The following is a 133,673-nucleotide window of genomic DNA, read 5'->3' on the forward strand; positions in this document are numbered from 1 at the left end:
TCGAGTTCCTTAAGGACTCAGACCCCGTCTGATTAATTCATTCCAGCGTCTAGCACAGGACGGGGAAATCTTGACTTCTGACCTCTATTTCAGAGCTGACTGACCCAATGTGAACCTGACATTCAATTGCCTTATAATTGGCAACTTTTATCGAGTGGCCACCATGTGCAATACTTTATACTCAGTATATCACTTTATTCCTCACAACAATCCTATTAGGGAAATATCACTCCATCTTATAAAGATATCGATGCATCAGGAAGTTAAGGGAGCTGGGGCTGGGGTTGTGGCTCAGCGGTAGAGCGCTTGTCAAGCACGTGCGAGGCCCTGGGTTTGATCCTCAGCACCACATTACTAAATAAATAAATAAATAAATAAATAAATAAATAAATAAAGGGAGAGAGAGAGAAAGCGAGAGGTGTGGTGTTAAGGGACTTGTCTTGGGACAGTTGAGACAGAGCTGAGTTTCAAAATCGGTGTGGTTTTGTAAAGTGTTTTATCTCTGACACACCCCTTCTTACATGAGATAAAATCACTTCACACGTTTACTTACTTAACTCTCAGTAAATCAACTATTTGCATAACACACTTTATGCCAGCCCTTCGGTAGATTCCTGGGAACACAAAAATAAGTATTAAATGGCCCCTGACCTTGAGTAGCATATAGAAATTAGTGGGGAAGCCAAGTCATAAACAAGCAAATTAATGAGCAATTAGGAATTCAAGTTACAGCAATATACATATAAACTCTGTGTACAAAGGGAGTGCGTTACAGGTAAAGTCAGCATTACGTGAAATAATAAATATGCAAATTTGAAATACATTGTTTCGTTCAAAAACAATGAACAATTGTTGCTTTTGCTTAGCTTTTATTATTGTTATTGGCGAGGAAATGTGTAAAATCAGATGAATATGAATGAGGTTTCAATGATAGGTTAATTTGGTTTATTGCCAAAATCCCTATCCTAATATTGTATCAATGCTTCCTATGATAAAATTCTAAGGAGCCAATGAGAGAAATTTATATAAATCTACTTCTCCCCAAAAGTAGCTCTTCTCCCCTCTGTGGCAGATCTGCTAGGAGACTATGATTGTTAATTGTATGTGTCAACCTGACTAATGGGGTGTGCCCAGGTAGTTGGTGAAACATCATTCTGGGTGTTACTGTGATGTTATTTTGAAGTGAGACTAATTTTGGAGGGGTACCAGTGATTGAACCTAGGGCTGCTTAACCATTGAGCCACGACCCCAGACTTTTTTTATGTTTTATTTAGAGACAGGGTCTCACTAAGGGCCTTGCTAAATTGCTGAGGCTGGCTTTGAACTTGAAGTCCTCCTGCCTCCGCCTCTCCATCTGCTGGAATTTCATGCTTGTGCCACTGCACCTAGCTGAGGTTAACATTTAAATCAGTGGATTTAATAAAGCAGAATGCCCTTGGGGCTGGGACTGTGGCTCAGCAGTAGAGCGATCCCTAGCACGGGCGAGACCTGGGTTCGATCCTCAGCACCACATAAAAAAATAAAGGCATTGTGTTGTGTTCATCTACACCTAAAAAATAAATTAAAAAAAAAAACAGACTGCCCTACCTAATGTGAGTGGGCCTTATCCACTCAGAGATCTGAACAGAACCTCAGCAACTTAGTAAGGTCCTATGCAACTTAGAGAGACCCTGTCTCAAAATAAAAAATAACTTTTTAAAGGTCCTCTGTTCCCCTCTATGATGGGCAGTTTCACATCCTCTGTGTTTTTGCTTTGCTAGCAAAAAAATAAAACTTCTTTTTCCTTTTTCTCAAAAAATAAAATACAAAGGACTGGGGATGTGACTCAGTGGTAAAGCATCCTTGGGTCCAATCCCCAGTACCAATAAAATTTAATTTAATTTAATTTTTTAGAAAACCTATCAAATGCTGTGTGTGTTGGGGGGGTCAGATGAGATCTTTCCAGGTGTGTGGTTTCATTTAATCCCCTCATTACCTCTGTGGGGCTAAGGATCCTTAAACCCATTGCATAGATGAGAAACAGAGACAGGAAGAAGGTACCTAGTTAACAAAAGGTTATAATATGGAACTGGAGATGTAGCTCAGTTGGTAGAGTCCTTGCCTCGCATGCACAAGACCCTGGGTTCAAATCTCCAGTACCGGGCTGCGGATGTGGCTCAAGCAGTAGCACGCTCGCCTGGCATGCGTGCGGCCCAGGTTCGATCCTCAGCACCACAAACCAACAAAGATGTGTCTGCCAAAAACTAAAAAATAAATATAAAAATTCTCTCTCTCTCTCTCTCTCTCTCTCTCTCTCTCTCTCTCTCTCTCTCCCCCCTCTTTAAAAAAAAAAAAAAAAACAACAACAACAAATCCCCAGTACCATCAAAAAAAAAAAAAAAAAAAAGGTCATGATCAACTCCTGTGTTCCCCCTGCTCCATAGGATTGTGACTGTAGGCTTGCAAAAGGGACAGATGGACTAAGACAAAGAGTTGTTGTCCTTGTCCAGTTCAGATAAATACAAATCTATCTTCATGTTGTTCATATACTCTGAAGAGTAGGAAAAGTGAAGGGAAAGGGAAAAAGAAGGAATAAAGGAAAGGTTCTTTGTATATATGTAAAAGGATTCCAAAGGCAACTAGAATATTTCAAAAGGTCAGAAAATCTAGAACCCTAAATGGAGGTAAAATCAGAATCTATGGATAAAAAGATATATCTTATCAGTATCCATGAATCCATTGGAATGAACATTATTGTTGCCAAATTCTACTGCTGATGTCATGTGTTATGAAGGTATATGAACTTACTCAACTTCTCACATTTTTCCATATTAAATGTGACCAGAAATCCTTATATATCCTTCATTCTTTAGCTACTGACTAATTTTGTGTCTAGCCTCTAAAAACTAAGAATTTCTTTTATTTATTTATTTATTTATTTATTTATTTTAGTTTTCAGCAGACACAACATCTTTGTTTGTATGTGGTGCTGAGGATCGAACCTGGGCCACACACATGCCAGGCGCGCGCTACTGCTTGAGCCACATCCCCAGCCCCCCTTTTTTTAATATTTTTTTTTAGATAAAAGCTAAGAATTTCTTGGGGAAAATAAAGACAGCTTGACATAGGCCACTTTCCAGGTACAAGACTTCTGCTTTTTTACTTCATCCTTGAGCTATCAAGGACAAGTGTGAAGTGTGTGTGTGTGTGTGTGTGATGCTGGGGATTGAACCCAGGGCCTTGTGCATTCAAGGCAAGCAGTCTACCAACTGAGTTATATCCCCAGCCCAAGTGTGAACTTTTTTTAAAAAAAAATAATAGTTGTAGATGGACAGAATGCCTTTATTTTATTTATTTTTATGAAATGTTAAGGATCAAACCCAGTGCCTTACACATGCTAGGCAAACATTCTACCACGGAGCTATAGCCCCAGCCGAAGTGTGAACTTTTTATGTACTTTATTCATCTTTGCATCCTAGCATTTAGTCCAGAGCCTGGCCCATGGTATTATGCATCTGGCAAACTGACTTAATGTTTCTTCTTCTTCTTTCTCCTTTCTCCTACCTGTAACTCATCTCTACTATGACATTTCCTGTTTGTATCTTCACAGGTGGCATAGTGGAGACAGAAAAGGGAGAATGAACATAGAATATGAATTCAGATTCAATCCTACTTCTGTCATTTATCCACTATGGTTTTGAAAAAGAGAGAGTGGTAAATGCTTTGGGGATTTCAAGTTTGGCTAAAATATAGATATATAGAGAAAACTGGTGAGAAAAGACATTAGAGAGGCAAGATAGTGTCACATTGTTAAAAGCCAAGGGGAAGCTTTAATCAGTCAAGACCAGTGAAGAATGGAATAGTGGAGGAAATAGTGGAGTCAGGGAGTCCAGCTGGAAGACTAAGATGGTAATTTAAGTAAGAAGGAAGAATTTAAGTTAATTTAAGTTAAGGAGGAATCAATATGAGAGATGTTTAGGAGGTAGAGGACAGACTTTGGTAACCAATTAGATGTAAGCAGTAAAGGACATTCTGAGTTACAATATGAGTACTGAGCATCAGTCTTTTGAGTTTTTTTAGATTTTTTTTAGTTGTAGATAGACACAATATCTTTATTACTTATTTTTATGCGGTGCTGAGATTCAAACCCAGTGTCTCACAAATGCAAGGCAAGTGATCTACCACTGAGATACAACCCCAGTCCCTGAGCATCAGTCTTTAACTAGGTAGTAGATTAACCAGTTTCACTTTCTCCCAGGCATGGGACCTGCTGTTGCCCTTTCTTTGTTTCAGGGAAACGCCTGTGGCCATCAACCTAGAGTACAAAATGGATTGAGGTTCATCCAATCCCTCCTTAACTCCATAGGAAAGACAGAAGAAAAGGGGATGGAATATTTGGTTACCACTGCTGCCTCAAGTCAATCCTTCGGGTCTAAATTCTGGATGATTTTGCCCTTCATGATGAGGAAATATTGGAAGAAAATCAGCTATGATAATAGGGCTAACAAAGAGGGAATCAAGTAGAGTTTATGATCACTTCACTTTAAAAATGATTGGACTTCCAGGTGTGATGGTGCACACTGGTAATCCTAACAAATTTGGAGCCTGAGGCAGGAGGATATCAAATTTGAGGCTAGCCTCAGCAACTTGGAGAGACCTTGTTTCCAAAAAAAAAAAAAAAACAAAACGCTTGGTAGAACGCTTGTCTAGTACATGTGAAGCACTGAGTTTGATCCTCAGCACCACATAAAAATAGATAAATAAAATAAAGACATTGTGCCCATCTACAACTAAAAATAAATAAATAAAAATGGTGTGGGATGTAGCTCAGTGGTAAAGTACCCTTGGGTTAAATGTTCAATCTCTAGTACCACAAAAAAAAAAAAAAGAAAGAAAGAAAGAAAGAAGAAAAAGAAAAAAGGACAAATCCCTTTCTTTTTCTCCTCCATGCCATTTTTCATGCTGCCATCAGAGTGAAGTTTTGTTTTTGTTGTTTTGCTTTTGGTACCAGGGATTGAATCCAGAGCACTTAGCCACTGAGCCACATGCCTAGCCCTTTGTAAAATTTTTTTAAAATTTTGAGACAGGGTTTTAGTAAGTTACTTACAGCCTCTCTAAGTTGCTGGGGCTGTCTTTGAATTTGAGATAACTCCTGCCTCAGCCACCTGAGGTGCTAAGATTACAGGGATGTTCCATCATGCCCAGCCAGAATATTGTTTTTTTCTTTGGTACTGGAGTTTGAACCTAGGGTCACATTATCACTATGCCATGTTACCAGTCCTTTAGATTCTTTGTTTTAAGACAGAGTCTTACTAAATTACTGAGGGTCTTGCTAAATCGCTGAGGCGAGCCTTGAATTTGTGAACCTACTGCCTCAACCTCCTGAGTTGCTGGGATTGCAGATGTCTGCCACTGTGCCAGGCCAGAGTGATAGTTCTAAACACAAATATGATCTTGATACTCATCTGCCTAAGGTTATTTAATGTCCCCACCCATGCCAATTAGCAGTGCTATTCAACAGAACTTTCTGCAGACATGTAAAAAAAATCTGTTCTGTCCATAGGCAGCTACCAACCACAGTGGCTATTGAGCACTTGAAATTAAACTAATCTGACTTAGAGACTGGATTCTAAGTTAATGTATTTAATTAATTTAAGTATAAATCTAATGTGTCTCCCTTTAGTGGCTTATAGGATCAAGTCCAAACTCCTGAATATGCATACCTAGTCCTTTATTTTCTAGGTTCTATTTCATTTCCCACCCTTTCAACAGCCAAATAAAATCCTGTAATTCTGTAATCATAATGTAGTCTATCACATCTCCCTGTTTTTGCACTCTGCTGAGATGATATTTCTTTACTCATTCATCTGGAAAATTCATATTCTGCTAGCAAGACACAGGTTAATAATACCTTTCTAAGCAACTTTTTCCAACCACTGTACAGGAATGGTGTGTTCTCTTTTCTATACTTCCACAATCTCTTTCTCCTGCCCCCAACACAGACTACTGTAACTATTTCCTTATTTATGTATCTTCTCCATTGGGTCATGAGCATTTTTAGAGAAATATTCTTTAATTTTTTTTGTATCCTCAGCATTTGACATAGGTCAAAGGACATAATGAGGCTCTAACAAATGAATGAAATAATGAATATGTACATATTGAAAAGTTGCTAGATAAAACTATGGATTTTAGATTTTTCCCAGATCTTGCAACAACAACAACAAAACAAACAAAAAAAAAAAAAAAAAAAAAAAAGGATGGAGATACCTGGCATTTCTGGATTTATTTTCACAAGCTAGACTTCCTTTAAAAGCTTTGGGGGGGGGGGGGGAACACCCTGCTCCAGTCCTCAGCATAGCCACATCAGGGAAAACCTTAGGGAACAAAAGAAAAAAAGAGAGGCCCTATATATTTGATCAGGTTAAACTTCCTTTAAAGTAATCGTTCTATACTCACCTATAATATAAAGTTTGCCAATTGTGTCAAAAAGCTCTAATTTATGGCTTAAGTGAAAATATATAAATTAAGCTTCCTCAAATTAAAAAGTATTTTATCTTCAGTAGGATTTTTCTGCTTCTATTTTTTTTTTTTTTTGGTTTAATTTTGGTACAAAGGATATCATACTTAAAAGGAACAACATAAAAGGTCAGAGGCAAAAGAGGCTGGCCACCTAGGAAAAGACAGAAAGATGGTGCTCACTCCCAGCCTCTTCTTAACCTATTTTCTGTTTGTACAGGTCTGGGCTGAGTGAGTAGTGATTACCTAACCCTGGAGAGGCACCTAAAGGATGATGAAAGTGATTGAAAAAAGGAAGTTCAAGTGGGTAGTGAAGTCCTAGTAGCCATCAGAATGAGGAGAGAGGGTGCAGTGAACCACTTACCAGGCAACAATGTATGCAATTCAGACAAGAATTTTTCTAGAAGCCCAAAACCTGTGTTCTGGTTGATCCAGGTCAGCTCAGCTCCAGCACAGTAATACTAGAAAGAGTTCCTGCTGCATAGAGTTCCTCCAGCACAGAGATACCAGGATACCTTTAAACCTGAGATTCTATCCTCATCTACCCTCTCATTGTTACCCCATTTTATAATTGTTAACTAGAGACCCATATTCAGGCCAGTTCAACATTATTGCAGAGCCCCTAAGCAGTCAGTCTCTCCTTCCCCAGGGCCACATGGAGAGGATCAAAAGGAATTAAGTTATTTCTATACATCAAATAAATAAGTGAATAAACCCATGGAAACTCCCTCCACTGGGCATGTGGTGCATGACTGTAGCCACAGCTACTTATGAGGCTAAGTCAGGAGGATCCCTTGAGCCTGCAAGTTGAGGTCAGTCTAGGTAACATAGTGAGACCCTGCCTTTAAAAAAAAAAAAATGTTGTGGATATATGGAGCTCAGTGATAGAGTACCCCAGGTTCAGTACCCAATCCCAATATGACCAAAAACAAATCAAAACAAAACAAAACCTCTGCAGTTGAAGCTGAACCATATTTGGATACCTAGGAAATCTACCTGGGAAGGTAGGGTTAGAATTCTAACTTCTTTATTTTCTTCTTTCCTTCCTTCCTCTCTCTGACTTGGAACACAGCTATGAGGCAACACTCTAAACTTAAGGAATTCAATTTTGAGAAGGTTCCTATACTTTCGTAATCCTACTTCAAAGAAAGCTTCCTCCTTTCTTCTGAGGTATTTTCTAGTCCAAAATGTTATAATTCTTGAGTTTCTCAAGACTGTACTACTCTAGAATCCTAGTATCATAAAGACTAAAATCTTCTAATGCCTGTGGAACAACTTTCAAAGGGATGGTGAAGTTGTGGAATGGCTAGTTCTTAGCAGCTCTCCTTTCCTACCTGCCCCACCTCCAATCTGCTATCCACTCGGTTCAGTGTTTAAATGCTCAATTGGGAAATATAAAAATTATGGCACATTCATCCACGGAATACTTTATCCTATGGGTTTTGATTGAACCCGCAGGCAGCTTAATCACTGAGCCACATCCCCAGCCCTTATTATTTTTTTATTTTGAGACAGGATTTAGCTAAATTGCTGAAGGTCTCGCTAAATTGCAAAGGCTGGCCTTGAACTTCCAATCCTCCTGCCTCAGCTTCCAGAATGCTGGGATTACAGGCGGGCATCACTTTTAATGCACTCTATTAAAATGATAAAAAAAAAAAAAAACAGTATTCAACCAACAAATAGTTTGTCCCATTGTATTAAAAAAGATTCACAGAAAAATAATGACAGCAGTTAATCATGGTTTTCTTTTTCTTTATTTTCAATTGGTGGGTGACTAAATCATTACTCTTTTTTTTTTAAGAGAGAGTGAGAGAGGAGAGAGAGTGAGAGAGGAGAGAGAGTGAGAGAGAGAGAGAATTTTTAATATTTATTTTTTAGTTCTCGGCGGACACAACATCTTTGTTTGTATGTGGTGCTGAGGATCGAACCCGGGCCGCACGCACGCCAGGCGAGCGCGCTACCGCTTGTCCCCAGCCCTAAATCATTACTCTTTTCATAACTTTTCAGTTTTCTAAAATATGCATGTACGTTTATAATCAGAAAAAAAAATTAAGTTCAAACGTGTCAGGCCACACCTGGCGCCGCCAATTCAAAGAGATGAGTCATCTCAAAAGAGAGGGAAGAGACAACACGGCTGGTAAAAGGAGGCTTGAAAAGGAGGGACAGGCACAATATAGAGTGGGGACTGAACAGCTCAGCCACAGTTCAACCCGGAAGCGCTGACGACTGCACAACATAGAACAAAACTCAGCAGCAAAATCTGATGATAACGTGGCGACCGCAGACTGCCAAGGCCAGCCAGGACCAGCTAACCCCGCTGCTCTCCAGCCAACCCGGATAGCCCCACCTCTCACCGCTCCCCATTGGTCCACTGAAAGTAGTTTGAATACCAGGGCCCGCCTCCCGCCCTGCCAGTGAAGGGGCGCTCCTCCTCCTTTAAGACTGGGGCGGCCATGCTGAGTGTGGTCCCCCATTAACGGGTGCAGCGGTTTTCTTTCTCGGCCTCCGCTGACTCGGTCCCTCGTATTTTGCCGTAGTTTCACCTTAATCACGGGCTCTTGAGGTCCCGAAGGAAACATCTGGTTTTCTACTAAAATGATCACCTGGGAGCTGGGATTTGGGTGAAGTGCTCAAGTCTCCAGCCCTGCCTCCAATTTCCTGGAGGCCTATGGGTTTTAGTTTCTTAGAGGTGACGTCATCACAAAAAACCTTTCTGAGGTCCTAAAGCCCGATGTTAGAATCTCATAGCTCAAAGTCAGAGCTTCTTATAGACTGGGTGACCTGGTAATTCACTGTTCAAACTGGGACTGCTATGAGAGTGTGTTTGCAGAGTTCATCCATGTTGAAAATACCAATACTTTATTCTGTTTTTATGGCTGAACAATATATCTTTGTATCCATCTATTGTGGACACTTAGGTTGTTTCTGTTGACTATTGTGAATAATACCATGAATATTGTGTACAAACATTTGTTTGAAGGTTTCAGTTTCTCAAAATTCTTGCCAACGCTTTAAAAAATTTTTTATTTTGATATTTTAAAGCCATCCAAGGACTCTGATATGGTGTTTTACTGAGGTTTTGGTTTGCATTGCCCTAATGAATCATGATGTCAAGCCTTTTTTCATGTGTTTTTGGTCATTTGTTTATTTTCTTTTTTCTCCAAAATATTTTTTTAGTTGTAGATGGACACAATATCTTTTATTTATTTTTATGTGGTGCTGAGGATCGAACCCAGTGTGAGGCAGGCACTCTACCACTGAACTACAGCCCTGGGCCCCCATTTGTTTACTTTCTTTGGAGAAATGTCCATTCAAGGTCTTTGCCCATTTTCAAAATGGATGGTTTCTATTTTTGTAGTTGAGTTGTAGGAGTTCTATATGTACATCCTGGATATTACTTCTTTTTAAAAAAAATATTTATTTTTTAGTTGTAATTGGACACAACATCTTTATTTCACTTGTTCATTTTTGTATGCGGTGCAGACGATCGAACCCAAGGTCTCGCTTGTCGGAGCTGAGCGCTCTACTGCTGAGCCCTACAACCCCAGCCCCTACTTCTTTTTTTAAGTATTTTTTTTAGTTGTAAATGGACCTTTATTATTTATTTACTTATTTATTTGCAGTGCTGGGAATTAAACCCAATCCCTCACACATGCTAGGCAAGTGCTCTACCACTGAGCCACAATCCCAGCCCCGGATATTACTTCTTTTCAGATATATGGTAAATATTCACATGTACGTGTGTATATGTATATTTATTTATTTATTTATTTATATTGGTTTTCTTTCCGCTTTCTTTGTAGTGTCCTTGGATACACAAACATTTTTTAAATTTAATGAAATCTAATTTATCTACTTTATTTTAGTTGTCTGTGCATTTGGTGTCATATTTAGGGAACCATTGCCAAATCCAAAGTCATGTAGTCCATCTCATTTTACAGGCATAGAAATTGAAACCTTCAGGGAAAAGGCCTAAGGTCTCAAGGTCACTGGAAATTAATGACAGCTGGGACTAAGACCCAGATTTCTCTTCACAACCAATGCTAAAAAACAACTTTTGAAAAAAATTATTGAGGGCTGGGGATGTGGCTCAAGCGGTAGCGCGCTCGCCTGGCATGCGTGTGGCCCGGGTTCGATCCTCAGCACCACATACAAACAAAGATGTTGTGTCCGCCGAGAACTAAAAATAATATTAAAATTCTCTCTCTCTATCTCTCTCTCTTAAAAAAAATCATTGAGTCAAGGTTTATTTGCAATAATAAAATGTTATAATAGAGTAAAAACCTTCAGAACAATTTTCCTCCCAGAATAAACAGAAAAGGTTTTATATTGTTCAAATTATTGTGACAGTGGACAACTCTGATTGAATAATGTTTTGGCTCAGTAAATCAGCAAACAAACTAGGTTGTGATCTTTGTTGTAGTTGTTGTATGCAGGGGGCTAGAGATTGAACCTAGGGTCTCGCCCATGCTGGGAAAAGGCAAGTGCTCTGTCACTGAGCTACATCCCCAACTCAAGTTGCTGAATTTTTTTATACCTTTATTATTATTTTGGGTGTATTGGGGATTAAACTCAGGGGCTCTACGACCAGAGCCACACCCCCAGATCTATTTTGTATTTTTTTTATTTTTTAGTTGTACACAATACCTTTATTTTATTTGTTTATTTCCTGAGGATGGATCCCAGGGCCTCTCACGTGCTAGGCAAGCGCTCTACCACTGAGCCACAACCCCAGCCCATCTATTTTGTATTTTATTTAGAGACAGGGTCTCCCTGGGTTGCTTAGTGCCCCACTTTTGCTGAGGCTGGCTTTGAATTTGTGATCCTCCTGCCTCAGCCTCCCAAACTGCTGGGATTACAGGCTTGCGCCACCATGTCTGGCTTCTTTATTTTATTTATTTTTATGTGGTGCTGAGGATCAAACCCAGTGCCTCGTACATGCCAGGCAAATGCTCTACCACTGAGCCACAAACCCAGCCCTCAAGTTGTGTTATTTGATATCAAAATAAACAGAATCCTGGCTTACCTCGGGACACAAAAAGTTTATAGAATGACCCTTTCATTCTATAAATGGCTTGAGATACTAGGATTAAAAAAAAAAAAATCTTTCCTAGAATAGTTACCTGAAGGGTTCCCTGTCTGAAGCCAAGAACCAAAATGTCAACTTCACTTGAAAAAAGTTTTTCAACATTATGCATTAATAGAAATGTCCTGGGCTGGGGATGTGGCTCAAGCAGTAGCGTACCTGTCTGGCATGCAGCGCGGCCCAGGTTCGATCCTCAGCACCACATACAAACAAAGATGTTGTGTCCGCCGATAACTAAAAAATAAATATTAAAAATTCTCTCTCTCCCCCTCTTTCACTCTCTCTTAAAAAAAAAAAAAAAAAGGAAGTTTCTTTCTTTCTTTTTTTGATACCTGGGATTAAACCTAGGGACACTTAACTACTGAGCAACATCCCCAGCCATTTTTTATTTTTTACTTAGAGATAGGGTCTGGGTAAGTTGCTTAGGGCCTCACTAAGTTGCTGTGGCTGGCTTTGAACTCATGATCCTCCTGCTTCAAACACCTGAGCTGCTAGGGATTACAGGTGTGCACCACTGCACCTGGCTCAGATGAACTGTTTCTAACTGATAATGTTAGTAAATGTATCACATAGCAAATAAACTGTGTCCCCACCATCACCGCCAGTGGAATAACCAGTGGAAGACAGTGGATTAACCAGGCTCAGTGGTGCATACCTGTAGTCTCAGCTAGTCTGGAGGCTGAAGCAGGAGGATGGTAAGTTTGAGGTCAGACTGGGCAATGTAGCGAGACCTTTTTTCTCCTTTGGTGTGTGTAGTAGGGCTCAAACCCAGGGCTTTGTGTATGTTAGGCATGTACTCTATCACTGAGCTACATACAGCCCAAAGACCCTGTCACAAACAAAACAAATAACAAAAAAAAAAAAAAATGTTGCATGTGCATAAATAGCACATATCAACCTTGCCATAATATCTGGTGTCTGTGTTGTACTAGGTGTAATATAGATGTTTTTGCAAGCCTCCTCAGTGAAGGCTATACATTGACCTTGATAGTCTCAGATGTGCACAGTGGAAATAGCAATTAGTATGTCAGGTGAAGTCAGGAAGACAGATAATAGTATCAGTGATAATAAAATCTTATTTTTTTCTACACCAGAGTTTATTTGTCAGAGCTGACAAATAAAGGCCATCTCTCCATAGATAAAGAGAGACCATAAAATCTTATTTTTATGGATGAAAATAATGAGAATTTTCAACTGACTCTACCACCAGCAGCTGGCATTTTATACCCTAAGGGGAAAATCCCAATAGTAGTAATTTTCAAGTTGGTTGATAATACATTGTTTCTTTGCTGTTATCATAAAGCTTTTATACAAATTTTAATATACCTATCTTTTCTCTTTCCCTTTTATCTACTCAAATTTTGCCAGTGTGCCAACAGACAACTGAGATTTCACCCTTGTCATAACTTCTCTAATCTCTTAGAGAGGACTTTGTTCCTTGTTTAGCAATTGTTTGTGCAACATATTGTGAGATCTCTATTATTTTGAAATGTTCAAATATTTATTATTTAACTTTTCACATGGATTTCCTCTTCAACTAACTCCTCAAGGGAGGTATTAATGTTAAGGTATCACACACAAGCACCTCACCTATTGGATAATAAATTATTAGTTGATTAAATTGTCAAATGAACAAATAATTTTTTCACATTTTAACTGATGTATTACAGTTATACACAATGGTGGGATTTGTTGTTGTATATTCATACATGCACACAATATAACAATATAATTTGGCCAGTATCATTCCCCAGTATTTCCCCTACTCCCCACCCCCTGTCCCTTTCCTCTATTCTACTAATTTCCCTCTTCATGAGATTCCCCATCTTTCTTTTCCTTTTACCTCTCTAGCTTCCACATGAGGGAAAACATAACGACCCTTGACCTTTTGAGTTTGGCTTATTTCACTTAACATAATGTTCTCAAGTTCCATCCATTATGTTGAAAATGACATAATTTCATTTTTCTTCATCACTGAATAAAACTCTACTATGTATATATACCACATTTTCCTTATTCATTCATCTATCGATGGACACTTAGTCTGGTTCTATAGTTTGGCTCTAAATTGGGCTGCTATAAACATGGGTATGTATGTATCACTACAGTATGATGACTACAATTCTTTAATATAAATACCAAGAAGTGGTATAGTTGAGTCATGTGGTGGTTCCATTCCTCCATACTCATTTCCATAGTGGTCATACTAATTTACAATCCCACCAACATTGTAAAAGTGTTCTCTTTTCTCCACATCCTCTTCAACATTTATTATTATTTGTATTTTTTTTAATTTGGAGAATACTTTATTAGTTTCTGTAATCAAACCTGTATAGATAAGAACTTATATATTTAATACAGTGTGTTACCCCTGTACAAATGGGAAAAAATGAAGTTTAACGTTTCTAGACCAATATGACTGTTAATTTCTATACAATGCCAACTCAACACGGTAAACTTGGACACTTTTTCCAAAGTTGATTATTATTTGTATACCTGATGACTACCATTGTGTCTGGTGTGAGATGAAATTTTGACTTGCATTTCCCTAATTGCTAATGATGTTGAACATTTTTCACATATTTGTTAGTTATTTGTATTTCTTCTTTTGAGAAGTGTCTGTTTAGTTCATATGCCTATTTATTAACTGGGTTATTAGATTTTTTTGGTGTAAAGTTTTGTGAGATCTTTATATATTCTGGATATTAATTCTCTGTCAGAGAGTAGCTAGCAAATATTTTCTCCCATTCTGTAGGTTCTCTCTTCAAATTCTTAATTGCTTCCTTTGTTGTGCAGAAGCTTTTTAATTTTATGCTATCCCATATATTAACGCTTGGCATTATTTCCTGAGCTTTAGGGGTCCTATTGAGAAAGCAGTTGTCTGTGTCTATATGTTGGAGTGTTGATCCTACATTTTCTACTAGGAGTTGCATCATTTCTGGTCTAATTTCTAGGTCTTTTTAAATTTTAACTTGTTATATATGACATCAGAATACATTACAATTCACATTACACAAATAGAGCATAATTTTTCATATCTCTGATTGTACACAAAGCAGATCACATCCTTCTTGTCTTCATACATGTACTTAGGATAATGATGACCAATGCTTTCCACAGTCTTTCCTACCTTTATATCCCCTCTCTTCCCCTCCCTCCCCTTTGTCCTATCTAGAGTTCATCTAATCCCCCATGCCCTCCCCCAACCACACTATGAATCAGCCTCTTTAAATCAGAGAAAATATTCGGCATTTGTTTTTTTGGGATTGGCTAACTTCACCTAGCATTATGTTCTCTAACTCTACCCATTTACCTGCAAGTGCCATGATTTTATTCTCTTTTATTGCTGAGTAGTATTCCTGTGTTGTGTTGTGTGTGTGTGTGTGTGTGTGTGTGTGTGTGTGTATCACATTTTCTTTATCCATGTATCTTCTGAAGGGCATCTAGGTTGGTTTCACAGTTTAGCTATTGTGAATTGTGCTGCTATAAACATTGATGTGGCTGTGTCCCTGTAGTAATTCCTAGTTTTTTGATCTTTCGAATTGATTTTGTGCAGGGTGAGATATAAGAATGTAGTCTCATTCTTCTTCATATGGATAACCAGTGTTCCTAACACCATTTGTTAAAATTGTTTAAATTTTGTTAAAATTGCTTTTTCCAATGTATGTTTTTGGTGACTTTGTCAAAGATCAGATATCCGAATTTGTGTGATTTTGTCTCTGTGTCTTGTATTTTGTACCATTGGTCTATGTGTCTGTTTTTATTCCAGTATCTTCTGAGTTTGGCTTATTTCACTTAATATAATGTTCTCAAGTTTCATCCATTTTCAGTTTTTGTTACTAGAGCTCTGTAGTATAATTTGATGTCAAATATTGTGATTCCTCCAGCATTACTTTCTTTGACTTGGAACTGCTTTGGCTATTCTCGGTCTTTTATTCTTCCAAATGAATTTTAGGAGTATTTTTTTCCAGTTTTGTGAAGAATGTCATTGGCATTTTTTTATATTTATTTTTTAGTTGTAGTTGCACACAATACCTTTATTTATTTATCTTTTATGTGGTGCTGAGGATCATACCCAGGGTCTCCTACGTGCTAGGCGAGTGCTTTACTGCTAAGCCATAACCCAGCCCATGTCATTGGTATTTTGATGAGGATTGCATTAAATCTGTAGAATGCTTTTGGTAGTCTAATGGCTTTTTTTGGTACTGGGGATTGAACTCAGGGATGTTCAACCACTGAGCCACATCCCCAACCCGCCTTTATTTATTATTTTTAAAATATTTTTAGGGGCTGGGGATGTGGCTCAAGCTGTAGCACGCTCGCCTGGCATGCGTGAGGCCCGGGTTCGATCCTCAGCACCACATACAAACAAAGATGTTGTGTCCGCTGAGAACTAAAATAAATAAATAAATAAATTTCTCTCTCTCTCTCTCTCCCCCTCTCCTCTCTCTTTAAAAAAAAAAAAATAATAAAATAAAATAAAATATTTTTAGCAGTAGATGGACACAATAATTTTATTTATTTATTTTTATGAGGTGCTGAGGATCAAACCCAGGGCCTCCCATGTGCTAGGCAAGCGCTCTATCAGTGAGCCACAACCCCAGGCCCCAGGCCTTTTTAAATATTTTATTTAAAAACAGGGTCTCTGGGCTAGGGATGTGGCTCAAGCGGCAGCGCGCTGGCCTGGCATGCATGCGGCCCGAGTTCAATCCTCAGCACCACATACAAACAAAGATGTTGTGTACGCCGATAACTAAAAAATAAATATTAAAATTCTCTCTCTCTCCCCCTCTCTTTAAAAAAATAAATAAATAAATAAAAACAGGGTCTCACTGAGTTGCTAAGTGCCTCACTTAAGTTGCTGAAACTCGCTTTGAACTCGTGATCTTCCTGCCTCAGCTTCCTAAACCATTGGGATTACAGATAGGCACCACCACGCCTGGCTACCTAATGGCCATTTTAACAATTCTACCTGTCCATGAACATCTTCTGAGGGCTTCAATTTCTTTTTTTAGTGTTGTATAGTTTTCATTGTAGAGGTCTTTCACCTATTGGTTAGCTTTATTTTTTTAGGCTATTATAAATGGGAATGTTTTCCTAATTTCTTTGTCAGCAGATTCACTGTTGGCATATAGGAAAGCTACTGATTTCTGTTGTTTATTTTGTAACTTTGTTGAATTTGTTTAGCTCTAGCAGTCTTTTGGTGGAGTTTTTTTTTTTATCTTCTAAGTATAGGATCATATATATATGATCTTTTATATATATCTTTTCTTTTTTAGTACTGGGTATTGAATCCAGATGCACACTACCACTGAACTATATCTCTAATTTTTTATTTTGAGACAGGGTCTGGTTAAATTGCCCAGGCTCACCTCAGACTTGTAATTCTCTTGCCTTTGCCTCTGGAGTTGCTGGTATCACAGGCTTGCCCCATCACACCCAGCATTCTTTGATATTTCCTCAATATTATCTTCCAACTCTTTCATTTTACATTATTTTTTAAATCTATGTATTTATTAGTACTGGGGATCAAACCCAAGGCTTGTGCATTCTAGGCAAGCACCCTACCACTAAGTTATATTACCCAGTCTATGAACTGATTTTTATATTGAAGGACCTCAATATTCAGGATTTATAGGCCTTTCTCTGTAAGGTTTTAGTTCATCTTAATGAAAAATCTGTTAGTCTCTTTCTGGGCATATGTGACTGGCTGTCAGTGTTATGGAAGGTGCTTGAGTGCTTAAGAAGAGATGATTAGTTCTCAGTCTCCCTATCCTCTGGCAGCACCTCATCCTGGTACTCTACTATACCTGGTTAACAGAGCCTACAGCTTCTTGTGGCCAGTTCCTCCACAGAGAGGAATAGGTTTAGAACTGCTGTTTATATAATCATTGATACAATTTCCTTGTTTTTGGCCTCTTGTTTTACCCCTGCCTTATGTGGTCCCTGGTGTTTCACACTCCTGAGCCTTTCTGTGTTCTGCTTGGTTGATTGGCTTGCTTCCTACTACATTCTCCTTTAGTAACACTCTGTGCTCTTTTTAGTTATCACAGCTCATTTTTTGTTTCTCAACATATACATATATACAGTACTGGGGATTTAACCCAGGGGTGCTTAACCACTGATCCACATCTCTAGTCCTTTTTTTAAATTTTGAGACAGAGTCTCACTAAGTTGCTTAGGGGCTTGCTAAGTTACTGAGGCTGGTTTTCAACTTGCAATAATCCTGCCTCAGCCTCCTGAGTTGAATATATTGATTCTGGATTAGAGATGTCAAAACTGGAGTTTGCATTTTAACTTTTTTATTCTTCTTTTGTAGTGGTTTCAGAAAAGGAAGGAGGCAGAAGTATCTTTATCATCCAAAACTAGAAGTTTGTTCAAGTCTTCCCCATGACATTGTAACTTATCTCACTGGATAGTTTGAACTATGACTCCTATAATGATTTTGGTATCTTTTGTTTTTACATATATAAAGTCCTAGTCACTTTGTGCCATTCAAAAATCTGAGGAAATGTTCAAAAAGACTATTTTGGCTTCTTTGGCAGGTTGCGATTTGATTGTATATTCTGTTGGTATTTCAGCACAAGCAGTGTTGGTCTCCCTTTTTTGTCCTAAGATGCTGTTTTTTATAGAAACAGTCATAGAAGCAGTTCTCTTTTACTCTGAAAGTGATTATCTCTGAGTAGCAGGTGGAGTGATTCATTCTCCGGTACATCTTAAAGGAAAATTTATTATTTGTGGGGGACAGCATGCAGGGAGAGGAGAGCTCCAGCAATATGTTAGGTATTACACATAACAAGCATAAAAAGAAGCAAATTCTTCCCCCCACTGCAATTTCAAAGCCTGGAAGTAACACTCTACTTATCAGTCTCTGAGAAATCACATTATTCATAACAGGGACCATGATTCACATGAGTAGAGCAAAATGGAATTATCAAAAATAGATTTTGGAGATCAATCTGTAGCAAAAATATCTCTGACTTAGCTGTAAATTGGCTATAATTATAGGAAGGACCAAAATTCCACTTAAGTTCTACCACCTTCTCCTCCACTTTGACTAATAACCTTTATTGGTCTCTCACAGTATCATTATAGGTCAATGTATTTGGAAAGCAGTATTTTTTTTGGGGGGTAAGCTTGGAGAACAAGTTGAATTTTTTCCCTTTTTTAAAAAATATTTATTCATTTTTTTAGGTGTAGTTGGATACAACGCCTTTATTTTATTTATTTATTTTTATGTGGTGCTGAGATCGAACCCAGGGCCTTGCATGTGCTAGGTGAGCACTCTACCGCTGAGCTACAACTCCAGCCCCTCCTTTTTTTTTTTTTTTTTTTTTTTGGTACCAGGGAATTGAATTCTGGGGCACTCAATCACTGAGCCACATTCCCAGCTCTATTTTATATTTTATTTAGAGACAAGGTCTCACTGAGTTGCTTAGTGCCTAGTTTTTGCTGAGGCTGGCTTTGAACTTGTGATCCTCTTGCCTCAGCCTCTCTAGCCACTGGGATTACAGATGTGTGCCACCACACCCAGTGAGAACAGATTTTTAACATGAGATACTTCCCTGTTTTTATGGTCCTTACCAAAGCAGACTTACTTAGAATGTGAGGGCGATCTGGCTGTGATTGTCAAGAGTTGATCAGGCTGATCTGTGTCTTCTTCCTCCCTTACCACTGCATTTATGTCCCTCCCAAAGCTGAGAGTTGGCTGGAAAAGATATTTGTATTATAAAGACAAACTTCCCTAAAAGAGGGCCATTCTTTGGTAAAGGGTATAAGAGTAGCTGCACTCTCCTGCTAGAACCTCCAAACTCTCAAAATGAAACTTATACATACTTTGTATTAACTGTGCTCATTCAGTTAATCACCTTGGGTTGAGCATTTTTCACTTTTTTGCTTCATATATTGACTATTATTTTTAGTAGCAATGATTAACCTGTAGAGTGGGCTAGAAGAGCATCACATTTGATGGAATTTGAATTCATGCCAGACCTATTATTTGTTTCAAATATGAACAATATGATTTTGGTCCTTTTACCTGGTCAGTTTTTCTCCTTTTATTGACTTTCTGCCTCTCTAAGAGCAATAAATTCTTTTTAGGGAATAGTAAATAAGAACCAGCTCAAATTTGATAAGCACTACTGTATTCTACTACACACACATAATATTCAATGTCTAATGTTCAAGGAACTATGCAAGGTGGTTTTTTATTAGTTGTAGGTAGACACAATACCTTTATTTTATTTATGTATATGTGATGTTGAGGATCAAACCCAGGACCTCACATGTGTCGGTGAGCGCTCTACCAGTGAGCCGCAATCCCAGCCCTATGCAAGGGTTTTAAGGGACAAAAAGATTAGAATGCCTGCTGCTTTCAGCTATAACAATAACAGAGAAATACAAACATATTTGTATTATAAAGACATTAGTAAATGTAATAAATTTATTATTTTACTAAAGAGAAATCTAGTATAGGGTTGGCTCATTATGCCTTTTACTTCTTTGCTTCTCCATCCTCAATGGGTTAGCATTTTTCTTTAGAATTATAATGTTCACAAGAACTGTTTTAGCTCTATCATATCTTTACACAATCACATCAAATAGCAGAAAAATGGCAGTTTTTCCTCAACATACACCTTTTCACCAAGGAAGAAAATCTATCTCAGAAGCCTCTAGCATATTTCCTTCATTTCCCACTGGCTCAGATTGAGTTATGTGTCTATACCTTAACTTAAGGGAAACTGGAAAAAGATCTCTATGTGTGTGTATTTGTGTGTATCTTGTATTATTGGATAGGAAACTAATAATTTCTTCCACTAAGAATGAGATGAGATTTCAGTGCTCCTTCAGAAGCTTTGTGTCTCTCAGGGCAGAAGACAAGTTATACTTTTATTGCATTTCAGTGTAGTAGATTCCTGGACACACTTATGGTCATCAAATTAGAAATTCCCTTTAAACTGATCAAAGAAAACTTTGAATTTGTAGCTGCCAAGACTGTTCTCTCCCACTGTTCCCAGTTTTTTTGTTATGAGATCCAGTCTGGGCACCTTTTCATAAATAATGTTTAGAAATCAAGTATCATTTTATATAACATGTTTTTGGGCAATGTTCTTTTTCTTCAAAATGCTCTTACCTTTCCTTCTCTGAATGTCCAAATCCCATCCATCCTTTGAAGATAGAGAAATAATAAGTCTTATTTCACTTAAACAAAATCCGTTGCATGCTTACTATGTAGCAAGTACATCGTAGTACTCTTGAAGTTTCAGGAGTTGGGAGCTCCTATCTTAACAAGCCAAGAGCACTGGTCTCATGGAGGTTAATGGTAAGTAAGACGAACAATTAATGAGGACTTATTAAGTGATGGGAGAATAGGGTACAATGGGAGAACAGGCAAGGATACTCACATTGTTGGTGGGAATGGGAGCAGAAAGGAAACCTTCTTGAAGATATCAGTGGGCTGAATGTTTGTGTACCCTATAAGTTGATATGTGTGGAAATTCTAATTGCCAATGTGATGGTATTAGGAGGTGGGCCTTAAGTGATTAGGTAATGAGGGTGGAGCCATAGTGAATGGGACGACTGCACTTATAAAAGAGATCCTAGAGAATTCCTCGCCCTCTTTCTGCCATATGAAGACACAATGAGAAGATGGTTGCCCATGAACTAGGAAACAACCCTCACCAGACACTGAATCTTCTAGCATCTTGACCTTAGACTTCCCAGTCTCCAGATCTGTGAGGAGCTTTGTTGTTTAAGTCCTCCAGACTATGGTATTCTGCTGTTGCAGCCCAAAGAAACACAGAAAACATCTTCTTCTCCTTTTTTTAATTTTTTTTTTTTTTGGCACCAGAGATTGAACCCAGGGGCATTTAACCACTGAGCCACATCCCCAGCCTTCTTTTATATTTTATTTAGAGACAGGGTCTCACTGAGTTGCTTAGGTCCTTGCTAAGTTTCTGAGGCTGGTTTTGAATTTGCGATCCTCCATCCTCAGCCTCCTGAGCCAGGGAGGTGGCTAAGACAACTTCTTTAGGTGGTAACTGAAGGAGTATGAATTGGTCTCTTTCAAATAATAGGGAAGAGCATCATCTGTCTTCATGACTATAGAGACCAAAGCAGAAAGAAGGAATTAATTCAAAAAGCTCTGGAGAAAGTATAAATAATTATAGTTCCAATCTTTAGATGCTGCTTTAAAGGCTACTTCAGAAAACAGCTAAACCCTGTCTCAAGAAAGAAAAGGAAGTTGGATGTGGTGGTGATTTGGGCATCTGAGGCAGGAGGATTGCAAGTTCAAGGCCAACTTGGTCCATTTAGTGATACCCTGTCTCTAAATAAAACTTAAAAAGGACAAGGCTGAGAATGTGGCTCAACAGTAGAGTGATTTCCTGGCATGTGTGAGCTCCTGGTTTGATCCCTAGTACGGTAAAGGGGAAAAGAAAAAAAAAGCAAACTTTTAAAACTTCAAAATATTTGGGGTCTTCCATTGGGAAACAGAACCACCTGTCTAGGTGACTAGGGTACAAAGCAGCAGGGAGGAATTGATTCATAAAGCTCTGGAAGAAGTATAAAGTAATTATAGTTCCAATCCTGAAATTTTTCTTTAAAAGCTTTCAGGAAGCATAATGAATTGGTACTATAAGATCCTTGCTTAGCATCTTGGACTGCCATCTTAAGTGACTGCTGTCATTTTAAGGAAAACTTCCACTTTTCCTGCCCAAAGACATTTCTGTGAATGGGTCACCACTTCCTCATACCAACCCAACCCCTAACCACCGGGGCATTAGGACCTGCCCAGCTCTGATTCCTAAGCCTCCCCCATAAAAGTCCCAGAACTCAAGCCTGTTTTGCCTCTCTTTCCTATAGACAGATAACCTTTATTTGTTAGCTCTGACAAATAAACTCTCATATGTATCTCTGCCTAGTCTCTGTCTTTCATTTCTTACTTACCTGTCTCTCATTCCTCGCTTTCCTTTCAGAGAAAAAAAGAAAAGAAAAATTAACTTTTTTTTGGTAAGAGCTTTTTAAAAATAGTTTCTTTGTATTGGATGTTCTTTGTGTGTCAGGGTTCTAGGTTACTGTTGGGGACAGCACTGTCAAACATGAAAAGCTACTTGTAAATGAAATATTTTAAAAAAATCAATGGCCATGTCATGCTTCAGGTTTTTATTATGTCACTTATAGATGCATGTTCCAAAATCATGAAAGCAGGAAGGGATTTTGATAGATAAGAAGGTTTTAGGATATGGTTGTTGTCTTGATAAGCCAGAATAGTTGATATTTTTAAGAACTTCAGTTCTGGGCTGGGGTTGTGGCTTAGTGGTAGAGTGCTTGCCTAGCATGTGTGAGGCAGTGGGTTCCATTCTCACCACATATAAATAAATGATTAAAATAAAGGTCCAGGGCTGGGGTCTTGGCTCAGTGGTAGAGCACTCGCCTAGCACATGTGAGGCCCTGGGTTCAACCCTCAGCACCACATAAAAATAAAGCTATTGTGTCCAACCACACCTAAAAAAACCTTAAATAAATAAATAAAGGTCCATCAACAATTAGAAGAAGAAAAAGAAGAAGAAGAACAACAACAACAAAAACAACTTCAATTCCTCTCTTTAATTTATTCTAGGCCAATAATTCATCCTAGGCTTGAGAAGGCACTTATTTGATCTTGTCATTCTGAGAGTTAATTAAATAATAACTATCAAATCATGAGGAAATGTATATATGTGTTTTATGAATGATAAAGATACTATACAGGAAAGTAAAGACTTTAATTATTAGGAAGCTTTTTTTTTTTTTTTTTTTTTTGCTAACACTGGCCTCCAACTTGGATCCTACTGCCTTAACCTTCACCTTCTGAGTCCTGGGATTATTACAGGCATGTACCATTTCATCCAGTTTGGGAAGCATTATTTTTAAATCTTCTTTTAAATTTTTCAAATTATAGATGAACACAATATCTTTATTATGTTTAATTTTATTTATTTTTTATGTGGTACTGAGGATTGAACCCAGTGCATGTGTTTGAGGCAAGTGCTCTGCCACTGAGCCACAACATTAGCCTCTGGGAAGCATTTTTATTTTATTTATTTTTTTAAAAGAGAGAGAGAGAGAGAGAGAGAGAGAGAGAATTTTTTTTAAATATTTATTTTTTAGTTCTCGGCGGACACATCATCTTTGTTGTATGTGGTGCTGAGGATCGAACCCGGGCCTCACACACGCCAGGCGAGCACGCTACCACTTGAGCCACATCCCCAGCCCCTGGGAAGCATTTTTTTTTTTTTTTTTTTTTTTTTTTTAGAGAGAGTGAGAGAGGAGAGAGAGAGAGAGAGAGAGAGAATTTTTAAAATATTTATTTATTTTTTAGTTCTCGGCGGACACAACATCTTTGTTGGTATGTGGTGCTGAGGATCGAACCTGGGCCGCACGCACGCCAGGCGAGCGCCCTACCACTTGAGCCACATCCCCAGCCCTGGGAAGCATTTTTGATACCAGTTTGTTTTTGTTTTTTTGGGAGGGGGTACTGGGGATTGAACTCAGGGGCACTTGGCCACTGAGCCACATCTCCAGCCCTATTTGGTATTTTATTTAGAAACAAGGTCTCACTGAGTTGCTTAGCACCTCACTTTTGCTGAGGTTGGCTTTGAATTTGTGATCCTCCTGCCTCTCAAGCTGTTGGGATTACAGGCTTATGTCACTATGCCCGGCTGATATCAGTTTTTATTTTTACTCATTTATTACTTTTTGCAGTACTGGGATGCTCTACCACTGAGCTAATAAACCTAGGCCTTTTAATTTTTTTTTTTTTTTAAATTTTGAAACAGGGTCTTCTTGTTAAATTGCCATGGGTGGCCTCAAACTTGTGATCCTCCTGCCTCAGCCTTCTGAGTAACTGGGATTACAGGCATGAGACACCATGCCAGGTTTTGACATCAGTTTTTTAAAAGGTCTCTCTGAGTGCAGAGATTTCTTTTCTTGAATTTTATTCCACCTCCCTTGTGATGTGGCTGAAGTTGTATGATGGCAAATTCTCTAATTTGATAGTTCTTTTTTTAAAAAAATACATATATATATATATATATATATATTAGTTGTAGATGAACACAATATCTTTATTTTTATTTTATTTATTTTTATGTGGTGCCGAGATTGAACCCAGGGCTTTTGGGTAAAGCATGCAAAGTAAGTGCTTTACCACTGAGCTACAACTCCAGCCCATAATTTCATGATTCTTAACCTTGTGTTTTTTCCTTAATAGAATTTATTTAGAAACTTTTAAATTTATCAGCAGACTTTAGAGTAGTTTTAGATTTACAAAAAAATTACACAGGCTATAATACAGCAAGTTCCCATATACTCCCGCTTTCCTCTATTAAAATATTACATTAATATATTTTTTAAATTTTTTTTAAAGAGAGAGAGAGAGAGAAAGAGAGAGAGAGAGAGAGAGAGAGAGAGAGAGAGAGAGAGAGAGAGAGAGAGAATTTTTTTTTATATTTATCTTTTAGTTTTCGGCGGACACAACATCTTCGTTTGTATGTGGTGCTGAGGATCGAACTGGGGGCCGCACGCATACCAGGCAAGCGCGCTTCCGCTTGAGCCACATCCCCAGCCCCACATTAATATATTTGTTACAACTAATGGATCAATATTAATGAAAGATTTCCTTTATTTTTTGTATTAGGTTCATTTTATGTTCCAGGATCCCATTTCACTGAAAAATTATATTCACGTTTAGTAGGAAGGATTGAACCCAGGACAGTTAACCACCGAGCCACACCCAGTCCTTTTTATTTTTTATTTTGAGACAGGGTCTTACTAAGTTGCTTAGGGCCTTGAACTTGCAGTCCTCCTGCCCGAGCCTCCCTAGTCTCTGGGATTACAGGCATTCTTCACCACTCCTTACTGAAAAATTATATTTAATTGTTCTGCCAATTGTCATGTTAGAATCATGTTAATGTGTCATGTTAGTTGTTCACATTACACTTAATTGTCATGTCTCTTAAGGTTCCTCTTGGTTGGGCCATTTGCCTCCAGTTTTTTGGATTATGAATCAGATTGAAAATCTGATAAAAGCTATGGATCTTCTCCACATAAAAATTCACATGCTTCAGATAGCTAATATAAGGGAGGTCCACCCATATTCAGAAGCACTCCTTTAGGAGGAAAGGATGATTTTTAAAATATTCCCTTACCCAGATTTGGGTTCTAGTTCAGGCTTTCCCTCGGATTTGTTCTGTGACCTTTTGCTTGTTGCATGAGCCTGTTTCATCAACTGTGATCTGATATCTAAACCCATTTCTAGCAAGGTAGAAGACGGGCATCACCTACAGTCATCAACATCTGAGGAACAAGGGTATGTAACAGAGGACCAAGAAAAGTTAGGCTGGGGAAGTGGACGGGTTCATCAATAAGGTGGCCGCAGTTCAGAAGAGAAAACCTAGGTTCTATTTCATAGCTTTGTGGATTTTGCAAGTCATTTCCACCTTCTGGGCTTCAGTTTCCTCATCTCCAAAATGAGCAGGCCCTGTTTCTGGTAGTTACGAAACTCCTGGGAACAACAGAGAATGATATCCAGTAAGATGCCTTGTGAAGAATTATGATGAGAAAGAAGATAGAGAAGGTAGGTGAAGGGTGATCTGAGGAAAGTGACGCCCAACTGACAGCTTAAAAAAAGACACCTATTACACACCTTATGGCTACCCAACTCCACCCATGCATCCTTGGGTCATTCCACCTCCTGGCCCCGCCTCCGCCCCACCTTTCTTCCTTTTCTCTCCCCTCCCATCAGGGTGCAAAGCGCCACACTTCGCATGGCCGCTGTAGTACCCCGCTTTTCACCGCTGGAGGATCGCGCGCGCTCTCGCGCCGCCACCTCACTCCTGTCGGGGGCCGCCCTCGATCTTTTCTGATTGGATCCTAGAGTAAGTGATGTAAGTGCTCCATTTTTTTTTCCACCCCCTCACTTACCCTGACTTGCCCCGCCTCTTTGCTTCTCCCGACGCCAGTCGAAGTCCTGCCAGCCCTAGTCTCTGCGGTGCGGGAGGAGCTGAAAGAGCCGCTACACCAGGAAGGCGCTGGCGGTGGCGCGCACGCATTCACGCACGCACGCCGGCGGCCGACTGGGCGACTGGCTCGCGCCCGGGCTCGCCCCGCGCCGCGCCAGAGGCTCGCGCACTCAGCAGGTTGGGCTGCGGCGGCGGCGGCGGCAGCTGTGGGAGTCTGGGCGCTGCGTGTGAAAGGTCCCAGACGCGTCTGCGGTTCCGGCCCCGCCACCCTCAGCCTCTCCCACCTTAGTCTCGGTGCCGGGTGCTGAGGGAAGAGACGGCGCTAGCCTCGGGAGCCCCGCGCACACCCCTGGCTGCCTCCGACACCGCCCTCCTTCCCTTCGCTGCGGCTGGCCTCGCTCGCTGCTAGGCTACTCTGCGGGAAGGCGGCGTCGGCGGCGACGGCTGCGTGCTGTGGAGAGTCCTGCTGCCCTCCAGCCTTGCTCCTTCGCCTGGCCCTGCAGGGGCCGAGAGAGCTCGGCGCCCGCCCTTCCGCTCGCCTTCTTCGTCAGCCGGTTGGAGCAGCGTCGGTCCGGGAGGTCTCTGGGCTGAGGCGGCGGCAGCTCCTCCGGCTCCATCATGTCCGCGGGCGGAGACTTCGGGAATCCGCTGAGGAAATTCAAGCTGGTGTTCCTAGGAGAGCAGAGCGGTGAGTGCGCGGCTCCCCCCACCTGGCAGCCGGCCGCTGCCTCCCCGCACCGCCCCCAGTGCGGCCCTCTGTCCGCTGAGCTCTCTGCTGGCCTCGCATCGGCGCCGGGTTCCACCCTAGCCTGTCCCCCGTGCTCCCCGACTCCTCGCCAGCGTGAGTCGGTCGGATTTTATCCGGGTCCCCAGGCCCTTCGGTCCTGACTCGGCCCTGTCGCGTCGGTCGTCCTCGCTCCCCAGTCCTCACCCCGCCCAGCCCTGGCCTCCCATCCATCCCTTTCTTCCTCTGGTCCTGGTCGTCTCCCCTACCCTGGCCCTCTCACTCGAGCCCCACCCTTATTCTTTGCTCCTTCTCAGTTCGGCTATGTGAGGCCCACTCCGAGAAGCCCCGCTGCTTCGAACCGGCCCTCTTCAACCTTGGGCAAGGAGGGTGGGATCTGGGCGTTGTTTTCCCCAGAGGCTTGGCCCTAAGAAGTGCGAATCTCCTGGAAGGTGGGAAGTGATAGGAAAAAATTCTTGGATGGTTTTCATCTAGGTTGAGAATTAGTTTGAGTTGTAGAGGAAATATGTCTGAATTGGAGGCGACTTGAAAATGGGGTGAGAGGGGTGGCGTTAGCAGTAACGATTTTTGCCCCTTGGGTTGGGCTGTGGCTTGTTGAAAAAGCTCATTTTCTTCTCTTGACTTTCATCACTGAAAATTCTTTTGGCAGTGTTGATGCTTTTTCTGTCTTTGCCAGATGCTCTGTCATGATCATTTTACTTGAAATTTTTAACATCTCACCTCTCCTTATTCTCGTTTTAACATGAAACAGTGTTGGATTCTCCTCATGGTGGTGCAAATAGGAATTGCTGTGGAAATATTAAGTCATTTCTTCTTGAGCATTTTCCAATTTTATGTTTAGGATTCGTGTGAGAGAAGGCTTAGAATAACGAACATCTTTGTTTTTGTAGGATTTTCTTTGAGTAATGTAGTAGAGTAGGGACAGGTTAATCATCTGGTTATCTAAATTAGATTTAAATATCTCTTAGGCTAAATGATTCTATGAAAGTATACCTAATATTTTGTAATATCTAATTGAGTGCAATTGTTATGTCATTTACCTGGACAGGGTTTGCTGTTGCTTTACTTTATATTAGAAGCAAGATTTCAGTTTGTAATGGTTGTCTCTAAGATTACTCATAGAAATAACTGTTTTATGCTATATTATACAAACTTCGCCGTAATTCTGAAATTATCATCCTTCTTTGTTTTTCTTACACTTTTCATGACCATCTTTAAAATTCAGAAACTTGAGGTTATAGAAAACATTAGTTATATAGAAGATATATATATATATATATATATTAGTTATATAGAAGGTATATATAGAAGGTATATATAACTGATGTAAATTCAGAGTTTTGTTACTATCTTGAACTATTTGTATTAATTTGTATGGCATTACAGCAGGTTAATATTAGTTGCAAAACTGCCTCCAGTTGGACCTGGAAAATAAATTTTTTTCTTCTTTTTTTCCTTTTCTCTACTGTGCATTGAACCTTAGGAAAGTACACTACTATTGAGCTAAATCCCCAGTCTTTTTATTTATTTATTTTGAGACAGGATTCCCAGAGGCTGACCTTGAACTTGGATCCTTCTGCCTCACCTTCCTGAGTTTCTGGGGTTACAGGCCTGTGCCCTGGTGCCTGGCTAAGGCTAATTTTCTTTTTTTTTGTCCATGCCTGGATTAATAGAATGGGAGGATACAGTCTTCTTTGCTTATGAGTTTTCTTTAACTATAAAACTGTTTCCTTAGGTGAGTAATTTAGTAAAACCTATGGAGTTGATTTTGGTCCAGCTACAAGTATAATAGATGGTGGCAATTATAATTACAATTATAGTTACAATGGCAATTTCAGGACAATCCCATACATAAAATATAGCTTATTGGTCATTATTGATAAATATTTTCCAACGGTGTACTCCAGGAATACTATTATCTACTATATGTTGTGATGCTGTGCTGTTTAATTTGCATGAAAAACCCATTAATCTGTCTAGGAAGTTTTTATGAATAGAGATGAATAGAGATCTTAATTTCCTAAGTATCTGCAGGTCTTTGAATTTTGTATTTGTGTTCCAAATCATATTGTAGTTTTATGGCTTCTCATTTCTTATTTCTTTAATCTATTAACTCCTCTTCAGTCCCTTTTACCTGATATTCCTGAACCTTGTTAAAGTTAAAAGAAAAAAACAAACTTTTTTTAAAAAAATATAAATTTAGTTGTAGATGAACACACAGTATATATTTATTTTTATGTGGTGCTGAGAATTGAACCTAGTGCCTCACGCATACAAGGCAAGCACTTTTACCACTGAGCTACAGCCCCGGCCCCAACTTTTTTTTTTTTTTTTTTTAATTTTTTTTTTTAGTTGTTGATGAACCTTTATTTTATTTATTTGTATGTGGTACTGAGAATTGAACCCAGTGTATCACACATGCTAGGCAAGCACACTTCCACTGAGCCACAACCCTGGCCCTTTTTTATTTTTTTACTTTTTAAGACTAGTTTTAGAGCTGGATGCAGTGGCACCAGCCTGTAATTCCAGCGGAATTACAGGCAGGAGCATCTAGAGTTCAAAGCCAGCCTTAGCAAAAGTGAGGCGCTAAGCAACTTAGTGAGACCCTGTCTCTAAATAAATACAAAATAGAATTGGGGGTATGGCTCAGTGGTGAGTGCACCTGAGTTCAATCCCTGGTACCCCCCAAAAAAGAATAATTTTAGATTTTCAGAAAAATTGAGATAGTACAGAGGGTTCCTGTTTATCCCTATGCCCAATTTCCCCTGTTATAAACATCTTACATTAGTATGGTACATTTATTACAGTTAATGAACTCATATTGATGTATTATTATTAGATAAACTCCATAATTTATTCAGATTTCCTTAGTTTTTACCTAATGTCCTTTTTCTGTTTTAGCTCTCCATTCAGGATACCACATTACATTAAGTTGTCATATCTCCTCAGCTCCACTTACTTAGTTTTTCTTCAGGATTGTGTTTGCATGCTTTTGCCTGTATGGAACTATGAGATTGATTATCTTTTGAGGTTACTATGTTGCTAAGTAATTCTATCCAATAGCTTTGACAAGATAGATTGATCCCTGTTTTCATGGTCAGTGTCTTATGCATTAGCAAAGGTCTGTAGAATCTATGTCATGTTGATGTAACTCTTGATGAATTATTTATTTTTAGGTCTGTTGGAATTCTGCAGTTCAGCTTTCAAAAACTGTAATCTGTGACAAAGACTTGTATATTTCCTTAATAGCATTTACCACATTTATAATTATCTTATCATCCTTCCCCACCTACTGGGAATTGAATCCCACGACTTTTTGCTTGCTATTGCTAGGCAAGGGCTTCACCACTGAATTACATCCCCAGTGCCCCCCAGCCCTGTGCTTTTAAAATTTTTTTTTAAAATATTGTTTTTAGTTGTTGATAGACCTTTGTTTTATTTATGTATATATATGTAGTGCTGAGAATCAAACCCAGGGCCTCACACATGCCAGGCATGTGCACTACTACCGAGCCATAGCCACAGCCCCCACTCCTGTGCTTTTTTAAAATTTTGAGATAGTTTTGATAAATTGTCCAGACTGGCCTTGAACTTGTGATCCTCTTGCCTCAGCTTCTTCAGTAGCTGGAATTGCAGGCATATGCCTCAGTGCACCTGATTGTTACTGCCATAGCTGCTGCCACCGTTGTTGCACTGCTGTGCTGCTGCTGCTGCTGCATATTATTTTGTGGTTCTGGAAATTAAACCCAGGGCCTTGTGCATGCTAGGCAAGTGTTCTACCACTGAGCTACACCCCCCAGTCTAATTATCCTTTTTTTATATATATGTTTTTTTTTTAGTTATAGTTGAACGCAATATCTTTATTTTATGTGGTGCTGAGGATCAAACCCAGGGCCTCACACATGCTAGGCAGGCACTCTACCGCTAAGCCACAACCCCAGCCCAATTATCCTCTTTTTTTATGTGTGTGTTTCTCTATTTCTCACAGCAGAATGCAGTCACATGAAAATAAAAGCTGTCATCTTTTTTGTAATGTATCCCCATTGCTTAGCATGATACCAGGTTCATACTAACTGCTCAGAGATATTTAGTGAATGAATGAATGATGGTTGAATCTAATAGTAATCAAAGCTAGTGACCTATATATACTATGGTAAAATCTATTTTTTATTTAATAGTTTAACAATAATATTTTGTGTTTATATTATTTGTTTGTATATAGGATATTCTAGATGCTGGGGGATGAGATAGGGAAACCAGTAATTTAAAGGCTTACCCAGTTCACTTAAAAAAAAAAGACTAATCTTCATTTTGCATATATTTTTAGTTGAGCAAAATTAGTCTTGCTTTATTAAAGCTATTAAATTATTTGCTATTAGACTCTCTTGTAATTTCTCTAGTAAACATGTGGTTTAACAAAAGAATATTGAAATAAGTAATTCTTGAAGTTTCCTTCAGGTTTCTCTTTTGTTCCTACTTCTGACTCTTGTCTTTTTTTTCTTTTTTCCAGTTTTTTAGTTGTAGAGGTATACAATATCTTTATTTTATTTCATTTTTTATGTGGTGCTGAGAATTGAATTCAGTGCCTCACACGTGCTAGGTAAGTGCTCTTCCTCACCCTCTGACTCTTGTCTTGAATTAGAGAGGTCATTAGAAAGGTCAATAAGTGGTCTGTAGTAGGTTTTATTATATAGATAAGTGTTATTGATTATTAATTTGAGAATGTAATATCAGGGAGAAGTGCATACCTAGTACTGCTTCTTTTTTATACTTTATATTTTCTTTTAATTTACATCAACTCTTTTAAATTGCAGTATGCTAGGTAGGGAAAAGTGTCTGTCCTAGTGTCCTAGACCAGTAGTACTGAGCAGTTTATATATATAAATACTTTTATGTGTGTGTGTGTGTATATATATATATATATGTATGTATATATATGTATGTATATATTTATATTTTAGTTGCTGGTGGATATTTATGTATGTATGTACGTATGTATGTATGGTGCTGAGGATTAAACCCAGTGCCTCATACATGCCAGGCAAGCACACTATGTATGTATGTATGTATGTATGTATGTATGTGTGATGCTGAGGATTAAACCCAGTGCCTCATACATGCCAGGCAAGCACTCTACCACTGAGCTACAACCCAGCCCTGAATAGTTTATATTATTATTCACACTATCTTATATTAGGTATTATATATTTTTTCCTGATAAATTCCCTGTATGTTTCTTATGAGTAGACTCTATCAAACCACTTAACTAGTAGTTTTCAATAAATATTTGTTAAATTATTTTAAATACTAAGTATTTCTCATGTGCCAGGCTCTCTCAGAAAAACTTTACATTTATTGACCAATGATAAGTACCATTATTATCTTTATTTTATTAATGAAGAAACTGAAACATAAAGAGATATTGAGTAATTTGCCAAAGGTCAATGGCCAGTGCTAACATATGAAACCCAGATTTGTGCTCTTAAACATTAACTCCACTGTTTAGTTTTAAGGCTTTAAAACAAGATATGGAGAACATTCCTCTTGAGTGTCCTTACTTGCAATATGAATCCGTGGAAATGGCTCGATACTATCTAATTCACTAGTTCTGAAAGTGTGGTCCACTGATGCCCTAGTGATCTCTCAAGATCCTTCAGGGGGCTCCACAAACCTCTTGGGGGAGAGGTCCAAACTGTTTTCATAATATTAAGATATTATATGATTTTTTTTCCACTTTTATTCCCTTACGAGTGTGTATTTGAGTTTCCAAGAACCTACTTGATGTATGTGATCTTAAAACAGATTGAAAGCAGAAGCATCTATGAGCATCTAGCTGTCTTGTATTGTCAGACATTAAAGAGCTCTGCAAATATATAAAAAACTCCACTCTCTTACTAAATTTTTGTTTGCAAAATACCTCTTTTTCATTAAAAAATTATTGTTAATGTGTTAGATTTATTACTTTGAATGTATTAAGCATTTGAAATTTTTCCTAGTTAATTCTCAATATAGTAGATATTGACATATTTATATTGTAAACTGAATTCTTTAAGGGTTTAGAGAAGAAAAAGTTTTAAGAATACTGATCTACATAATACAATAATATAAACTGTATTACTGACTCTCATACTTTTTCCCTATTGTTATATTACAATTCAAAAGAGTTGATCTAAAAAAAATCAATAAAAAGTAAAAAAAAAAATACTAGTTGTGCACTTCTTCCTGCCATTATATTTCTAAATTAATAATTTATAACACTTGTATATATATTAAGATCTGTGGGGCTGGGAATGTGGCTCAGGAGGTAGCGCGCTCGCCTGGCATGCGTGCGGCCCGGGTTCAATCCTCAGCACCACATACCAACAAAGATGTTGTGTCCGCCGAGAACTAAAAAAAAAAAATAAAATATTAAAAATTCTCTCTCTCTCTCTCTCTCCTCTCTCACTCTCTCTTTAAAAAAAAAAAAAAAAGGGCTGGGGATGTGGCTCAAGCGGTAGCGCGCTCGCCTGGCATCCGTGCGGCCCCGGTTCGATCCTCAGCACCACATACCAACAAAGATGTTGTGTCCGCCGAGAACTAAAAAATAAATATTAAAAAAAAATTCTCTCTCTCTCTCTCTCTCCTCTCTCACTCTCTCAAAAAGATCTGTGAACTAGTCAGTGATATTCCTGAAAGGACAATAATGTCCTTTTTCTATTCCACGATCTTATCTAGAATATACTACATTAAATTCAATTAGTAGATCTCCTTGGGCCCTTGTCTGTGACAGTTAAACTGGACTACTTTAATTTATTGCATTCTATTTTAAAAATTTGCAAGAAAACAAATTTTATTATTTATTTTTACAGCCTGGGTGTTGAACCAGAGGCACTCTACCACTGAACTACATCTACAACATCTCCCCCTTTTTCAAATTATAATTTTGAGACAGGGTCTTGCCAGGTTGCCAAAGCTAACCTAGAACTTGGGATTCTCCAGCCTCAGCTCCTGAGTCTTGGGATTATGGGTGTGAACCATGATACCCGGCTAAATTTTATTTATTTATGAGGTCTCACTATTTTGCCTAGGCTGGTCTTAGACTTTTTGGTGGGGGGTACTTTGACCACTGAGTTACATCCCATCCCTATTTTATATTTTTATTTAGAGACAGGATTTTACCGAGTTGCTTAATGCCTCATCATTGCTGAAGCTGGCTTTGAATTTACGATCCTCCTGACTCAGTCTCCCAAGCTGCTTACTGTCAAACTTGATGGGTTCAAGTATTCATCTTGAGGTTAAAAATTATTAAATTTAGCTGAGTGAGGTAGCGCATAACTATAGTTTTAGCCTACAGTAACTCTTAGTGGGCAAAAGTGATCCTCTGCCCTCAGCTTGCTTAAGGGTTGGAACTATAGGTATGTGCTACCATATTCAGCTAAATTTAATAATTTTTAGCATCAAGCTTCCTTGTTCAGAAATTCTTAAATCTATTCTTATTTTGTCTGGTTGAGCTTTTCTTATTTGGGAGGCATTATACTGTGATAAAGATGGCTTTTGAGACAAAGCTTTGCTTGTATTTTTATCCCCATTATTTTTTTTTTAAAGAGAATTTTTAAATATTTATTTTATTTTTTTAGTTTTCGGCATACACAACTTCTTTGTTTATATGTGGTGCTGAGGATTGAACCCGGGTCGCACGCATGCCAAGCGAGCATGCTACTGCTTGAGCCACATCCCCAGCCCATTGATCCCCATTATTTTTAACATGTTTTTCAACAATTAAAAAAATTCTTCAGAGCTAACTCCTTTTGCTTTCTAATGTGACATTACTAATCTCATAGTATTTTCTTTATCCTCTGAATATAAATATTTTGTTTGGGTCAGATCAGTGTTTAATCTTTACATTACTGTAAAGATAGTCATAATTGAGCCATCTAGCATACTGATAACTTGTACTCATAAATTTTTGTTTTCCTTTGCCTTGCTTTTTTCCTATGTTTAGTTCATATGCTTATTGCTAATTATTCCTAAATTCTTTACCAACAGTTTAAGGCCTCTTTCACTATGTAAGAATGCATCAGGTTTTTATTCATTTTGATCTTCTTGGGACATTATTCTAGAACTTCTGACTTTTTTTTTTTGATTTTTTTTAATTGGTTGTTCACAGCATTACAAAGCTCTTGACATATCATATTTCATACATTAGATTGAAGTGGGTTATGAACTCCCAATTTTACCCCAAATGCAGATTGCAGAATCATGTCGGTTACACATCCACAATTTTACATAATGCCCTATTAGTAATTGTTGTATTCTGCTACCTTTCCTATCCCCTACTATCCCCCCTCCCCTTCTCTCACATCTTCTCTCTCTACCCCATCTACTGTAATTCATTTCTCTCCTTGTTTATTTTCCCATTCCCCTCACAACCTCTTTTTTTTTTTTTTAAAGAGCGAGTGAGAGAGGGTAGAGAGAGAATTTTTAATATTTATTTTTCAGTTCTCGGCGGACACAACATCTTTGTTGGCACGTGGTGCTGAGGATCGAACCCGGGCCGCACGCATGCCAGGCGAGCGCGCTACCGCTTGAGCCACATCCCCAGCCCCCTCACAACCTCTTATATGTAATTTTGTATAGCAATGAGGGTCTCCCTTCATTTCCATGCAGTTTCCCTTTTCTCTCCCTTTCCCTCCCATCTCATGTCTCTGTTTAAAGTTAATCTTTTCTTCCTGCTCTTCCTCCCTACTCTGTTCATAGTTGCTCTCATTATATCAAAGAAGACATTTGGTATTTGTTTTTTAGGGATTGGCTAGCTTCACTAAGCATAATCTGCTCTAGTGCCATCCATTTCCCTGCAAATTCCATGATTTTGTCATTTTTTAGTGCTGTGTAATATTCCATGGTGTATAAATGCCACATTTTTTTTTTTATCCATTCATCTATTGAAGGGCATCTGGGTTGGTTCCACAGTCTAGCTATTGTGAATTGTGCTGCTGTGAACATCGATGTGGCAGTATCCCTGTAGCATGCTCTTTTAAGGTCTTCAGGGAATAGTCCGAGAAGGGCAATAGCAGGGTCAAATGGTGGTTCCATTCCCATCTTTCCCAGGAATCTCCAAACTGCTTTCCAAATTGGCCACACCAATTTGCAGTCCCACCAGCAATGTACAAGTGTACCTTTTTCTCCACATCCTCGCCAGCACTTGTTGTTGTTTGACTTCATAGTGGCTGTCAATCTTACTGGAGTGAGCTGGTATCTTAGGGTGGTTTTGATTTGCATTTCTCTGACTGCTAGAGATGGTGAGCATTTTTTCATGTACTTGTTGATTGATTGTATATCCTCCTCTGAGAAGTGTCTGTTCAGGTCCTTGGCCCATTTGTTGATTGGGTTATTTGTTATCTTATTGTCTAATTTTTTGAGTTCTTTGTATACTCTGGATATTAGGGCTCTATCTGAAGTGTGAGGCGTAAAAATTTGTTCCCAGGATGTAGGCTCCCTATTAACCTCTCTTATTGTTTCTCTTGCTGAGAAAAAACTTTTAAGTTTAATTAAGTCCCATTTGTTGATTCTAGTTGTTAACTCTTGTGCTATGGGTGTTCTATTAAGGAATTTGGAGCCCGACCCCACAATCTGTAGATCGGAGCCAACTTTATCTTCTATCAGGCGCAGAGTTTCTGATTTGATATCAAGCTCCTTGATCCATTTTGAGTTAACTTTTGTGCATGGCGAGAGAAAGGGATTCAGTTTCATTTTGTTGCATATGGATTTCCAGTTTTCCCAACACCATTTGTTGAAGATGCTATCCTTCCTCCATTGCATGCTTTTAGCCCCTTTATCAAATAAGATAGTTGTAACTTTGTGGATTAGTCTCTGAAAACACTTATTTTTTTAAAAAAATCTAAAGCTCAGTAAGAAAAGAGGCAGTTTATGGTATTTGAAAATGACTTATTTTAATCTATACTAGTTATCCTTCATGACTGGCATACAATTGTTAATCTGGGATTTGTCTTTACCATCAGTCTGAGGTTTTTCTTTATTTCTTTTTTTGTGATGGTTGGGAATTTCCTAGATTACACATTTCCTTCATTGTTTTATTTCCTTGTTATATTGAACATACTCACCAGTACCTAATAAAGGAAAATGGGAGGAAAAATTTCTTGAGACTCTATGTGTCTGAAAATGTATTCATATAACCTCACAGAAGTTTGAAGACATTTGTTACCATTCTGACCCTGCTCTTTTGACTTTTGACACTGTGTATCTATTTTCATTTTCTGTCTGGGTACTAGTTTTAAATTCTTTCAAACTAAGGACTCATGTCCCTTTTTTTGTTTGTTTGTTTGTTTTGTTTTAACAAAACTTTTTTTTAAAAAAAGAATTTTTTAGTTGTTGATGGACCTGTCTTTTATTTATGTATGTGTTGCTGAGAATTGAACCCTGTGCCTTATGCATAATAGGCTAACACTCTACCACTGAGCTACAACCTGTCCCTTAGTTTTAAGAAAATTTTTTGACTTACTAATGAGCTATCTTCTTCATTTTTAGATCTCTCTGGAATTCTTATTAAACTTCCTGGATTGGTCATGTGATTTTGTATTATCTTACCTGTTTTCTTTTTCTTTTGGTGGTGTTGGGGATTGAACCCAGGGCCTTGTGCATGGGAGGCAAGTACTCTACTAAATGAGCTATATCCCCAGCCCCTTTACCTGTTTTCTATTTATTTTTCTATTTAGTTCTAACAAATTTTTTCCAACTCTTCTTCTATTGTTTTATTTCTACTATCATGTTAAAGAGCTTTTCGCTTTCAGAAGCATCTTTTGATTCCAGTATCTTCTGTCATTTTTAGGATATTATAATATATGGCTTTTTTCTGCATGCTCAGTTTTTTACAAATTGATTTTCACCTGTTTTAGTTTTTCTGTTTCCTGTTTGATGTGGTTCTCAAAAAACTATTGATTCTTAGCTATTCTGTCTATTTAAAAGTTAAATACTAAAAAAATTATTTTAGCCTTCATGTGAGTCTATGGGACTTCACTGTAGGACAATTTGTATTCTTTTTTTGGAGGTGGAGGAATCTCTATTTTTTTTTTTTTTTTTTTAATGTTAGGTTTGGGCTGGGGATGTGGCTCAAGTGGTAGCGCGCTCACCTGGCATGCGTGCGGCCCGGGTTCGATCCTCAGCACCACATACAAACAAAGATGTTGTGTCCACCGAAAACTAAAAAATAAACATTAAAAAAAAATTAAATGTTAGGTTTTTAAGTCTTTTGCTGACCACATATCCTGAAGAATTGCTCAATGTCCTATTGGAGAGAATGATCCTGGTATATTCTCTCTGAATGGAGAGAGGGTTTAAAGTTATAAGTGAATGGATTTAGTCCCCCCCATTTTCTTTTCTTTTTTGGGGGGGTGGGTGGTGATGATAGTGGTGTGGTGAACACTAAGCACACCCCAGGCTCTATTCTCATTGTTTTTAGTTCTGTTTGTACTCTGTATTTTTAGCCTCATTTGTACTCTCAATCATACCTTGTTTTCTCTAGTCCAGAAATCCTTTTTTCATTTCTCAACAGGAAAGTTCTGATTTTCTGATGAAGTAGAGCAGGAACCTGATTGTTTGGAATAGAGAAAGGGATGTAAGAGAGTCAGTCTACCTGTTAAACAGACGGATCTTCCCTTTCATTATTAGGGCCACTTTCACCCTTATTTCTGTGTGTACTTGGTGCCAGCAGTTCTCTGGCACAAATTAGAATGTTTCTCAGCTTCCCCACTATCAGTTTTAAATTGATCTTTATGTAGTTTGTTGGGCAATACCACTTCTTCATTTGCTTTTGAGCTTCTATTTTGGATGAATTAGCTTTTTTGAAAACCAACACTTACATGTAAATATTTAGAATTAGATGTTTCAGAGTTTCTATTCTTTTTTTAAAAGCACATTTTAAAAAATTAAAACCACCTGTTTACACTCATGCTCATAGTAGCCAAAAGATGGAGGTAATCAAGTGTCCATCTGTAGATGAATGGATAAACAAAATGTGATTAGAGGGGCTGGGAGTGCATTTCAGTAATAGAGTGCTTGCCTATTAGAAAAAAAGTGATATATACACATGATAGGATATATTTAGCCCTAAAAAGATAGGAAATTCTGACACATGCTAGAATATGGATGGACCTTGTGGATGTTATGCTGGGTAAAATAAGCCAGTCACGGAAGGATAAATACTACATGATATTTATGGTTAATAAGTAGGTCGAAATCACTGTTATCTTGTTCTGCCATTATGAGGTTGCACAAAACTTTGTCCAAACACACCACATAAACTTCTCTTTTGAGATGAAGTCTACAACTCTTTTGTGTAAGTTAGTTTTTCATCATCCACTTTTTACCCTCCTTACAATTATTCACCCATCTTTTCTTATTACTATAATAATTGAGCCTTTTTGGCAGGAGGTTGTGATACCAGGGATCAAGGGAACCCAGGACCTCAAGAATGCTAAGCAAGGGCTCTACCATTGAACTACCTCCACAGCTCTAATATGTTTTATAAATCATCCTTTAAGGTGGGTGCTATATAGAAGACTGCTTTTTAAATCTTCAATTTTTTAAAAAATCATCCATTCCTAAGAATCATGTAATCTTAGCAGTTAATTATCTATTTAACTGATACTCATTGTACACTAGGTTCATTATAATGGGTCATATGGTTGTTAACAAATAGTTTCAGTCTCTGTCCTCTTGTGTACAATTGATAACCGGGAGCTTTATAACAGATTTACATTTTTTATGTTACTCTGTACCTTCCAACCTCTGTCTTTGAACTTCCCCTTCAATTCAGCCTTCTACATTGATATCAGAGTGAACTTTATAAAAATGAAAATTATAGAAACTTTTTTTTACCTTCAAAACAAAAATGTCATGGCTGGGTGTGGTGGTGCATGCCTCTAATCTTAAGCTATTCAGAAGCCTGAGCCAGGAGGATAAGTTCGAGGCCAACCTCAGCAACTTAGACCTTGTTTCAAAATAAATAAAAAGGACAGGGGATGTACCTCAATGGTAGAGCACTTGCCTTGCATGTGTGAGGCCTTGAGTTCAATATCCAGTATTGCAAGCAACAACAAAAAATGAAAAATAGAATATACAATAAAATAAAAATTTAACAACTAACTAAGGGGGAGAAGGATTTGATCCCAAATATCTCATATGACTCTATAATCAATAGCTCATGTTGAGGAAAATGGTTTCTCAGAAAAGACCATTGGGTTTATCAAGAAACTAAGTGATTTTTCTCCCTGGGTCCTGGGGATTGAACACAGGGGCAGTCTACCACTAAGCTACATTAACATGCCTTCTTCTTTTTTTTTTGAGACAGGGTCTTGGTAATTTGCCCAGGCTAGCCTCAAACTTGGTATCCTTCTGCCTCAGACTCCTAAGTTGCTGGAATTATAGCTTAAATGTGCATTACCCGGCCTTGTCTAATGAGTAATTTTTAGAAAATTTTGGGAGTCAAGGATTCAGAAGTAGGCAGTGGGAATAAATGGCATATTAAGAAATTAATTTACTCATGTATAACTAATTAGAACAAATTTTAAAAAATAATTTGCACTTTAACCAAGTACTTTTGGAGTCCTTAAGATAGTTTAAGATTTCAAACTTATTATAAACCCCCACTATAATTCTTCCTCAGCAGTGTCAGTAGTTACCAAATATATAAAACCCCCACCCTGGGCTGGGGATGTGGCTCAAGCGGTAGTGCGCTCACCTGGCATGCACAGGGCACTGGTTTCGATCCTCAGCACCACATAAAAATAAAATAGAGATGTTGTGTCCACTGAAAACTAAAAAATAATTATTAAAAAATTTTCTCTCTCTCTCTCTCTCTCTCTCTCTCTCTCTCTCTCTCTCCCCCTCTCTCCCCCTCTCTCCCCCTCTCTCCCCCCTCTCTCTCTTAAAAAAAAAATAAAAATAAAACCTCCACCCTTGTGCCAAAGTGAGTGATTTGACACATATCCCACATATTTTTTCAGTATTTTGACATGGTTGCTAAAAGATTAAAGATCTTATTTAGCTGTTCTTTTTTTTTAATTGTGTTGATTGACATTTATTTGTTTGTTTATTTATATGTGGTGTGAGACTCAAACCCAGTGCCTCACGCATGCAGGCAAGTGTGCTACTGCTGAGCCATAACCCTAGCCCACTTATTTAGCTATTCTTGTGTATAGATGTAATTACAGAAACCTTTATTTGGCAGTAGTCTCTTTTATGTGTTTTTGGGTTATAATATTTCAGGTTCTCTAAATTATCTACTGGATGAATGGAACTTTCTGAGTTGGCAAAAATGTCCAATATCTGTGCTTTCTAATGTGGTATGGCTAGGGAAATGACTTTTAAATTTTATTTAACTTTTAACTTCAGTAGTTTCATGTGGCTACTTAACACTGTTTTTAGTCTTAATCTTTCTCTTAAAACTGAAGAATATTCCAGAAATGCATGTATGTTCACTTTAAATTATTTACATGGTCATGGTGAATTAAGTGGAATATAATAAAGAAATAAGGAATGTGGTGTCTCAGATTTAGACAGATTTTAGGCTTGCTCTGGTCTAAAGATATTGTGATCTGCTGGGTGCGGCGGCTCACGCCTATAATTCCAGCAGTTTAAGAGGCTGAGGCAGGAGGATCACAAGTTCAAAGTCACCCTCAGCAAAAGTTGGATGTTAAGCAACTCAATGAGAGCCTTTCTCTAAATAAAATAGAAAATAGGGTTGGTAATGTGGCTCACTGGTTAAGTGCCCCTGGATTTAATCCCTGGTACAAAAAAAAAAAAAAAAAGAAAGAAAGAAAATATTGTGATCTGTAGTATTTAATGATACAACAACAAAAAAATCTAGTCTTAAACCTTTTAGATCTCTGTTTGTTTGTTTTTTTTTTTTTGTCTAGCATAATGCTCATATAGGCAACCATAAAATATTGAATTTATCCAGTCATTTGAATTTCAAATATTGAATTTGTCCTATTTGTCCTATAGGTACATGTCTTTTCCTTAAGAAGGTGAGGGAAGTATCATCACAGTATTGTTTTTTTTTTTTTAAAAAAAAGGTAAAAGACTAGATGATTCCTGAAGTTAATGATAGGATATTATTCTTCATTTGTAAACCTTTTATGTTTATCAAATTATTTAATATGGAGCATTTCTTTCCTTTGGCCTATGAAACATTTAAAACTTATTGTGATCTAAGTGGGTAAATCCTGGAGTAGTAGTTAGGAAAACTAAATGACATTTGAGTGTGGAGCTGAGGTCGTGGCTCAGCTGTAGAGAACTTGCCTAGCACGTTTGAGGCTCTGGGTTCAATCTTCAGCACCACATAAAAATAAATAAATAGAATAAAGATATTGTGTCCAACTACAACTAAAAAATAAATATAAAAAAACACTTGAGTGATATTTACCTATTTATTTATTTATATGTACATACATACATACTAGGAATTGATCACAGGGGGCTTAACCACTGAGCAATAGTCCCATCTCATTTTTATTTAAAAAATTTTTTTTTAGTTGTTGATGGACCTTTATTTTATTCATTTATCTATATATGGTGCCGAGAATCGAATCCGGTGCTTCACATATGCAAGGCAAGCATTACACCACTGAACCACAAATCCCAGCCTCTTATTTTTTGAGACAGGGGCTTGATAAGTTGCTGAGGCTGACTTTGAACTTGTGATCCTCTTACCTCAGCCTCCCAAGCTGCTGGGATTACAGATATGTGTCACCATGCCCGGCTTACCCATTTATTTTAAAAAGATGCAACTGAGAAGAACTAGATGGAAAAGGTGCATAAGACAAGATATGGGGAAGGTAGAGGTTGTTTCCATCCCCACTCCAATCCTCAGTGTGTTCAGCAACTCAGAAGCTCTCTAGATCTTGTCTTTAGATTTTATGGAAGCTTCTATGCTTAGGCATAAATCATTGACTGTTGGTGATTAGCATAAACTTCAGCCTCTGTAACCTTCCCTAGAGGTGGGGCTTGAAAGTTCTAACTCTATAATTATATGGTTGGTTCTTCCAACTCTGTAACCATATAATGACATGGGTTGGTTCTTGTGGCTACCAGACTCCCATCCTTTAAGGATTTCCAAAAGTCATCTCATAAACAGATATGATTAAAAGGGGTTTGTTATGAATATTAAAAGATGGAAGGAGCTGGGCATGGTAGTGCATGCCTGTGATCCCAGTGACTCCAGAGGCCAAGACAGGAGGATTACAAGTTCAAAGCCAGTCTCAGCAATTTAGTGAGGCCCTGTCTCAAACAAAACAAAACAAAAAAACCTGATATTCCTTTTCACTTTTTCAACTTATATAAACAGGGAAATGACTTGAGCTTTAATAGCTATGTGTCAGAATCTGTGGGATAGACCCAAATATGTATTTTTTCTTTCCTATGCAATGCATTTTATTTACTGACCTCTCTGAAACAAGCCAAAATTCTTGTGGCTAATGGAACTTTCCGTGCTAAAATGTTCAACAGGACAAATTTCTATCAAAAAAAAAAATTAATGTAGTGCTTTCACTTCACTCTTGACGAATCAACATATGAACATTACATTTAGATGGTAAAATCAAATTAAAAATATAGGCTAGCCGGTCGCAGTGGAGCATGTCTGTAATTCCAGCAGCTTGGGAGGCTGAGGTAGGAGGATTGCAAGTTCAAAGCCAGCCTCAGCAAAAGTGATACGCTAAACAACTCCGAGAGATCCTGCCTCTAAATAAAATACAAAATAGGGGCTAAAGATGTGGCTCAGTGGTCAAGTGCCCCTGAGTTCAATCCCCAGTACCCCCCAAATACTGTAGGATATATATGAAATCATGTCATATTTCTGGTTTCCTAGAAAAGAAAACAACAGTTGTGGCAGTCACCTTACTTAACACCTTGGTTAAGTAAGAAAAGAAAATGAGCAGGGGTGTCATAGAGGTATACAAAGATTAAACAGTTCAAATTATCCTTAGCCCTTCTGAGAAATATGGGAAATATATAGCAAATATTCTATAATATGGTGATTTCGGTCATTATAGTTATCATTTTGTCCAAATATATTTCTTATATCATAATATCACATTTCCGAATTCATATGTTGAAGATATAACCTTTAGTACCTCAGAATGTGGGTGTGTTGGAGACATAGTTATGATGAGTTCGTACTGGGGTATGATTCTAATACAGTATGGTTGGTGTCTTTATAAAAAAAGGAAATTTAGGCATAAATGTATGGAGAATGCCACATGAAAATAGAGAGCAGATTTCTGCTTCTATATACCAAGGAATGACAAGTATTGCCAACAAACTACCAGAAGTTAGGGAAGAACATTGGAACAGATTTCTTCACAGCTTTCAGAAGGAGCCAGTTCTATTGATACCTTAATTTCAGATTTCTAATTGCTAGAACTGTGGAGCAATAAATTTCTGTTGTTTACATCACTTGTGGTGGTACTTCAAGGCATTTTGTTATAGCTTCCCTAACAAGCTGTACAGTGCTTAATATCCCTTTGCAAACAAATATAAAACTCGAAATAACAACTTTTTTTTTTTTGAGAGAGAGAGAGAGAGAGAGAGAGAGAGAGAGAGAGAGAGTGAGTTAGTTTTTTTAATATTTATTTTTTAGTTTTCAGCGGACACAACATCTTTGTTTGTATGTGGTGCTGAGGATCAAACCCGGGCCACATGCATGCCAGGCGAGTGTGCTACCGCTTGAGCCACATCCCCAGCCCTCGAAATAGCAACTCTTGACAAGTATAATGATTAATGTTTATGTGTATTTCCTATGAGACTACTAAGTTTTTTTTAATATATATCTTTTTTAGTTTTCGATGGACATTTATTTATTTATGTACTTATTTATATGGTGCTGAGACTCAAACCCAGTGCCTCACAAATGGTAGGCAAGTGCTCTACCATTGAGTCTTAACCCCAGTCTCAAATTTTTTAAAATAGTTGGAATACCTTTATTGTTTTGAGCAAATCCATTTTTTAAAAATTTTTAGTTGTTGATAGATCTTTATTTTATTTATTTTTATGTGGTGCTGAGAATCAAACCCAGTGTCTCACACATGCCAGGCAGTTGCACTACCACTCAGCCCCAGCCCCAGCCCCAAGTAAATCCATTTTTTTAGTTGTGGATGGACACAATACCTTTATTTTATTCATTTTTTATTTTTATGTGGTGCTGAGGATCCACCCCAGTGCCTCACACATACTAGGCAAGTGCTCTACCACTGAGCCATGACTCCAGCCCCTGCAAATTCATTTTTTTTTTGAGATAATTTCCAGATATTGGTATGTTTGTTTTCACATGTAATAATAATCAGCTAACATTTAATTACTTATTACATATCATGCCTTGTGTAAATGCTTTATGGTTTTAATTCATTTGATTCTTAAAACCAACACTGTGAGAGCCAGGCACAGTGGTACATGCAGAAGAATTACAAGTTTGAGGCTAGCCTTGGCAACTTAGTTAAGACCCTATCTCAAAATAAAAAAGTCTGGTGATGTAGCTCAGCTCTAGAGTGTTTGCTTAGCACACCTTTCCCTGAGTTCAAACCTCAGTACCGGCAAGGGTAATATTGGATTGGATTATAACTGATGGAATTAAAATATACATTTACGGATCCATACTATTATAAATAAAAAAGAGAACAGAGAATGTTTTTTTCTTATTAAAAAATCTCAATTAGAACACTACATTAATAATTGTAGCATGTGAGATCATTTTGATGAGAGTTAAAATTATTTTTATTTTATTTATTTTTTATTTTTATTTTTTTATTTTTTTATTTTTTTTATTGGTTGTTCACAACATTACAAAGCTCTTGACATATTATATTTCATACATTAGATTGAAGTGGGTTATGAACCCCCAATTTTACCCCAAATGCAGATTGCAGAATCACGTCAGTTACACATCCACAATTTTACATAGTGCCCTAATAGTAATTTTTGTATTCTGCTACCTTTCCTATCCCCTACTATTCCCCCTCCCCTCCCTCCCCTCCCAACTTCTCTCTCTACCCCATCTACTGTAATTCATTTCTCTCTTTGTTTATTTTCCCATTCCCCTCACACCTCTTATATGTAATTTTGTTTAGCAATGAGGGTCTCCCTTCATTTCCATGCAGTTTCCCTTTTCTCTCCCTTTCCCTCCCATCTCAAGTCTCTGTTTAATGTTAATCTTTTCTTCCTACTCTTCCTCCCTGCTCTGTTTATAGTTGCTCTCATTATATCAAAGAAGACATTTGGTATTTGTTTTTTAGGGATTGGCTAGCTTCACTAAGCATAATCTGCTCTAGTGCCATCCATTTCCCTGCAAATTCTATGATTTTGTCATTTTTTATTGCTGCATAGTACTCCATTGTGTATAGATGCCACATTTTTTTTATCCATTCATCTATTGAAGGGCATCTGGGTTGGTTCCACAGTCTAGCTATTGTGAATTGTGCTGCTATGAACATCAATGTGGCAGTGTCCCTGTAGCATGCTCTTTTAAGGTCTTCAGGGAATAGTCCGAGAAGGGCAATAGCAGGGTCAAATGGTGGTTCCATTCCCATCTTTCCCAGGAATCTCCAAACTGCTTTCCAAATTGGCCACACCAGTTTGCAGTCCCACCAGCAATGTACAAGTGTACCCTTTTCTCCACATCCTCGCCAGCACTTGTTGTTGTTTGACTTCATAGTGGCTGCCAATCTTACTGGAGTGAGATGGTATCTTAGGGTGGTTTTGATTTGCATTTCTCTGACTGCTAGAGATGGTGAGCATTTTTTCATGTACTTGTTGATTGATTGTATATCCTCCTCTGAGAAGTGTCTGTTCAGGTCCTTGGCCCATTTGTTGATTGGGTTATTTGTTATATTATTGTCTAATTTTTTGAGTTCTTTGTATACTCTGGATATTAGGGCTCTATCTGAAGTGTGAGGCGTAAAAATTTGTTCCCAGGATGTAGGCTCCCTATTTACCTCTCTTATTGTTTCTTTTGCTGAGAAAAAACTTTTAAGTTTAATTAAGTCCCATTTGTTGATTCTAGTTGTTAACTCTTGTGCTATGGGTGTTCTATTAAGGAATTTGGAGCCCGACCCCACAATCTGTAGATCGGAGCCAACTTTATCTTCTATCAGGCGCAGAGTTTCTGATTTGATATCAAGCTCCTTGATCCATTTTGAGTTAACTTTTGTGCATGGCGAGAGAAAGGGATTCAGTTTCATTTTGTTGCATGAGAGTTAAAATTAGTGGGCAGATTTTTGAGAATGAACATTTTGCATAGCCTTAAAGTATCTTCCCCAGTCTGAAGAAGAGGGGGCCTTAAGCTGAAATAGTGAAGTCAAGTTATATGTGTGGAAGAATTTCCTGATTGAAGATAACAGATTGTGGAAATATTAGAGTGAGTCATAAAATCACCTGGAGAATATTTTTTTTTTTTAAAGAGAGAGTGAGAGAGAGAGAATTTTTAATATTTATTTTTTAGTTCTCGGCGGACACAACATCTTTGTTGGTATGTGGTGCTGAGGATCGAACCTGGGCCGCACGCAAGCCAGAGGAGCGCGCTACCGCCTGAGCCACATTCCCAGCCCCTGGAGAATATTTTTTCCCAATTAAAGAAGTGGTTGTTTGTTTGTTTTAAAACACTTTTAATTGTAGATGGACATAATAACTTTATTTAGTGTTGTATGTGGTGCTGAGGATTGAATCCAGGGCCTCACCGAGTGATAGGCAAGCACTCAACCACTGAGTCACAATCGCAGCCCAAAGAAGTGGGTTTGGAAAAAGCTAAACGTGTTCAGATGAAACCTGGAGTATACCTACAACTCTTAAACGATTCCTATTTTGTGTTCTGTAGCATAATATTTGTTGATTAAATGTTCTGTTCCCTAGTTTTAGTTTTCCTTCCTTGTCTTGATATAAGCTCCCACCATTGACTCCAGATGTGTTTGTCTCTTGAGCTATTATATCCTCAGACCTTTTTATTTATTTTGAGACAGCCTCACTAAATTGCTGAGATTGGTCTTGAAGTTGAGATCTTCCCGCCTTAGCATCCTAAACATCTGGGATTTTAGGCCTGAATCACTTCACCTAGCATGAACTTCCTTCCGGTTTCTTTCAGTCTCTATTATATAAATCTATTATGTGGTATTGGTGGGAGGCCAGATAGGGAGAAAAATGGTAGAATGAATACTATATAATGTGTTTGCCTAGAAGTAGTAGAGGAAAATATAAAAATAAAAAATGAATAGCCATACTACCCATGTTAAGATTAATTAGTCTCTGATTGAAATGATCAATTAAATTTTAGGGCTGAGAGTGGAGCTCAGTGTTAATGTGCTAGCTTGATATATTTGAGGCCCTAAATCCCCAGAACTACAAAAAAAAATTAAAAATTAAAAAATCTAGATCTCATTTTTGGCACAGTATGTTCCAGTACCTGGGTTCAGTTCCCAGAACTGCCAATGAATGAATGAGTGAAATTTCTTTATCTAGGAGAATATATAATTAATGCACTATTAAAGATTTTGAGAATAAGCTTAGCTAAAGAGCTTTGAATGAATACAGAGGACATGCAAATTAGGTTTTAAATTTAGATGTTGCTAATCTTGCTGGGGAAAGGAGCTATTTTAACTTTGGAGTCTGATCATAAATGGACAGGAATTTGTGAAAAGATGCTGAAGTGTATCCTTGAGTGGACAGTATGAAGAGTAGAATGTAACTCCATTTTTCTGGAATTTTTGGGGTAACTTCATTATAAGTAGGAGGCATTGGCTTGAATGCTGAGCAAGTGAGGGATAGATCCTGATCTACTATTTGGGGGTTCTCCTTTTTTTAATATTAATTTTTAATTGTCGATGAACCTCTATTTTAATTAATTAATTTATTTATATGTGGTTCCAAGAATCAAACCCAGTGCTCCACACATGCTAGGCACGCTCTCCACCACTGAGCCACAATCCCAGCCCTGGGCAGAAATTAAACAAGGGGTTGGGATTGTGGCTCAGCAGTAGAGCACGGGCGGGGCCCAGGTTTGATCCTCAGCACCACATAAAAATAAAGGCATTGGCTTGTCCATCTACACCTAAAAAAATAAATATTAAAAAAGAAATTAAACAAACAAAAGCCAACCTGCCTTGAACTAAAATACAGAAAAGTTTATTCTCTCAAAATGATATATTCCTATATTTTAATGTTTTTTGCAAATTTAAAATTCCATGAGACTTGTGACTTTCATTTACTAATTGTGAATTTTTTCTGGGGGCAGGTGGGAATATTGGGACTTGAACTAAGGGTCATTCAACCACCAAACCACATCCCCAGCCACCCCAACCAGCTCTAGTTGTGAATTTTTTAATATTTGTTCTACTAGAATTGGAGGGAGAATATTGTCAAGCTTTGTGTTTCTTCCTTGGATTTAAATTTTTTTATTACTTCATTATTGTGATATCCAGAAGTATTTTTCAAGTTTGAAAGTTATTGGGTTAAAATATGCCATCAGGTGAAAAGTTAATGTGCACATAAAAGAGATTCAGTCATTTTTTTTTTTTTTTTGAGAAACAAAAAGTTAAACAAAAAGTTTTAACAGATGGTATTGCTTCATCCTCTCCTACAAAGCATGTGTCCAAAAGATGTACATGTTTTTCCTAAGCACACCAACCTGCTTGCTTGATTTTTGTCACTCAGTAGCAATTTTTTCATGAACAGAAAATGTTAAATGTTAATGTAAATAAATTTATCAGTTTTTTCTGTATGATTAGAGATTTTTGTGTCCTAATTAAGAAGTTTCACAGTATTTGGTAGTGTACGCCTATAATCCTGGCAGCTCGGCAAGCTGAGGCAGGAGAATCACAAGTTCAATGCCAGCCTCAGCAACTTAGGGAGACCTTGTCTCTAAGTAAAATATAAATAAAAAGGCTGGCACAGACACACACTATAGCAGCAGCTTCCCCAGCCTGATGCAATAGCACAAGCCTGTAATTCCAGTGACAGGGGAGGCTGAGGCAGGAGGATTGCAAGTTCAAGGCAATAGCAAGACCCTGTCTTAAAATAAAAGGTAAAAAGGACTAAAGATGTGGATCAGTGGTTAAGCACATCTGGGTTCAATCCTAGATACAAAACAAAAACAAAAAGCTTCTTCATACTTAAGTAATGAATTAGTCTTTTCTCCCTCTCTGTGTCTCTGTGTATATAGATATAGTGTGCATGTGTGTGTTTTCTCCCCCACATCTCCCTACATAATACATAATAGGGTTTCCACTTAGGGGTCCTTTATCCCTACCCTTTGTTTATTTTTTGTTTTCCACGTAAACCTCTTGTTTTCGTGATTTTTAAATCACACTTACAGATAAAGGAAAATTCTAGGTCCAAATAGATAACAATGAAGGTACTACTGCTAGAAGGAATGCATGCCCCACACCTAAATAGCAAGGGACACCATGCATATCACCATGTAGACTAGGTAATTAGAACAATGAAAAGAACAGGAGACTTGGTATAGTCCATGCAGTACTTTCTGACCCCCTCCCCTTCATGCTACAGAACCAAATAAAAACTGTAGTACCTCAGATGAACCATAATTGGGTCCTGATCACACTGAAAGAACCACCTCCCATTGCTAATATTAGGCCAATGGTGTTAGTTACAGAAAGATATCCATTAACAAATATAAATATCAAAACAACAACAGTTTTGCTTCTTTTAAGTACAGCAGTGGATTAATTTCACCTCCCAAGGGCTTAGTCCAAAAACTTCCTATTGGCATTTGCACCAAACAAGGCTCCCCATATTTCAGGCATCATCTGCTGGGCTATGAGATCCAGCTGGCTTTCCAGGGTGTTGGAACCCTTTATTTTACCATCCCCATTATAGATCTTAACTCTTAACTCCACTAGCTATTTCCTCAGGCAGGGTATAGGCCTCCTGATCGATCAACATCCTTCTTGGTGACAATTTTGTGTAACCTTTACCAGAGGAAAACCTTGTTTCCTGCAGTGAACAGTCATTAGGGGCTCCAACAACTGGTACAGAGCTTGGAGGACCAGCTGATCCAGCAGCACTCGATACCTGGTTGTATCTTTTACCACCTTGCTGACTCTCTGTTTTGCTTCATTCAGTAAGTCAATGATAAGGTCACCTCTTGCTCGAAGGATTGGGACTTGCTTGATTCATCAAATTGGACATCTAACTTTTCTTCTGCTGCTCAATTTGTTTTTCTTCCTTCTCATAGTATTCCATAATATCCAGGTTTTGGGTTTTCACAAAATGGCTTTTCTCAATGTTGAACTCTTCTTCTGCCTTCACATCTATTTCTTCTGCTTTCTCATTGGCTTCTTGTTCAGTGAAAGCCATCATGTGCTTTATTGGTAGTGGAATGGTAGTTTAATTCCACTGGGACTTACCTGATTCTGCATGTCAGCATCACTGAGAGCCATGGCAAAAGCAGTGCTAGGCCAGTGGGCAACGGAAAAATTAATCCAGTGCTCTTTTATTTTTTGAGAGAGGGTCTTGCTAAGTTGCCCAGACTGTCTTTGAACTTATGATCCTTCTGCTTCAGCCTCAATAACAGCTGAGATTATAGGCATGTGCCATGTTTGGAATTTATTATAAATTTTATAGTGGTTTTTAAATTTGTTTTGCTTTGCCTTTCACATTTAGGTTATAATCCACAGAAATTAGTTTTATGTGTACTGTGAAGTAGATGTCAGATTTTTTGCCTTCTTTTAACTTTCACTTTTTTTTAGAATAATATATATATTATTATGCATATATGTGTGTGTGTGTTATAGCCCAGTATGGATACATAATTATCCCTACATTATATATTTTTTGTTTGTTTTGGAGCTATAATTTTGAACCCGGGAACATGCTCTAAATCTGAGCTATACTACCAGCTACCACATAATATTTTGATTGATCGATTGATTGTGGTGCTGGGGATTGTATGCTAGGCAAGAGCTGTACCACTGTAGCCCCACTGTATTAAGATAACCTTTTCCCCCTTGCTCTAACATGTCACTTTTGTAATAATTGTGTATAAATTTATTGGTCTGGTTCTGGAATTCCTATTCTCCTAATTTAGTTTGTCTACCCTTTCAGCAGTACCAGACTATCTTACTCACTATAACTATATATAACTATATACAAGTTGCTGATTTCCCAGAGAGCAAACCTCCTAACTTTTTCATTTATTCAAAAGTAAATCTTAGCCTTTTGCCCCTATGGGGAAGATTTTTAAATTAAGGTTTTGTTTCAGTCAGCTTTTGCACTGCTGTGACTAAAAGGACCAGACCAGAACAGAGGAGGAAATTTATTCCGTGTCTCGCAGTTTCAGAGGTCTCCAATCCGTAGACAGCATGCTCCATTCCTTGGGACTCAAGGCAAGGCAGGACATAGGACATCATGGCAGAAAAGTGTGGCAGAGGGAACATGATCAGGAAGTAGGGAGGGAGGTCTCCACTTGCCAGATGCAAAAATGCCCAAAACCACCCCTCAATATCCACCTCCTCCAGCTACACCCTACCACTCAGTTAATCCCAATCGGGATTAATTCAGTGATTGGGTTAAAACTCTAGAACCCAATCATTTTTCCCCTGAATCTATGTACATTGTCTCACACGTGAGCTTTTGGTGGACACCTTATAGGTCTTGTTGGTCCTTCTCCTTGTGTATTTGTCTCCTGCTTCCTTAATTTCTTGTTTCTTAGGGTCTATTTTTGTTGATCTTTTTTAATTTTTTGAAAGATATACATAGCTCATTATTTTTTTTTGCTTTTTGCACCCTAATACATGCTATATATATGTGAGTATAATTATATAAAATTTCCCTTTAAGTGCTGTCATTAAATTTGAGATTTTATGAATATGTTTTGGCTACCTGAAAATAATGTGTATTTTGCATTTGTTAGGTATAAATTCTGCATATGATTACTCAGGGTTATTTTGGGGGGAGTACCAGGGATTGAACTCAGGGGCACTCGACCACTGAGCCATATCCCTAGCCCTATTTTGTATTTTATTTAGACACAGGGTCTCACAGAGTTGCTTAGCACCTTGCCATTGCTAAGGCTGGCTTTGAACTCACAATCTTCTTGCCTCAGCTTCCTGAGCTGCTGGGATTACAGGTGTGTGCCATCCGGCCCAGCCGATGACTCAGTTTTGTTAATCTTGTAGTTTAGATCTGTGTCCTTATTGAACTTTTGTCTGTTCTGTTACTGAAAGAAAAAATGTTAAAATCTCTCACTGTGAGGGGCTGGGGTTGTGCTTCAGTGGTGGAGGTTCCACTAGCATGTGTGAGGACCTGGGTTTGATCCTCAGCACCACATAAAGATAAATAAAGGTATTGTGTCCATCTACAACTAAAAAATGTTAAAAAACAAAACCAAAAAAAAAAAAAAACCTCTCACTGTTATTGTGCCTCTATATGTTTACATTTATATTCTTTTCGTTTTTATTTTATGTGCTATTAAGATTTTAATATTTGGCATACATCTTTTTAATTGTTATATTTTCTTGGTGAGTTGTGTTTTTTTTTTTTGTGTGTGTGTGTGTGTGTGTGTGTGTGTACCAGGGATTGAACCCAGAAGTGCTTAACCACTGGGTTAAGTCCTTTAACTACATGCTGGTTTATATTTTATTTAGAGACAGGGTCTTGTCAAGTTGCTTAGGGCCTTGCTAAATTACTGAGGCTGGCTTTGAACTCTCAATCCTCCTGCCTCAGTCTCTGAGCCACTGAGATTACAGGTGTGTGCCACTATGCCTGGCTTGTGAATTGAATCTTTGATCATCATCTCAGGTGTTCCTCTTTATTTCTAGTAATTCTTTTTGCTCTAAAGTTTTCTTTAATTTTCTTAAAAATATTTTTTTAGTTGTAGATGAACACAATACCTTTATTTAATTTATTTATATGTGGTGCTGAGGATCAAACCCAGGGCCTCACATGTGTTAGGGCAAGCACTCTACCACTGAGCCACAACCCCAGCCCTTACTTTAATTTTTGTTTGTTTTGCTTTTACTCCTTTTTTTTTTTTTTTTTTTGAGATAGGATCTCAATAGGTTGCCCAGGCTGGTCTCAACCTGGGCTCAAGGATGTGACGGTGCACTATAACCCCATGGATTGCCAGGGTTGACTGAACTGATCTGGTGGGCCAGGAGGGTGTCCCCTTCCTCCCTTGGTACTCCAGGTCCTACCTTCCCAAAGCTACATGCTTGATCAAAAAGGTCTTCTCCAGTAGAGGAGAAACATTCTCAGGTAGCTAGGTTTTCCTGTTAGAATCTCCAACCAAGCTTTCAAAAGTGGCCTCAGGTGATCCTCCTGCCTCAGCCTTCTGAGTTGAGTATCTGGGACTTCAGGAATGCTACTGCATCTGGCTTTACTTTTTTTTTTTTTTTTTTTTTTTTTGGTATCGATTGAACCCAGAGGTGGCTTAATCACTGATCCACATCTACAGCTCTCTTTATTTTTTGAGACAGGGTTTTGCTAAATTGCTTAGGGCCTAATTAAGTTGCTGAGGTTGGCTTTGAACTCAGGATCTTCCTGCCTTAGCCTCCTGAGGCCCTGAGATTACAGGCATGTACCGATGTTGTGCCCACTGGCTTTACTTTGATAATAATATAATACCATCTTTTGGTTGTGTTTTCTGTCTTTATTTTCAGCCTCTTTATATTCTTAGGTTTCAGATGTCTTAATAAGTAGCATATAGTTTAGTCATTAGTTAGGCTTTGTGCTTGTCCAATCAGATAAACTTTTAAAAATTGAAACATCAGTACACTTACATTTAATATAATTATCAATAAACTGGGTACAGTGGGGCATGCCTATAATCCCAGCACCTCCAGAGGCTGAGTCCTTGCTCTCAAGTTCAGGGCCAGGCTGAGCAGCTTAGGGGGCTTCTGTCTCAAAAATATAAGAAAAAGAAAAAGGGGTCGGGATGTGGCTCAATGGTAGAATGCCCTTGGGTTCAACCCTCACCCAGTTTGGGGGGGGGGTTATGAAATGATTTTCAAAAGACTACAAATTCAAATAACACAAGAAAGGGAAAAATTGTCTAGGAAAAAAAAAGCACATTAAGAAGATGGTGGATTTATTTTAAAACCAAATATATATAAGTTTGTGTGTGTGTGTGTGTGTGTTTGTTTGTTTGTTTTTGTAATACTGGAAATTGAACCCACAGGTCATCGACTAAGCTACATCCCCAGCTCTTTTTTTTTTTTTTTTTTTTTTTTTTTGGTGCTAGAGATGGAATACAAGAGTGCTTAACCACCGAGCCACATCCCCAGCCCTTGACTCATCTTTTATCCTTATGATACATTGTTTTTTGGGGGGAGGTGGGGTTTACTAAAGGGCACTCAACCACTGAGCCACATCCCTATCCCTGTTTTGTATTTTATTTAGAGAAACAGGTCTCACTGAGGCAGGCTTTGAACTCACAATCCTCTTGCTTCAGCCTCCTGAGCTGCTGGGATTACAGACATGGACCACAGTACCGGCTACATTCTTCTTCTTCTTTTTTTTTTAATATTTATTTTTTTTAGTTGTAGTTGGACACAATACCTTTTAAATTTTATTTTTACATGGTGCTGAGGACCGAATCCAGGGCCTCGCACATGCTAGGTAAGTGTTCTACCACTGAGTCACAACCCAGCCCCCTTCCCACATTGTTAATGTATAACTTGTGCTATCTGAAATACTTTTCAAGACTTGAGGCTGAATATAATTTTGAAAGACAATTTAATTTTTTTCTTTTCTTCAGGCATAACCATATGTGATAACAAATTTATAAGCTCATAATGTAACCAGGAAAGAGAAGTTCCACAAAACTACATTATATGAGAAAAGGCTCAGGCTCCAAAGTACATAGTACACTTGGAGAAAAAGTAATAGCCTTCCATGATTGGCAAATGGTGTTAATGTTTGTCAAGGGTGGGAGATGAGACTAGAGGCTAGGCTCAAGTTTGATTGTAAAAGTCTTTAAATACCTGCTAAAGACTTGACTTTATCTTATGGATACTGGGGAGCCCTGGAATGTTTTATAAATTGAGAAAAGGTTAACCCGTCAGTCCATAGGTTAGGCACAGCACAGTGCTTCCTTCTCTTGTTCTCTTTTGTATGTATGCATGTTTATTTCCTTCAGTGGTTTGTAAACTCATTTTAGATACAGACCTTATTTGTTTTTGCATTCTCATCTCTCAACTTCCTTATTTACTAGCAATTAATAGTTTTGGAATGGAGTAAGAAATAAATATTAGTCACGTAAGCATTATAATATTTATTTACTTTTTATCTTTGGTAAGAATATCTAGTGGATGTTTATATATTTGCATCTTTCTTGTTTTCAACTTTCTTGTTTTCAACTTTTAATTTAGGGTTTTTTTAGATCAATTTTAGGTTCACAGCAAAATTGAGAGAAAAGCACCATGATTTCATATACACTCCTTGCCTACGCAAATACTTAGTCTTACCCTTTTTCAGTATCCACCATTAGAGTGGTAGATTTATTTAAAACAATGAATCTACATAATTATTATCTAGAGTCCATCATTTATATTAGGTTTCACTTCTGTGAATTTGGACAAATGTATAATGATATGTATCCATCATTGTTGTCTCATACAGAGAGTTTTCACACTTTTAAAAAACACAAAGTTTTGCAAAAATAAAAAAGAGCTCATGTATAATGGCATAATTTGGTATGAACATATTTTATATAGAGAGTTACAAAAATTTTGCTGTGAATGGATAATTATGAATGTAATTATGAATGTAATGCACTCCACTATTGTCATATATGTAAGAAATAAATAAAAAAAGAAAAAGTTTTAAACATCTTCTGTCCTCTCCCTGTTTATCCCTACTTCTAGCCCCTGGCCAGCTAATATTTTTACTGTTTCCTTAGTTTTGCCTTCTCCAGAATGTCCTATAGTAGTTGGAATCATACAGTCTTTTTAGATTGGCTACTTACATTTAGAATCATACATTTATAGTCCCTACATGTCTCATGGTTTTATAGTTTATTCCTTTTTAGTACTGAATAAATTCCATTGACTGGGTAAACTTCAGTTTGTTTATCCACTTACCTACGGAAGGACATTTTAATTGCTTATAACTTTTGGCAGTTATGACTAAAGCAGTAACATCTTTGTGCCACTTTTTTTTGTTTTTTCTTTTTTCCTGTGGTGTTGGGAATTGAAACACAAAGTGTTCTCTACCTCTGAGCTATATCCCCAGTCCCCCATATGCATGCTTTATGTGTAGGTAGGTTTTTAGCTCTTTGAGTATTACCACTTTTATCATCCTGAAACTCAGAGAATCTAATAAATATTGTAAAGAAATAAAACACCTTTACTAAAAGGAACTTTGGAGTCATAGATACGATGTTATTTAATTCAACAAATATGTGTAACCAAACTCATTCTCTTTATTTAAATATATGATTATGTAAGTGTGGTTTTTGTTTCATAACTTTAGGAGAAACAAAATCTTTATTTTAGTGTAGGTCTAGAAAAAGGCTGCTATGTTACTAAACTTCAGTGTTATGGACTGGATTAGCAACATTAAAGTAGTCTAGCTTGGTTTAATTGATTTTCTGTTTTGCTATAGAATTGCATCACCTAGGGGAGACATCCTTGGATATGATAGTGCAGTGAAGTTGGCTTGCAGCTGAGTTTTTCTACTGTGATCCCCAGGTACTTTTCTCAGCTGTCTTTGTTATCATGATGGAACAGTGACTATAAATAATGTTTTTTGCTTAGCTGTGTTCTTAAAATCATAGCATATTATTTAAGCTGTGATTATGATAGTGCATTAATATTTTATAGCAGTGTCTGTGATTTAAAAAATAAGTAGAAAATTATAAATATCTAATTGGTCAGATTCAGTACTATTTGGCCTGTGTAACTGACCAAGAATTGTGAAGTGGGTCATAATTTGTCATTTATGGGTTGCAGGATAATTGAAGTTTCTTCATTTGTACAAACACTAGTCTTACATTCTTTGAATCCTGGGTATTCTTTACAAATCCTCTGTAGTTTTTTGGTTTTACTTTTTATTTTTTGCTATTAAGAGGTGTTTTTTTTTTTTTTTTCAAAAGCTGAGGGCTTTTAATTGAACGGAAGATACATTTTTTTTTTAAGAGAGAGTGAGAGAGGAGAGAGAGAGAGAGAGAATTTTTAATATTTATTTTTTAGTTCTCGGCGGACACAACATCTTTGTTGGTATGTGGTGCTGAGGATCGAACCCGGGCCACATGCATGCTAGGCGAGCGCGCTACTGCTTGAGCCACATCCCCAGCCCCAGGAAGATACAATTTTTGATGAAAGTGATCCAAGCATTCAATGCATGAATTTAATTTTCTTGCATACGGCAAGGTAGGTGAGCCACAGAATTCTCACACACCATAATATAACAAAGAAACAATGCTGTCAGAGAATTATCTTCTGGTGAAGAAGTTTAAATAGAGTAAGAAATACACTATACATAAACATACCCACAAAAAGCCTAAAACTCAGGTTGTGACAAAGGGACCTACAACTGAAACAAATAAAATTTGAGGGAAAAAAAAAAGGGGATTCAGGAATCTTTACAAATAATCTTAAGAGCAGACATTTCTGCATCAGATTGTTAATGACTAAAACACCCCAAAACTTTCAACAGCATTTTAGTGTAACCATGCAGATTTCCATGAAATATATATATATATATATTTTTGCTTATTTCCTTTTTCTTTCTCAAACTCAGCTATCTGATTAAATATATTGAGTAAATTTTGAGGTAAATTTTTTTTTTTTTTTTTTAACTCTGCTTTCTGGTTGCTCTTTGCTATTTAGTCCATCTTCTTCTGGAATCTCTGTTTTGTTATCTTCCCCAGAATTGTCCTCTCTTTCATATTCTTGATTTGTATTTACCCAGTATCTTTGCTCATGTCTACTGAAATCATGTGATCCAGAATAAGTGTATTTTTTGTGTTTTTCAACTGACTTCCAAGAATAGTCTGAACTTGCTGGTGAAGTTGAATACCTCACAGAACCTGGCTCCCACCTTCTATAGTGCTCTTTTCTTCCTTCTATGTCTTTTTCAAATCTCCTGTGACCATACATTTTTATCTTGTCCTCTGAATTCCTATAGAAGGAGTCTGAGGAATTTCTTCTACTGGAAAAATGTCTTTCTGATTTATATGGCTTTTCAGTTTTGCTACTACTTGCCTGGGTTTTTTTTTTTTTTTTTTTTTTTAAGAGAGAGTGAGAGAGGAGAGAGAGAGAGAGAATTTTTTTAATATTTATTTTTTAGTTCTCAGCGGACACAACATCTTTGTTGGTATGTGGTGCTGAGGATCGAACCCGGGCCGCACGCATGCCAGGCGAGCGCGCTTACCGCTTGAGCCACATCCCCAGCCCAACTTGCCTGGGTTTTATAGCTATTGTAAAAATCTCTTGGATCTTCAGACCTACCTCCAAAATCATCTGGTATTTCAGCTGAAGAGGAAGAGAGAGGGCACTTATCTTTCTCTTTTACCTGTGTCTTTTGATATTGAAACCTGTCTTGCTTTTCCAGTAGTTTTTCCACTTCTTGTTTTTGGTTAAGAAAAGATGCAGAAGTATTACTTGGAACTGGATAGCACTCCTCTTTCCTATTCTGATCTATCTGACTTGAGGATGCCCTAGATGAATGCCTTTTGGAACTGCAAGACGACCAGTTCCTCTTTTCGTTTCTTATGCCTTCTGTGATCAGAAGAGAAAGAAGATGAGGAAGAAACTGATTCATCAGCAGAAGAAACACTTGAAGAGGAGGGTGATTTTCTTCTTCTTTAGCCTTTTCTCCTCTTTTAAGAGCTTATACAACTTTTCTGCCCTTGTTTCTATTTTCTTTGTTTTCTGCTTTTCTTCCTTTTCAGCTTTTTTTTCTCTGCATATATTTATGAAGTTTCTACAAAGCATCCTCTGCATCTTTAAAAGTCTCATCCAAAGCCAAAGCTTTCTTATAGTAACTTTCAGCATTTAAAAACTTTTCTTCTTCTTCTTCTAGCTGCCCTCCTCTTTCTACAAGTGTTTGGCAGAGGTATTTTCTTGCATTTCTGTGAGTTGGACAGTTTTCCAATGCAAGCTCAAAATCTTCTGTTGCTTTGTTCAGACTTCCTTTTGTTGCATATAATGCTCCACAAGCTACCAAAGCTTCCACATTTTGCTTATCTATTTCCAGAGCTTTATTGTATTCATAGCATCCACATGGCGTCCAACCTTAAAATAAAAAATATGGAATGCTTCACGAATTTGCATGTCATCCTTGCGCAGGGGCCATGCTAATCTTCTCTGTATCGTTCCAATTTTAGTATATGTGCTACCGAAGCGAGCACCTATTAAGAGGTTTTTTAAAAAAAAATGTGGTAAAAGCCAGGCATGGTTGTGCATGCCTGTAATCCCAGCGATTAGGGAGGCTGATGTAGGAGGATCACAACTTGACCAACCTGGACAAGTTATTGACACCCTATCTTAAAATAAGATATAAAGGGGTAGGGACATGGGTCAATGGTAGAGCACTTACCTAGCGTGCATGAGGCCCTGAGTTTGATCCCCAGCTCTGCAAAAAAGAAAATTAAAAAATTGTGCTACATAACTTATAACAAAAGTTACCATTTTAGGCATTTTTAGGCTTATAGTTCAATGATATTAAGTACATTCACAGCTGGGTATGGTGACACACACCTGTAATCCCAGCAGCTCAGGAGATTGAGACAGGAGGATCACAGACAGGTTCAAAGCTATCTTCAGCAATTTAATGAAACGGTAAGCAACTTAGTGACCTTGTCTCAAAAACCTAAAAAGGACTAGTGATATGGCTCAGTGGTTAAGCTCTGTTGGGCTCAATCCTTGGTACCAAAAAAAAGTATATTGACATTACTTATACCACTATCACCACTATTCGTCATCCATATAAATTTTGTGTGTGTGTGCGCGTGCAAGCACACATGTGCGAATGTTTTGGTTTTGGGGCAATACTGGTAATTGAACCCAGGGCCTTGTGCATTCTGAGATACATCCCCAGCCCTTTTCTTTTAAATTTCAAGAAAGGGTATTGCTAAGTTGTCCAGACTGGCCTCTAAATTGCAGTCTTCCTGCCTCAGCCTCCAGTAGCTGGAATTATAGTTGTATAATACCACACCTGGCCCCATAAGTTTTCTCTCTCTCTCTCCTCTCTCTCTCTCGATACCAGGGATTGAACCCAGGGGCACTTAACCACTAAGCCACATCCCCAGCCCTTTTTAATTTTTAGGCAGGGCTTGGCTAAGTAGCTGAGGTTGTCTTTGAAGTTGGAAACTTCCTGCCTCAGTCTCCTGAGTTGCTGGGATTATGGGTGTACACCACCACGCCCAGCTCCCATAAGTTCTTTAACAGCTTTATTGAGATAGAATTATATAATTCAACCACTTGAAGTGTATGGTTCAATGGTATATGATATATATAAATAATATGTGCCATTTACTGTATATTATTATATTTTATAGTATATATTATATTTACAAAGTGGTGCAACCTCAAAAAGAATCCCTGAATCCTTTAGCTATCACTATTTCCCCTTCCCCAGATGTAAGCAATCACTAATCTATTTTTTCTTTCTATATTTGCCGGTTTTAAATGTGTAATAAATGGGATTACATATGATCTTTTTTTTTAATATTTTTTTTTAGTTGTAGTTGGACACAATACCTTTGTTTTTATGTGGTGCTGAGGATCGAACCCAGTGCCTCGCACATGCTAGGCAAGCACTCTACCACTGAGCCATACCCCCTCCCCCATATGATCTTCTTTGACTTGTCTTCTAATGTGGTGTTTTCTTTTAGTAGCAGGTATCAGTACCTCATTCCTTTTCATGACTGAGTAATATTCCATTGCATGGATAATCACTTTTTGTTTATACATTCATCAATTGATGGACATTTGGTTTATTTCCACTTTTTAGCTATTTTGAATAGTGCATACTTTATGTTAAAATTTCATTATCATGCAGTTCAGATTATTTTTAGTAATCTGTGACTTTGTAAATCCAGGGGTTACAAATAATACTTCTTGGGTTGCGGGGTACAGTGCCAGAACAGAGGGTTCCATTCCCAGCACCACAAAAAAAAAAAAAAAAAGAAAGAAAGGAAAGAAATAGCTGGCACAATGTCTGACTATCACAGTGTATCCCATTATTATATATAATGTACCAATAAAAATTTTTTAAAGGAAAATAAAATAAATAGCAGGCATAGGTGTTATAATGCTATAATCCGGCTACTTTGGAGTCTGAGGCAGGAGGATAACAAGTTCAAGTTCATTCTGGGTGGCCTAGCCAGATCTTGTCTCAAAACTAATACAAAATTAAAAAGGGCCAGGGATGTAGTTCCTTGTGCAAGGTCTTAGGTTCAATCTCCAGTGTTTAAAAAAAGAAAAGGGAAGGAAAGAAAGGAGGAACAGGGCTGGAATTATGGCTCAGCAGCAGAGCGCTTGCCTCGCACATGTGAGGCGCTGGGTTCAATCCTCAGCACCACATAAAAATAAAAAATAAAATAAAGGTATTGTTTTATCTACAACTAAAAAAAAAAGAAAGGAACAAAGGAGTGAGTGAGGATGTTATCATTATTTCCAAGCATTTCAGGACTTTCTAGATTATCTTTAGTTATACATTTCTTGTTTAGTTTCACTGAAGGCAGAGAACATATTCTTCATGATTTCAAAACCTTGAAGTTTATTAAACCTGCTTTATGGACTATACTTGTTTTGTTTTTTATTTTGGCAGTGGTAGGTTTTGAACCCAGAGCCTTTAAGCATGCTAAGCTCTACTACTGATTTATACCCCCACCTGCTAGCACTTGTTTTCAGTTAAGAGATATCTTTGTCTTGAATTATCTTCAGTTTTCCAGTGAAATCTTAGATTGAGAAAGGGGACTATCTTCTAAAATATTAATGGCTTACTGCATTCACTGAGCATGGCGAATCATATTAAGCACTTTGCTGGTATTAAGCAATCAAGATAGGAAATGTTATCCTTATTTTATAAAATTGGGAAGATTAAACTGTACAAGTTACATAGCTAGTAAAGTTGATAGGTAGAATAGACAAATCCATAGAGAGAAAAGTAGATTAGTGGTTACCAAGGTCTGGGGAATGGGAGAAATGGGAAAATGGGAAATTAAATGGTTGTAGGAGTTTTTTTTGAGTGATGAAAATGTTCTGGACTTGTTAGTAATGGTGGTTGCACAACTGTCTGAATATACTAAAAATGATTGAATTTTTTGCCTTAAAAGGGCAAATTTTGTGGTATGGGAAAAGTAGGACTAGAATTCAAATCCAGAAGCTGTCTCCTCAAATATTGCCTGTTCCTCAGTAAGAAATTGGGATAGGTTTAATATTTGAAGTAAAAAACTGAAAAGAGTATCTTAAACTATCTTAACTGTATCTTAAAGTAATATCCTGCATATGGTTCATTACAAATTAGCTTTTCTTTCTTGAATTTGAAGAATTCTGTTAATCTCAGGTAGAGTTACAGATTTAAATTTGTTACGTTCTAAAAATAAGTTTTCTGATACAGGGAAAGCCATGAAGTTTGTTAATTTTTCTGACTAATGTCTCCTTCAGATCTCATCTATAAAGTCATTATTCTCTGGGAAGTTTTTTCTTACCATCCAGTCTCATTATAGAAACTGTTCCCTTCCCATAACATAACTTCTGTACTTTTTATAACACCACAATAATTATTTCTGTCTTGCACACTTAACCTTGACAGGACTAAGTTTTAATTGCTTTTATATTCATTCAGTCCCTGGCTTTTAGTATGTCCTTGTTCAAATGAAGAAATATGTGAGTAGGTTCCGTTTTGCATTATATTTGCTCTGGGCTACACATATTTCAAAGATACAGCCCTGTCATTTGGATTAGGTTTCACACCTGATTTGTTTGCTAGTGTTTGTTGTATACTAAGATGAAATAGGAATCCTGTTGAGATCGTTGGAATGCAAGTTCTTATGTAGAAGTGCAAGAGGGTATAATTAGTATGTTAAAAAAAAACATGGTTCAGTTTCAGAAACAGTATTATAAATGCTGAAATTAGGCTAGCATGTCGGTTTTATTTCACTGAAGAGGCATTGTAAATATTATTGTAAAATTTTATAGATTATTTACAAAAAGTCACCCCTTGATCTCTTCTTGTTTGGTTCCAGGACCCCTTGGATAACTAAATGCATGGATACTCAAGTCCTTTATATAAAATGGTTTAGTAAAACCTTGTATATATCCTCCTGTATGTTTTTTTTCTTGCCGTGTACTTTAAGTCGTTACTTATGATATTTATCATTACTTGTAATACCTAATATAACGTAAATGCTGTGTAAATAGTATACTGTATTTTGGAGGGAATGGCGACCCCCCCCCCCAAAAAAAAAAAATCAAGTCTGTACATGTTTAGCACAGACATGGTTTTTTTTTTTTTTTTTTTTTTTTTTTTTTTTGGTACCAGGGATTGAACCCAGGGATACTTCACCACTGAACCACATCCCTGGCCCGCCTGCCCGCCCTTCCTTCCTCCCTCCCTCCCTCCCTCCCTCCTTCCCTCCTTCCCTCCCTCTTGAGTTGCTTAGTAATTTAGTGAGGCCAGCTTGGAACTTGTCATAATCCTCTTGCTCAGCCTCCCCATCCACATGGATTACAGGCATGTGCCTGGCCAAACATGAATTTTTTAAAAGAATATTATCAATCCACACTTGGTTGAATGTTCAGATGCATGACAAACAACATACGTTTTAGAATGGCATGTTTGAACATTGCATTGCACTCTTGTAAACCAAACTAGACTAGTTGTCTTTTGGGTGAAAGTATAGCTTTTGTATATGGAACTACTGCTTCTTTATGAAGGACTTAATTAGATAGACAGTAGTGTTGTGTTGGTAATGATTGATCAACCAAGACTAATATAATGGTATAATGATGACAAATGATACATATTTTAAATATTTATTTATTTTGTGGTGCTGGAGATCAAACCCAGAGCCTTGTTCATGTTAAGCATATGCTTTACCACTGAGCTGTAGCCCCAACCCTGAACTTCTTATTTTAGTTAAAACACAAATGAGCATACATTCGGTAATTAATGTAGGAACAGGTTTTTCCTTCTTCATGGGTCAATAATTGCTTTTCAGTTTGTTAATTGCATGAATCTTAACAGTTTTAGTCGTTTTTTTTCAGGGGTGGGTGCTGGGCTTCATGCATGCTAGGCACTCTGCAGTCCCCTCTTCTGACAAAAAGTAATTTACATGACCTAACAGTGTACAATATCATTTATAATTCATGGTTTTTGCTACTGTTAGTAAGATTTCCTTCCTTCCTTTATTCATTCTGTTGTGTTTTTTGGGGGGGATGTGGGTACTGGGGATTGAACTCAGAGGCACTTGACCAGAGGCACATCCCCAGCCCTATTGTATATTTTATTTAGAGACAGTCTCACTGAGTTGCTTAGTGCCTCGCTTTTGCTGAGGCTGGCTTTGAACTTGCCATCCTTCTGCCTCAGCCTCCCGAGCCTTGGACCACTTTGCCTGGCTGTTGATTCTTTGTACCAGAACAATGCTTATCTTTTTATTTTTTGTAAGGTACAGTTTTTATGTAAATCAGGTATCAACAAAAACCCCTGCATCAGCTAAGGATAACAAGTTCAGGAACCTTAAAGATTAGATTGGTTGTGATATTAGATTTATTTTGAAACCCAAATAGCTCCATATGTGTAGCTTCAAAATGAAACAATTCTAATAATGCTCTTGTGGTGTTGCAACTCTAATGTTTGCCTTTGTCTATTCAAAATTTCCTCTTATACAAGCACTACATTGAATTAGGATCCACTGTAATCCAGCGTGACCTTATTTTAACTTGATTACAATGTAAATTGAAACAGGCAAGAATTTATATCCATGTAAGGTCTGGGTGAATGTGAATTTTGGTGGTATGGTATTCAACTCAGTTCAGTAGCCTCTTAGGGAGGAGGGAAAAGTTGGGATGTTTATGTGTTTTATTGATCTGATTTAAGGTGGCTACTTTAATATGAGAATTGGAGCCGGGCACTATGGTGCATAACTGTAATCCCAGTGACTCAGGAGGCTGAGAAAGGAGGTTCTCAAGTTCAAGGCCAGCCTCAGCAATTTAGAGGCCCTAAGCAACTGGGTGAGACTCTGTCTCAGAATAAATAATAAACTGGGTGCTGTGGTACATGCCTGTAATCCCAGTGACTCCGGAAGCTGGGGCAGGAAGATTGCAATTCAAACCCAACCTCAGCAATTAATGAGACCCTGTCTAATAAAATAAAAGGCTGAGGATGTGGCTTGGTGGTTTAGCACCCCTGGGTTAAATCCCTAGTATTAAAATAAATAAATAAGTATATAGGTAGGTAGGTGGTAGACAGATAAATAAATAAATAAATTTGGGATATATATTATAGCTCAGTGATAAATTGGCCCTAAGTTAAATCCCCAGTTCCCTCCCATCCCCTGCAAAAAATAAACTTGATTAGGATTGGGTAAAGATTTGTTATAATAGCTGGATTTGTGAGTATAATAACAAATCTAGTGTTTTGAGGCAAGGTTGAATGAATCTTGGAGAGTAAAAGGAATAGTTTGTCCTTTCCCTCCCTCCACCCCTTCTTTGTCTTTCAGATTGAACCTAGAGGTTCTAGTACTCAACTACATCCCCAACCCTTTTTTAAATTTTTTATTTTGAAGCAGTGTCTTGGTAAGTTGCTGAGGATTTTGCAGAGTTCTCCAGGCTGACTTTGAACATGGCTATTCTCCTGCCTCAGTCTTACAAGTTGCTGGAATTACAGGTGTGCAACACCACCCCTGACTGGAGAAGTCTTAAATATATGACTTGTTGGAAATTTAACATATTTATATACCCCCGTAACTGCCACTCAAATAAAAATATAAATCATTTCCAGCATTCAGAAGATTCCCTGGCCCTCTTTGCCAGTTAGAAACCCCTTCCTATTCTGACTAAAATTTGCCAGGTTTGAATTTATGTAACTGGAATTATTCAACGTATGTTCTTTGAGTTCTCTTTCCTTTCACTCTATGTAGTGTCTGAAATTTATCCATGTAGTTTTATATATTAGTAGGATATGTTGACTTTTGCCTGTGTGAATTTTATGGTGATGCCACAATTTATACATTCTGTTATTGGTAGGTATTTGGATTGCTTCTGGATTTTTGCCATTATGAATAACCCTGATGTGGCTCAGTGCAGAGCGCTTGCCTAGCACATGTGAGGCACTGAGTTCAAACCTCAGCACCACATAAAAATAAACAGATAAAGTAAAGGTATTGTGTCCATCTACAACTAAAAAAACCTTTTTTTTTTTAAAAAGTCTTCTTTATGGTTTTTGCTTCAAATACCATAAACTGCCTCTTTTCTTACTGAGCTTTAGATTTTTTTAAAAAATAAGTGTTTTGTTATTTGCTGTTATGCTAGAACTGTTTTCAGAGGCATTAAATGTTTAATTTGTTATAATATCAACAATTTTTTTACTAGTTTCACTGGGAGTGTGTATTTGTAGCACCTTACACTGTCAGGCTGAAACTATTTCCTTGGTCAGATATTTCCCATTTGGAGCTTGCCTTTTCAGTACTTTAATATCACATTGTCTTATTACTGTAGGTTAATGATAAATCTTAAAATTTAGTAGTATAAGTTGCCCAGTTTGGGGCTGGGGATGTGGCTCAAGCGGTAGCGCGCTCGCCTAGCGTGCGTGCGGCCCGGGTTCGAACCTCAGCACCACATACAAACGAAGATGTTGTGTCTGCCGAGAATTAAGAAAAAATAAATAAATATTAAAATTCTCTCTCTCTGTCCCCCTCTCTCTCACTCTCTCTTTAAAAAAAAAAAAAAAAAAGTTGCCCAGTTTTGTTCTGTAAATTTGCCTTGGCTATTCTAATTTACTTTTTCCTCTCCAAGTAAAATTTTTTTTTTTGATGCAGGGTACCAAGGATGGAACCCAGGGATGCTTAGCCACTGAGCCATGTCCTCAGCCCTTTTTATATTTTATTTTAAGACAGAGTTTTGCTAAGTTGCTGAGGTTGACTTTGAACTCACTATCTTCCTGTCTCAGTCTCCTAGGTTGTGCCACCGCCACTAGAAATATAATTGATTTTTGTATACTGGCCACCTATACTGAGAATACTTTTTCCCCTCAGGTTTTTTGTTTGTTTTTAAGTTGTAGATAAACATAATACCTTTATTTGTTTATTTTTATGTGGTGCTGAAGATCAACCCAAGTGCCTCACACGTGCTAGGCAGGCACTTTACCACTGAGCCGCAACCCCAACACCTCCCTGTCAGGTTTTCATAGGGCATATGAAAAGAAGGAAAGGTAGAGGCCAGAATCTGGCCTCTAAAAATTAGCTTAAAATCAAAAGTTTAAGTAACTTTTCATACTAAAATGTAATGTAATTTATGTAATACATACTAAAATGTAATTCATACTAAAGTGGAAATGACTTGTTATGGATTTTATCCTCTCCAAAAGTATTTATATTTTGGGAAGCATTAGAGACTTATTTATCCAATGCCTTTCTAATTGATAGAATTTCTTGCATTTATTTAATACTTAGTCTGTGCCAAGATAGAAAAATAATTTGGTATGTTTTTGCTCTTGGAAATCATGCTGATTACTAAGGAAATTTACAACTTTCCACTATTTTTGGCCTAGTGGTCCTTTCCTAAAAATACCAATACAGAATAGAATTGTGAATCTTTGTGATTTCTCTGTGTAAGTAGTGAGATCAGATTCTTTATTATTATTATTATTATTATTATTATTATTATTTGTAGTTGTAGATGCACAAAATACCTTTATTTTATTTATTTGTTTTATGCAGTATTAATGATCGAACCCAGTGTCCCACACAGGCTAGGCAGGCATTCTGCCACTAGGCTACAACCTCAGCCCAAGATCAGACTCTTCATTTTCCTCAACTCTTAACTAAACACTCTTTCCTGTCACTGTTGTTATACTGGGAATGGAACCCAGGACCTCTCATATGCTAAGCAAGCACTGAGTTACATCCTCAGCCCTTTTCATTTATGTATGTATGTTGAGATAGTGTCTCACTAAATTGTCCAGGCTGACCTCAAATTTGTGATCCTCCTGCCACAGCCTCTGAGTAGCTGGGATTATAGGAAGGTACTACTAGTACATGTGCTTTTTTTTTTTTTTTAATTTGTTCCTTTTAGTTATACATGACAGTAGAATGTTTGGCATATTATGCATACATGAGTATGGTTTATTCTAATTAGGATCCTATTCTTGTGGTCATACATGAGGTGGAGTTACCCTGGTAGTGCATTCAAATACAAGACTAGGAATGTTATGTCCCATTAATTCTACTGACCTTCCTATTTCCCTCCCCACTCTCTTCCCTTCATTTTCCTTTGTCTAATCCAGTGGACTTCTATTATTTCCTTCTCTACCCTCCCTTGTTGTGGGTTAGCATTCACATATCAGCAAGAACATTTGGCCTTTGGTTTTTTTGCAATTAGCTTATTTCACTTAACATGATATTCTCCAGTACCATCCATTTACCCACAAAAGCCATAATTTCATTCTTTATGGCTGAGTAATATTTCATTGTATATGTATGCCGTATTTTCTGTATTCATTCATCCATTTAAGGACACCTATAGTTCCATATAGTTTGACTATTGTGAATTGAGCTGCTATAAACATTGTTATGGCTGTGACTGTAGTGATTTTAAGTTTTTTGGGTATAGACAGAGTAGTGGGACAACTTGGTCAAATGGTAGTTCCATTCCAAGATTTTTTAAGGGATCTCGATACTACTTTCCATAGTGGTTGCACCAATTTGCAGTCCCGCCAGTGATGTATGAGTGTACCTTTTCCCCCACATCCTCACCAACATTTATTGTTACTTATATACTTGATAATTGCCATTCTGACTAGAGTGAGATGGAAACTCCGTGTAGTTTTAATTTACATTTCTCTAATTCTAGAGATGTTGAACATTTTTTCATATATTATTTGACCATTTGTATTTCTTCTGTGAAGTGCCTCTTCAGTTCCTTTGCCCATTTATTGATCCGGTTATTTCTTTTTTGGGTGTTAAATTTTTTGAGTTCTCTGTATAACCTAGAGATTAATACTCTAAGATGCTGGTGATAAAGATTTTTCTCCCGTTCTGTAGGCTCTCTGTTCACATTCTTTATTGTTTCCTTTGCAGTGAAGAAGCTTTTTAGTTTGATTCCATCCACTTATTCTTTTTATATATATATATTTTATTAGTTGTTGATGGACCTTTATTTATTTATATGTGGTGCTGAGGATCAAACCCCAGTGCCTCACACATCCTAGGCAAGCGCTCTACACTGAGCCACAAACCCAGATCCCCCATTTATTGATTCTTGATTGTACTTCTTGTGCCATAGGAGTCTTGTTGAGGAAGTTGGTTCCTAAGCTGATATGATGTGGGGTTGGGCCTACTTTTTCTTCTAGTAAGTGCAGGGTCTCTGGTCTAATGCCTAAGTCCTTGATCTACTTTGAGTTAATTTGTATGCAGGATGAGAGATAGGGGTTCAATTTTATTCTACTGCCTATGGATTTCCAGTTTTCCCAGCACCATTTGTTGAATAGGCTATCTTTGTTCCAATATATGTTTATGGCACCTTCCTCTAGTATGAGGTAACTGTATTTATGTGGGTGTGTCTTTGTGTCTTCTATTCTGTTCCATTGGTCTTAATTTAAAGAGATTGTTGTCTTTAACAACAATATTGGCAAACTTGGGGGATAATTGGTTTTTAATTAGGGTTAGTAGAACCATTACAGATTTTCTCCATAGAATTAATTGCAGTTCTTCATAGAATTGCCTGAGAACACAATGTGTTAACTAAGCAAATATGTTTTTCTTTTCAGTTGGAAAAACATCCTTGATCACCAGATTCATGTATGACAGTTTTGACAACACTTATCAGGTAATTTGTTTTTATCAATTTATAATAGTTTTCTATTCTGTGTTAGAAGTAACATTCAAGATATTTTTTAAATTTTACTTGTAATATTTACATGTATTCATGAATGTAGAAGCACTTTCTGTAATGTGTAAAATACTATATAAATACTATATAGTATTTATATACACACAGACACACACACACACACACATATATATATATATATATATATATATATATGATCATATATATGCTTTTTCTCACAGTTCTCAACCTTATTCAATTTGTCTCCTCTCCTAAACTTTATTGGAAGATCATTTCTATACCATCAGGGAAGGAATTAGAAGTGATAGTGGATGTTTTCTTATAGAGAATTAATCCAAGTCTAGGAATTCTATAACATTTTGATCTATACTTGAAATCGAATAAATGAGTTAATGAAATTAAAAATCATTAACATAAGAAATTTGAGAAATTCATAGGTGGAATTAAACAGTATACTCCTTAATAAATGTCAAAAATGAAATTATAATAGAAATTAGAAAATACTTTGAGATAAATAAAAAGATAAAACACAACATATCAAAGCTAATGGAAGACAGCTTAAAAGCAGTACTATAGAGAAAAGATTAAACTAATAACTTAATCTTCCATCTTAAAAAGCTAGAAAAAGAAAAGCCAAGTAAGCTGAAGGAAGAAGTTACTTTAAAATTTAGGTTTTATTATTCAGATATGGTGAACCCAGTAACTAGATCAGGAAATGATTGACAGAAGGCAGGGCTAACCTTAAATGGGAAAAGTTAGGTTTTTTGGTTTTGGTGTTTTTTTCTTTCTTTTTTGCAATACTGAGGATTGAACCCAGGGCCTTGCACATGTTAGGCTAGGCCAAGTGCTCTGCCACTGAGATATATCTCTAGCTTGGAAGGCTAGGTTATTATTATAGAGTTTTAATGTTTCATTATAGAGAAAAGATTAATGGTTGAGGAGATAGATAAGCTAATTATCTTGCTATCATCATTATACAATGTAAACATATATCAGAACATCATTTTGTACCCCATAGACTTGTACAATTTTTATTACTTTTAAAATACATACACACTCAACAAACTAGAAATAGACGGGAACTTTCTCAGAATGGTATCATTATATTTAATGATGAGAAACTGAATGCTTTCTCCTCTTTTTGGTACCAGGGATTAAATCCATGGGCGCATACCCACTGAACCACATCCCCTTTCTATTTTTTATTTTCTATTTCTAGATAGGGTCTTTCCAAGTTTCTAGGGAGTCTCACTAAATTGCTGAGACTGACCTTGGAGTTGCAAAGTCCCTGGGGTTATAGGCTTGTGCCACTGTACCCAACTCAAAAGCTTTATTCTTTTGTGATTATTATCATTTACCATTTAGAAAAACATTTCGTCTTTATGTCTTTGGAAGACTTTTAAGTGTTGTCTCATTGTTTTCTTCTTCATTCTAATCCATCACCATTTGAGGCATTAGAAATTGTTCACATAGAAATCTGTTAACCTCCTGTACTTTCATTTTTATTTTCCTTTCTGTGTTTTCATATCCATGATCAACCAAAATCAATGATTTTTATGTTATGTTTAGTAGAACCATTACAGATATTCTCCATAGAATTTTCTTCTTAGACTGTCAACTTCTAATTTTTTTGTTCAAGTACTCTTATTATAATTACATAAAATTTTCTGCCAGCAATTTAGATAAAAAACCTCAGATCCTCTAATTCTTTCATAATATTTGTAAACATCAAGTTCTGTTTCCCTCTACCTTCTACTTTCCTACTTTTCTACCTTAAATTCCATGGGAAACATTGTTAAATGTCTAGACTCCTTTTGGTTCAGTTCATCTGCTGGCAAATCCATATTGTAATTGAATTCATCATTTTTTTCTCTTTTTGAATATGTTAGTGTTGCTAGTATCAGCTGGGTTATATAAATTCTACTGAGTTTAGTAACTATTTTATATTTATTCTATACTCCTCAAACCTGATCTTTATATTACTATAACCACTATTCTTTGGCCCTTACTTTGAAGACCATGTTTGTTAGGGAAATAGAAGTTAGTGAACAGGAAAACTCTTATTACTTTTTTCCTTACATCAGCTCTAGATAGGTAATTATACCAATTCTTTCATTCTAATATGGGAAAGGTCTTCTTCCCATTGAAACGAAAGCCAGTCCCAGCCAGGATATGGTGGCACACACCTATAGTCCCAAGAGCTCAGGAGGCTAAAGCAGGAGGTTCAAAAGTTCAAAGTCGGCCTCAGCAATTTGGCAAGGCCCTAAGCAACTTAGTGAGACCCTGTCTCAAAATTAAAAAAAAAAAAAAAAAAAAAAAAATAGTAGGGGAGGGCTGGGGATGTGGCTCAGTGGGTAATCTCTGGTACCAAAAAAAAAAAAAAAAAAAAAAAGCCAAATCCACAGGCACTGTTTTATATCCTGGGTACCAGCAATGAACAAATAGACCAAGTCTTGCTCTCGGAGAACTTCTAGTGGGGAAAAATTGTACAAGTTAGCAATCAAATCATTCATCTAGTTAAAAGTGCTATGAAAGAACTTCCTTAAAGTGCTGGATTTGTAGCTCAGTGATAGAGCACTTGCCTCGCATGTGTGAGGCACTGGGTTCAATCTTCAGCACCACATAAAAATAAGTAAATAAATAAAATGAAAGTATTGTGTCTATCTATAACTAAAAAAAAAAAGGGGGGCTGGGGATGTGGCTCAAGCGGTAGCGCGCTGACCTGGCATGCGTGCGGCCCGGGTTCAATCCTCAGCACCACATACCAACAAAGATGTTGTGTTCCCCGAGAACTAACAAATAAATATTAAAAATTCTCTCTCTCTCTCTCCTCTCACTCTCTCTTTAAAAAAAAAAAAAAAAAAGTACTGCCTTAAAGAAAGAAAGGTCACAGTATGGTAATGACTTTGATCTATATAATGCCCAGCCCCAATTTGCTATTTTTAGAGGAGGAAGAGGGTACCCTTTTTGACTGTTACGTATCATGAAATTTATTGGTAGTCAGTTTTAAACTGTTGCCTGTTAACATCAGTGCATATCCTTTTTTGTTTGTTTGTTTGTTTCAGTTAGATTGACGATTAAACCCTCTGGTATGATATTAATTAGAAGCAGAAGAAGAAGACATACATGTCTTGTTTCTATGCAGTGCTTCTATTTCTTTTCAGCAGAGGGCCCACAAATGCCAGGCTCAGGGACTAAAGAAGTGTTGAGGTTATTGGGCCAGATATGAAGAATTCCTGAGGGTATAAGCTTGAATCTGTGAGAGCAGAACCAAAAATCACAGCATAAAAAATTTGAACTAAGCCTTAAGAATTGGAAGCAAAGACTAGAGTTTTCTGGATGTATTAAAAGTACTTTAATTATACCCAAATTCTCTGAGAAATTAAGGAGACCTTTTAAGCATACCAAAAGTGCCATTGATGGAGTGAGGTTTTGTGGAATTTGACAGGTAAGGAAAGATTTTGATTCTTTGTGTTAAAGTTGCTAAGGAAGCCCAATGTTATGTACTTTGGCACTAAGAGGAGAGGCTAATTTATGATTATTCGCCATGATTTTTTTCATAAGAAGTACAGTACTAGATCCAAAGATATAAATCAAAGAAAATTTGTGTGACATATAGCACTCTACATTCTTACTTAGAAAAATTGGCTTTAAATTGTATCAGGTATTTTCTGTGTGTGTGTGTTTATGTGTATGTTACTGGGTTCTAAACCCAGGGATGCTCTACTACTGAACTAAATCCCTAGCCCTTTTTCTTTTTCATTTTGAGACAAAGTCTCACTAAGTTAGGAGGTGCCCAGGTTGGCCTTGAACTTGCAATCCTCCTGCCTCAGCCTCCTGAGTAGTTGAGATTACATGTATACACCACTGCACCCAGCTCAAGTATTCTTTGAAGATCAAGAATTGACCATATGTATGTGGAAGTGATTCTCTTAAGTAGCTCTTGTTTTTCACAGTTCTTTTTCTTTTTCCAATTGTAAAACCATAGACTTATCTAACAGTTTCAAGTTTTAGTTTGAACCATATTGTTACAATTTGTATAATTTAAAAATAATAAAACATTTGCAATTTTTATATAGTTCAATTTAATATAAGCTCAGGAAAGATTTCCACAATTGGAGTAAATTCATTCTTTTTTAAAAAAATATTCTTATTTGTTATACAAGATGGCAAATGCAATTCATTTCATATTACACATATAGAGCACAATTTTTCAAGTCACTGTTGTATACACAGTATTTTCACACCATTCATGTCTTTATACATGTACTGATGTCTAACTCATTCCACCATCATTCCTGCCCCCTTCCCCCCTCCCATTACCTCCCTCCCCTTTTCCCTATCTAAAGTTTCTCCATTCCTTCTATGCTCCCCCGCCATTGCCATTATGAGTCAGTATCCTCATATCAAAGAAAACATTGGGCCTTTGGTGTTTGGGGTTTGGCTTGCTTCACTTAGCAATATATTCTCCAACTCCATCCATTTACCTGCCAATGCCATGATTTTATTCTCTTAGGAGTAAATTCATTCTTGAGCAAGATAATGTTGCTCAGAATAACTTCTGAAATTATTTTAGATTTAGAGGATTTATTATTCCAAAGGATATTAGAGATTACCAATAAATATAAGCACAAGATGGCATAGATAAATCAGTAAGTTTTAGGCACATAAGGAACATTTTCAGAAAGATAGTGGTAATTGAATATACCCTTAACCCTTTAAAGTTAAAGCTCTAAGCCAGGTGCAGTGGCACACACCTGTAATCCCAGCGGCTCGGGAGGCTGAGACAGGAGTATCTATTCAAAGCCAGCCTCAGCAATTTAGCAAGTCCCTAAACAACTCAGTAAGACTCATCTCTAAATAAAATACAAAAAAGGGCTAGGGATGTGGCTTAGTGGTTAAGTGTTCCTGAGTTCAATACCGGGTACAAAAAAAAAAAAAGCTCTAGATTGTTCTACACAAAATTCTAGTGTCCTTCCAACAGAAATAAATAAAATCCCAACTGGTTGAACCACTTTTCTTCCTTTCTTCTCCTATAATCAAACCCAGCTTGTGTATACTAGACATTCATTGAGCTATACCTGTAGCCCATGAACCACTTTTCTGATTCAGTTTTTGATTTCATGTTTTTAAATATGCTTTAATTTTTAATAACTCGTTTAGAAAATCCACAGTCTACCTGGTTTCTGTTCTGCATAATACAACACAAAGATATTTAGGGGGAAAGTAGATAAGGCACACACATGTACATAAAAAATACATAAGCACATTTACTAATGGGATGATTATATCTTCTGTAGTAGAATTTGCATCGGTATACTTTTTCTGGGTCCTTTGCCACCTTTCCCCCCCCCCTCTTTTTTTTACCTCCCAAATTTAATTTTGGATTCTTCTTAAACTTATCTACTTTTTCCCTTCATTGTTCTAGTCTTTGTCTTTTTCCTACTCTTTCACTGTTTCTCCTTTTTTTCCCCCCTCTTCCTTGATGGGCAAAGTAGCAGCCAGATAACAGAATATTTCATTATTTGGATCAAAGAAGGAAGCTGATAATCATTGTGTAGTATGAGGAAAAAGTTTTCCTTGCCTAATTTTCTTTTTCTTTTTTTAAAAGATTTTTTTTAGTGGTAGATGGACACAATGTATTTTTTGTGTGTGTGTGTGTGTCTGTCTGTCTATTTACTTATTTTTATGTGGTGTTGAGGATTGAACCTACTGCCTTACATGTGAGGCGAGCACTCTGCCACTGAGCCACAATTCCAGCGTCTAATTTTCTTTCCTTTTTTTAATATATCTTTATTTTATTTATTCATTTATTTATTTTACATGGTGCTGAGGATTGAACCCAGTTCCTCATGCATGTGAGGCAAGCGCTCAACCACTGAGCTACAACCCCAGCCCTGCCTAATTTTCTTTTATATTGGAAAAACTATCTCTTTTAAAAATCATATTTCTGGGTCTCTGGAAATCTGTGGCATTAGGACAGTTGACAAGCCATTATATAGAAAATTCAGGCAGAACAGCAATTCACATCAGCAATATTGTATAAAATTACTAGTGGAACAAATAGCACCAACCTGCCTGGGGAATATTCAGAATAATCTTCAAACTAGGGTTCAAATACAGATGTTTGAATATTCAAATATAAATATGCAAACTAAAATTCTTTGGTCTTGTTATCTATAAAATGAGAGAAACAAGGATGAGAATAAGTTACCTTGCAGGAATGTTTGATGATTAGAAATGATCATATAAAGAGCCTAAAGTAATTCCTAACGAAGAGAAGTGCTTAATATGTGGAAGCCATTATTACTGAAAATTTTATTTCTTCTTACTTGGCTATAGTGTATCTATTTGTTGTTTCTTCTACAATCATAAATCCCATTTGCACCTTAACTGCTGGCCACACCATTATTTGTTAACTTTGTCTTGTTTTGTTTTATAGGCAACAATTGGCATTGACTTTTTATCAAAAACCATGTACTTGGAGGATCGAACAGTGAGTAATGCTTTCAATGTGCAGTTTTCTCCAACACTCCAGGTTAGAAAACTCAGATAAACTATAATCAGTTACTGTCACCATCAGAAGTACTTAGCAGTTACCAAAGTTGGTGTATAGGCCTTGAGAAAAACTGTTATTACCACGAGTTGTTCTTCACATTCTGACTTCTTATACCCAATTGAAGATCCAAAGAGGAAGAGAACGTCAAGTGTTTTGTAAAATACTAATATCCCTAGCCCTGTTAAACAAAATTTGTTGTCTTGATTTGGAAAAATGACAACAGAGAGCTTTAAGAGAGAAAAGAATTTTCACGAAGAAATCAGTTGCTGAAGACCTTTGGAATATCATTTGAGACATTCAGAAATCTATCATTTAAATATTATGCTTTTGTGAACTTCCAAGATTTTCTTTGTCATAATAGGATATGTATCAAAATGACTAAATAGGAAGAAATAATGTATATTTGCACTTGCATATTTATCTTCCATTCTTTTTGAGTTTTCCCTTTTAAATACAATGTAAATTCTATATTCTAGCTTACTCTTCCTTGAAATGATTCCTGTCACCTAAATAATAAATAAGTTAGATGCAATATTGCAAGACCTGCATCCCCCCAAAACTATTTTATCTCAGTGTTATTTCTTATTAGTGTGAATTTTTTCTTTTGGATGTTTTCTTTTGTCTTCATATATAATTACCATTTCTTAAACCTTGAAAGCTGGGAAACTGCTTTACACTGGTAAGAAAACTTGATGCTTGTTTTCACACTTTTCATCTTATAATGTAGATGTGAGAAAGTAAAGAAATTCTTATGTAGGGTTGCAGAAAGATATTTCTCCTTTTGATGCATTATCTATAATGTTCTGGGGAGAAAGAAGTACAGTAGTGAAAGACCCAATATCAGAGCTGGAGATGTGGCTCAGTGGTAGAGTGCTTACCTAACATGCAGAAGGCCCTTGGTACAGTCGCCAGCACTGCAAAATAAAAAACAAAGCAAAACAAAAAACCATGCTTGTAATCCCAGCTACTCCACAGGCTGAAGCCGGAAGAGCACAAATTCAAGGCCAGCCTGGGCAGCTTAATGAGACCCTGCCTGAAAATAAAATAAAAAGGATTAGGGATATAGCTTAGGGGTGAAGTGCTGGTTTAGCCCAGGGTTCAATCCCAATACTGGAGGTGGGGAGACAAAAAAAAATCCATTGTTCTAGACCCAGTGGGAAAGACGTTTTAGCTTCAGAGAGGCTTTCAAAAAGCTAATTCCTTTACTCTTGTTAGCTTGAGCTGCTCATTGACATTTACCTTCATTTTATCTTTTATGTTCAGTATTTGAACATCAGTAGTCTACTCTTTGTAATCTGGAAGACAGGGATTTTAAAAGATTATAAGGAAGGAAAGAAGTGAATTCATATTTCTGGTTATGTGTCATCTTTCACAGTGGCATTTTTCAGTCATGTACCTTCACAGCGAGCAAATTTTTCATATTATATTTTTTTGTAAAGGGAGTTTTATGTTAATTTTCCATTCCTTACTTCCTTGCAACCTCTTGCATGAGTCTTCTTTCTACCTTTCATCCTCCCCCTTTACAAAAAACATTATTTCTTTTTTTTCTTTTCCTTTTTTTCCCCAAGTTTTAGTTTTTTTGTTTTTGTTTTTTGTTTTTTTTATTTATTTTTTCCCATCCCACAGATCAGGCTGCAGCTGTGGGATACTGCGGGTCAGGAACGTTTCCGTAGCCTCATTCCCAGTTACATCCGTGATTCTGCTGCAGCTGTAGTAGTTTACGATATCACAAGTAGGTATATTGCAACGGGTTGACCTTTCTTATTTTTCTTGCTTGTTTGACTGATTTTGTTGTTAGGTACGATTGCAATTATGGGACACAGCAGGTCAAGAGCGGTTCAGGAGCTTGATTCCTAGCTACATTCGTGACTCCACTGTGGCAGTTGTTGTTTATGATATCACAAGTGAGTGGGGGGAATTATGCATTTCTGATCTTCTTCAACCTCTAGCTTACCTGCATGCATGTTCTTGTCTTGTGCTTGTTTTCCTTACTGGCATGTAAAAATAAGTTTTGTCATAGCAAACTTTATCACAGACCAGCCAGGTCAGAAATACTTGCTTTGGTGTTTGTACCAATATGCTTCATTTCTACTGTGCCAAGTTTTTCACCCCAGAATTGTCTTTCAGGTCCAATTATGAATCTTTTTAAAATATTTTCTTAATATCCTATTGTCCCTAAGCCATGCCTTAATTATAGTGGAATTATAGTTTCCTTTTTCATTTAATTCGATCTCAGATTTCTCTAATATAGAAGTATTCTGCATCTAAGCCTCTTGCAAAGTTTTCCAAATCTTACCAGGCTCTGTTGAGGCTATTAAAAGCTTCTGCTAGCCAGCTTTTCTCTGCTTCCTCCTTCCAGCCATTCTTTCTTTAGTGAGGAAGACAGAGAAAACATAATGTGCACTTCTCTATTGATGATTTTTGTTTGAGCCATATCTAGATTCTTTGACATACTTTGCTGCTAACAAATTACACTTAGGTTTCTCTTCAAGAAAAATGTTTAAATGGGAAATGAAACAAGTAATGTTCTTTTTCTTTTCCCCAAAGACTGAGCAATGCCTTTGACTTTTGAAGTGACTAAATTTTCCATGGCGCATTGGAGACTGACAGGAAATGCTCTGTGATTGAAATTGTCTTTGTAAATTGGTTTATCTATATACATAAGGCAATGTTTAATCATTCCATATAGTGGTCCATACTTTATGAAAAAAACAAGATTATATAGCATCTTGGACTTCTTTAAATTATTTTTATTGATTTGAGCTGGTAATAATATTACTAGATATCTGTATATTTGCTCAGACATCATAGCTACTAAATAGTAATTGCAATGGCAAGATTAGAACTTAGAAGATTGCATCCAGGGATTTTTTTTCCTTTTTTTTTTTTTTTTTGATAAGTACTATATGCAATCTTTATTCTCTTGCAGCTTTACTTTGGGTTGCTATTTTTTTTTTAAGTATGTTCATTGTTATACATTGACCAGTTTTGTAGCTTTGACGTTTGTGCTCACTTTAACCAAACCAAATGAAACTTGGTATATTTTTCTTTAAAAATTCCATAGATATGTTAAAATATTAGTAAATTGTTTTCTTTAGCCACTGTGAAAAAGATTTTGAAGTACTGTATTTAGAACCTATTACTAGCACCATCCCAAAAAAAGAAAAAAATCTAATACTGGAAAAGATGAATTCTTTTAGAAGTGATTCTGGTGCATGAAACTAATAAACTTCAGGATAAAGTGATCACAAACTGAATAAGCAACACAAACACAGTGGTGTTGAAAGCTATTTGAAGGCTTTACAAATTTTTCTGGATGTGTGGGACTTACTGGCTGACATACTTTTGGAAATGCTTTCTTTGTCATATTTGGTATGTGTAAGTGATCAAAAAAAGCATTGTGGCAATATAACACCATATTATCTGCCATAGCTGTCCTTACATTTTAAAAAGTTTTAAATTTTTTTCCAATTATATACTACATTGTGCTCATTTGATTATTATTTTTAAAAAAGTTTAACTTAAAAAGGAACCTTGAGGATTTTATTATTCAGATTTGTTTAGATGATTGACAGATGTAATCAGATAAAATGGAGTTATGTTGTAGGCACATTAAAAGTGGGTTCATAATGTGCCATCCCTCTTCCAACTTGCAGGGTATTTCAGGGAGTGCTGTCTGTCACTTAAGGAGCATTTCAGTAACACTAATCTCTCTGTCCACCCTCCTATACCAGATGTTAACTCATTCCAGCAAACTACAAAATGGATTGATGATGTCAGAACAGAAAGAGGAAGTGATGTTATCATCATGCTAGTAGGAAATAAAACAGATCTTGCTGACAAGAGGTATGAAGTGGGGTTTTTTTGTGTGTGGAATATCTGTTTTTTGTGTTTAGCTATTGTTACTTTTCTTCATTAAAAAGTTGTTTTGAAAGGAGGTATGTTTAATCCGCAGTTTAAGCTTTTCTTTAATATGAGAATCTGAAATATTTAATATGTAAACACTAAACTCAGTACTTACGGGAAAATGAGTTATTTTGTGGAAGCCCATGTAAAAAAATCTCTTGTATAAGATTGTTTAAACATGAAACTTGTACATATTTTTTATATTTATAAAGTCTCTCATACACTAAACAGTGTTTTGTTAGAGAACAAACCATTTTTAAAACATCTTTTAAAAATTATGATTAAATATACACACTTTATAATCTCATTTGTTAAATTCAGTGGTATAGGCTTTTTTGTGTATGTGATTTTATTTTATTTTTAAAATTTTTTAAATTGTATGATTGAGCCAGACTGTGTAGTTGAACTGAATATCTTAATTGTGGAAGTCAAAAGTGCAAAGCCATATTGAAGCCATAGGATACAAAGTATATTTACATACACTTTGTATGACTTTGTATAGCAACAGGATACAAAGTTTCAAGAAAAATCTTTCTTAATTTAATTCTTTATTTTTGCAGTACTGGGGATTGAACCCAAGGGTGCTCAACCACTGAGCTTCATCCCCAGCCATTTATTTTATTTATTTATTTATCTTTGATGGACACAGTATTTTAATGTGATGTTGAGGATCGAACCCAGTGCCTCACACATGCTAGGCAAGCATTCTTCCACTGAGCCACAATGTCAGGTGCTGCCCCCACCCCCCTTTATTTATTTTTGAGACAAGGTGTCACTAAGTTGTTGAGGCTGACCTCAGGTTGGATCTTCTGCCTCAGCCTCTTTAGCCTTTGGGATTACAGGTATGTGCCACTGCACCAGACTAAAATCTCTTAATTTAAAAGTAAATTCAAATATGACTTCATCTTTTGTAATCAAATTTTTTGTACATGAATTGCTTATGATGCAAATTTGGCTTTTTTAATGTATTCAGTATGAAAAGTTGAAGATTATATTGTTAAATTTACTCAAGTTCCTAAGTACCTTTATTGTTATGTAGAAAGATATAGGACGATTGTACGTCTGCATTGTTTCTCCTTTATAGCCAGAGTCATCTATGGAGGATGCTTTTAAAAGTGTCTGTTCTTTTATTGCTTTTTTTTTTTTTTTTTTTTTGGTAGTAAGGATTGAACCCAGGGGGAGCTCTATTACTGAGCCATATCCCCAGCTCTTTTTATTTTTTGAGACAGGGTCTCACTAAGTTGCTGAGACTAGCCTCAAGCTTTGTATCTTCCTGCCTCAGCCTCCCAACCTGGGATAACAGGTCTGCGCCACCACACCTGGCTATTACTTAATATTTCAATTGAGTGCACAATTGAAGAAATTTTAATAATTTTCTTTAATGTAATATTTGTCAACAGCTTTGGGGTTACCAGCTTTCTTAGTAATTTTTGCCAGAGTATCACCTCTCACCTTTTAATTTTTCCAAGAATAGAGCTTGTTCATTATACTAAAATGACTTCCATATGAGTGAAAGATTTTGCTGTTTAGCAGAAATCACTAAAAGAAAATGTTTTGGTCAATGTTTAGTAGAAAGGGTGGCCTTATATAAGCATGACATGAAATTCTGAAGCCATAAAGGAAAAGATTGTTCAGTTTGAATACATAAGGGTCATATTCATTTATAAGATTGACAGTAATTCAGAACATTGATAATACACAGTGTTGTCAAAAGTTTGAATAAGCAAAAACTCTCATACACTAAAAAGTAGCTGTTAGTGGGAGGGGCAGTTTGACAATATATAATTTAAAATACTCACTGACTCAAATCTACCTCTAGTATTCCTTAGAGAAGCCCACAAAACACTCAAAGATGACCATATGAGAATTTTATTGCAACATTACTATAATGCTAAAAATTTTAAACAATTCAAATGTCTGTCATGAGCAGATAGGATATATAATTTTGGGAAGTATTGAAAATACTTAGTAACCATTACAAAGAAAGACGAATTTATTAATAATCTACCATATATCTAACACATGAAGTTTAAAAAAGCACTTGATCGGTATATCTAATATGACATCTTTCTGTTTAAAAAGATGGTAGAGATATTTATTTGCTTAAAACAATTTTAGATAAGAATACATGAAAATTAACCATAGTTACCTTTGGGAAGGAATCGAGATTATGGTGGATTTTATTATTGATTAATCTTTTGTAGTACTGGAGATTGAACCCAGGAGCACTCTACCACTGACCTCCCCAGCCTGTCCTTCCTCCCTTCCCTCCTTTCTTTCTTCTGTGATTGAACCAGGGGGCACTTTACTACTGCACTAAATCCCCAGCTCTTTTTATTTTTTATTTTGAGACAAGGTAAGATGCTTAAAGCCTTACTAAATTTCTGAGACTGGCCTCCTCATGCCTCAGCCTCCTGAGCTGCTGGCCTGTTCCTTTTTAATTTGAGATGGAGATGTAGCTCAGTGGCAAAGCACTTCCCTAGCGTTCCTGAGTTCCTGGATCCCCAGTACCACAAAAAAATAAATGAAGAACATGACTGTGCATGGTGGCTCAGGCCTATAATCTCAGTTACTCAGGAGTCTGTAGGTATGATACTCAAATAAATAGTTATGAGGAAGGGAGGGTTGATGTATAATGCCAGGAATAGTGGCTTATGCCTGTAATAAGTGATTGTGGAAGCCAAGGCAGAAGGATTGCAGGTTTGAGGACAGCCTCAGCAATTTAGCAAGACTCCATCTCAAAAAGTAAAAAGGACAGGGGAAAAGCACAGTAATAAGGCACCCCCAGGTTCAACCCCCAGAAACGAAAGACAAATATGGTATATAATATACAATTACATAATAAGAATATACTTATAATGATTTAAATAATATGTTATTTGCTATATATTATTATTACATGCATATATATATGTATATATAAACTCTAGATAGTGATTTCAACTTTTAATGCATTTGTGTCAATTTTTTTTTTTAAATATCCACAGATTAAAAACTTAGGACTTAATGGGTTAAGGGAGAGAAGTAAACCATTAAAAAAAAAACAGGGGGCTGGGATTGTGGCTCAGTGGTAGAGCGCTCGCCTAGCACTTGGGAGGCCGTGGGTTCGATCCTCAGCATCACATTAAAATAAATAAATAAAATTAAATAAAATAAAGATATTGCGTTTAACTACAACTAAAAAATAATTTTTTTGAAGTAGGTTATTAAGTTTTGGTTTTGTGGGGTTTGGGAGGATTTGTTTTGTTTTGTTTTAGTTTTGTGGTTCTGGGTATCAAACCCAGGGCCTTCACCTCTGTCATTGAGTCTCATTCCCAGCCTGTAAGTTTTTGTTTGTTTATTTGTTTGTTTTGTTTTGGTACTGGGGATTGAACTCAGGGACACTCAACCACTGAGCCACATCCCCAGCCCTACTTGTATTTTATTTAAAGACAGGGTCTCACTGAGTTGCTTAGTAATCTTGCTGTTGCTGAGGCTGACTTTGAACTCTCAATCCTCCTGCCTCAATCTGCTGGGATTACAGGCATGCACCCCATGCCTGGATAAGTTTGTTTGTTTGTTTTTACTTTATTTATTTAGTTTTTATGTGGTGCTGAGGATGGAACCCAGTGCCTCAGGCTCCACCACTAAGCCACAACCCCAGCCACCCCTCACCCCCAAGTTTTCAATTGTAAAAAAATTACAGGATGAGGGCTGGGTTTGTGGCTCAGTGGTAGAGTACTTGCCTAGCACTCGTGAGGCACTGTTATTTATTTAAAAATAAATAAATAAATACATCTACAACTGAGTCCATCTGCATCTGAAAACAACAATAACAAATACATACACACACACTCAGAGGATGAGCCAGGTGGTATACTCCTGTAATCCCAGCTGCTCAGAAGGCCAAGCAAAAGAATCCAGCAAAAGAAGCCAGCCTGAGCATCTTAGCGAATTTTTTTTAAGTTTGTATTATTATTTTTTAAATATTTTTTAGTTATAGTTGTCAATATCTTTATTTAATTAATTTATTTATTTAAAAAATTTTTTTAAATGTACAGAATGCCTTTATTTTATTTATTTATTTTTATGTAGTACTGAGGATAGAACCCAGGGCCTTACACATGCTAGGCGAGAGCTCTATCACTGAGCCACAACCAACCCCAGCCCCAAGTTTGTATTATTTTTAAAATAGTTTAAAAATAATTTTTTTTTAATGTCTGGGGATATAGCTCAATGGTACAGCATCTCTGGGTTCATTCCCAGTACTACCGAAACAAAAGAAAAATGTTACCAGACAAGTAAAAGCAAATCTGTTAAAAAAAAAAAATCTTTTAAGCCGAGTGTGGTCACAGATCCATATAATCCCAGCTACTGGGGAGGCTAAGGCAAGAGGATTGCAAGTTCAAGGCCAGCCTGGGAATTTAGCAAGACCCCTATCTCAAAATAAAATTTAATGGCTGTGGTTGTAGCTCAGTGGTGGAGCACTTGCCTAGCATGTGTGAGACAATGGGTACGATCCTCAGCACCACATAAAAACAAATAAAATAATGTTTGAAGCATGATGTTCCCTTTTAAAAATAAATAGTTAAGGGGTTGGGGCTGTAACTCAGTGGTAGAGCACCTGCCTTGAACATGTGAGGCACTGGGTTTGATCCTCAGCACCACATAAAAGTAAATAAATTGTGTCCATCTACAACTAAAAAATATTTTACAAGAATAGTTTTAAAAATAAATAAATAAAATTTAAAAGAGATTGGGGATTGTAGCTGAGAGATAAACTGTTCTGGGGTTAAATTTCCAGTACAAAAAAGAAAATAAGTGTGTGTTTATACCTTTTTATTGATTAAACAGGGTACACAACTGTAATCCCATCTGTTCTGGAGGCTGAGGCAGGAGAATGAGAGTTCAAAGCCACCCTCAACAGTCTAACAAGGCACTAAGCAACTCAGTGAGAACCCTGTCTCTAAATAAAATACAAAATTGGGCTGGGGATGTGGCTCAGTGGTTGAGTGCTAAATTCAATCCCCTCTACCAAAAAAAAAAAAGTTAAATATAACACATACACACACAAATGTACAAAGTTTAAGTGTAGTGGATATTTTTCCCCCCTTTAGTTTTTGGTATTGGGATTGAGCCTAGGAATGCTTTACCACTGAGCTACATTCCCAGTCCTTTTTTTGAGACAGGGTCTTGCTGAGTTGCTTAGGGTTTCACTTAAGTTACTGAGGCTCACCTCAAACTTTGATCCTCCTGATTCTGCCTCTAGAGTCCCTGGGATTATAGGAATGAGTCAATGCACCCAGCCCACAAATTTTTAGATTAATATTGCCTGTATAACCATCATCTATATGTAGAAAAGTTATTTTCAAAACTCTGTTTATAATCTTAATAATGTCGTATTTCAAAAGTAAGAATTTATCTTTTTTCTACAGGCAAGTTTCAATTGAGGAAGGCGAGAGGAAAGCCAAAGAACTGAATGTTATGTTCATTGAAACCAGTGCAAAAGCAGGATACAATGTAAAGCAGGTACATGTCCATTGAGTATTAAAAAACATGAAATAATTGCATGAGTGTTCTGTTCTCTAGTGTATAGTTTTCATCCAGTTAGTAACAAGGCCTCATGAATTAGCAACATTTCAGATAGTGAAAAAAGTAAAAATGAAGCATGGGAAATGGGAAAATACAAACTTTTCAGATTATACACAGGACAACTCTTTTTTTTTTTTTTTTTTTTTTTTAAAGAGAGAGTGAGAGAGGAGAGAGAGAGAGAATTTTTGATATTTATTCTTTAGTTCTCAGCGGACACAACATCTTTGTGGTGCTGAGGATCGAACCCGGGCCGCACGCATGCCAGGCGAGCGCGCTACCGCTTGAGCCACATCCCCAGCCCGGACAACTCTTTTTTTGATTGCAAAGTTGTAAACTTACCATACTCTTACTATATTCCTACTTGAAAGTAAGCTTTCCTAGTTTCAGAGGTGGCAAGATTATGATAAATGAAAGTAATTATTCATTGTCAGTTTTGCATGTGGCAAAAGTACATTTTGGTGAATTTATTCTTAATAAACTGCTGGTGTTTAAACAGTGTTAACAACAGGAATGTTTCAATGGAAGAGAGCATAGAAATCTCACATTACAATTTTTTTTTTTAACTACAAGTGATAAAGTAAAATCCCTTCAATTAGGATGAGCCTCATGGGGAAAAAAATCTCTATATTGTTTTCATTTTTGCACAGTATTTTCCATTCCCTCCTTGTCTTGTACTATTGAGATGTCAGGTACATCTCCTCTGACATTTCCTACCCTACCTCCTGGCTAGGCTAATAATTTTGTGTTTTCACAGACCCCTTGCTCCTGTGAAATCACTATTATGGAATCTTACCATAGTGTATTGAAAATCAGTCTCTTTCTTTATCTCTCCCCATCCCCTTCAAAATTACATAGTCCCAGAACTTAGCAATGTGTGTGGAAGTATAGCAAATGATAAGTAGTTGAACCTGTAGAAGTCACGGGCAATTTAAGATTTTGAGTAATAGAAGTTACTACAATATTATAATGAGCCAGTGTTCCAGGAAAAAGCAGTAGGTAACTTCATCTGAATTTCTCTATTAAAAACATTTTGATAAGGTTTTGAACTAGTAGCTTTTATGTCATGCTACAGAATATCTCTTTTTGGGTTAATGTTTTGAAGTTCTAGGATCATCAGCAAATATAGAACACTACTGATAACTAGGATCTTCATGATCTTTAATCACTCCCAAATTAACAGCTTTATTTAAGTATAAGTTGTATATCCTAATCCAAAGTGCTCCAAAACCTGAAGTGTTTTGATCACCTACCAGATTTCCTAAGTGGAAAATTCTACACCTGACCTTACAGGTACATTCAAATTATTGCAATAAATTACCTTCAGTCTGTGTGTATAAGAACACGAATGAATTTTAGATTTGACTTGAGCCTACCCAAGATGCTTTATTATTTATATACAAATATTCCAAAATCTGAAATCCAGTCCCAAGCATTTCAAAAATAGATATCATATGATTTATATAATTATATGTAATATATTATTTATATACTGTGTTTATATGCCATAAATTTTGCTTAGTTTAAATGTACAGGTCAATTATTTTAGTAAATCTATGGCATTGTACAACTGTTGCCACAATCTGACTTTAGAATATTTTCATCACCAAGCGCATGATTTTTTTCTGAAAGCCTGATCAATATAGACAGATATAACTATATTCTGATAATAAAGAGAGATTTATTTTATAGAAGTATTGTCCTAAGTTCAAAACCATTTACTACTTTGTTCTTCTTATTTATATGGTATGTGTGAACATCTGGTTTTGCTGAAGTTCCTGATTCTATTGGGACTTGATATCACCATTCTTTTAATTGTACATATAACGAAAATTACTTCTAAATTTTTGGAACAGATCTACCTTTATTTATTTATTTACTTATTTTAGCTTCCATCTTTTTTTAATATTTATTTTTTAGTTGTAGTTGGACACAATATCTTTATTTCATTTTTATGTGGTGCTGAGAATCAAACCCAGGGCCTCGTACATGCTAGGCAAGAGCTCTACCACTGAGCCACACTCCAGCCCAGCTTCCATCTTAACTCACAAAAACCATTACCTGTTTTCACTTTATAGGGATAGGATTTTATTTCAGTATTTGGAGACCATGCTTTGTTTACTTATATAATTCAGTCAAGGTAGAAAAATCCTGGAACCCCCAAATGAGAGAATGAAATAAAAAATAAACTAAAATCTTTATAATAGACATTTAAGGGGCTGTGGCAGCACCCATCTGTAATCCCATGAACTCAGGAGGCTGAGGCAAGAGGATCATAAATTTGAGACTGACCTCAGCAATTTAGGGAGACCTTATCTCAAAATAAAAAACAAAGGGATGGGGAAGTAGTTCAATGGTAGAGTGCCTCTGGGTTCAATCCCCATTACTGAAAAAAAGCACATTTAAGTAATAGGTTAAAATCTTTTCCCTTGCAACTAGCAATGATTAATCATGTAAAATTTATTTCTGTCAAGAGAAAATGACTTGTTAATTTGTCATATTAACTAAGAAATACATTGCCCTTTTTCCCCCCTCCCCCTTTTTTTTTTTTGGTACTGGGGATTGAACCAGGGGACTTAACCACTGAGCCATATCCCTAGACCTCCCCCTCCCTTTAAAATAAATAAATATATAAAATTTAGAGACAGGGTCTCCTTGAGTTGCTTAGGGCCTCAATAAATTGTTGAAGCAGGCTTTGAACTCACTATCCTCCTGCGTTACTTAGCCTCTCAAGCCACTGGGATTACAGGCATGTACCACCATACCCGATTGCATTATTTTGAGGGGTAGGCAGGGGCTACCAGGGATTGAATTCAGGGGCACTCAACCACTGAGCCACATCCCCAGCCTTATTTTGTATTTTATTTAGAGACAGGGTCTCACTGAGTTGCTTAGCATCTCGCTTTTGCTGAGGCTGGGTTTGAACTTACAATCCTCCTGTCTCAGCCTCCTGAGCCCCTGAGATTACAGGCCTGCACCACTGCACCCAGCCTCACTGCATTATTTTTGATGGTTCCCTGTATGTTGAATTTTTTTTTTTAAAGAGAGAGGGGGGAGAGAGAGAGAGAGAGAGAGAGAGAGAGAGAGAGAGAGAGAGAATTTTTTTTTTAATATTTATTTTTTAGTTCTCGGCGGACACAACATCTTTGTTGGTATGTGGTGCTGAGGATCGAACCCGGGCCGCACACATGCCAGGCGAGCGCGCTACTGCTTGAGCCACATCCCCAGCCCTTATTTTTTTTTTTTATTTTTTAAGAGAGAGGAGAGAGAGAGAATTTTTAATATTTATTTTTTAGTTCTCGGCAGACACAACATCTTTGTTGGTATGTGGTGCTGAGGATCGAACCCGGGCCGCATGCATGCCAGGCGAGCGCGCTACCGCTTGAGCCACATCCCCAGCCCTGAATTTTTTATAACATGCCACCTCTTTTGTTTCTTTTTTTTTTTTTTTAATAATTTTTTAGTTGTAGATAGACTCAACGTCTTATTTTTATTTATTTATTTATTTATTTTTATGTGGTGCTGAGGATTGAACCCTTGGCCTCACACAGGGGAGGCAAGTGCTCTACCACTGAGCCACAACCCAGCCCCATAATATGCCACCTCTTTTCATTCATTCTCATCTCTCCTGAAATCAGAAATGTTCCCAATATACATTTTGGATAGATGGCCAAAATTGAATATTAGTATATAGAATGGATTTCTGAAATACAAAAATAAATCTAAAACTTTATCCTAAAAACATAATCAGAATTTGATATAGTGCCATATTGTCAGTTACAGTACTTTTTTTTTAACTACCTATTTTTATATTGGTGGGGGAATGCTAATTTTTGCTTCTTATTTTCTATAAAATATGTTTTCCACCACACTTTATATTATTTATCATAAAATCAACGGATACTGGAGATTTTCCTGATGCATGAAATTTTGAACTGACAAAAGTTGGTATTCTTTTTTTTTTTTTTTTTGATACTCTACTTTTCACTCAATGCTAATATATCATAACTTGAAAAACATTAGAATTATCTAATTTTGTACTAATTAATTTTTTAATTTAATATTTGTGTGTGTGTGTGTGTGTATGGTACTAGGGATTGAACAAGAGACAGGGAGCACTATACCACTGAGCTACATCTTAGCCCTTTTTTTAAATTTTTATTTTGAGACAGTTTCCCAGATTGAATTTACTATCTATCCCCCTGTCTCAGCCTCCCAAATCTCTGGGATTATAGAGGTATGCACCACTGTGCCCGGCCTAATTAAATTTTTATTATCACCTATTGGGTTAAGAAAGGCATAATCTTCCTAAAGTTATCTATTATATTGTGTCAATCTATTCATTTAGCTTTTGTAAGTTTTTACTTTTGTTTATAATATTAGCTTTCAGAGTCATTATTTATTAGAGTATTTTTATATCTAAAATGTTTACCTATATTTGGAACTCCAAATAGACCCACTACCTTATATAATTGTTAAATTGATTTGATATGTTAGTAATTTGTAACACTACATGATCTTTGATTTTGCCCAATTTCTGGCATATCAGAAATGATGTTAAGGTAAGCATTCTACAGTTTGGAATGTGATAGTCGGTTTGGGAAAAGTATTGAGGCAAATGCCTAATTTGGTACCTACTAAAATCCCCCTAAGCCTTATAGAACCAAAACAATTAGTCTTTTCCTTTCTTCCCTATTTCTGCCCTATTGAACTGTTGTCTAACAGATAAAATCTTTAGTTTGCTCTTTTTGTATACTTCTTTGCTGCAAACATTTTACACACAGATCCAGTTCCTCATCTCTAGCTTTTCATTCATTCTGTTTCTTCTCATTTTTAGCAACATTTATGGAGTACTTAACTCATTGGGTTTTTCAACCAAGAGATATTTTTGGGGGGTGGGTACTGAGGATTTAATCTAGGGGTGCTGTAATTGAGTCATATTCCCAACTGTCGTTTTATTTTTAAAATTTATTATTATTTTTTTATTTTTTTAGTTGTAGTTGGACACAATACCTTTATTTTATTTATTCATCTTATGTGGTGCTGAGGATCGAACCCAGGGCCTTGCACATGCTAGGTGAGCACTCCACCGCTGAGCCACAACCCCAGCCCCTCTTTTTTATTTTTTATTTTGAGAAGGGTCTCACTAAGTTGCTTAGGACCTTGCTAAGTTGCTGAGGCTTGCCTCAAACTTGGGATCCTCCTGCCTCAAGCTCCCAAATCAGTGGGATTACAGGCATGCGCTATGATGCCTGACGAGCCAGGTAAAATTTTAAAACTGCATTTAAATCCCAGCTCAGATGTTACCTCCTAAGAAATTCTCATGCTCCTAAGGAGGGCTTCCTTCCTTTGTTTTTTTTTAAACTAAGGATTGAACCCCGGGGGTGCTTAAGCACTTGGCCACATCCCTAGCCCTTTTTATTTTTATTTTGAGACAGGTCTCACTAAATTGCTTAGGGCATCAGTAAGTTGCTAAGACTGGCCTTGAACTCTCCATCCTTCTGCCTCAGCCTCCCAAGTCATTGGGATTATAGGCTTGTGCCACCATGCCCAGCTGAGGAGGGCCTTCTTAAATATGTATTCTCATAACATTTCCTACTTCTTCTGTTTGTAGTGACTCATTACATTGTGACATAAGGAATTGTTTGAATCTGTGCTTTGCCACATTGCAACTGATGAATTAAAAAAATTTCTTGAGCTGGGCATGTGGCACATATCTGCAATCCAGCTACTTGGGAGGCTTAGGCAGAAGAATCACAAGCTTGAGACTAGCCTGAGCCACTTAGTGAGCCCTATCTTAAAAAAAAAAAAAAAAAAAAAACTGAGAAATGTAGCTCGGTGGTACAGTGCTTGCCTAGCATGTGTTCAATCCCTGTACTACCAAAAAAGAAAAAATTATATCCCTTAAAGAGTCTCAGTGCCTTAAGTTAGCAGGCACATGGTACAAGGGAGCTACATCCTATAGAAATTCTATACTACATGCCTAACTAAAAGAGAAATAATTGAAATGATCAGGTGGTTTCTTATGACATTCTGCTTGTTCAAAGTGTATGCCTAAGATTAAGTACAACATAAGAATTATGAATCTGTTGTTCCTTTAGTCAGTATCTGTTCCCAGGTACTTCTCAAACATCTCACCAGGATTGGGTGTTTTCCTATTGAAGATAACTTTTTGTAATACTTTACCTCAAACACAACCCAACCACTTCCTCTGGACTTATTCACATGATCTAAGAAAGGCCAGCTGTGTTGGATTTGAGAAGTCTTATGTTGATCTCTAAAATAGTACTTTTCTAAGTAATTATCAAAGCTAATTTTGACTAACCTCACTTTCACTACGTATAATACACTGTCTTTAGAACCTAACCCTTTGTGAAAGAGAAAAATTCCACTATATTGTCTTACTAAGATGAATGAGAAATTTCACTATACTGTTTTACTAGATGAACATGAGTTTCTGTAGTACCATATTTCTATGACTCAAATGATATTTTTGCTGCCTGTTGCACAGCTATTTGTTCTTGTTTTGTCTCACCTGTTGGAAAACAGAAATTGTGTCTTTGTTCATGGTTGGTATTTAGCATGTTTTTCATATGATATTCATTTATAGGATGAATAGACACTTTAATATGCCTTAATGATGCTTAAGTCTAAGTGAGGAATAACCTAAAAGCCATAGCCTTTCACTCATTACCCCCTGGTCATCCATCTTACTACCACCTCTCTCCTACAGCTCTTCCGACGTGTAGCAGCGGCTTTACCTGGAATGGAAAGCACACAGGACAGAAGCAGAGAAGACAGTATCCTTTTTTTTTTTCCTCTGAAATTTTTATTGTTGATACTAGTCTTCAAATTTTTCCTTTGCTGGCTAAGGAATATTGTGCCATTTCTTTTTACAGCTAGGGATTGATCAATGACTCAGACAAAAACTCAAGAGGTCTTCTACACAAATGAGGTCTACTATATAAAGTACCATTTGCAATGGCTGCTCACTATAATTATTCAGTGAGATTTTTTATTTGCTTTTTAATAGGTAGGAAACTTTTAGAATCCCAATCTCCTGCTTCTTTTGAGTCCCATTGGCTCAGGACTTTTTCCCCATAAGCTATCATTTTCTTTTCCTACCTTTTCTAAGATTCAAGCTCTGTTCTAGCATAGGCAATAAATAACTCAGAATGCAATTTTATCATAGACTCTACTTTCAGAAACAAAACATAATGAAGCACATCTAATAATCAGTTATTTCCAAGGATTTTTGATTTTTTAAAAAAATTTTTCTGTAGCTGTAGATGGACAGAATGCCTTTATTGTATTTTTATGTAGTGCTAAGGATCAAACCCAGTGCCTCACATGTACTAGGCAAGCACTCTACCGCTAAGCTACAGCCCTACCCCCAAGGATTTTGAATTTTAATGTTTCATTGTTTTATGTTTTATATTTATCTTTAATATTTTTCCATATGTAGACATTTTTATTAAACCATAGAGTTCATAAAATTTTGTGTTCAACCCTTCCCACTTCTAAATATTTCATGTTTTTTCAAGCCACCTTTATTTTCATGGTATACTGTATTCTACTGAGTTGAAGTGGCATTACTTATTAAATTTCCCGTTATGTGAACTCTTGTATACTATTGTCAAACGTTTATTATAGATGATTCTATAGGGAATATCATCTTTGTATTTTCTTACTCCTGTAGAATATTATCCTTAGGATAGATTACTGTGAATCGAGCTTGTATTTCATTCTGACTCTTGTTGCATGTAATAGACAGAAGCAAGTTTTTTTCCATATGATTACTGTGTATGGTGGGGTAGCTATATAGAATATAGCAACTGTGTAGGCTCTGAAGTCAAATAGGGCTATAAGGGGCTTGCCAAAGATGTCAGAGTAAACAAGAATTAGAACTGTGCTTTTCTGTTTATGGCTCCTTAAATTTTGTTTCAGTGATTGACATTAAACTGGAAAAGCCTCAGGAGCAACCAGTTAGTGAAGGAGGCTGTTCCTGCTAATCCCTCATGGCATCTTCAACCCTTCTCCAGAAGCTCACTGCTTTGGCTCCCGTACTCTTTCATTGACTGCAGTGTGAATATTGGCTTGAACCTTTTCCCTTCAGTAATAACGTATTGCAATTCATCATTGCTGCCTGTCTCGTGGAGATGATCTATTAGCTTCACAAGCACAAAAAAGTCAGTGTCTTCATTATTTATATTTTACAAAAATCCAAAAGATTCTAGCATATTCCAGTGATAACCTTAAAGATCAGATACATTTTCTTAACATTTTTCTTTTTTTAATGTTATGATAATGTACTTTAAAATGATGGAAATCTCAACAATATGAGCATGGCTTGGTTAAGCAGCAGTTATGTTCTCAGCAGCATTTACCTACCTACTTGATCTTTCCCTGCTTTCCTCACCTCTCTCTTATCTGCATTCCCTATTCTCACCCTCCCACAAAGCAAACAGGACGTGGCAATGCAGCAAACCCATTGGAATTATCTTTCAATTTTATAGATAGCCACTTGCTCTAGGCCAAGATGTCCAAAATTATTCTTGAGCACTGATATAAATTACTTAGACCTTCTTTGAGGTCAAAACTTAGCCATCATGGTGGGCAATGCTTAAATGAGGAAAGGGTTCTGGTGTATCCTCAAAATGAGTCCTAATGAACATACTGAGTACTTACAAGTAGATGAGCATAAAATTTATTTCTGACCAAGACAAATGACCCTTTCACATGTACTTTATTAGACTCTGGGAGAAAAAAAATAACCAAATGCTTCAGAACAGGTTTTTAATGTTTAATTATTCATGATAAAATCAGTTCCAATTAACTCTTTCTCCCAAGGTTTTTAAAATTGTTGAGATAGCTATTGTTTGTTTTAAAACAAAAAACTCCACCCTCACCCTTTTGAGCAATAGATTTTGCTTGTATTTTCTTTCTTTTAAAAAATGCTATGCAGGCAAGGCATTGTGAAAATCAAATTCCTTTAAGAAACAGTGGAAGAATTTAAATTTGATGACTTGATCAAAACTATAACAAATAGAAATAATGATATCTAAAGCTTACCCACAAAAGAACCCTCACAGAATAGCAAATACCCTACTCTGAACATTTGGCAGATAAGAACATTGAAAAGGGAAAGGAGAGAATGGAAACAAAAGTCAATATTATGCAGATTTATGCCTTATTTTTTAGCATTTTTTTAAATGTTGGGTCTTTCAAGCTGGTTTTTCTTTTTATTAGATCTGTATAGTTTGGTTAATTAACTAGTGATTTAGTTTTATATTTAAGCTACAATTAATCTTTTTCTTTGGTGATATTTATTTCTTTGCCTTTTTTTTTAACTTTGAATTTTTAGATGTTTTGGTGAATCTTTTTAGAGCTTCATCACCATGGCAATATGTATTTCCCTTAAAACACTGCAAACAAATATACTAGGAGTGCACCCTTTTAATCTTTACTAGTTATTGTGAGATTGCTGTGTAAGTTAATAAACACATATGTAAATACATTGTTTGCAGGGAGAAAATTTCTGAGTTAAAGCTCAGGAAAAGCCTGCTGAATTTATGTTGTAAGCATTACTTAACACAGTATAAAAATGAAAAGACAACAGAAATAACTTCATACTTCCTCGTCTTCTCATTGCTACAAAACCGTTAACTCAGAAAACCTTGCTCCCCCTCTATTCTTCTTCCTCCTTCACTTTTCACTTATTGTCACCTTGTAATATTCAGAGAGCACTTGGATTATGGATCTGAATAAAGAAATGTTTTCAGGTAATCATTACCCCACATACCTGTAACTTATACTCAAAGATGAGATGAGAGTTGTAAAGTGCTTTTATAATACAATATTATTGTTAAAAGCAAGGATTGACTCTTTTTGTTTTATTTTGACATGGCATGTCCTAAAATAAATATCAATTCAATATGGCAGATGGATCATATTCTTTATTTGAAAGAAGTTGTGATTTCTGAAAAGTCTTCCTACACTGTTGCATTTGATTCTTTTTATGTATCTTTAAGAAAGTAACCAGTATGCTGCTTTTAATATTGGTCTTTTTGTTTGGCTTGGGGTTCTTTAACTGAAGCAGTGAAGTGTGTTCATAGTCTAGGCTTTTTTTTTTAATAAACACAATTTTGCTGCCAAATATATATAAATAAAACACTAAAGAAAACAATTGTTGACTTGGTTTCCCATTCCTGCCAAGGTGTTGAATTAGCATATGCTCTTAGAACTATAAGAGGAACATGGAAGTCAGAAAAATAACAAGAAAAAATGTGAAAAACCATTGGGGAGTCCGAAGACTTTTCAATTGTTGGAGGAGTGGGAGAGTGGCTGCCACTTGAAAGATGGCTCTGGTAAAGTCAGTAATCGGATTATAGTTATGTACCCCATAATGACATTTCAACCAATGATGAATCATATATACAGTGGTGGTCCCATAAGATTTTAACAGCCAAAAAAAATTCCTTTTGGCTACTGATATTGTTACTGAAACCCTAGGCCAAAGGCCCTGCTGGAGTTCTGATAGACTGGATTCAGTTGCATTCCCATATCATAAATAAGAACAATATAAAAAAGAAAAAATTAATTTAATCACAGTTTGGCCAACTAGGAAGGTAGCCAGTCTGCCTCTAGTAATCCTGCCAGATTGTTACAATTTATAGGACATATAAAAGTCCAGCACATACAATTATGTACAATACATAATACCTGATAATAAATGACTTAGTTACTGGTTTATACTACTATTATACTACACTGTTGGATGCCACCGTAAAGCTACTTGAGTGGTCTTTTACTCGGTACTGAGCCATGGAGGTCTTGGGAAGGATCCTGGCATTCCCATGTGTAGACTGCCAAGATGTGAGATCTCTGCCCTTGCTCTACTACTGGGATTCTGATTGAGTGTAACCCATTGGAAACTGGACAGCTCACCTCCTACCATGGCAAAAGAACATTCCATGAACAACCTTTGATGCTTCCCCCATATAAATAAAGCAAATGCAGGCTCTTGTGCTCTCTTTCCAGTGTGGATGCTTGACCCCTAAGATTGAAAAACTGTCCCATCCCTGCTTTCTAAAATTAATTCCTGGGTCCTGTGGTTTCTTCATTTTTTTTCTTTTTCTTAGCTTTATTTCACAGCCAGCCCATTATACACAGAGGAAACCCAAATTCCACCGCCTGCAGGGGACATGCATGAGACTATACCTTTAACATTATTTTTAGAACATACTTATAAGAAAAAGGTTACTGTGAAACAGTATGCCACACTGCGCCAGCTGGCCTCATAGCTTATTTAGTGCATCTCTTGATTGACTCTTGTGCTTGATTTAATCTTCTGCTGTTTTGTTCATCCTGGCCCCAGGAGCAATAAGCTAATAGACATGGACTCCATGTAGCCTAGGTTTGTAGTAGGCTGTACCATCTAGGTTTGTGTGAGTACAAATGTTCCCACCATGGTGAAATTGTGTCCTTTTGTTAGGACTGACTTTATTAGGAAAAATAGTTTTTTTATCCTCAAACCCAGGGCCTCACAGGTGCTAGGCAAGCGCTCTACCGCTGACCCACAATCCACCCCCACACCCCAGGAAAAATAGTTCTGCTTTTGCCTCTTCTGAACTACACCTTTGCTTTGGGTCAGGGATTGGCAACTTTAGCCCTACCACCTAATCTAACTTGTTGATTTTTTTGTTATTTGTTTTCTCAGTATTGGGGATTGAACTCAGGTGTACTTTATCACTATGCTACATCTTCAGCCACTTTCATTTTTACTTTGAGACAAAAGTCTCTCTAAGTTCCCCCAGGCCAACCTTGAGTTTGTGATGTTCTGCCTCAGCCTCCTAAGTAGCTGGGTGATAAGCAAGTGCCACTATACCCAGCTCTGCTACCTGTTTAAATATTATTGGAACTCAGCCATACTTTCACAGTACAAGGTTAGAATTGAATAGTTGCAATAGAGTTCACGGCTCAAAAAGCCAATAGGATTTATTATCCAGCCCTTTTCAGAAAAAAGGAAAACCCCTTCCTTGGTTCAACCACATCTGATCTTCTTACTATACAAATAAAGGCCACAGATTAGAATACTGCAAGTGTCCCCAGGAGTAATAGTAAGGTAGTGCTGCTGTCAAGTGAGGAATTGATGAAAAGTAAAGCCCTGGAATAAGATGTGTCCCATGGGGATAACATTGGGAGTGATTACAGGGAATCTTAGGGGTCTTAGAACTCTTCACTCCAGAGCTTCACATCCTCAACTTGAGAGTCCATCTTTGACCCTTACCTTGTGTACCTCTTCAGATTAGTAGCTTATTCACCAAGGGGAATTCCTAGTTTTGGAGAGGGAGGAGAGGACCAGGAATTGAACTCAGCACTGTACCACTGGGCTACATCCCCAGCCCTTTTTATTTTTATTTTGAGACAGGGTCTCACTGAGTTACCTGGGCTGACCTCGTACTTGAGATCCTCCTTAGCCTCTCAAGTAGTTGGTTACAGGTATGTGCCATCATGTCCTGCATTTGTTTCTCTCTCCTTTCCTCCCATCTTTACTTTTTTTTTCTTTGTTTGTTACATATATCTCTGACCTAATCTTTGATTTCCTTCATTCTGGGAGCTTTGGATTTAGTTTTTTGTTTTTTCCTTGGGACATACAATTACAGTTATTGATTTGAGATTTGTGTCAGTAAGGGGTACTAGGGATTAAACCTAGGGCCTCCTGCATTTATACTCAACATTGAGCTATATTGTAGCCTGAGATCTTTCTTTCTGTTTTTTTTTTTTCAATTGTTGTCAGACACAATACCTTTATTTTAATTATTTATTTTTATGTGATGCTGAGGATGGAACCCAGCACCTTCCACGAGCTAGGAGAGCGCTCTACCGCTGAGCTACAGCCCCAGCCCCAGAGATCTTTCTTTTTTAACATATTCATTTACAACTGTAAAACTTCTAATATTGCTTTAGTCTTCCTGATACATTGGCCATTTGTCTTTTAAATGTCCCAGTTTATTTCTAGTAATTGTCTTGAAGTTTGATTTTGTCTGATGCTAAAATAGCTGTTCCAGCTTTCTTATACTTACTGTTTGCATGGTATATCTTTTTCCATCCTTCTACTGTTTTGTTTTGTTTTAAAGACAGGGTCTTAATATGTTGCCAATACTAACCCCAAACCCAAGCAGTCGTCTTACCTCAGCCTCGCAAGTAGCTGAGACTGTGGGCATGTGCCTGGGCTCTTCCGGTTTTAGCTTATTATTGTATTTTATTTATTTATTTTGTCGTACTGGGATTGAATCCAGGGGCACTTTCAAGTATTTTTGGTTTTGGTTCCAGGTATTGAACCCAGGGGTGCTTAACCACTAAACCACATTCCCAGACTTTTTTATTTGTTTGAGACAGTCTCACTAAGTTGCTTAGGGCCTGGTTTTGGTTTTAGATTAATCTCTTTAATTATATTTTCAATGGTTCCTCTTAAGAATCCCAGGGTGGACAGGCATGGTGGCACACGCCTGTAATCCCTGCAGCTCAAGCTGGAGGCAGGAGGATTGCAAGTTCAAAGCCAGCCTCAGCAGTTTAGCAAGGTGCTAAGCAACTCAGTGAGACCCTGTCTGTGATAAGTACAAAATAGGGCTAGGGATGTGGCTCAGTGGTCAAGTGCCCCTGACTGAGTTCAATCCCTGGTACCTGCCCCCACCAAAAAAAAAAAAAGAAAAAAAAAATTCCAGTGTGCATCTTTGACTTATCAGCAGATACTTTAGTATTATACTATTTTACATAAGGTACAGGTAATTTAACAGAGTATAATTCTATCTTCCTACCCTCCTCTCTGTCTTCTCTGCCATTTTTTGAGATGTATCCATAATTTGGTACATATATATTCTCATTTTTAAATATTCTATTTTGTGACTATTGCAATAAATCCATTCTTCTAGACCAGGTTGCATAGGGTGTTTTATCACTGAGCCACATCCTCAGTCCTTTTTTTATGTTGTGACAGGGTCTCACTAAATTGCTGAGGTTGTCCTCGAATTTTTGATCCTCCTATCTCAACCTTCTAAGTTTGTGTTTCAGGCATGTTCCAGTGTTCCTGGCTTAATTCAGAACTTTAAAAAAAATTATTTTGATGACCATATAAAATGATATATAGGCCAGATGTGGTCCATAGGTCACCTCCAGATTATATTGTGTTATCTTCAAGGATTAATGTATGCCTTTTTCTGTGTGAATAATTTGAAAATCATGTACTAGACAGCTGGAAGAATTAAACATTCATATTGCAGTTCTATTAATGAATAGATTTAGAAGCAAACTGTATGTGTGATATCTTTTTGCACTTTTAGGGGGATTGAACCCAGGGGCACTATACACATCCCCAGCCCCCCTTTTTTTAATTATTTTTTAATAGTTGTAGATGGACAGCATGCTTTTGTTTAGTTTTTTATGCAGTGCTAAGGATAGAACCTAGTGCCTCAGACATGCTAGGCAAGCACTCTGCCACTGAGCTACAGCCCCAGCCCCCCAACCCTTTTTTTTTATATTTATTTTTCTGTTTTAGTTGGACACAATATCTTTATTTTACATTTATGTGGTGCTGAGGATTGAACCCAGGGCCTTGCATATTCAAGGCGAGCACTCTACCCCTGAGCCACAACCCCAGCCACCCCCCAGCCCTTTTTATATTCTGTTTTGAGACAGGATCTCGCTAAGTTGCTTAGGACCTTACTATGTTGCTGCGGCTGGCTTTGAAATAACAATCCTCCTGCCTCGGCCTACCAGCCCTCTGTGATTACAAGAGTGCGCCACCACTGTGCCCTACTTCTTTTTTTGCACTTTCACTATTCTGTTAGGGGGAGTGAGTGGAAAACACTTGTAGCCAAAGTGTAGAGATGTTTTTGGGAAAAGCCAGAAGAGAGGATAAGGGAATAAGGTGAGGAGATAGGAACTTTGCAGGTAGACCAAAAACCTATCTCCTTATGGAGGAGATAAACTGTAATATAGTTTTTATTTTTTCATTTTCTTGTTTTCCCTTTGGTTACCCAACAAGTTCAGTAAACTCTGATGGATGCATGTCTTCATGATGGGGTTGGCAATGACATGGACAATGAAAAGCTAGAGCAGCAAGGGAAAGCTAGTCCACACTGATCCCCTCTTGGTACCCAGGTGGAGAGAATAGACAATACTTAAAGAAATCTTGACAAGTGATGACGAGTAAATCCAAGCAGACTAAGGTGTTGGGGGAAAAACAACTGGCCAGTGGATAAATTCTAGGTCTGGCAGAGCTGGGGTTGTGGCTCAGTGGTAGAGCATTTGCCTAGCATTTGTGAGGCACTGGGTTTGATTCTCAGCACCGCATAAATATAAATAAATACAATAAATAAATATAAATAAATACAATAAAGGTCCATCAACAATCAAAAAAAAGTTCTAGGGCTGGGAAGCATTTTGGTCTGAGGCCCAGAAATGAAGCTAAAACCCAACTCTTATCAGTTCTCTGGAGGCAGGTTTCAGGTTCAGCTGAGGAAGGACATCTGTACTACCCCATAAGGGAAAGGGAAAGAAAGGTTCCTGTGGGTGGCATAAAGCAGTAGAACTGTCCTAGCAAGCCAAATAGGCATTTAGTGTCCTTTCCAGCAAGTGTTCCCAGTAGTTCTGACATGGAGCCATATACTTGGTTCTGGAGAAGTGCTCAACTGTCCAGATGCTCAGAGTGAACAGACCCTGTCTACAAAATCCTCTCAAGGAGGGGGCTAGTTGAGCTACCCCAGTGAACATCATGACCTGAACAACCAGGCAGCTCTTGGGCTGTCCAATTTGCATAGATTGTTTTATCTGAGTTTAGATTGTTGTCTATGGGGATTAATGTTTTTCTCTATGTAATCTTTCTGTCTTTCGATTGTGAACATGTTCTTCCCTTGCCTCACATATTTTGAGGTTCTCTGTGACCCTAGGAGTCTAGTTCAAGCTCCTTCCCCAGCATTGAAGACCCCTGATAGTCTGATCTGCTGACCCTTAGTTCCCTCTACAGTCAAATCACACTGCACATGTGGCTGCATCCAGTGAAATCCCAGCATTGATTGATTGAGTGTTGCTTTGGTGTGTTTCCTCTTCTTCTAACAACTCTCATCAGACCATAGTTGGGGCATTTTTCATTTAATCCAATTTAAGACAATTACTTCCTCAGATTCTGACACAGCATGCATGACTTTGGGCAATTTACTTTCCCCCACTGCATCTGTTCCTTTGTAGGTAAAACATATTAACAAGTGGTCCATGGAGATGCTGTGAAGACCTAGGAGATAAAGAATGGGAAGCTCTGGGCGGTGAATTTGAGTGGTACCAGCTCTAAATAACGGACTCAAGTGCCCTGCCCTGCAGCTCCCTGACACATTCATGGGAAAGAATCTGGATTGCTTAGGCATTTCCTACATACTGATTCCTAAAAAGCCCTGAGACTGAGTCCCAGAGAGAAGGTACAGAGGAAAGGGTCATTCTCAGAGGCAGCCTCAGAGATGTCCCTGCAGGGGCATGCAACATACCCTCTAGTGAGATGGCTTAGTGGAGATGCTACTGAAGGACTTGAGAGGGCAATGGGCATCTGTTAGAAAATTAAGGCTGAGGTTCTAGAGCATGAGTTGAGTCTGATATACTGCTGGAGCACCAGAACACAGTGCAGGTCTACCTTGGGCCTCTGAAGAAGTGCTTGCATTTATGCTTTTGCCTGTACCCATACAACTTCCTGGACTATGCCCTATGCTGGTGAGCTTGCCCATAGGGTTCTTTGCAACCTGGCCCCACCCACCAATCCTTCTCACCATGCAACCTGCTGTGACAAGAGACTGATTCTTACACTCAGTAAAGGCCTTTGCTCATGCTGATACTTCTTTTTCTGTATAAAGACTCTTTCTGCTCAGATGGCCAAACTCCTACTCCTTCCAGGTTCAAACTGAAATTCCACTTCCCACTCCAAAGTTTTCCCCAGTTCCCTGGCAGACTCCAGTACCTCTTCAGAGTTTCCATAGCACCTTGTTCCTCTCTTGCCTCAGTGAATCATTACTGTTTATATGTCTCCCCTCTAAGTTGGTTCTCAGGAAATATGACTGAGATGGATACCTATATTTTTGTCAGCCAGCTCTCCTGATCCTACTTTTGGCAGTGTCCTAAATTTCTTTCAGGACACTGTCCCATCCCTGCGTAAGCCCTGGTTTTTTGATTTGTTGTTGTTGAGGGGATGGGATGTTTATTTTGTTTGTTTAGTACTTCAAATTAAACCTAGAACCTCGCACATCCTCAACAAGTACTCTACCACTGAGCCACATCTCCAGCCCTTTTTATTTTGAGACAGGGTCTTACCAATTTGTCCAGGATGGCCTTGAACTTGAGATCCTCCTCCCTCAGCCTCCTGAGTAGCTATTTCTGGGCCTAACTATCCCTTATTGTTTTAGACTACCATTTTTCAGACTACTATGATTGATTCAGGGGTGGCTATAGGACCAAATTTGTACTGATATGTCTGTCACGCTCAGGACTTCCTTCACACTGTTAGAAGAGAAACTGTTGGCCAGGTGTGATGGCACAGGCCTGTAACCCAGCTTAAGAGGATGAGACAGGAGGACATCAAGTTCAAGGCAGCCTCAGCAATTTAATGAAACCCTGTCTCAAAAAATAAAAGGCTGAGAATGTAGCTCAGTAGTGGTGCCCCCCACCTCACCCAAAAAAGACAAATTCTTTTGACTGGTTTTGAACCCAGGAACATCAAAGTCAGGAGCTGCTGGACTCCAGACTACTGCAGCCTTCAAATGAGCCAGCCCAGTGGATGTAAAGATAGAAACAATGCAAAGTTGAAGTGACACTATTTGAGCCCCTGGTATTTGACTTCTCTGTTTTGTGTCCCCATGTTTTTCCTTCTTTGACTTGAATCAGTTTGAACAGGATGTTTCTGTCACTTCCACTTTAAGAGGCCTGATAATATGTTGGTTGTTTTCTTCCCTGGTCAACTCATTTCTATAAAAAACAATTCATTAGCCAGGCATGATGACACATGCTTGTAATCCCAGCTACTTGGGAGGCTGAGACAGGAGATGACAAGTTTGAGGCCAGTCTGGGTAACTTAGTGAGACCCTGTCTGAAAAAATAAAGGGCTGGGGATGTAGCTCTGGGTTCAGTCCCTAGTACCAGGAAGAAAAAAAAAAATGATTCAACTCTAGAAGGAAGGTTCCCACTGGAAAAGACAAAACGGCACAGGTCTCTCAGACTAGCAGGCAGGGCCTGCTGTGGATCATGCATCAGCTCCAATAACAGAGACCCTGGCACAGCCCCTCCTCTTGAGTCCTCAGGGATGGCCAACTTCAACCTACCACTTGTGGGTAGGGGAAGCAATGTTCAGAAAGATCAAGTGACTTGCCCCAAATTGTTTAGTTAAGATAATGTCACCAGTTCCACCTGACCTCAGAATCCAAACTCTTCTCATTATTAAGAGAAGGCACTGGTAGATACTGGGCCACAGAGATGTCCCAGGGAAACCGGGCCTCCTGGGAGAACAAAGCAAAACAAGCCAGAGCCAGTTCTAGAGCCAACCACATCTTTATTAGTCTCTGCAGCTGAGCCAATGGAGCCCCGTCTACAGGGGACATTAGTGAGCTACTCTGGCTACTGGGCATGGATGCTAGCTAGCATTTCTACTGGCAATTGGGATTGGGTGGAGGAAGAGACTGGAAGGGACCAAATGGGCAGACTGTTGGGCCACCTTCAGGCAGGCACATGGGGAGCTTCCCAGAATGGTATAAAGATGTGTCAGTCCCAGAGGGAAACACTGCTATCTCCCCAGAGTGAAAGATCAGACAAAGCCTGAGATGGGGACAGTCACAGCAATGGACAGAGCTCCTGGGATCAGAAAGGCATTTCCTAATGGAGGCAACTTTCTAAGGCTGGAGCTCCCAAACAGAGCTCACCTGACCCCCAACCGGGAGCCCCCAGGTTCAGTTCAATTGTTGTCATGGGGAACAGGGAACCCAGGAAGATGGTACTAGGAAGGATGGAGCTGAACTCAGAGTATTTGGGGTAAGGATATGTCAGTACTAACAATACAGGCAAAATATTCATCATAGGTGCAATCCTGAAACTTCACTCCATAAAAAGGTCACATCTCCCATTTACCTAGCAACAGCCTGGAGGCCCATCATGATCTGACCCAGCCCAACTGATCTCCCCTTCGGACATGCCATGACATTCAGGGCTCTAAACTAGTCAACAAGAGCACTCACAATCCACCCGCTTTGCTCCCTGCCCCTACACTTGTCAAAAGACACAACTGCAGTTTTAACACAACGTGTTTGTTTACTTCTGTTTTCCCACTAGGCCTGGATCTGCCCCTAAAGAGAGCAGAGCGTGCAACACGCGTTCTCTTTCCAGCACCTGAAGAACTTGAATCCAAATGAAAGTTATATTACTGTCTTCGTGTGGTTAGATGAAATATAGGTGTCTATAAGGGATTTCTGGGGTGTCTAGCAGTAGAACCACGTTTGTGCTGAAGATGTTAACTTCTTCCGATGGGTGGGCATGGGGTGAGGGTAAGGAGTGGGAGGGATGGTCCAAGCCCAAAAAGGGCTAAAGGAGAGGAAAGGGCTCATTTGGCTTGGAGGGTAGAGGGTGGGGTCCAGGAGGAAAAGGGGTTTAGCGGTCTAGGCGCAGGGTCCAGCGCTCCAGTCCCATGACTCAGAACCAGCAGGGCGACCACATAAGTGAGCCCAGTGCGGCGCCGGTGGCGGCTCCGGCAAGCATGCCCATGGCCAGCGGGGCGCCAGCACTGTAGCAGGGATCCTCCCGCACTATTACGTGCGTCACGCCGGGGCCTGCGGAGACAGCCGGTGAGTATCAGCGACTTAGGAGAAACCAGTCATCTTCATTCCCTTTCTGCGTGACTCCAGCCCAACCCAGTATTAAGGCACTGAATCCATACTCCCCAGTCAGAGAAACTAAGGCCTTGACGAGGTAAGGGATCCACACTACCACTTCCCTCCCGGGTCTGCCACGGACGTTCGGTAACTTTGGGGCCTGGGCGGGGCGGACCTCTAAACACACCACACTGCACCTATGGGCGACTGCGGTTCCCAAGTTAGCCACCAGGCGTCGCTACGAGCTCAGGAAAGATTGCTGGGAAACCAAACTGAGTAAGTGCGAGCTTGGAGGCTTCTCTGCAGCCTCGAGCACTATTTTTAGCTCTCGAGCTGTTAGGAGTTTGCGGAGTTCCTGCCTGAGAAAATACGTAAACACTAAAAGGGTGAGGCTGGTCCTGACTGCCAATGACTCGTGGACGGGACCTGGCATTGGACTGAGAGGCAGGCTGCGGATAGGGGGACCGTGAAGGGGCTGGGCTTAAAGGGTGAGGGAAAGCTTACCTGCGTAGGGCGGCCCGTAGTAGCTGCGGACATACGTGGCCTCATGCGCGTTGGGAGGCACCACCTCGTAGTAGTCTTGGTACGGGCTGTAGACGCGCACCTAGAGAGTCCAACCCGGTCAACTGCCCAGGAACTCCCTGGTCTGGATTTGGTCCCCAGTCCCCTTGCTACCTAAGTTTAGAAATGGGCCCCCAGGCACCAGCCAGCTCCTGGAAAGGTCCCACTTCTCCACAAAGTCCATGGTCTTTTTTGTTTGCTGGTTGGTTGGTTTGTTGCTGGGGATTGAACTCAAAGGCCACACTCCCACCCCTCTTCTGTATTTTATTTAGAGACAGGGTCTCCCTGAGTTGCTTAGCCCCTTGCCTTTGCTGAAGTTGGCTTTGAACTCGTGATCCTCCTGTCTCAGCCTCCCAAACTACTGGGATTACAGACGTGTGCCATCGCGCAGGGCCTCCATAGTCTTTTGTATTCTAAAAATTCAGCCCTTAGATCCAGCTCCCAGTGATGATGCCTTTTCTCACTCTGGTCTCCTACCTTGCTAGAGAAAATTTTCTATGATTCCCAACTTCCCTTCACAGGTAGCAAAGGTAGACTTTGCTAATTAATAAGTGTATAATGGTCTCACTTAAAACCCAATTGATTTCTCCCCTGGTCATAGGGTGGGAATATGGCCAAGTCCCAGGCTGAAAATAAAGAGGGGTTAGGGAGAAAAAGAGGAAAAGGAAGGGTAGGAATGAGAGGTAACCAAAGTAACTGTTATCGAGCATCTACTGTGTACCAGGCCCTGGGAGAGGTATTCACCTGTGCTACCACCTCAAATCCTTAAGATGAGTATTATTATCTCTCTACCACACAGATCTGAGGACCCAGGTTCAGAGAATGATCAGTGTTCTCTGCAGAATGTACTCATTGCCCGCCCCCATCCCCCAGATTCTTCCCAACCCTTCAAAACCTAGCTCAAAAGCCACCCACTTCAGAAACCCCTCCTAGTCCTGAATTCACTGTGGACCTTGCTTGTGCCTCTCATTATCATTTCTCTTGGCCTTTTCTACCTGCACTCCAAATGTGAGCTACCTGTGAGCAAGAACTCATTAATTTTGCTAGACCAGCAGGGTTCTAGCACGTGTCAGGAACCAAAAAATAAATGCTGGGTTAAATGGAAGTTCCCAGTCCAAGAGGGAGCAGACCTGAGGAAGGGGTAGGGTCCCCTTCTCCCCTTTTCTCCTGGATCGTTTTCTTAAACCCCTTTCATCCTATACTTCTATCTCATGGGGCTTCACACCTGAATGGTCCCACTCCCTTTAGAAGTCAAAGTGTCTCAAACTCCATTAACTTGGAGTGACTGCAGCATTTCACCATGCACCACACCTGTTCCTCTCCCAACATATGTTTTTCTCTAAGAATGCCATCAACACACACACAAACAAAGAATTTAGGTTGGCACCCTTGTCTTCACACACTTGTCTTGCTTGTCACTTCAGCCACTAGGTCTCATGATTTGATCTTCTAAATATGCTCTTCTGTCCATCCTCTTGGCCAATGTCAAGAGAATAAGCCATTAGCACACTGATTTCAAGTCTCCATGCCATTTCCCCCTAATAAGGATGACTTCTCACCTTTTCTCATTCAACTACCAAATTTGCGTTTCAGATTCAACTCAGGTATTGTTCTCCTTGAACTTCAGTTTCTGTTGTGGTCTCATCTAGACACCCAGGTAGCTCTTGGACTTCTCTCTCAGCGATCAACGATAAAGCCTTGTTTGTATCCTTGTGTTGGTCTCTCTCACAAGACTTGTAGACCCCTCAGGTTCCAATCAGTAATATGGTAAGTGCCTAATAAATGTTTAATGACCTTAGCACAAGTGAATCAAATACAGATGGGAGGGGCTGGGGTTGTGGCTCAGTGGTAGAGCGTTCACCTCTCATGTGCAAGACCCTGGGTTCGATCCTCAGCACCACATAAAAATAAGTAAGTGAAATAAAGGTATTGTGTCCATCTACAACTAAAAAAAAATAAATATTCAAAAAAAATACAGATGGGAACTAAGGTCACCCAACTCTGAAACTCTGAGTTGAGGTTTAAGTTAGGGAGAACAAATGGTGCCTGGGCAATGCAGGGGGCTCAGACAAGCATGTTGTAGGTCCTCAGGCTCAATTAACTGCTGGTTGTGTTCCCTCCCCAAGGGCTTTCTGGATGAGGTAGCCAGGATCTGGGCTTCATGCCCAAAAGGGGCTGGCGGGACTTAAGCACTCAGATCCAATTTTACTGTTTGAGAAACTGAAATCCAAAGTTTCCACTTGCTCTGCAGTTGTGGTGAGCCAGTAGCCTTGTGAGGCCCTGACGAGGGTGGAAAACACCACCTCATGTCCCTCTGGGGCACCTGTTTCTACCCTCCAGGTCTGGGAGGCCCAGAAGTAAACTCATGTAGATCACCTGGCAATAGGCAACCTGAAAGCTTAATCTCTGATTCTCCCCCTCTTCTGGAGGCCCCACCACTTACATAGGAAGGGAAGAGTTGGTCTGTCGGGGCCACACACAAATAACTTCCTTTTCTCCAATAAACTTATACTAAGGTTTACAGTCTTTTAAATCCTATTTTTTTTAGGCATTGCCACTTTAAACAAAGTTAGTACCCTAGGCCATGCATGGAGAATACCTCAGAATGAAAAGCTAGAGTCAGGTGCAGTAGTACACACCTGCAATCCCAGCTATCCAGGAGGCTGAGATAGGAGGATGGCAAGTTGGAGTCCAGACTGAGCAACTTAGCAAGACCCTTTCTCAAAATAAAATGAAAGGGGCTGTAGATGTTATTCAGTGGTAGGGTACTTGCCTAGCATGCATGAGCCCCTGGGTTCAAACACCTGGAACCCCCCCAAAAAAGGGAAGGGGTCTAGGAGTCCCAGGCATGTCATTGATGAATTGAGTAATGCTGATCTAGCTAAGTAACCCTCAGAACTTCAGCTTCCTCGTCTGCAAACAGTCTTTCCCACACTGCCAACTCCCAAGGAACTGTGAGAATCCAGCAGAGCCACATCTATTAGGCAACCATGTGGCCCGAGCTCTTCTAGGCTCAGAAGTCATGCACGTCAGGATCCCCAGGAACAATCAGTGTGATATATGTTTGTGTTTTGCTGTGGATTGACTCAGGGCCTTATGCATGCTAGGTGAGCATGTTAGCCCAGAAATCTATAGTTTAAAAAATTCACTCCTGAGGCTAGGGATGTAATTCAGTGGTAAAGTGCTTGCCTAGCATGCCTAAGGCCCTGGGTTGATCCCCAGCACTGCAAAAAATAAAGTTAAATCTATAAACACTACAGATTTCCTATGCCCCACCCCAGACCTATGAAATTAGAGCATCCAGAGGTAACATTTTAATATCTGTTGTTGTTTTAAGTCCCTAAGAAATTCTAACACACAGCCTCACTGAGCACCACTGAGCAAGAAGAGTTCATAGTCAACTGTAAGACTACAGACACTCTACTCAAGCCCCACTGCCACCTATCCCATCCTGGCTGGACCTGTATTGAGCACTGGGGACAGAAGCGGTTCAAGCCCAAGTCCTGATTCCAAGAAACATTCAGGGAGAGGAGAGGCAGACCCAGACTAAACTATAATAGGTGGTAATAATGCCATACTGAGGCCTGGCCCTGCCCTTCCCTCCTTCCTCCCTCCCTCCCTCCCTCCCTTCCTTTCTTCCTTCCTTCCTTCCTTCCTCCTTCCTTCCTTCTTTCATTCACTTGTCCCATGAGCATACTCTGAGACCTATTTCTGCTAGACCCTCATGTACTAGGAATGTTCAGAATAAACTGTCCACATCACTGAGCACATCTCACTGAGGAGGTGGCAGCATCTGAGGTGGGTCTTTAAGGATGAGCACCAGTTTGTAGGTGAATGAGAAAACTAGGCGTCTTGGTGGCAGAGAGAATGGCATTTGTGGTGCGGGAAAAGGAGAAAGCAGGAGTGGCTGGGGCAGAGGGCACAGCAGAGCACAGGGATGAGGGGAGGTAGCAGGTGAGACTAGCTACATTCTACAGGCCTTAAAAACCAGGCCGGGGTGGGTATCCAATGAGTGTGTGTGAGAGGGAAGAGCGGTGACTGGGACTGTTTTGGAGAGGCTCATCCTGGTGTCCAGAGTGGAGGCAGGGAGGGCTAGCCAGCACTTACCCAGATTCGCCTCTCAACCTTACAGGGATTCCACGATCGGGTCACACACCTGACCTTGGGGCAAACCCGGCGGCTCCTGAGTGGGACGGGGGCTCCAGCTGGGGCCTGCTCAAGCCACAGAAACCCAAGAAGGGGGAGGGACATAGGTGTCAGAGGCCCTCTATGCCTGGAGAGATTGAGCTCTTAGCAGGCCCTACCAGTGCTCTCTGCCAGCTGGGCTGGGGCAAGGAGGTATCCTCTTCCTTTTCAGCCCAAGGTAAGGAGGAGAGACGCAGAGAGGGATTGGTGACTGCAGACTCTTTCTAGCCCGCCTTCACCTCTCGAATGCAGCTGGTTCTCCCAGTCTCCAGGTAGGAGAGGGCAGCTCAGCTCTCAAGTGTCCTCAGCTCTCATCTACCTGGCCCCCTTCACCACCACCACCCCCGCCTGGCCCTTGGCTGTTTCTGTCCCCAGGTTCTGTGTTCCCTGGTACATCCAGGTCAGGGACTCCTCCTGGAGTCTTCCTCCAGAGTGGGGCATGAACCTGTAGCATATGGAGGTCACACCTGCATAAGCACAAGGACAGAAAAAGCCCACAGACATGAATGCACACAAACAAAGCAGACACAGGTACAAAATCATTGACACACACACCTACTCTAAGCGGGGGCCCAGAGATGTGTGTGTGTGGAGCAGAATGAAGTAGGATCAAGGGTGGGGCACAGAGAAGTGGTCAGCAGAGCAGCAGAAGGGTGGACAGATAGAAAAGGGCCAAGGCAGCTTCATAGAGTCAGAGTGCAGAACGGTCAATCCTCACCTTCCATGGAACTGAGTAGCCCTATTCGAGGGCTTTGGAGCTCAGAGTCCTGTGAGCCCGACCTGCGGACCACTGTTCCAGCCTCCTCACTCCTGGCTTCCTCCAATCCTGGAAGCCTGAGTCTATTCCCCAAAGTCTAACAGCCCTCTCTACATAATGTCCCTTATTGTTCCCACAACCCTCAAGAAAAGTCCAGTTTGAGGTCCTTTGTGACGGGGTCTCAGAGGTAATCTCTCCCATGTCATTCCCTCCATGCTAAGCCACCCAACAGGCCAGACTCTGGGCCCTCTGCCACATGCCTGTGCACACACTCGCACACATCCCTGCCTTTACTCTGGCAGCTCCTTCTGCAGATGACAGCCTCCTCTCAAAACACAGGCTCGTCACTGAATTAAGACCTAGACTTTGGACATGACACTTTTTTGTCTCTGGACCTCAGCTTCCCTATATGTAAAATGCAACTGATGCTATCAACACCCAGGCTCTCCCCACCCCTCTTCCAGGGCTGTGGGAGGATGAATTGGCGTAACTGGGTGCTCAGCACAATGCCTAGCCCCCGAGGGGGTTTCTACATGCATCCCAGGCTCCTTTGCTCTTTCCCAGTAGACTTTCTCTCTAGATGACAGCAGGCTCCATTATGCCACAAATAGAAGGAGCAAGCATAGATTCTGGAATCTGACAGGCAGGAATAGAGGTCATGCTGGGCCTTGGCAGCTCTTTAAACTCACGTCTCCATCAGTCACTAAGCTCTTTTGACTGCATTTCCTAAATATGTCCTGTAATCATCAGCCTGTCTCTGCCAGTGAGGCCTCCATCCAGAACTGTTGCCTGAACACTGTCCTGGCCTCCAAGCTGGTCCCTAGGCACCCACACTACAATTCATTCCCTAACTACCAGCCAGACTCTCATTAAAAATCCAAGTCTGTCCAGGTGCCTTGGTGCATGCCTGTAATCCCAGCAGTTTAGGAGTCAATTTAGCAAGGCCCTAAGCAATTCAGCAATGTTCTTCTTCTTCTTCTTCTTTTTGATATATACATATTTTTTAGTTGTAGATGGTCACAATACCTTTATTTTATTTATTTTTATGTAATGCTGAGGATTGAACCCAGTGCCTCTCAAGTGCTAGTAAGCGCTCTACCACTGAGCCAAAACCCCAGCCCCAGCAGCTGTAATCCCACCTGTAATCCCAGCAGCTCAGGAGGGTGAGGCAGGAGTCAGCCTCAGCAAAAGCGAGGTGCTAGGCTGGGGCTGTAGCTCAGTGGCAGAGCACTTGCTTTGCATGTGTGAGGCACTGGTTTTGATCCTTAGCACTGCATAAAAATAAATAAAATAAAGGCATGCTATCCATCTACAACTAAAAAAAAAAAAAAAAACAAGGTGCTAAGCAACTCAGTGAGACCCTGTTTCTAAAATAAAATACAGAGGGCTGGGGATGTGGCTCAAGTGGTAGCGCGCTTGCCTGGCGTGTGTGCGGCCTGGGTTCGATCCTCGGCACCACATACCAACAGAGATGTTGTGTCCACCGAAAACTAAAAAATAAATATTAAAAAAAAAAATTCTCTCTCACTCTCTCTCCTCTCTCACTCTCTCTTTAAAAAAATAAAATAAAATACAAAATAGGGCTGAGAATGTAGGTCAGTAGTCAAGGGCTCCTGAGTTCAATCCCTGGTACCAAAAAAAAAAAAAAAAAAGAATTAAAAAAAAAAAGGCTTGGGGATGTGGCTCAGTGGTAAATTGCCCCTTGGTTAAATTCCCAGTAATTAAAAAAAAAAAAAATCCAAGTCTGGCCAGGCATGGTAGTGTACACCTGTAATCCCAGCCACTCGGGAGGCTAGGGCAGGAAGATCACAAGTTCAAGGTCAACCTCAGCAACTCAGTGAGACCCTGTCTCAAAAAATAAAATGGGCTGGATATGTAATTCTGATCTAATCATGCCATCCCTTTGTTTACAAATTTCCGATGGCTTCCTGATGCTCTTAGCAGAAACCAGCATCCTTAACACTACCCACAAAGCCTGGTCCTGCCAACTATCCTTTCTAACTGCCCCCCTCCTGAGCTCCAGTCACCTCAGCCATTTTTCCTTTCTGTTGCTCTACCTGCCACAATCTTAACCCCTCTCAAGCCTTTGCACAGCCATCTACCATGGATGGATCAACCATCTGATTCATCTACCTGGAAAGCTGTTCCCTTCACTACATCCCCACACTGTTTACCTGGTCAATTTCTGTTTATCCTTCGGGTCTCAGCTTAAGCCTTATCTGAATTCCCACCTGGATCAGGCCACCAAAGAGTCAAGAGCAGTTACCACTATTGCAATGAAATCATTAACTAACTAATCAGTTGTTTTACATCTGACTCCTCACTAGGCTGAGTCCAGGAGGACAGGGCCCACATCCCCTCAGTTCATTTCTGATCCCTGGCACTTGTCACAGCACCTAGAACATAGTAGAAACTCAGTGAATATTTATTATACAGAATGAATGAAACTCAGTCTATATCTGCAGAAACAATAATCCCAGGTAGCAAGGTTGACCTCACAGGACTATTGTATTTGGAATTAGACCTAAATCACACCTGGAACATAATAGTTGCTCGATAAAAGTTCCTTTCCCCTAGCTCACATGCCACCCCCTCCTCCAAGTCTTCATGGAGGCTTTTTTTTTTTTTTTTTTTTAGAACACCCTTGGTCTTCATGGAGGCTTCTCTCCCTCTCTCCTCTGAGTTACCAGCTGGCTGTCTTTCCTCTTTTTCCATGTGGGACTCAGGGAATCTGAGTCTGCCCAGGCATAGGAGCACTAGATTGAGAACTTGCTGACAGGCGGAGACCGAGTCTGAATCACCCATGATTCTATGGCACATGGGGCTGGGAAGGAGGGAGAGAAAATGGGGCTCACCGGAGTAGAGTTCGCCTCCAGCAATGCCGTCTTCCATGCTCTGCAAAGCAAACCCCCAAGACCATGAGGTGATAGTTTGAAAGAAGGGGGTTCAGACCTTCACATTCTAGACTTTTCCTCTCTAACTCTCTAACACCAGTCTCATGAAAAGGAGTCAGATCCGTTTGACTCCTTCAGGTAGACAAGAGTGATCCTCCCCTGCCCCTGTCACATGGATGGACCCTTAGTTAGGCTAATTCATTCTTAGAACACAGTCCCCTCCCCTCTAGAAGTTCCAGTTTTTCCATAGATACAGTGGACTTAGGGGGGTCTCTTAAGGGACTTACGATTCTGACATGCCCAGGCGGGTGCTCTAGCTGCGGCCCACCTCCACATAGCAATCCTACAAACACAGCTCTCCAGAGCTCTGACCCTTGGGAATGCCCAGTGGACACCAGACAATTGGGCCTTTGTTGGTTGCCATGGCACCTGGCTGGGGTGGACAAGGCAGCTCTATGTTGTGTGCCTGGAGCTCAGCTTCCCCCACTCCCACACACCCATCTCTTTACTCTCCCCCCAGCACAAAGGCTAACCCCCTCAGCCTGAGGGGAGGAAGGCAAGGAATGTGAGGGAACAGATGGTACCCAAGGACACCTCCAGGCTCAGTGTGGATATGCATCTGACATTGGGGTTCCCTTGCCTGGCACACAGGCAGGTTTGGGTCTACCCTTCAGATCTCAGTCCCCATGTCAGGGCATCTGCTCAGAAAGGAGTAGGAGGCAGCATCCTTTTTCAGATGCCATTGGCTTTGTTTGCTCTTTTATATCCCCCCAACTGAAGACTCCCCTCAGAAGCTGCTGCATACATTCTGAATGCCCGGGGACCATGCACCTGAGGCAGGTGTGCACACCTCTGCCTCCACACTTTGAGCTCATAGATCATGTGAGGAGCCCACTGCTTACCATACCAACCATCATCATCTATCTCCCTGCTGCCCAGCCTCCATGACGCCATCTTACTGGTCTCAGACCCTCTTCCTACTGTTGGGGAACTGGAAGGCCCAAGAAGAAGGGGGTGTCTGGTTGCATTCCCTAAGATTCTATCGCATCCTCTCCCAAGAGCTACTCACACAGCATCATCCCTAGTCTCTGCGCACAGGTGCAGGCGGGAGCCCTCCCGCAGGTTCACGGTCAGCAGGCCATCTCGGCTCCGGCCCTCTGGGGGCTGTATATCTGGAAGCAGACAAACACTGGTGGACTTTCCACAGGTATAGGTCCCAGATCCCCCCAGAAACTAGGAACAAGAACAGGAACTGATTGGTCTTTTCTACCCTCCTCTGATCCCCATACTTTCTGAGGATTCTGCTGTACTTTTCAAACCCTTTCAACCAACCCACATTACCAGCTTCCTTATGAACATCTCCCAGTATTCTCTGTTATAATTGTGGCCTAAACCTTGGTTGAAGAATTTAGAGATTAGCCAAATTAGTGTGACTCTTAGCCAGTCACTTAACTTCTCTGAGTCTCCTTATTTCATCTAGTTCATGTCTGACTTGTCTCTGCAACTGGCACAGAGTAGGAACTTGACAAAGCAGTAATTTCTTACTTCACCTCTAACTGAAGTGGGGTTGACAAAGGCCCAGAAGCAGTGTCAGTGGGAGCCTTCTGAAAGCTACAAAGAGGCTTCCAATTGCTGGTGTTCTCAGAAACAGTGGAAGGACTCTCCCCTGGACACAATGCCATAGAGGAAGGGCTTCTACTCACCATGACACTCTTGGCCGATCTTTATGTCACGGACATTGAACTGGATGAGCACACGGTCTTCCTCGTCCTGCGCTGTCTCATCATGGTAGTAGCCCAGCGTCCCATCCAGCCATAGTGCAAACCAGTTTCGCTTCCAGCGCCGGAGGATGGAGCCTGCGTGATATTCCAGACCCACCCGGCGAACTAATCCCAGAGCCTGCTGGGGGCAAGAGCCCCAGATGGGCTCCCAGAATCCCCTCAGTCCTAGCCCTCAGTATGTTATCCTCTTAACCCCTTTCTTGTATATCCACCTCTAAAATGGGCACAGGGTCCCTTTCTGTCTTGTTCAACACCTTTCTCTCACTGGCCCATACCTTACCAACATCTCCTTACCCTAAGCCTCTCTCTTCTCTCCTATCTTGGCTTGTATGATAGTCATTTGTGTCATGTCGGCCTCTTCTACCAGACTGGGGAGGCCACAGCTACCCACACAGATCATAGAACTAGCAGAACCTGTGTTTAGTGTTTGCCAAATTGAATGGGCAGGGGGCATGGGGTGTGGGGGTCTTGGTCCCAGGGGTTCCCAGGATAGCTCTTGTTCAGATCAAAAATCCGGTCAGAGACAGGTCTGAAAGCCTGAAACCACTATAGCTTCAGATATTTTGCAACTGGAATCGTAACAGGAAAGAGCAGACATAAGACGGCTTCTCAGAGCTTTGTGGATTTCAAAGCAGAAATATTTTCCTTTTGTTCTGGGACTTGTTTGTGTTCCAGCCTTGGATTGGGCTGCTGAGGACACACAGAGGGTCAAACTCAGTCTGTGTCCTGAGGAGCTCACACTCTAGGGCCAGTATGGGGTGGAGGACTGGGAGACCCACAAGTAAAGACAGTTACATTAAAACTCATGGCAGGAACCCGGAAGGGGGCCTCTGAGCCAGGCTGATGCAGTGGCAAGAGTGAGGGTTAGAGGAAAAGTCAGAGAAGGCTCATCAAAGAAAGGGACACCTGGCTGAATGTTGATGATTAATTAGAAGTCTTCCAGGCAGTCAGGAATAGGAGGACACTGGGCAGGGAGAAGAGCATGGACAAGGGAGGAGAGAACTGATTTTCCTGTTGCTGGCCTAACACTGCTTCCCTCACCCCTGCCCGGGAATGAGAAGAGGGATAGAGAAGGGTCTGGCTCAGGATCACTCACTCTGTCTCCACAGCCAGCCGCCCCTCACCAGGGCCATTTCTTCAAAGGGACTTTCCAGGATGGAGTCAGGCGGGACCTGTCAGAGGAACCCAGGCACACAGTCCTCATCAGATTCAGACTCCCTGAAGAACCCCCAATTCTCCTGGGGAACCACCCAGGGAACTTTTAAAGCAGTAAACAAACAAGAGCCAGGCAGCCTCCATCTCCTCCCCATTCTCTACTCCAGCCAGAGAATGAGAGCTCTGTCTGCTGTCCTCGTGGGGTCATCAGGGCTACCACCAGCTATGATATGGCAGGGCAGGAGTGGGGGTAGGGATCAGGAGCCTGGATTCCAGTCTCAACTCCAAATCCTTTGTCAAGTCCCTTGTCCTTGACCTTCCAGGCCAGCCTCAATTTCTATGAAACTGTGTCCCAAGGCAGGTAGAAGTGTGTCTATGAAGCAGGTAGGCGCTGGAGGGAGGAACTCCTAAAACTCAAACAATATTAGAAAATGGGATTCTGAAATGCTAGCAGCACAGAATATCAGAGTCATGGCAATAACTGAGGAAATTTCACAGTAAGAAAAGCCTCCCTCCCAGCTGAACTCCACTGGAGCCACTCACAAAGTGCATAAAATAATACTTTAACAACAGCTATGACTAATGGAGTCCTGTGTGCTAGGTGTACTTCTCTGCTTTCACCTATCATCTCATTTAAGCCTCTTAGCCATCCTTGCTATAATTCCCACTTAAGAGATGAGGAAACTGAGTCCAGTCACTTGCACAGAACCTGTTGATTAGCAGTAAGCACTGAAGCCGGGATCCACACTCAGCAGTCCTGGCTTTTCATTATTAAACCCAGTAGGAGTTTTGAAAACATGCAATGTTCAGGTCAGGCCCCATGACAATTAATCATCAGTTGTGGAAGAGGCAAGCACTGCTAGTCTCTAAAGATTCCGAAGTGATTCCACTGCACAGCAAAGTTTGGGAGTCGCTGTGGGCGACTACCTCACTTTGTCCCCATTGTAACTTTGTTAGGAGTAAAAGGAGTTTTACTCCTTTCGGATGGACAGAGGGGCAGCAAATGACTTAATCCACGTATATGAAAAAACTTGGATTGGAAACCAGGTGCCCTCTGTTCCTAATGGTGAGTTATTTGTGAGCAGGTGTGTCTACCCCGCCCCCACCTGCTCACACCTGTTTCTGCGTAACAAGGGCTGGCACACCTGGGGTGAAGACCTGGCCAGGTCTCTTTTTCTCATACGCTCCCTCCCCTCCAAGCTGACATAGATCAAGAGGCCAGGTGCAAACTCCCTCTCCAGCCCCCCTTGATGCACCCACCTGTCTACACCTGTTGTGGATGCTGCTGCCAAAACCAGCGCTACTCGATGCAGCTGCCACCCAACCCGCTGCGCCTGCGCTTTGTGCGCCTCAGAGAGCCTGGGGCATTTCACTGCCGGGCTTCGCCCAGGGCCTAGAGGCCCCGGGGCCCCGCCCTACAGACCCGCCCCACCCCCAAGGAGGGGGCGTGGCGCTAAGAGGTGATTACCGAAGCATGCTGGGACTTGTAGTTTGCAACCCTGCAGGAGGGCAGGAGATGCTCACATGAGTGGTAGTCCTTTACTAACCCGGCGGGTCTTTTTTTTTTTTTAGAACTGACATTTCTTCTCAAATTTTTTATTCCCTAAATGAAGTAATTAGCTCAATGTATAAAACAAATTTTTTTCTCAGTAAAGGAGCATCTATTACATGCCAAAATTAAAACCCAACTACAAAACTTTTTGACTAATGAAGCCTACACAGTTTTCACCTTAACAAATTTGCTCAATAAGTTGACTAAATTCTAAGATGCTTATAAAAAAAAAAAAAAAAAACATAAATTTTTTTAAATTTTTTTTTTTTATTTTTTTAAAGAAAGGGTCGCGCTCTGTCGCCCAGTCTGGTCGCCAATAATTCCCTTACCTCAACCTCCCAAGTACCTAGGTGTGCGCCAACGCGTCCATTTTATTTTACTAAAACGTTTGTTCACTCGTTAATTGTGTATATTTTCTTCAGTGCTGGGGATCGAACCCAGGGCACGCAACATGCTAGGCACGCGCTGTACCACTGAGTTGTAACCTCAGCCTTTACAACAAATATCCCCCTTCCTTTTTTTTTTGTACTGGGGATTAAACCCAGGAGCTAGAAGAACTCTACAAATGAGCTACATCCTCGGCCCTTTTTTATTTTGAGACACGATATCACAAAGTTGCTGAGGCTGGCCTCAAACTTGTGATCCTCCTGCCTTAGCCTCCCGAGTCGCTGGGATCACAGGTGTGTGCAACACAACTATGCCCAGCTAAAATAATTTTTCTTAAGAATTGGGCTCCGGGGCTGGGGGTTGTGGCTCAACCATAGAGCGCTGGCCTGGCACGTGCGAGGCTCTAGGTTTGACCCTCAGCACCACATAAAAGTAAATAAATAAAAATAAAGGTATTGTGTCCAACTACAACTAAAATTTTAAAAAATAATAATAAAATTAAAAAAATTAAAAAAAAGAATTTGACTCCAGCTGGGTTCCTGGCGCACACCTGTAATCCCAGCGATTCGGGAAGCTGAGGCAGGATGGACGGAAAATACAAGGCCAGCCTGGACGACTTAGTGAGACACTTTCCCAAAATAAAACAAAAGGAGCTGGGAAGCGCTCAGTGCTTGTTACCATGAGGGAGGCCTGGGTTCATTCAATCCCCAATCCCGTCCCCATCATCACACACAGACACAATTCTGTGCATGAACACTGGATGTGTGAGTACAAGGCTATTAAAAAGGATGGCTGTGCCAATTGTATCCTGTGAGCACCCAAGAACAAGGCCATTAAAAAGTTCTGCAGAGGCCAGGCCCCGTGGAGCACGCCTATAATCCTAGCAGCTCCGGAAGCTGAAGCAGGAGGATCAGGAGTTCAAAGTCAGGCTCAGCAATTTAGCCAGACCCTGTCTCTAAATAAAATAGAAACAAGGACTAGGGTGTGGCTCAGTGGTTAAGCGCCACTGTATTCAATCCCCGGTACAAAAAAAAAAAAAAATTCCACAGAGCAAGACCTGCAGTGGTGTGCACCTATATAATCCCAACAATTAGGGAGTCTGAGGCAGGAGAACCACATGAGCCTAGGAGTTCCCAGGCAGGAAAGAAGGAAAGAAAGAAAAGAAATGTTATTAGAAACATTGCAGAGGGCGAGGCTGTGGCTAGTGGTAGAGCCCTAGCCTGGCCCACCTGAGGCACTGGGTTTGATCCTCAGCACCACATAAAAATAAATAAAATAAAAGTATTGTGTCCATCTACAACTAAACATATATGAAATAAAGAATGAAAAAGAAAAGAAAGAAAGAAACATTGCAGAAGCTGCAGCCTCACTTGTCAGAGTCATTCCGGAAGCCAGTCTTTGGCACCTGTGGCTTCCAAAGCTGCCTATGAAGCTCCATCACTGCATGAATGTGCCATTCACAGCAAGGGAGGGAGGCAGGAATTGACTTCCTTAGTCTCACAGGGTTGAACACCCCACCCTAATTTAGACTTGCAGGTGCTGCCCCATCACCTTCACCAAAGCCCACATAAAGAGCTGAGTTTTTAAGTATACTTTTTAAAAATCAATTTTAAAAAATCTGTAAACTAATTTTCTTTAAAAAAAAAAAAAGAAAAAGTAAAGTTTCCAGGAGAAACCAGACTCCAGTTTTGCATGGTTTTTGTTTGTTTGTTTGTTTTTGGTTTTGGTTCTGGGGATTGAATCCAGGAATGATTAACCACTGAGCCATAACCCCAATCCTTTTTTTTTTTTTTTTTAAAGAGAGAGAGAGAGGGAGAGAGAGAAAGAGAGAACTTTAATATTTATTTTTTAGTATTTGGCGGACCCAACATCTTTGTTTGTATGTGGTGCTGAGGATCCAACCCGGGCCGCACGCATGCCAGGCGAGCGCGCTACCGCTTGAGCCACATCCCCAGCCCATACCCCAATCCTTTTTATTTTTTATTCTGAGACTGGGTCTTGCTGAGTTGCTTAGGGCCTCACTAAGTTGCTGATGCTGGCTGTGATCCTCCTGCCTTAGCCTCCAGAGCCACTGGAATTACAGACATTTGCCACCGCCTGGCTTGCATGGTTTTTTGAAGCTTGGTTTTTAGAAAGTACGGCACTGGGCTCCAGGGCAGCCTCTGACATGCCCTTGCCCTCCATTCCTAGTTTATTGTCTCCTGGGGAGACTAAGTGTAAACACACAGTTAAAGCAAAGAATGTGATTTAACAAGGAAAAACAAGAGTCAGTCTTTGACCAAGAGATTGTGGAAGGCATCCCAGTGGAGGTTGAAAGGTCTCAGTGGATGGGTAGTAGCTTTACAGGCTAAACAAGAGTCCATATGAGCTCTGGTCAAAAAGTTCAAGGGTGGCCCGGCACTGTGGCACACACCTGTCATCCCAGTAACTCAGGAGGCTGAGGCAGTAGGATTACAAGTTCAAAGTCAGCCTCAGCCATTTAGTCAAGGCCCTAAGAACTTAGCAAGACCCTGTCTCAAAAAATAAAAAGGGATAGGGATGTGTCTCAGTGGTTAAGTACCCCTGGGTTCGATCCCCAGTACCCTCACCCCCCAAAAAAAAAAGTTCAATTGTGCATTATTTTTAGAAAATAGAAGACAGCGTGGGGGAGCATGGAGAGCAGCAGATGATAAAGCTGCAGAGTTTGCTAGATTATAACATAAAGGCCTTAGATGACAGGCTAAGAGCTTGGATATTATGGCACAGTAGTAACTGCAGCTTGGGAAAGCGTTTCAAGGGTTTAGGTGGTATGATAAATGAGTTGCATTTGGGAAAAGTTCATCTAGAGCACAGTCAAAAATGGATTAGAAATCCAAGAATGGTTGCACATGCTGTAGGTCCACCTATTATGGAGACTGGGGCAGAAGGATGGTTTGAGCTCACAAGTTTAAGATCAGCCAGGGCTATATAGCAAGATCCCAATTCAAAAAATAGAAAGAGAACAAAAAAGATTGGAGAGTTAGAGGGGCCCAGCTCCCAAATGGGGAAGAAGAGTGTTTCTTTGTCTCCTAGGTCTCCCTAGGTCTGCCCCATCCAGGATTATTTCCTTGAATTGCCCGACTTCAAATCCCCACATAGGAGCAGACAAGGCATACCTTCCAGAGATCAGGGATTGCTAGGGTCTGAAAGGCTCCTGGTCCATCCCCTATTTAGGAAGGGCCCACCCCACCCCTGGCCCTCATATTCAAGAAAACTTTCCTTACCGGAGTTGCAGGGCTCATGATTCCCAGGCAGTCAGAGAAGTGTTTCCCAGCAGCTTCTGCACAGGGGCATTTCCCTGAGCGCCTTAGAGATAAGGGGATCAAGAAGGTGCTACCTAGAGGGGCCTGAAGGGGGAGGAAAGGAGGAAGCACACAGATTTAGGGAAAGTCATCTTTCTCTAGTCCTCTCCCCAATCTTCCCGACTGATCTCGGGCTCTGACCCTTAGTGCCTGAACAAGTCATCGGTGATTCGAGATGGTCTCAGCCCTGGGTCGCCAATGTACGGGGGAAGGAGGATATGGGGGGACTGGGGAAGGAGAGCGGCTGGGCCAGTCCTCCACCATCAGTGGGGGATGGGACTAAATCTTCATTCTGCTGCTTGACAGAACCGCGCCCATCACCCAGTCCTGGAAGCTCAGCTTGGCTCCTTAAGCCTCCCTCTTTCCCTCCCGAGTCTCTAATCTTGACCTCGATCCACCCCAGCGCTTCAGCCCTTCGTGCAGTGCGTGCCATGTTGGGAGATTCGCTGTGGTGGATCCTATTAGCCACAGAGCTGATCCCCTCTTAGCAGTCCAGGAACCAGACCTCCCAAACCATGCTGTTTTCCATACCTGTGCCTTTAACTCACTTTCTGATCCTTGGACTGTTCCATCCCAGCCTTTGCCTGGCTAAATTTTCCACTCCCATAGCACAGATGGGAGAAGAAGAAGAGACTGGAAGAGAGCAAAGGAAAGGAGGGAGGAAAACTGGCCTCAGGAATCTGGACCTGGATCCTATTGGTTCCTTTCCTCTTCCTGCTCCCATCCCAGATGGACAACTGGGCAACGGGGCGTCCTTCATCGAGGGGGTAGGGTGGCGATCCATGAAAACATCTTCTAGATTGCATTCTCCAGATTTAGCAACCACATGAAAAGAGAAGATTCTTCAACAGCAGTGAGAAAGACTGAGACCCTTCTAAATGGGAACCAAGAAAGCTGAGCAGATTAAAACCACAAACTCCTGACATCAATTCCAAATCTAAACACAGCCAGTCCTGGCCACTGTCTCTAAAATGTTGCCAATGTCCTCTGTGAGAAACTAATAAGAAGTGTGGACTCTTCAGAAGAGGGTGGGGATGTCTATACACATTGTAACATTTTGCATATAATCCCTGCTACCTGAAGTCATGATTATCACTGTTGGATTGGTTTTTGGTTCTTGGCTTTTTTTTTGGGGGGGGGAGGCTGGGGGGGCAGTGTTACAGGGTTGGGGCCTTCTGGGACACTGAGGCAGTGTGAAGACACCCCCTTCAAACCCCAATTCTTTCTATCAAGTCAGAAAGATTTCAGAGGTGTCCTTCAGATTAACAGGCATGAGTTTATTGAAGGGGAATAAGAAAAAGGAAGGGGGGGCTGGGTTGTGGCTCAGAGGTAGAGCGCTCACCTAACCTGCATGGGGCACTGGGTTTGATCCTCAGCACCACATAAATGTAAAATAAAGACATTGTGGGGCTGGGGATGTGGCTCAAGCGGTAGCACGCTCGCCTGGCATGCGTGCAGCCCGGGTTCGATCCTCAGCACCACATACCAACAAAGATGTTATGTCCGCCAAAAACTAAAAAAAATAAATAATAAATATTTTTTTAAAAAAGGATATTGTGTCCACCTAAAGCTAAAAAATAAACATTAAAAAATAAAATATAGTGTCCACCTAATACTTAAAATTAAATATTAAAAAAGAAAGAAAAAGGAAAGGGGACACTCCCAAGGAAGAGAGTGGGTCCTGTCAGAGTGGAGGGGGACAGTGTACCTCTCCTGCACTCCAGGCTTATCAGGAATCCCAGAGAAGTTTCCAGAGAGCTCCTGCCCAGGTCCACCTCTTGACTTCTGACTGACATTAGACTTTCAAGTCCCCACTGACATGACAATTCTAGGTCACTTTGGCATATGCTGACCAATTCTAATTGGGTTCTTAACCATAAATTCTTACAGACTTTGTGGTTAAGAGGAATTATCCTTATCTCCCAGAGTGTTTCAGGATTTGGTCTGTGAGAAGGGTTTTTTTGGTGAGTGTGTGTGTGTGTGTGTGTGTGTGTGTGTGTGTTAGTCTGTGAGGTTACCCTTGAGGGTAACTTGGATTCCTCTTATCAGCCTTATTTCTGACCTGTGTTTCTCTTGCAGGTAACAGGTAGCTTGCTGAAGAATGTGACATATCCTGTCTATTTAAGCCAGACAGGGCTACAGGTAAATTGTTTTTTGGAAAAGAAAGCAGTGGGGATCAATATAGTGGGCCCATTTTATAGAATTAGTCCTTTAACTTTATGTTCCCACCATTGTATCTGTCTGTCTCCTATGGGGGGGGGGTGTTTTTGTACTAGAGATTGAACCTGGGAGTGCTTTATCACTTTTTATATTAATTTTGAGACAGGGTCTCACTAAGTAGCTGAGGGTCTTGCTAAATTGCTGAGGTTGGTCTTGAATTTGTGATATTTTTGCCTCAGCCCCAAATTGCTGAGATTATGGAGTTGCACTACCATGCCAGCTACTGGGCCATTTTTAACCTCACTGTGTAGATAGTGAAAAGGGTGGATGTACCAATGATGCTATAGGGTGGCTCTGTCGTCCACCCTGGGAGGAAAGAGGCTGGGTCTACCTCTCTGGAGAGCCCTGACTAATTCAGGAAGAGGAATGAACTCCCCAGTTGAGTCTATTTCAAATGCCAGATTTGGAAATGAAGGAGGAAAGCCTGAGAGCCAAGGAGAGGGTCTGTAGAACCTCCTGTCTCAGGGAAACAGCACTCCACGCCAGGAGATGGGAGGTCGCAAGTTCCTTTTGAAAAAACACACCATCTGGATCATCAGATGTACAGGGAGCCACTTCTAGAATCTTGAGCAGTGACTAACTGTTCCCATCATTCTTTGTCTGTCTCTGTGATCTGTTGAGATGAAGAGGTTTCTCTCAGCCTCCTGCCCTCCCAACCAATGATCCTGAGCTTTTGGTTCAAGGGCGATAAGTTGGCTTTGAGAACAAATGATTTTTTTCCATCTTTGCTTCAAGGTCCTTGGCTTGCTTTCAGAAGGCCTTCAGCTTTGTGTCATTTTCTTCAAAACTTTCCTCCTCTCACTCCAACTAATAATCTTTCTGGAAAGATCATTCCTCAAGAGAATCCATTTCTTTCTCTTGACAAAGTTCAGTCATTTCATTTCCTCTCTCTCCTGAAAATTTTGATCTTCACTTTCAATCAAGGTTTGCTCAGCCCAAAGACTTTTTAGATGATCTGTCTTGTCAGTTTTTCTGTTTTCTTTAGTAATGTCAATGTAGAATTGATTTTTTTCTCCAACTTTGGTGTTTAAGTGCACACTTGTTTTATCTGCAATCAGTTGCCTCCTGGCTGCTCTCATCTGGTCATAAAAAATTATCTCCAGATCCTGATTCCAAGTTACTATCCATATTCTCTTGTCTAAGGGAAATTATCAAGTCTTTCACCATTTTTGTTTCTCTCTCTCTCTCTCTCTCTCTCTCTCTCTGTGTGTGTGTGTGTGTGTGTGTGTGTGTGTTTGGTAGTACTTGGGATTGAACACAAGGCTTTGCCCATGCTAAGCAAGAGCTCTGTCATAAGCTACATCTGCAATCTGGGCCTTCCATCAGTAGCCAGCACTCCTGCAGAGATTTGACCTGACTCTTCCCATGTGCCCCAGAGTTCTATAGGAAAGTACTAAGTCTTCTCCTGTTCCCTGTAATGATTGTTTGATTTTGCTTTCCCCATTTGTTTCATCAGTTTGTTTTCTGGTTCTAGAGACGGGATCTTCTAGCACAAGAGAGAGCAGTTCATCTTGATCTGAATATTTTCCTTTTCCCATTTGGATTGCTCTTAAACATAAGATGCAGCAAACTGGGGAATTAGATATGTCCAGGGCAGGAGGCTTGTCTAGGTTTTTATCTGCTTTTGCAGCAGGGAGGAATTTGATTTTACTAGGACTAGTGCTGAATTAAGAATGGTGTGTTCTTGACTCTCAGTACAGAAAAAAATCTATATTTTTTTCATTGACTGAAAAATTCTGCCCAAAACCAAGAGCACTATTAACACATATTAACTATTTCTCACGGATGCCCTGGAGAGTGAGACTTTCTCACATTGCCAGTTACTTCTGCGTTGAACTCTGAAGTGTCTCCCAAGTCCCTTCACAATACAGATTCCTGGCAGGATGAAGCACCTCCCAGGTACCTAGGCAACACAGAGCAGCCTGCTGTTGCCAAGTCCTGCTGGGCCAAGACACATTGAGGCAGACACCGAGCTAGATTACATCTAGAACCAAATCGATGCCTGGTAACCAAGCTGACCTAAATGGAGAAGGGGGGGTAGATGGAGTTGGGGTGGGGGAGGGGAGCAAGGGAGGGGTCAGGTGGGCAAGACTGATCCAACAAAGAATTTACATATGTGCAATTTCTCCATGGCTGTTGCTTTTCTATATTTGAATATCTCCTTCTATGACCTTAGAGGACTCTCTCTAGCGGCCTATACATGGAACAAGGCCCATCCTGTAGTCACTGGACCTCTTTATCCCCATATTGATAGGGCCCAGGGCAAGACCTGGCACAGAGGACGTGCTCAGTGCTCCACAGGTTTGGAGAAAAAAAAAATGAATGAGAGAGTGAATGAAGGAGGAACAAAGCCATCACGTTCCATTCGAGTTGATTTACATAAACGGCTCTGCTGGCTTAGCAGATGGCTCCATTAAGAAAGCTTTAAGAAACTCCTTTCAGACCTCAGTGCAGGATTGTGGACAGAAGTGGAAACGGCAGCTGCTCTGGCTTGGGTCCCCACCCTCCCCCACTTCAACTCCTGCCCTGCCAAATCCACTATGAGATTTCAAGCAGGTTGCCTAGTCTCCCTTAGTCTCCCTCCCTCCTGTAGAGGTGGGGAGAGCACCGTCCAGGTCTCATAATTGTTGTGAGGATTAACATGAGGGTGGGCGTAGGCCTGGCAAGTGAGGGGCTGCATACATTTTAGTGAAGTTCTTGATTGAATCTTAGAAGGTATTAGCAACTCCTCCTGCTAATCAAGTATTTGGTTATTCCACCCAGGATTAGCAAGAGCATTAAGAGATAAAGTTCTTTTTACTGTTAACTAGTACGTCTAGAAAACAAAATATTCTACAAAACCCACTAGAATTAATAAGAAGAATTGGCAAGATAACTATACATATAAAGGAAATATATAAAGCTTTTATTTTATTTTTGGTACTGGGGATTGAACCAAATCCCCAGCCCCCCCCCCTTTTAAAGTTCTTTAAAAAAACAAAACAAAACAAAACTTTATTTTTTTGTGTATGGTCCTGAGGATCAAACCCAGTGCCTCACACATGGCTCTACCCCTGAGCCACAACTCCAGCCCATCCCCAGACACCCTTTTTTAAAAATGTATTTTTATTAGTTCTAATCGGTTGTACATGACAGCAGAAAGCTTTTTGATTCATTGTACACAAATAGAGCATAATTTTTCACTTCTCTGGTTGTACATGGAGTCACACCATTCGTGCAATCATGCATGTACCTAGGGTAATGAAGTTGGTCTCATTCCACCATCTTCCTTACCCCCATATTCCCACACCCAGCCCCTTTTTAAAATTTTATTTTGAGACAGAATCTTGCTAAATTGCCCAGGCTGGCCTCAAACTTGTGATCCTCCTGCCTCAGCTTTCCTATAGCTGGGATTGCAGATATGCACCACTGCCATCAGCAAACAAAACAAACTAACAAAAAAAATACAACTCCTTTTTTTTTTTTTTTTTTAAGAAAACTACATTGAAACATAGTAATCCCCCTCATCCATAGAGGATATGTTCCAAGCCCCCAGTGAATGCCTGAAGCTATTCATAGTGCCATCCTCTCTATATATTCTATGTTCTGCTATACATATATACCTGTGTCACAGTTTAATTTATTAATTAGGCACAGGAAGAGATTAGTAGAAACAACTAATAAGATAGAACCACGACTGGGAATGGGGTACATAAGTGAGAGACTGAAATGCTTAATGAATGACTGCAGTTGGGTTGCAGATGGCAGGAACTCAGACACTGCAGACTGAGAAGCTTGTGATTCTTGTTACATGGTAGCCAGATATTTGATTAAAACCTTGTGTTTAGTTACTATTATGGGCTCTTGTGTTGAAGACTTTGTCCCCAGTGCAGCTGGCTTTCAGAGATGGGACTTTTTTTATTTTTTATTTTTATTTTTGGATACCAGGGATTGGATTCACGGGCACTCAACCACTGAGCCCCATCCCTAGCCCTATTTTGCATTTTATTTAGAGACAGGGTCTCACTGAGTTGCTTAGTGCCTCACTGTTGCTGAGGCTGACTTTGAAGTCATGATCCTCCTGTCTAAGCCTCCTAAACTACTGGGATTACAGGCGTGCACCACAGCAGCGCCCAGCAAGATGGGGCTTTTGAGAAGTGATTGATCCTGAGAGTTCTAACCTCATCAGTGAACTAATCTCTTGATGGATTCATAGCTGAATGAACTACTGGGGGAGTGGAAACTATAGGAGGTGGGACCTAGTTGGAGGGAGTGGGTCCTTGGTGTGGGCCTAAGGACTATATCTTGTCTCTGGACCCTTCCTTTCTCTTTCTCTCTGCTTTCTGGATGCTATGAGCTGGGCACCAGCCTTCCTCTGCCATACCCTTCTGTCGTGATGGTGTGCTTTGCCACAGGACCAAAGAAAGCAATGAAGACAGCCAACCATGGACTGCAACCTCTGGAAACTGTGCACCAAAATAAAGTCTTCTTCTTTAAAGTTGTTTTTCTCAGGTATTTTGGTCGCAATGACGAAAAGCTAAGAGTTACCTCTTTTTGTGTGGCAAACCTCCAAACTTAATGCGTTAAAACAGCAAGTATTATATGCCTCTCACCATTCTGCGGGTGGTTCTTCTGGGTCCCACAGGGTCTTTCATGAGGTTGCAGTCATGTGGTGGCTGGAGATGGGATGTCCAGGATGGCTTCATTCACCTGTGTGGGATGATAGAAATGACAGAAGGCTGTAAACTCTCTTTCCATGTGGCTTAGCTTGGATTTTTTTTTAGAGAGAGAAAGAGAGAGAGAGAATTTTTTTAAAAGAAAGAGTGAGAGAGAGGGAGAGAGAGAATTTTAATATTTATTTATTTTTTTAGTTTTTGGTGGACACAACATCTTTGTCTGTATGTGGTGCTGAGGATCGAACCCGGGCTGCATGCATGCCAGGTGAGCGTGCTACCACTTGAGCCACATCCCCAGCCCAGAGAGAGAGAATTTTTAAAAATATTTATTTATTTATTTAGTTCTCAGGAGACACAACATCTTTGTACGTGGTGCTGAGAATAGAACCCGGCAGCACACATACCAGGCGAGCGCACTACCGCCTGAGCCACATCCCCAGCCCTTAGCTTGGACTTCTTTACCTGGTGACTGAATCCCAAGAATTTTCTTGCCATTTCTATATTGTTATATTGCATTGCTTCAACCTGAATCTGCCCATGATCTGCCTTCCAAGATGAGGTAGTTAGTGTGCCAATATTCCCAACCCTGTGTAGTACATCCTATTAAATCTGGGCTAGCCATGCAACTCTTTTATTCATTCATTCATTCGTTCATTCATTTATTTATTTTTTATTATATATATATGTGTATATATATATATATATATATATATATATATATATATATATATATATATTAGTTTTTGGTGGACACAACATCTTTTTTTTTTTTAAGAGAGAGTGAGAAAGGAGAGAGAGAGAGAGAGAGAGAGAGAGAATTTTTAATATTTATTTTTTAGTTCTCGGCGGACACAACATCTTTGTTGGTATGTGGTGCTGAGGATCGGACCCGGGCCGCACGCATGCCAGGCGAGCGCGCTACCACTTGAGCCACATCCCCAGCCCCAACATCTTTATTTTATTTGTGTGTGGTGCTGAGGATTGAACCCAGTGCCCCACGCATGCCAGGCGAGTGCGCTACCACTTGAGCCACATCCCCAGCCCCATTCATTCATTTATTTTTCATGGCACTGAGGATTGAACCCAGGGGTACTCTATCACTGAGCTATCCCTATTTTTTTTCTTAGTTTTTTTTTTTTTAGTTGTAAATGGATACAATACCTTTATTTATTTATTTTTTAAACATTTATTTTTTAGGTATAGATGGACACAACACAATGCCTTTATTTTTATGTGGTGCTGAGGATCGAACTCGGGTCCCGCCTGTGCTAGATGAGCACTCTACTGTTGAGCCACAATCCCACCCTATTTATCTATTTTTATATGGTGCTGAGGATTGAACCCAGTGCCTCATATGTGCTAGGCAAGGGTTCTTCCACTGGTCTCCAGCCCTTAAAAAAAAAACTTTATTTATTTATTTTTATGTGGTGCTGGGGATCCAACCCAGGGCCTTGCACATGCTAGGTGAGCACTCTACTGCTGAGCCACAACCCCAGCCCCCTCCCCGACCCTTTAAATTTTTTTTTTTTTTTAATTTAGACACAGGGTCTCACTAAATTGTGTAGGTGGGCATCAAACTTGTGATCCTCCTGCTTCAGCCTCCCAAGTTGTGTAGGGACAAACGAGGCAAGGCACCAAAGATAGCAGGAAACAGTTTTATTTGGCTGCAGCCAGGTTAAGAGGGTATAGCCTTTGCTGTAATCATTCAATCCCCTGAACCCCGAGTTCAGGGAGTTTCAGAGTTTTATACCTAGCATGTAAGGGGAGGGGCTCAGAAGTTCACAGTCTGCAGAAGTTCACATAAAAGCAGCTTTTTCTTTCACTGTTCTGGGCAAGTTAACTCTTCAAGGACAACATCTTTCCTCCCCCTGCCAGCTGTTACCATGGGCCCATTTGTAACTTATCTTGAAAATGTAGACATCTCTGTGAAGCCCAGCTCAAGGCCAGAGGCCTTGTTTGCATATTTCTTCAAAGTACCATACTGGATACATTTGTGAAAAACTAGTAAGGGGGTGTCCAGCACCTGGAGTGCTGGTATCTTCTCGGCCAGTGGCCATGTAAACAGGGCGACATGAAAATAGGAAGTTTATCTACAATGGACTCTTTTTCTGACAATCCTAAAATCAGCCATGGTGAAGAGGGCTTTTCTGTGGAGAAAGGGGGTGCCACTTCAAAGTCTCTGGGATTATAGGCTTATGCTACCTCACCTGACTGACCCTGCAATTCACTTTAATCAACAGAATGTAAAAGAAATGACACTTGCTAGTTCTGGGCCTAAGCCATAGGAAGGTCTGGAAGTTTGTACTTTTGTATCGTTGGGATTCAGTCACCATGTAAAGAAGCTCAAGCCAAGCCACACGGGGAAGAGAGGTTATAGCCGTCTGTCCCTGTTTTCTTCTTTCTAGTTTAGCAAAGTTCTACAAAAGAGAAAGGGAAAAATAGAGAAACATCAAGCTGGAGTTAGCTACTTCATACAGCTTTGCTAAGGGATGAATTCTTTGCTAAAATTTACAATCTGGTATGAGTGAGAATCTTATAATTTTGAGTTTTGCAGAGTTGAAAAAGCCATTGCTTCTACACTGAAGAAGTTGTAAGTGGTAATTGCAAAGTGGCAGCCTTAGTAGGATTTTGGACTAGTGCCCACTTCAGAAAAGCTGTGAGCCTATTGGCAAAGAAGGAACTAAGAAGAATGATGCTTTCCTACTCAAGCCTGTGTTTCAGATGGCCTGAGAAAAGCCACTACTAAATTGGTAGAAAGGCTAGTAAGTAAAAGATCAGAGTCTTCTGGATTGAACACCATGACTAGATAAGATTTTTGACCTTGGTTACTTACATTGGAACTGACCAGAACCAAGTAAATCAAAGGTCTACTAAATTTTTGAAGGGAATTGTGCTCTTGAATTCGTGCTACCCCAAAACATGGCTGCAAGGGCCT

The 133,673-nt window shown here is 39.3% G+C and overlaps 2 protein-coding genes and 2 pseudogenes across 6 annotated transcripts; 1 reads left to right on the forward strand and 3 right to left on the reverse strand.

The window, feature by feature from the left end:
• Positions 1–26,671: 26,671 nt before the first annotated feature.
• Positions 26,672–97,317, forward strand: RAB6A (RAB6A, member RAS oncogene family). Of its 3 annotated transcripts, XM_081279316.1 has the most exons (9): positions 26,682–27,274; positions 57,932–58,017; positions 71,264–71,322; positions 77,789–77,842; positions 79,704–79,809; positions 81,640–81,751; positions 87,226–87,319; positions 94,113–94,179; positions 95,327–97,317. In XM_081279316.1, the coding sequence occupies exons 3-9, from the start codon at positions 71,293–71,295 to the stop codon at positions 95,389–95,391; spliced, it is 528 nt and encodes a 175-aa protein (XP_081135442.1). In that variant the 5' UTR covers positions 26,682–27,274; positions 57,932–58,017; positions 71,264–71,292; the 3' UTR covers positions 95,392–97,317. The 3 variants fall into 3 exon arrangements, with proteins under 3 accessions (XP_081135441.1, XP_081135442.1, XP_081135440.1); XM_081279315.1 differs by lacking the exons at positions 57,932–58,017; positions 79,704–79,809 and adding an exon at positions 79,532–79,637 and having other exon boundaries at positions 26,672–27,274; XM_081279314.1 differs by lacking the exon at positions 57,932–58,017 and having other exon boundaries at positions 26,683–27,274.
• Positions 51,034–51,768, reverse strand: LOC308642290 (V-type proton ATPase subunit E 1-like; annotated as a pseudogene). Its single transcript has 2 exons — positions 51,736–51,768; positions 51,034–51,631 (listed from the first exon to the last, which is right to left on the reverse strand). The product of its transcript is annotated as a V-type proton ATPase subunit E 1-like (transcript).
• On the reverse strand, positions 58,989–60,603 carry LOC308634592 (tetratricopeptide repeat protein 14-like; annotated as a pseudogene). The gene is made up of 2 exons: positions 59,732–60,603; positions 58,989–59,532 (listed from the first exon to the last, which is right to left on the reverse strand). The product of its transcript is annotated as a tetratricopeptide repeat protein 14-like (transcript).
• An 8,625-nt stretch (positions 97,318–105,942) lies between the features above and the next one.
• On the reverse strand, positions 105,943–120,022 carry PLEKHB1 (pleckstrin homology domain containing B1). Its single transcript, XM_081275755.1, has 7 exons — positions 119,865–120,022; positions 118,546–118,621; positions 117,372–117,524; positions 116,738–116,840; positions 115,630–115,669; positions 107,776–107,875; positions 105,943–107,229 (listed from the first exon to the last, which is right to left on the reverse strand). Exons 2-7 carry the CDS (start codon positions 118,580–118,582, stop codon positions 107,093–107,095), a joined length of 570 nt encoding a protein of 189 aa, XP_081131881.1. The 5' UTR covers positions 118,583–118,621; positions 119,865–120,022; the 3' UTR covers positions 105,943–107,092.
• Positions 120,023–133,673: the final 13,651 nt, after the last annotated feature.

The sequence above is a fragment of the Spermophilus citellus genome, assembly GCF_964194105.1.
Source record: "Spermophilus citellus genome assembly, chromosome: 2".
NCBI lineage: Eukaryota > Metazoa > Chordata > Mammalia > Rodentia > Sciuridae > Spermophilus > Spermophilus citellus.

What these genes read in the sequence shown, in the direction of transcription:
- PLEKHB1 (XM_081275755.1), bottom strand. Translation starts at nt 118,582, where the DNA reads ATGGCCCTGGTGAGGGGCGGCTGGCTGTGGAGACAGA. An exon ending in GAGACTAGGGATGATGCTGT is followed by an intron (nt 115,670 to 116,737) that starts GTGAGTAGCTCT and finishes TTTGCTTTGCAG; the next exon opens with AGCATGGAAGACGGCATTGC. An exon ending in TGGAGGCGAACTCTACTCCG is followed by an intron (nt 107,876 to 115,629) that starts GTGAGCCCCATT and finishes TGGACTCTCTAG; the next exon opens with GTGCGCGTCTACAGCCCGTA.
- RAB6A (XM_081279315.1), top strand. Translation starts at nt 27,205, where the DNA reads ATGTCCGCGGGCGGAGACTTCGGGAATCCGCTGAGGAAATTCAAGCTG. An exon ending in GTTTTGACAACACTTATCAG is followed by an intron (nt 71,323 to 77,788) that starts GTAATTTGTTTT and finishes TTTGTTTTATAG; the next exon opens with GCAACAATTGGCATTGACTT. An exon ending in TGTACTTGGAGGATCGAACA is followed by an intron (nt 77,843 to 79,531) that starts GTGAGTAATGCT and finishes CCCATCCCACAG; the next exon opens with ATCAGGCTGCAGCTGTGGGA.